Source organism: Sphaerodactylus townsendi, linkage group LG08 (genome assembly GCF_021028975.2).
Source record: "Sphaerodactylus townsendi isolate TG3544 linkage group LG08, MPM_Stown_v2.3, whole genome shotgun sequence".
NCBI lineage: Eukaryota > Metazoa > Chordata > Lepidosauria > Squamata > Sphaerodactylidae > Sphaerodactylus > Sphaerodactylus townsendi.
Genome location: NC_059432.1, coordinates 47,660,981 through 47,778,579, shown reverse-complemented (window position 1 = coordinate 47,778,579; position 117,599 = coordinate 47,660,981). Strand labels below are relative to the sequence as shown.

The window sequence follows — 117,599 nt, the reverse complement described above, 5'->3', positions numbered from 1 at the left end:
ACTCTTTAACCAAAGCACCATGCTGCTCTCTATACATGCCAACGTTTAAATACCCTGTTTCCCCTAATATAAGACATCCCCGAAAAATAAGACATAGTAGAGGTTTTGCTGAAGTGCGAAATATAAGGCATCCCCTGAAAGTAAGACATAGCAAAGTTTTTGTTTGGAAGCATGCCCGACGAACAGAACACAGGAAAAATAAGACATCCCCTGAAAATAAGAGCAAAAATTGGGAGCAAAAATTAATATAAGACACTGTCTTATATTCGGGGAAACACGGTATAAACATGTTACTGTCCCCATCCTGCAAGTTAAAGGATGGTGGGTGCTAACAGTGGATTATATGTACATTTCATATTTTTACATTACATTTTAATAAAGGTTTTAAGAACCGCCTCTGGTAATGAAATGCACTATCCTAGATGTAGGTCTTCACTGCAGAAATCCATAGGTTGTTGTGATGCAGGCAGACAAAACAACATTATACAGATATCACCTCCCTTCCCTGTAGCAACCAAGCCCCCTTCCAGGCATCCAATCATGACACCTCTTGCCATCCAAAAACCCTGCCTAGGATGCAGCACAACTCACGAGGCAGGGCACGCAGCACAGGGCTGTGCCTCAGAGATCCTTGCCATGCTGACTTGAAGCAAGTGTCAAGGCATGTTGGTGGCAGCAATAGCAGAGAAAGGGCACTTATGCTACTGATGGAGCATTTTGTGCCAGTACCCAAAGGGGAGAGCACTCTGTGGCTGATCTCTCCCATTTCAGACCCCAAACAGGTACTGGAGGCAGGAGGCAGGACCCAAAGTGGCAGCCATCCACTGACAGGTAAAAGGAGGCCTGTTTCCCAAACTGCTTCCCCATTCCCCTTGTTCGTGGCCAGGAGCCACTCTGGTGATATGACCTCCCACACACACTCTGGTAATGCCACCTCCCACACTCAAGCCCAGCAACACTGCAGCCAAGCAAGGGCAACAGGAGCCATGGCCACCCATCATCATGGCCTCTCATGCACAAGAGAGATTGGTGCATGGGGAGTGCTCTGGGAGAACTGCCAGGTTTTGGCTCCGCACAGGGTTTTAAACTCATTCCTTTGGTGGGCTTCCCCCGGGTAGAAGAAGAAAAGTTGGATTTATATCCCCCTTTCTCTCCTGTAAGGAGACTCAAAGGGGCTGACAATCTCCTCTCCCTCCCCCCCGCCAACAAACATTCTGTGAGGTGGGTGGGACTGAGAGAGCTCAGAAGAACTGTGACTAGGTCAAGGTCACCCAGCTGGTGTGTGTTGGAGTGCACAGGCTAATCTGAATTCCCCAGATAAGCCTCCACAGCTCAAGTGGCAGAGCGGGGAATCAAACCCGGTTCTCCAGATTAGAGTTCACCTGCTCTTAGCCACTACTCTCTGCTGCTCTCTGTTGCTGAGATACCTAGGGGCATGCTTTCTAGTCCCACTGGGCTATTTTGCAGCAAATCTTCTGAGTCAATACATATTTGAATTCTTGTTTTGTTTCCCATTACATCTCTGCCTAACATTACTGGTACTTTTTGTTCTTTAATAATTGCAACAGTAAAGAATTCTTCTTTACCCCTCCATTTGATTGCCAACAATGGTAAGGGCTCATTTTTAGAGTTTCCCCACAGCTGTTAAGGAAATCTACTTATATGGAATCATATTTTCTTTATTGACCAAATCTTCCCTGATGAGGGTTACTGGTGTGGACGACAGGAACAGGGCAGCAGAACATAAGAGGCTCTTCCAAGCCTGGTAGGGACCTAGAATACCAAGGTCTGAGGATACTTGGGAGATATTGGAGCACTCCACCAATAGTGGCACCAGGATGTGTTCCCTGTTCTGAGGTCGACTGGCCAGTGAACGAAGTGCCATGCCCAGTGTGAAGAAAGTCTATATATTCATTTAAATTTACTTAGAGATCATTTATCTTGTAATTTTTTTTATGAGGCAACAATTTGGTCTTGCTAGGTAATAATCAATGCGACTCTTGGGCTCTCATTAAAGTTGTAAACTGTGTTTGTGTTTAGATGACAGAATTGTTTTTTTACAAGGTAGAAGGTAAAGTTTCCCCTTCAGTCATATCCAACCCTGAGGTACCACTGCAAGCAGTGATTTTATAGGCAAATCGCTTTTGTGGGGTAGTTTGCCATTGCTTTCCCCGGCTATTTTTTAGCCCTAGCTATGAGCCAGGTACTCATTTATCGACCAAGAAATGAATGGATGGCTGAGTTGACCATGAGCCAGCTGCCAGGATATCTGACCCACAGGGGGCTCGAACTCCTAACCATGTGATTGGCAGGGCAAGCACTTAACCACTATGCCACGTAGCTCCTTTTTTACAAGGCCACATCTGCAACTGGGCAGATAAGTCTTGATTGTCAAGAATGGTCAGGTGGGAGTCATCTCCCTCATTGACTTTATTCGATACCCCATTGGTTAGTTACTGGTCAAATGAACTAGATTCCATAAGACTCCTGACATGATGCTAAAGGAGCACATTCTACAGAGATTCATCCACAAGGATTCATCTGCCTTGGGTTAAATAGCCTTATATTGTGTTTATATACTCGGAACTGTTTAGAGCTGAGAGAGAGTTGATTGTATTTTTTTCCCCTTTCCATTCAATAACATTTTAAAAATCTCAGCTGTTTGAGAGTATCTGGACAAAGAACCCTGATTTTTGGTACGTTACTGGAAAGGCACCCAGCTTAGGTTAAGTCTTTCTGTTTTCACAGCCAGAGAGGATTGGGGACCCCAGGACCTTCTGCAAGCACAAGGGGTTTCTAACAATACAGTTGTTGGAGAGTCCACCCGCTCCAAGAATGGAAGTGAGGCAACTGTCCCAATTGGACGTCCAGGGATCAGGGTGCCTCATGCACCATATGTGTTCCCGTGCCCCTTTTAAAGTCATGACAACAGGATGAGAGCCTGTTTGGAATCTCCACAGGATTGCTGAGGCCTTGCAAACTCTTTCAGTTGCTCAGTGATTGACGGCGGGGCCCAGTCTTTTTTGTACTGAAGACATAGAGCTTTGATTACTGGACATGCCCCTTTCCACCCCTCCCCAGAGTTGCCAGCCCCAGATTGGTTCTGCCTGCTGTGTCTAGCATGGCCCAACCATTCCAACAAAACACATGGTTGGGATGTTATGGTGCAGTCGCTGGGGAAGCTGATATGGTTGCAACCTCAGAAACCCAGCTATACACTTTTTCTTGCCACCTAGTCCTGATAAAACATTTTAAGGAGCAGACAGGTGATAACATAGTTACACCAGTGGCTAGCCCAATGCTCTGGATTGCACTGCCCAGGTAGATTTGGCTTTTGCAGAAGGTCCTGGTGTGCACTGTCAGTTTATACAGGGGTGCAACTTTTTGCTTATGTCAAATGGAAGTAATTTATGCACAGAACAGTTCCATTTTATCATTCACTGCAAAAGAAAATTGGGGGCGGTATATAAATCTAATTAATTAATACATACATACATACATACATACATACATACATACATACATACATACATACATACATACATACATACATACTGTTGTCAGGCAGCTAGTTCACCATTATTGCCCTCACTGAGAATCTTCTGATAAACTTCTGAACCCTGGTTATTTAGGCACATCGCTTGAAAAATCTGTTTTGTTATTTTACACAATGATTTTATGCAAACACAGCCCATCCAGGCTAACAGCCCAATCCAGAGGCAGCCAGGGGTGGCTTCGCTGCCGCACCGCCTGCAGAGGGCTTTCAGGCGGTGCATGGAGGCAGTAAAAGGCGCGGGGGGGGGGGGGGAAATCCTTGCCACCTGGAATACTCTCTATAGGGCTCGATGGAGTTCCACTACCCCTTTGGGTTGGTGTAAGTCCAAGACCCCTAAGTCTGCCTTCTTGGCTTCAAAGCCCAGGTAGAAGCCAACTAAGGCAGCTCTATCCACAGGAATACGGAACCTCAGCATTCCCCTCCCTGCAGGAGTGTTTGCTTGGTTGCCAGAAAAACTCTGTAGTGTCGCTTTGGCCACTATGAAGCTGTGGAGCACTTGGACACTGGCATCTTTGTCCTCTATGGTAGTGAGGGCGTCCCTTATGCCAGCAGAGGGGGCAAACACATTGGCATGAGCCTGCACGACACCCAAAGCCCTTTTTGCACCCTCCCTCTGATTGGGCCGCAAAAGACAAAAAAACAATTATTTTAAGAAAATATAGAATATGAAATAAATGTTGCCCCAACTTTGGCAAGTTATCAGTATGCTGCAAATAAATAGTTCCAAGTTTCTACTTAAGAACAGAGTATCTTTAGTAGTGACAAAAGATGGAGATAACTTTTTGAAATATAATAACTGCTCCATTTTCTGAAGAATTATATGTACAAGATGGAAATACCTCACTACAGAGTAATATGAGCAACTATATTACTGGAACACCTTGTTTACTGCTCTCATTAAAACGATTGCTGTTGCTTCTGGAATTTGTGTCTTTACTCTCAACATAGCCTACTCCTTTGTTTCATTGTCGTTGCTTTTTTTCAAAGAGAAGTTTCCCTTTCTGTGACTCATATTGCCTAAAATATACATTTTATTTTGAAACACTGTCTATCCTGTGCTAGCATTCACAAGTGATACATTCCAGACGAATGATGGGTGTACTAGTGGTGAAAACTGCCTAAGAGCTCATAAAATTGTGTAAGAAGAATCAAGTTTTGCTTAGGCTGTCTTGCCCCAGTCAGAGTATTTGTACTAGTAAGTTGCCTAACCAGTTTTTGCAGGATTGGGAGGCAGCAAAGTTCCTCTTTCACTGTGTTATCATTTCTCTTTTTACTTTGTCCTCCGTGTTTGTAAGATTTAAGTGTTGGTTGTTTTCTAGCCATTTAAATGAAATCCCTTTGGAATTTCAAACTGGAACATCTTTGCAAGTGACGCTGGAAGAACAGACCATGTTCGAAAGCTGTCTTTATTTATTCCTTTTAGCTCTAACAACCAGCATTGGAAAACAAGTGCTGACAGTGGGTGAGTGAGTTTCTGGTTTGTTTGGATTCCCTCCCTCCCCCAGCCCTGGTCTATATGTTTAAAAAGGAGCTAGAAGTTATCTTCTCCACTTCAATTAATCCAAAGTATTTGAATATCTGTTTAGGCTGTGATTCTAACCATACTTTATTTGGAAATGTTGAGTTCAATCATATGCAGTTACTCCAGTAAAACTGATACTGAATTTTAGACTCTTCAAAGGGTTGCAATTTTACTGATGGAAAAGACTTACGTCTAAGTCCATAATATTTTTTATTTGCTAAATATTTAACATGTTCTTCATTAAGAAATGTGGATAATAGTGGATAATCCCAATCAATTTTTGAAAGTGTGTTCTTGATATTAGGTTGTAAAAGATTTTATTCAATACTATATTTTGCTGTACAAGAAAAGCAAAACAGGATAATCATGATGGCTAGTTCTATTGTAAGCCCATTTTCTTATTACTACTGAAGAACAATAGCAGTGGGAGATGTTATGACTGCTTAGAGGTTGCCAGCTCTGGACTGGGAAATATCTGGGCATTTTGGGAGTGGAACTTGAGGAGGGTGCGGTTTGAGGAGGGAGAAACTTCGGTTGGGTAGAATGAAATAAAGTTTACCTTCCAAAGAGGCTATTTTCTCCAGGTGAAATTATCTTTGTCACCTCAAGATCTTCACCCACCCTTGACAACCATAATAATGTAGCATTAATATAATGAAGGATCTGCTAATTTGAGTTGGATTATAAAATAACATTAGGGTTTATTTTGAAAAAAAATCATAATAGAAAGTTGTTTTGGGAGTAAGCCCCATTGAATTTAATGGGATTTGCTTTTGAACAGAGCTGTTTAAGATTGTGTGTTTGAAGTTTTAGATATATTGAATCCAACTGTAAAAGAACAAAAATATTTATCATTAACATGAGAGATTTCCCTGTGCTTTGAACCACAAAGGCAGTGTGCAAAGAAACTGAACTGCTATGAGGCTGTCCACTTTTCATGTGTATTTTTGCACTTGTGGACCATAAGAAACGTAGAGAAAAACCAAGCAAAGATTTCTGATCAAAAATAGGGGCATTAAATAATGACACATGATGTTAGCAAAGAAGCCAATGGGATTTCTATTTTTCTCGAGCAATTATGAGCAAGGCAGCACTATGAGAGGCAGTTTTTCAATTATATTGGATTAGTGTCTATGGCATAAGTCCAAAGCCCTGGCTGCCGGCATAATGAAAGCAATTGGCCTGGTGGAATTTGACTAGTATCATCCTCTCCATCAGCCATATCCCTGTACTGCCCCCACTATACCAGTGGCGGGGGTGCAGGGATGCGGCATTCAGCGCAGTGTTTCACTGCTGTGGAGGGCCATGGAGGCCGTCTGCTGACAGATCCCTAAGGAGGGAAAATCCACCAGAACGGCCTCATGCCATTCCCAGTGGCAGATTTGGACCACCACCACCCCTTTGGATGGGACTGTAAATAATTGAGTGGTTCACATATAGTTGTCACATAAAACTGTGCTGCTGAGGTAATGGTAAAGGAATGCACTGGATGTGTTGTATGAAGGTAAAATAAAATAGGTAAAGATCCTTCAGAACATTCTAAAATATATTAATTATTGATAAGATATGAAAACCAATATAATCTTCTTTTAGGTGTAAGTGCTCATAAGATTCCTAGATATTCTACTTATGAAATTGTCATTCCTCAAAGACTAACAAAGAAGCACTGGACTCATCTTCATGAGGTTTGTTTCTCTCCACATTTTCTTCTTTTGTATGATATCCTATTATATAGCATTTTCTATGAATAAATACAACAGACATGTTTAATTAAAGATCTTCACTTCAGTAAAAAAAAGTTCATAAGTTCAGAAAAATTGCTGCCTAACATCCTATCACAGTTCATGAACCAGGATATTGCATTGTACAGCAGTGTATTTTAATGGTGCACTACCTTCCTTTGCCAATTTGCATGTTGAACAGCTTTACAAAGATGAATAATAATTCAGGATTACTTAACTTTGTACTATCCTAATGGGTTTGTAGATACTATAGAACCAGTTACATCAGGACAATGATATATGTGCCAGCATGATGTAGAAGTTAGTGTATAAGAGAAGGATTTGGAAGATCAAGGACGCTACTTTGCCATGCAAACTTACAGTTTGCCCTTGGGCCAAGCACATACTCTCAGCCAAACTTAACATCATGGGGACTTCATAAAACGGAGGAGGAGAGAATAATGTTGTAAGCTGCTCTGGATCCCCATTGAGTAGCAATGTACGGTGTGAATATGACAATAACTGGTTACAACTGGGAGGCCACTTTTCATTCTTTGCATAAGATGACACTTGTGATTGGTCAGAACAAGCCACATGGTGCATCAGTCACAATGGTGAAGATCTGTAGGCTTAGATATAAAATTAATTTCAAAATTATAATGTTTCACAATAGCTCTCTATTTGGGAGGGATTCTGGTAGATTACCCAATGCCTAGCTAGACAAACTCTGCAATTTTTTAAAAAAAGAATAAATGACCGCAATTATTTTATGATGGATTAGAAAATTACACTTTATATCATTTATTTTTCAGGAACATTTTGGTAATGAATTATCTTATTTAATTCAAACTGGAAATGGAACACACACCCTGAAATTAAAGAAAAATGAGTATGTTATATGGTATTCTAAGATCTTTTCAGTTTTTATTTTAGTCAGTATAGTTTTTTGTATTAAAATGTCATTTGAACAGTCAGTTGGAATGGCAGAATACTCAGACAGGGAAAGGGAATCTAATGTACTAAAACAGAACATAGGTAGTTGGAAGGAGGGGGAGATGGCCAGCAGGTCCCCTTGTTCTGAATATGTAGGGTTGTCTCTTGCCACACCTTGAACCTTAGCCAGCCCTGTAACTAGAATCTGGTGAAAGACTTCTCTGCCTGCCTTGTTACTTTCTTCTCAGCATGAGGCACAGCAGCTCAGGTGAGAGAGTGATATTGCCAAGGTTCCTAGAGGACAGCAAGCTGGCTGTGGAAAAAGGCAAGTAAGACTACCACCAACCTACTGTGGCCAGCTTGCTCTTTTACTGGGTTGTCAACTTTCAGGCATGGAGCTCTTCCAGAATCACAACTGATCTCCACACTACAGAGATCAGCTCACCTTCAGAAGCTGGACTCTACAGCTTCCTTTCCTTCCCAAACTCTAACCTTTCTAGGTAACATCCCCAAATCTCCAGGAATTTTGTAAGCTGAAGGTGGCAATCCTAGTGGATGATATGGTTTACTCTCTGTTCACTATGGTCAGCTTGGTCTTTTCGCAACAGCCTTTCGGGTGCTGGGATGATAGTGTAGAGGCTGCAGAGAAAGGTTGGAGGTTGTTGGAGAAGATGGGACCTTCACTTCAATCCTTGGCATGGAGCCCACATTTCAAGGAGGCTTTCTGTTAATCTATCTTGCCCCACTGGCAGCAGCTGTTTCAAGGTTGGGAAACCTGTCAACCACAAGGTATATTGGGCACTGGCCTTTCCCACTTTCCTAGAATTTAGGACACGTCTCACATTGAGGCACAGAGGCAATGAAGTATCCCCATAAATTTTGTCCTTGCCTTTGCTTTCAGTGGTTTCTACTTCTGCCCCTGGCCCCCTGGCCCACCACCAGAAAGATTTTTTTAGGCTTTTTCCATTTTTCAATTTTGCACTGAATGAATATAATTGATTTATAACAACGTATTGCAACAATGACCTAGTTCTCAGCTTTCATTTTATAAGAAGAAATATGCAGCCAGCATCTTATAATCCTGCAACCAGAGGGATAGAGACGTGCTTTAAAAAAAATTAAATGTTGGGAACTAGTATATTTTTGCTGTAATAGATTGTTATAAAGCTATAGCTATTAACAACTTGGAAAAGCCTGGAAAAAATCCCTCTGGTGGGGGAGGAATGGGGAGACACTGAAGGCTAAAGCAAGGAAAGTGTAAGAAAAACTTCTGTATGAATGCTCTGTTGCTTCTGTGAATCCGTTGGGATTTGCAGCAGTAGTATGAGCTGTGGGGATAACCATCTCTATGTAGAAGCAAGAAGAAATGCCCAATAAGTAATCATATTTTGGTAAAGCCCCCAAAAGACATTTAGATTTTTTAAATTAGTATCAAGTGTGGGATTAACATTTGGGTTAAAATATTTTCTTGGTGGTGTCAGTTTGTGTTCTTTTACTTTCTTGCCTATAGTTCAGTGGTGGCGAACCTATGGCACAGATGCCAGAGGTGGCACTCTGAGCCTTCTCTGTGGGCATGCGCAAACAGAGTGCCCCCCCCCCCCCACCCCCCATCTAGGCTGCCCTGGGCTGCTGGGCTCGATTATTAGCATTAAACCTAAGACCTAGTTTTGGGAAAGCAGTGTAGGTAACCTTGTTAAGCACTGTTAAACCCCACTGATTTTCATTCAAAGAACTAAAGCACGATCCTTTATCTGGGAGTAAGTTCAGTTGCTGGCAATGGGGCTTGCTTCTGAGTAAACCCTCCTAGGGTTGTGATTCACCCATTGGAAGAGTTGCACAGTTGCTTCAAAGTAAAGCCACCGACTACCACCAAGCTTACTCCCGAGTAACGCACGCCTTGGAGCCAACCATTTTTTTCTAAACTAAAACCTCAGTATTCAGGTTAACTTGCCATGTTGGCACTTTGCAATAAATAAGTGCGTTTTGGGTTGCAATTTGGGCACTCGGTCTTGAAAAGGTTCGCCATCACTGCTATAGTTGATCAAGACAAAGTCTGAAGAGTTAAACAAGAAAATACACTTAAGTATGATAAATAAAATGGATGGCCTAATAGCCCCGTGAAAAAGGAAGGGCAGAATGATGTAGCTTTTCTCCATTATTAATCCCATATATTCTGTTTTAGTTCATATGTGGTGATGGGCTATGATATTGCTACCCTAAAATATTTAATAGAAAATTTGATTTTTATTTGAGTTGCTGAATTGTCTGTCTCATGAACAAACTTTTAATTAAGACATTATGAAATATACATTTTTTAAATTTCAGAAATCTTATTGGAAAAAATTTCATAGTATTTACGCACAGTAATGATGGGGAATTGGAGACAACTCCCTTTGAAGCCAAGGTATGATGTCGATGGCTGCTTATATGTGGAGGTTTTGGTCTGGTTTGGTGACTAAACAATAATGGGTTTTATGAAAAATACATAACATGTTATTTTTCTATCATCTTCTGTTTATCCTTTTCCTGTCCTTGATGTGCTATTGTCCAAACTTGTGTGTGTGTGGGGTGGGGGGGTGTGCTGCTGTCAAGTCACAGCTGACTTATGATGACCCCATAGGTTTTCAAGACAAGGTGCATTCAGAGTTAGTTTGCCATTGCCTGCCTCTGCATCATGGCCCTGGTATTCCATATAGAGTGCCCATGTAAATACTAACCAGGGTTAACCCTGCTTAGCCTCTAAGATCTGATGAGATCAGGCAAGCCTGGAGCTATCCAGGTCAAGGTATTGTTTTGAACACAGTTGTTATCATATTTCTGAATGATCAGAGTCTACGTAATTTGCCCAACATCTGAATGGGAAAGTTTGAATTTCTGAATCACCATATGCACAGTGCTATTTTCCCTTCCCTATGACTGCCGTTTGCACTACTGATAGGTTTTTGCCAGCTTTTCTAAAGTTGGTACTTGCTATACACAATAGTGACATAGCTATCACTGTTTTTCTAAAGGATGGGAATGAATTGGGAAAAGTAATTACTAAGGGAAGCATAAAGTGTATTCCCATCCGGATGCTGTGTCGTTTTTGTGAACGCCTCTGCCATGGGCTGATCCCAAGTAGGTACAGTGTTCATCTTCAAAGCCTTGGAAATCATTTGCTAAAACTCTAAGAATTCCAGTTCCCCACAATATTCCTTTGAAGATTAAAGGTTTTAGGCACATATGGGCATTGTCCATTCAGAGGAAAATACTGTCCATCATATATCAATACTATTGTTACATATTGTCTAATAATTAAGATAAAAAGCCAGCTCACACATTTCCAGCCACACAGTACCATAGCACAGTAGCAGAATGATCTTTTAATTAGTTTCTGAATTGCCTGTTCTGTTCAAATTTCTAACTCTCAAGAGACTGGGTCCCTCGACCATTTCCTTTTACACTGCTATGTCTGGATAGGAAAGATTGTGCCCTATAATTAAAGTATTAAGCAGGTTGACTTTGAAATAATTTTCTGTTGAACCACCTTCATTGTAAACATGTTTGGGAATCAGTTGCTAGTTTGTGTATGAATGGTATATTTGTCTCTGTCAAATAACAAATTGAATACTGGAACATGGCCATACAGCCTAGAAACCCCACAACACTCCAACAAATTGAATCTCTCCTTTGCATGAAAGAACCACCATGTTTACATTGTTAATTGGTTCCAGACTCACTGCTATTACCATGGAGTTCTTGAAGGAGCTGCTGACTCTCTGCTTGCTTTCAGTACCTGTGATGGACTTAGGTATTGTCCTTTCTTTTCACTGTATCTTAATATTGATTTTTCAATTTGCCTGGGAAAGGGAAATGTTATTTATTTATTAAACTACATATACCCCACTGTCGATGGTGGCTCTTGGCAGCTTAAAGACTTATGGCAGTGAAGATTTATTGAGGGTAGTGGGATCTGTTCTAAATTGGTTTTAGATAACAGAAAGTATTTCTTCACCCAATGCATAGTTAAATTGTGGAACTCCCTGCCCCATGATGCAGTGATGGCTGCCAACTTGGAAGGCTTTAAGAGGAAAATGGACATGTTCAAGAGGGATAGGGTTATTCATGATTACTAGTAAAAAGGTTATCTATTCTCTCCACTAGTAAAAAGGATATATATTCTCTCCACTATCAGAGGAGCATATTATATTAGGTGTTGTGGAACACAGACAGGATAATGCTGCTGCAATCACCTTATTTGTGGGCTTCCTAGAGGCAACTGGTTGGCCACTGTGTGAACAGGCTGTTGGATGGACCTTGGTCTGATCCAGCATGGCTTTTCTTATGTTCTTATAACGGCAATCCTAAGTACATGTAACTCCTATTATGTTAAATGGGACTTACTCTCAGGAATACAATCTTAGAATTCCAGTTTTAGTCAACCAAATCATTCTTATAATTCTGGCATATTGTTTTCATAAAGCATGGGTTATAGTTTTAAGTTTTGATTAAAATAAGTGAATTTACAAAACTGGTAACGTAGATATCTGACTGGAATATGAAGTTCATTCATGGATTTTCTGAAATTTGAATAGGGACCGACATATTAAGAGGTCACAGAAACAATCTCCAAGTTAGCAGAGCGTGTGTGTTTGTGTGTGGGTGTACAGTTTCACTAAATGCTACTTCTGAAAGTTATTTAGCAACAATGACTCAGGGTCATCTTTTGGGAAGGAAATGAAACTTGAATGAATAAATGTTCTTGCTCCTGTGGTTTTAGGGGCATTCTCCATATTGGTGGCAAACAGTATGGCATGGAACCAGTTGATGGATCAGATCAATTTGAACACTTTTTCTATCAAGTAGAAAATTCTCCTCAAGACTCTTTTCTGTGTGGTGTACAAAACAATGACCTGCATTATCATCATCAAAGCATGGAGCCTTTTCTGAAGCACACAAATATATCACATGGACATTTTGGCAGGGATACCATTCTACGGGTAAAAAAAACCCCTTTGTTTTTCAAAAACTGTATACTTTGCCTGATCTAGTTGTTAATTATTTAGTAAATTTCTGTGCTGCCCTTCAAATATATCCTTGGCTGGGTTACACAATAAAACAGCTTTAATAATTGCTCTAGTTTTAGTAATTGTCTTTTTGGTTTTTAACTGAGATTTGTAATTTATTTCCAGTATCGAAGGGGGTCTGTGCCCTATTGATTTCTGTAACTGAAATAATACTTTGGGAAAGAGACTAGTAATATATATTTGTAATGAGCTATTTGTGTTGAGCTGTACTAAAGTCAAATTCAAGTAGTTTTATCTTTGTAGATTCACAGCTCGAGTTGAACTGATTTCTTTGAATTTATTGATTTAATATTGTTGAATGGGACTGTTGTGCCGAGTGCGTCAGTGAAGAATTCTCTACTGTGCTGGAAGAAAGGGAGGTCTAATAACAGTTTAGACAAATAAGCATATGCAGTTAGACTTTGCTGCTTTAACTTCATTACGTCTGACACAGTGCACCTAGCTGATTCATTTATACAAGCGCCAGTATAGCCAGCATCTTCCTTTGCCAAGTATAATGCAGTGTAGCACTGTCACATAAAGATGCCCCTTTGCCTAACCATGAAGGGAAGGAAAGATGGTGTGTGTGGGGGGCGGGGGGGTGACCCAGGGGTCAAGATTCAAGATGGCTTCATTATGCACCATCCATTGATGCCTCCTGGATCAATCAGGCATAGCTCTGATCCAAGCAAACTGATTTGGATTTATGTCAGTGAAATCTGTGGAATTGGCTTCTGCTGTGCAAATGAGCCTTATCCAAAGAACCATGAGCGAAACAGCTTTAAATGAGTGGGGGAAGGGTTTCCCCAGTTGCTTCCTCACACTACTTCCTTCTTACTTATCAACAGAGATGAAGATAGAAGTGGTCTGTGAACACAGGAGATTGCTATGGTGGTCACAGCACTTGATTATCCCTAGGAGCAAACAGGAGCCCAGATGTGCAGCACGTCCATGTGCAGCATCTTCCTGTGGTTGCAAGAGAATGGTCCATGTGCTTATCCCCAGTCTCTGGACTGGCCAAGTTTTAATGGAGTACTGTAGCCTAGTTCTCACTGAGCTGGCAAACTTGAGTGGGAAATGAGTCACTTCAGACTACAGGTAGAGGCTTATGTGATAAGAATCCTTACCCATAGGTGGAAAAATCCTGTAAATAAGGAGAAAGCTATGCCAGAACCCTTCTCTTGGATATCTGGTTGTTCTGTTGACATGATTTTTTTAAAAAATGAAGTAGTATTATGTCTTTTGGTGTAATAAACTTAAGTTATAGAAGGCATATTTCAGTTTCACACCATGTGAATGTCTTACTGCTAATGATAAAAGAAGTTCAATGATGAAAAACAATCTTGGAGGTGCTCTCCCTTTCTGGATGTCTTCAAGCAGAGGTTGGACAGTGATCTGTCAGGAATGCTCTAGTTTTGATTTCTTCTGTATTAAGCACAGCTTGAACTATAGTACATGCCCTATAGTAGAGTTCTCTTACATGGTACCCACAGAACCTTTCTTGGCACCTGCCAAGTATTTCTGAAAAGTGGATGGGGCCAGGTGAGGCTTCCAATTGGCTGCAGACATTAAAATAATGTTGTTTCAGCGGCAGCTATCACTACGATACTGGTTTTCTCTGCTGGAAGTAAAGGACTTTGTGCTGTCCCTTAACCTCAGACTTCAGAGCAGGACTTGACTAGAGAGTCAGAGAAATAGAAGGATCAAGGCACTGGGCATCCTTTCTCTGCTGCTCTGACACTATCCCTTTGATGTGTAAAAACTTAGTAAAAGTTGAGCTGATAAATTATTTTATTCCTTGGCTATCTGGTACCTATTGAAAAAGAAAACTGGAATTGTTTTGAGCAAAATTTATCTATTTTAAGTAATTCAGTGAATCACTGATAATATAAATATATTTTTTCCAACTTACAGAAGAAACGTGCAGTGCTGCCACAGAAAAGCTATGTTGAACTATACATGGTGGTGGATAACAAGAAGGTAATCTCTCTAAACGCAATGACATACTGCATTAGAAACTAAACTTCCCACCCATTAACATCTTATATTTTGAATTGTTTCAGTATTTGCAGAAAGGTGGAGATGTGGCATCTGTAACCAAGGAAATAATTGAACTGGCTAATTACGTTGATGCGGTAAGCCATCACAGGGTCATGGTTACATGAAAAAGGACTGCCATAATATTTCTTAATTATTGTTACCAGATTTTTTAATTACTGTTACCAAATCTGTTGCAGCCTACTTCAGAAAGGGTTGAATCTTGCTTATTCAAGAGTCACCATGCTGTTCATATTCAGACTTGACTCACCATTGCTTTCATTAAACATTGTGCCTGAAGAAGCACTTAGAACTGTAAACTCTGCGTCCGTTTGGAACAACTCATTTAGAAGAGCTTTGAGATGTTGCAATTGTACACAGATTAATAATGATTGCAGTTGGTAACTCTTGCAAAAAGTATATAATATCAGTATCTTCTAATGTAAGTGTCACTTTAGTGTCAATCTGTGCAGTGGTGGGATCCAAAAATTTTAGTAACAGGTTCCCATGGTGGTGGGATTCAAACTGTGGTGTAACGCCAATGGGGCTGGGCGGGGCACAACAGGGGCGTGGCCGGGCATTTCGGGGGCGGGGCATTCCTGGGCAGGGCTGTGGCAAGGACACAGACGCTGCGCCGGTCCTTGGGCAGGAAACGAATGCAGGCAGGCGCAGGCTTCCATGCACACCGGTGCACCTCCTGCTAGACTGCTTCAAGTTCTGAGCGCTACTGCTGAGAGGAGGGGCGTAACTAAGGCAAAAATCACGTGGCAAAATCACCAATTAGTAACCCCCTCTCAGCACACACAAATAATTAGTAACCTACTCTCGGGAACCTGTGAGAACCTGCTGGATCCCACCTCTGAATCCGTGCCACTTGGCATATGAGTTAATTTATTTTTAATTTTTATTTGATTAAACTTATATCCCATGCTCTGGATCCAAGGCTGGGCTCAGAGCAGCATACACTCACACCTAAAACATTAAAAAATAATAATATACAAAACTAGTTAATGATTTATCAATAAAAACTCAAATAGCCAACAGCAGCATAAACCTATGGAAAAATCACCAATCCCATCTTGATACAGTCTCCTATTCAAAGGACTGTCTGAGGATAGGAAAACATTTGGCAAGAGGACGACACAGACTGAGACTGACAATAGTGTGTTGGTGGTTAGTTGTTGGGAGGCTGGAAGATGGAATTGGAATAGATGAGCAGCCTCAAACAAAAGCCCAGCAGAACATCTCTGTCTTTCAGGCCCTGTGGAACTGTTTAAGGTTTCACAAGGCTCTGGTGTCAGATAACCAATTCTACCAGACTGGAGCCAGTGCAGAGAAAGGGCAGAAGGCCAATTTTTTTTCCTGATCAGCATTTTTTCTCCTATATATACAACTTCATGGCACATGTTTTTAGTCATTCCTATTAACACATATACTGACAAGGTGAGGTGTAGATGTGGAACCATGTTATGTGTTATCAGGGATGACTTGAAATGCATACAATTGTATACTTGTTGGGAATCGGTATCCTTAAAAATATGTATTCTCTGATATGGTGATGTATATTCCATAGTAGTGGACAAAGACAGAGGTTGACCAGTCAACTTCTTCAACCGTAAAGAGAACAAATACACATGGTTTGGGGAAACTTACTGATGCTGTACAGTAATGACTATTGTATATTTGCAGATGTTCAGTTCTTTAAACATACAAATTGTACTAGTTGGACTGGATATATGGATTAAAGAAAACTTCATAGATGTGGATATGGGTTCAGCTGGAGATGTTCTGAGTGCATTTGCAGCTTGGAGACAGAAAACTCTCATGAAGCAACCGAGAAATGATGTTGGCCATCTTATAATGTAAGGAATGGTTCCCTCACATCAGTCAATCTGTGCTCATAAACTGGGCCTGGAATTGTGATCTCTAATTCTGCAGCTGGCAAAAATAATGCAGATTATTTGTGCAGAAATTTTATATTCAGGGGACTTGTGTGTTTGTGAGTGTATGTGGAAGTTTTTTTTTAGTATTACTGGAATTAAGGACTGGTTCATATTACAATGCAAAGAAGAAAGGGATGAGACATGGAGGCAGAGGATTGGATAACAGATGTATTGAATGTGCTCTGACTACTAGAATCTGAATTATGACTGTATATATTTGTTTACATATGAAATTTATACGTCATCTCTTCTAACAGAGATCTGCACAAGATTGTTCACTAAATTAAAAAATGCTACAATGAAATCATAAAAACAACATACATAAAAATATCAATATTAAAACTAATAGCAAAATCACGAGCCATAAAATCACGAGCCAGGCTAGAAGCAGACCACTGAAACAGCTAAGAAAGATGGAACCCTTCTGTCAAAAGAAAAGAGAAATGTTTTGGCCTTGCATCTAAAGTACAATAAAGTAGGTATCACGCAAGCCTCTAGGTGCAAAGCATTGCCACAGAGAAACCCTGACTGGTTGGCACCCATCTTACCATTCTTGGCATATGAAGCAGGACTTTGGAAGGCGATCTTAACTGCTGAGCTGGTCAATACCAGAGAAGGCAATCCTTCAAGTACTGTAACCCAAGACATTTTACAGGTTAAAAAAAATTGTGCCCAGAAACAAATGGGCAGTCAGTGCAGATATTTCAGAACACAGGTGATACAATCTCTGTATCCAGCCCGAATAATAAGCTTACTGCTGCATTTTGGACATGCTCTGTGTTTTTTCAGCAGGCTAACGTCAGCAGCCATAAGAATTCAGTGCTGTAGTTGGAAAAGGCCATGCTTAGTGATAGTGCACATGCTTTCCAGGAGGTCCAAGATACAATTCCTGGCATCTCCAATTAAAGGATCTTATGTTCTTAGGTATTTGGAGCCCAACGGCACAGAAAGGTAGGCTGCAGTTCTGCAGTCAAAGCTCTGCTTACAACCTGAGTTTTATCCTGATGGAAGTCAATTTCAGATAGCTGGCTCAAAGTCGACTCAACCTTCCATCCTACCAAGGTTGGTAAAATGAGCTTGCTGAGGGGTAAAGGCAGACTATGTTTACAAGGTGGTTTATCTAACTGGGGAAGGCAATGGCAAACCACCTTGTAAACATAGTCTGCCTAGTAAAAATGGTGATGTGACATCACCTCACTGGTCAGTAATGGAAAGACTGTCTTCTGCCTGAGGCTACAAGGAACCATTGCCAGTCACAATAAACAAGACTGTACTAGATGGACCAATGATCTAATTTGGAATTAGGCAACATCATATTTCAGCCTGGATATTGAGTGAGTTCATATTTTGAGTTGAGATTTCTTCATGTTCTGCTCACTATGTTAGATTTCACATTGGATGCCATAGTTTTCAAACTTCAACACCAGATGCATTGCACTAATTCTGTTCTTGCACTGCAGAGGGAGACAACCATTTGGTTCGACAGTTGGAATGGCTTTTGTTGGGACAGTTTGTAACCGGGATTTAGGAGGATCAATCAGTACTGTAAGTACACTACATTCATGGCATCTGCTACATTTTCAACTTGCTTTTACTCAGAGTTGCATACATATTTCTCCCCTCCGTTTTAAAATTATCACAATAAATCAATGAGGTAGATGAAGCTGAGGAAAATGTGACTGGCCTATGGTTACCCAGCAAACTTCTTGAACACTCAAACCCACCCCAGCCTCTAATCAGTACCCTGACTCTCATGATTTAAGTGTTTAGATTCTAACATTACGAGTCAATGTAGTCTAGGGATTAGAGTGCTGGACTAGTATCTGAATGACCAGATAAAATCCTCACTTTATCATGAAGCATGGGTGACCTTGTCAGTCACCATCTCCAGCTACCTTGTACAGATACTGGGAAGATAAAATAGGGAAGGGAAAACCATCTTGGCTGTCCTGAACCTTTTGGAGACAAGGTGGGGTGAAATGTACTAGAGAAATAGGTGACTCCAGGTTATGGTAATAATTAGACTACATTGGTTTGCCCTGGCATAGCAGGGGGTAGGGGGAGTACTTATTCACAGGTCCAATGCGTTGCCCCCTGGAACCAAACGCTGGCCATTTGGCTGTGAACCCTGGATCTTCTTCACATCACGATCAGGTCGTATTACCCATATATCCCGTATCCCTTTCTATTCCAAATCTATTTTCCAACAAATCTATATCTTAGGAACTCTGTGTGTGCATGTTTGCTGCATTGAACCAAGTGATTGTAAACCTGTTATCCCTACAATAAAGATTGCTAAATTTGCACTACATTCCTCTCTGTGGATTTTTTTCTGAGAACTGATCTTCGTATACACTGGTATTAAAGATTCCTTACCCAGCCTCTCATAACATTAATAAGTAGTCTGCTCTAAGCTAATATTCCCCACTATATTGAGAGACTGTGTCTCTACCTTGCATAACAGGTTTGTTACAATATTCCTCACGTTATTTGAAATATTGTTACTGTTATTTGTCTTCTTATTCAAAGTGTGTAATATAAGCATATAAATGTAATCTGTTCTACTGCACTAGATGAAAATGAGTCCTGCCACTTTATTCTGTGCAGAATATCCTACTCGGGTTTTTTAAAAATTACAACCTCTGTGGTTGTCCACTCAAACAAACAGAGCAAAGGGCAAGGATGTTCATTCCATTCATTTCTACGTATTGAGGGGAAATTAGCGACAGTCAGGGACAATGGGAAACTGGATGCAGTTGTCCCCACAGTTTCAACCATATAGTCCCTGTGGTGAGGCAGCAAAATTCCCACCTATGTTGTACCAGCTCTGAATGTAAGGAAGAGTGATAGAGCATCTGCTTTACATTTGTAAGATCCCAGATTCAAACTCCAACATTTCCAACTAAAAGGATCAAGTAATAAGTGATGTGAAAAATTTCTGCATGAGACCCTGGTGAGCTGTGTCCTGGGTAGACAATAGTGGCTTTGGTAGACCTGTGGTCAGGCTCAGAATAAGATATTTCATGTTTGTTCAGGCAAAGCAGACAGGTTCCAGGCCCAAGGAGTTTACAGTCTAAGACCAGATATGAATGTGAGAAACACTTTGCTGTCCAAATAAGCTAAGGGGCAATGTTGCTCCAAACATGTTTACCCTTTATCTCTTTGATCTCTTTACCAGTTTAATCATGAGGATGTGATTGCTCATGCGTCAATTGTTGCACATGAACTGGGACATAATCTGGGTATGGATCATGATGATAAAAGATGTCCAGGTTCCTACATTATGCACAGCTCAGCTAAGTAAGCACTCTTTATTTTAGATGTGTTTATTTGTTTACTTTGTTTTAATTTATAGCTTAGATTCTAACTCATCAATCTTGGTTCCTTGATCTGCAAGAAGGCCAAGCACCAGGCACTAAAATCCCAGTATCGGTATATTGCAGAATCTTGTGTTACAGCAGTAGAATCCATTCCTGTTTTAAACTGGGGCGTGACACCCAGTGATGCCGCCTTGAATAGAATAGTCACTGTATGGACTATAGGTGTGACCTTCCTTTGAGAAAGGGAGCTTGCAGTTACTAATTTTTCATCCAGTTACTGTCTTTATTGTATCACATTTTTATCTCTTCTTTTCTTTAACAAGTTCAAGGCAGCATAACTAGCTCTCTGCATCTCTGTTTTACAACAATCCTGAACGACAAATGGTCTAACATACAGTGAATTTGTAAGGTCCTGTCCGTAAAATGCAAATTGAAGTTAATGCAGCCTCAGTTTGCTTCCACAATTGTTTGGGCAAGGGACTGGTAGTGTTCTGTTCCACAAGTAAAATATCTTAGGTGCCCTGAACTCATCCAGAACAAAGTGGGAGACTCACAAACAAGGTGTAACAGTTAAAAAAAGAGAGAGAGAGGTTTTATTACATAGAAGAATTGAGACCCTAACTACTCCCAAGGTCTGACTAAAATAAAGTACTTGCTTGACTGGAAAAACTTGAAGCTTGAGACTTTGATTCTTTCTTGACTTCTTCCAAGAAAGTCCACTTTGTCTGTGCTTTCTCTTGGTTCCTTCAGTGTACTCTATCTGGACTCTACTTTCTGTAACACCTTAACTTTTATACTCTTTATACACCTTAGACTATACACCATAGATGTAAGAGATATTGCAGCCTTCCAACTCCGCTGGCACCTTAGACTAAATTAACTAAACAGGGGTACTACTGGGTAATGAAAGGAAGACTGCCTGTAGGGGGATTTCTTAAAGGGACAGGGTCTAACCACACTTCCCTCCCTTAGAACACTATACATTGTAACCATAGGAACAACTGATACTTAATAAGAAAATAGTAAGAGCTTCTCTGGAGGCATGACAGGTTACTTAACCCTTCCCCTGGATTCACTGTCCAGAAATAGAAATTGAAAGGTTAATAGGATATAGAAGATGGGAGGGAACAGTTTCAATCAGCAGAACTGAAGGGAGGTTAAAGCATTAAACCACCACTTCCTTCCTTGTTTAAGGCAAACAGAGGCTTCATGAGCCTACAGTTTGCTAAATGTGGAGAGACACTGGATTTTTCTGCCATTTCTTGAGCAGTTAACCTGACACACATTAACTGCAATGCCATGCTGACTTCCTGTACATTGGTGCTAGGATGATATATTCAGGAAAGACTAAAGTACTGTATATTTTTGTTTCTCTTTCTAATGTCTGTTGCTTTCCTTTTTATACAAGAAGCCCAGACTGCTCAATCACTGTCCAGTTTCAGAAAAGAGAGATCCACGATCTCTATTGTCTTGGTAATAACACTTATAGCCACCTGATGGTTAAGAGGATGGCCAAATAATTTGTCCATTATTTGATTGGACAAATAACTATGCCTGACAATATTCTGCTTTCTAGTGGGTCCAAGAACTTCAGCAGTTGCAGTTCCAATGATTTTGAAAATCTCATCTTGAAAGGTGGTGGAAGCTGTCTTAGAAATCCTCCCAAACCAAGTGATATCTTTACAGAACCAGTTTGTGGCAATCAAATAGTGGACAAGGATGAAGAATGTGACTGTGGTACACCAAAAGTAAGAATTATGCAAATTTCCTGGGTAAAATTTTCATTTGCCCCTCTCCCCTGGATTGGCCTCCTGGAACATCAAGTGATATTTCCAGTCTACTGCTGGTCCAGGCTTGACAGAGCTGGTGGACGAGAATGAATGAAGATGAATGAGTGTATCTTACCAAACTATCTAGTCATTCTGGTTACTTTCCCATGGGTTATTTGCTGAGGTTTGGATGCTGTTGGGAAGTAGGGCTTTTCACACAGCATCATGGTACTTCTGTGCACCCCCTAAGTTTCCACCTTCTTTCGTGTGCTTGTTCCCGAACCTGTTTGCTTCCCTCTATGTGATACTTACATGGAAGGAAAAGTACCCCATCAGTTCCATTTTTCCTGCCCCAGTTTCATGCAGCACTGCCAGAGGGCTTCTTTGTTTTTGTTTATTTATATCACCAATTGAATACCACCATAGTGTTGTAATGTTGTCACGACCAGTCTATCAAGTTCTTTGAATTCAGAGTTTTGATTCAAAATAGTCTCTAGCCTCTGTTTGCAGATATATGTCTTTCTCCTTCTGCAATAAGCAGTGGCATAGCACCAATTGGGTGGGACGCCCCGGGCGAAGCCGTGGTGGAGGCGTGGCCAGACCGTGGAGGGGACATTCTGTGGGTGGTGCCACAGCAGGGGTGCAGAGCGTGTGCGGCGCCCCAGGTGCAGTTTCCCCTCACTCTGCCTCTGGCAACAAGAGTGGATAGAAATTTACTTTTTAGAAAATTGGGAATGCTGAGAACATGAAAGGCAGATTGTTATACCATTAGAACCCTATAATAATATTCAGTTGTCAGGGGGTTTTTTTTGGAAAAAGAGTTCAGAGACATGAGAGGGGGGAATAGTCATTGCTGAGAGACTAGGGCACTTTTTATTTTTATTTATTTATAGGCCCCTGTCTCAGTGAGACTCAAGGTAGCTTGCACATTGTAGGACAGTGTAATCAATAGGATGCTACAACTAATAAGTAATATAATAGGATTTGAATTACAGCAATCTGAAACAATATAGACTGTTTGGCATGAGAATAATAAAAATGCAGAGTAATGGTGCTACATAAGTGTAGAAACAAATGCAGTGAGAGTAGAATAATGCATACAGTGAACAGATAACACACAGGGTTCCAATTCACAGTCCCAGGCTTTTTATAAAAGCACCTTTGGATCATTGCATTATAATTTTTTCCTATTTCACTCATAAAAATACCCTCCTGATCAGTTCTGTTTTATATAGTTTGAGGAATGATGTAAGTATGGAAGCCTTCCTGACATTTTGAGGCAGGCCATTCCATAAGATGGGAGCCACAGGCTGATCTTTCCCCTTTTCAAGGTGGTGCTCCCTGAAGGCCTTGCTCATATTAGAGCTACCCATATAATTAAAAAACTTGACGCTTCCGGCACGTGGCAGAAAAAATGATGCCTGGAGATCGTAAAACACCGCCTCCAGGTCGCTTATCGCATCGAGGCATGCAGCTGCAGCAGCTGTGCCGCCGCGACCGCCGTTCGGAGCCGGCGCTTCCAGAGTGCCTCTACGCTCTTTTGGGAACGCCGCGAGGAAGCCGCTGCCGAAGAACGGCAGCGCTTCAATTTCACTCCCCCACCTGGTATTCACTTTACCTTCATTGGTTGTCGTTGAGTGCCTGGGGACAGCCTCTACGCCCTGCGCCGCCGGTAGCAGGCGCCAAGAGGGCCAGGGCGGTCCCCAGGCTCTCCTCGCTGATGCGCCGAGGCCCAGGGACAAGCCGGGTCGCGGGCACCGACAGCCCGCTGGGCGCCAGCTGCCCGCCTCGACCGTCTGCGCGGACGTCCTTTTCGTTGGTCGGCGCTGGTGAAGCGCCACCAGCCATTTCCGCTGCCATGCGGAAACGGCCTTTGATTAGTTACTGGTAGTACATGCATTGATGCCCCTTACTTGGATGCCCCAGTCTAGCTTGATCTCATCAGATCTCAGAAGCTACACAGGGATGGCCCTGGTTAGTACTTAGCTGGGAGACCACCAAGGAATACCAGGGTCACTATGCAGAGGAAGGCAATGTCAAATCACTTACTGGATTGCCATAACTCATCTGAATTTTGATGACACTTTACACACATACAAGCAGAAATAAACTTCAAAATATTTAAGTCAAAAGTCAGATGGAAGATTTTTGTAACTATGTGATATATAATAAACTTTATTTTTAAATTTTTTTTAAAAAAGTCAGATGAAAGAGATAAGGTTTTGTCTTTAGAGGAGTGAGCTGAAAAAATCTTTGGTAGGAGACTGGTTTCTTTGAGTCTAATTTCTGAGAAAAACTTGGCTGTTAACTGCTATCAGCACTCCTAAATTATCATCTCTAAACTTAAAAGATGATGATGAAGCAGTAACGTTTGGATTTATAACCCACTTTTCTCAATTGTGGCTTATAAACAGCAGTTGGCTGTGGCTTACAAATGCCTTCCCTCTTTCTCCCCACAACAGACACTTTGTGAGGTAGGTGGGGCTGAGAGAAGTCAGAGGGAACTGTGGCTAGCCCAGGATTACCCAGCAGGTTTCTTGTAGTGGAGTGGAGAAACAAACCTGATTCACCAGATTAGAGTCTGCCATTCATGTGGAGGAGTGGGGAATCAAACCCAGTTCTCCATATTAGAGTCTACTGCTCTTAACCACTACACCATACCGGCTCTCACAGAAATTAGTGGACATAGCAAGACTAAGATACACAAGTAAATAGTTTCTACCACCTTATCACCCAATCACTATGAATAAATAAGTTACTGCTTTTTTTTCCTGTTTCCCTCATGGGTGCTGAACTTATTACATTCAAAAGCCACTTGGGTTAAATCTGACAGGTAGTGGGCTAGACTGGAGTAGAGACAACATAGGTCAAGCTCTATCTCTCACTATCTCTGTTTCAACATCATTTAAGATCCTGACCTTCATACCAATTGAACTAATTTTCACAATAGGAATGTACCAGCCCTTGCTGTGATGCTGCAACCTGCAAACTGAAACCTGGGTCAGAATGTGCAGAAGGTTTATGTTGTGAGAGTTGTAAGGTAGGTTTGAACATCCTTCTCCCACAAGTTTTATAAGTGTCTTTCACCTGAGCACTGCAGTTATTTATAAAGTGAATTCTCCATCACTCAGTAGCACTTTGTCTCTGTTTTCTAATTTGTTTTTAATAGTTTAAAAGCATAAGCACACTATAGGCTTTGTAATAATGAAGTGTGCACTGTCCTTTACATAAAACTATATGCTTAGAAGTGTAATATATATAAACACACACAGTTTCAAAGGGTAGCCCCATTGGTCTGCAATAAAACAGCTAGATTTTATTCCAGTAGCACTAGAGGGGCCAATGAGATTTTTGGGGTCTAAGATTCAGACAGTCAAAGCTCCCTTCATCAGATATCTGACAAATCTGATGAGAGGGTCTTTGACTCTCAAAACCATATACTCTGAAAATCTTGCTGGCCTCTTAGGTGGTACTGGACTCAAATATAGTATATATACACACAAAGAGGAATGAGGCTCAAAAGAGATTTTTGCATCCAAGTTCATTTGAAACAGCTCCAAAATGGGGGAGATTTAAATAAATGGGGCCATTTTAGCTCAGGAAAAAAGGCCTGGGTGGAAGGCAGGACCACCCACTCCCATACACACCATGTTCCAAAGCCAAAGAATGCCTTTTGTAGTCCTTTAAAGTGCCACACTCCATAGCCGCTGCATGGCTGTGGGGAAGGGGAGGATGAGTCTACTGATGTTTAGTAGGCCCTTAGATGGCTTTGAAAGGAGATTAGACAAAATCCTGTAAGACAGCTATCTACCTATTGGCTATTATGGTGAAATGGAACTTCTGGATACTGTTGAACCTTGAATACCAGTGCTGTAGAGGATACATTGGTCTCTATATCCTGCTTGTAGGTTTTTGAGCACTTCTGGTTGGTCTCTGTGGGAACAAAGATTTTGGACTTTAGGTTCTTTCTGAACCTTCTTCCCCCATTGATATCTTTCAAATGGAAATTTCTTCAGAGAGCGTCCAGCCTTCCTTCTTCCACATTCCTTTGTCTTAAAAGAATGCTGTACGACTTCTTTCCATGCTGCTGGTTTTATAGATCACTTGCTTTTATGTTGTTTAGAACAGGTACACTGTTTTTATGGAGTATGGGATTGGATTGGGGTTTTATTGCTAAGTCCTTGAACTTTTCTTATATTTGTCCTGCCCCGCACCTCTCTGCCATACTAGTGTACAGATCTCCCAAAAATGCTCCTCTTGGAGTGGAGGGGACCACCAGAAATAGCATGAGAGAAAATTGGTGAAACTCACCCCCTTCCATAGTAGAAAATTAGGAAAAAAGTATCCAGCCCATTACATCTTGCCATTTTCCTCAATACAGCTAATAAAGGAACAGATATCAGCTACAGTTTTGAAACTGGCAGCCATAGTGGAGGGCCCTAGGCATCAACTGTCAGCCTTTTCTTTCAAAAACTGTGGCTGTAGGTGTTTTTTCCCTTTCATGATATTTCGTGTTTTAATCTTGTAGCATTGTTATGCTTATATTTTTTTAAAAAAAGTTCTCTTTCTAGTTTAAAGTAGCAGGAAGTCCATGCAGGCCAAAAATGAACAGTTGTGATCTTCCTGAGTTCTGCAATGGAACTGATGCCTATTGTCCAGAAGATGTGTATATCATGAATGGCTACCCTTGTAACAACATGCAAAGTTACTGTTATAATGGAGTCTGTCAGAATTATGATTCTCAGTGCGAATCCCTTTTTGGAAAAGGTACGTTTTGAATTATTTATGGGTCATGTGGCACAGCTGAAATGCATGTTATTTATTTTAAACACTGCTGTGCTGCCTCTCAAAAAATCTTGAAGCAGTGCATATTGAAAGTAACTAAATTACAATTACAACAATCTGTGTGAACCACAGCAGAAGCTCGTTAAAAACTATATAAAATTACGCAAGTAACAAATAAGTCAGTCAGAAGTCAAAGGAAATGTACACATGTGCACGAACAGCTACACTTTAACTCTTACAACCAGTCTGGCTGCTAAAAATGTCTTGATGTGACACCTTAAATTTAGCAGAGTGACTGTGAGGCAAGTAGATGAGGGAGGGAGTTCTGCAAATGTAGCAGAACAGAGAATCTGCTCTGTCTGGTAGTGCCCACATAAGGTAGTGGCAGAACATAAGGAAGACCCTGCTGATGACCTTGAGCAGGCAGGCACACAGCCATCGAGCTTTGATTACTGCAGTGGAGCTGCTGTTAAAAACTTGGAAACTTCAGTTTGTTCAACACAGCCATCAGTCTTTTTACTGGTTCCAGCTGGTTTGAATATACAGCATTTATTATTAAAGTAGCAATAAAGCCCATTTCAAACTGCAATGAAATGGGCTCTAGACAGGGAGTGGGACAGTGAAGGCGGGGGACTGGGTAGGCTAGTGGCAGGTTTACCTGGCTAACCACCTTCTTCACCCCGCCCTCCTCCCATGCTTCTCCCAACACTTCCCTTCCATCCTACTCCACTGCCATTCTGTTGTCACCTGTGCCACCATGTCAGGCCTTGCAGGTGGGTTGCTGTGGCTATGGTGGGAGTCTGAAGGTCAGGACCCTGGACAGGAAGGCTGGATTAGTTTTTGGGGTGGGAAAGGGTGTCTGGTGGAATGGGCAGGCGGGTGGGAGGCTTGGCAGTAGGGCAGTTTGGCACTACTTCTCCACCAGGCCAGGATTGGGTTTTGGAGCAGAAGGCAGGGTGGGTGAGGATCCGGGAGGGTGGTATCGGGGTCAGTGGAGTAGCAGGCTGCAAGACACTGCTGCTCTGCTAGGCCTTGTTGGTTTTGGGGGATGGGGGAATGGAAAGGGTGGTCTCAGGCTCTGCAGGGCCAGGGTGATTTGTGGGGGGGGGGTGGGCAGGGGGGTAGCGGGAGGGTGGTCACAGGTGCGGGAGTGGAAGTGGGCCTGGCGGGAAGGGCGGCTTCCCAGCACTTTGGCCAGGCTTACTGTTAGGTTGCGAGAAGGTGGGTGGAGGTGTGGCTGGAATGTGGGGGACTGCCCTCCCAATGATGCAGTCAGAGAACTGAATTCTGTGAGTCAATTGGTGGAGGGTTCGTCATAAGCCAATGATTGGTGGCTACTTAGCAAATTATATATGGTAGGATATCTTCTTAACTTTAAGTCTCTTCATGTGATCCTTGTATGAACTGGTGTGATAACTATGTTCTGTGGAGACTGTACCATCTCTAAGAGCTTTGAAATCTGCCTCAAGTCAGGTAGGGAAATCAGAGGCCAAATTCCCCTAGAGACCAGCAAATAGCTGCTTTACACATGATTACCGCAGCCAGATTGGGTTTTGCCAGGCAATAGAAACAAAATCCCTAAAGGACTGGTTGTCGGGGAAAAAAAGGAGGCTTGTATTCTGGTGAAGTTAATCACCATGGTTAAACTGGAAGTGATGTTGGTGCACACTTTTATGCCAGAAGTAACATCATTACATTATTGCAAGCGCAAGCGCCCCTCACCCCATCCGTGAATTTCCTCATGTTGGCATCCATCTCATTCATGGACTTTTTCTGTATTAGCCCCCATGTTTAGGACTTTCCAGAAGAGGTCAGAAAATAACTTTATTTTATTTATTTATACACAAGCCAGCTTTCTCCTGCAAAGCACAACCCAAGGTGGATTAACTTACTTGATATGGACAAAGTGAGTCACAGTTCTTTTCCCCAAACAAAAAGTTCCTTCAGCGCCTCAGGCATATGCCCTTTCCACCCATGCAGAATAATGCACTTTCAATCCACTTTCACAATTGTTTGCAAGTGGATCTGGCTATTCCGCACTGTAAAATCCAGATGCAAAGTGCACTGAAAGTGGATTGAAAGTGCATTATTCTGCATGTGTAGAAGGGACCATGGAGGGTGGGGCAGTTGATCCCTCACAGCCCTGGATGCAGCTGTCACACCTCTGGCAGCCTTCCTTGTCTCTCAAAAAATCCAGAAGGTAATTTTTTTCAGAGACACCTGCCCTGTGATATTACATTCCAATGATCAGCTTGTTTTGCCTAATTTTTCCTATTTCTTTACATATGAATCTTGTTTTTAATTTGTTTTAAGGTATAAAATAGTGTGTTTGTTCATATTCCAGAATGCGCTACCTTAACATAAACTGCTTTGAGCTCCTCATAATCATGTTTTTATATGGGATATGTTTTTACAAAATAGATGTATGAGAGTAAATGATCCTTTATTGGGGAAAAATGTAGAAAAGTGCTTACATTGAGAAAATTAATTGTGGATTGTTGTTTTTTTTCACAAAAATATTATTTGTTGTTTTTATAGGAGCTAAAAAAGGACCAGATATTTGTTTTGAAATTGCCAATGCTAAAGGAGACAGATTTGGCAATTGTGGAATGACAGGACCAAATTTCGTTAAATGTTCCCAGGCGTAAGTTTTTACTTTGTGCTGACAATAAGGCTGTGTTTGTATTTAAATACTGTATTGTTTGGGAGTTACATTTAGTTTGCTCAGTTTTCAGTGTTTCTTAAAAAAACTGAATTTTTAAATCAAAAGTTGTTCTAATAGAACATTATTTTTACCTAGATCAACAAAATTCCTATCAATTGGAAGTTTTTTTCTGTGCAATGAAAATCATTTGAACCAACTAGTTTGAAAACAAACATCCTTCCTCTTTCTCAGAGGCTAAAGAACTCCATAGTGATGAGCATCTTTCTCCTGAAGCTTACATCCAAAATCAGCAGGGTACTTTATGTATGACTACTGGACATGGCTCCTATAGGGACTGTTCATATGGAATGCTTATTTGCAAATCCAAATGATAACCAATAACCTGAGCAAAGGCTGTAAAAGAAATGCGTGGTGTGGCACTTAAGGTGTTAAACTGGAAAACCCAAGTTCAAATCCCCATTCGCACCATGGAAGCCTGCTGGGTGACCTTGAGCCAGCCACACAATCTTAGCCCTGACCCTCGCTAGTATTTGGATTGGGGACCTCCAAGGCAGGCAATGGCAAACCATCTCTGAATGTCTCTTGCCTTGAAAACCACACAAAGGGTCACCATAAGTCAGAAGTGACATGACGGGGGAAAACTGTCCCATTCACAATAGAAAGAGAGAGAACTCTTTTAAAAAGAGCCCATGGCTCAATTAACCCAACCGTACCTTCTTTCAGTCTGTTTTTCCCTACTTTTTCTCCATTCCCAGCTCACATTCAGTATCAAAACTGAGAAATGTGTCTGACGCAAGCAGTAGCAGAGAGGTACAATTGGGACTGGGGACACTGGAGTATCCCCGATGTTTGTGCTCTTTTCTTCTTAAAGTAACACATATCTCACATTACACATAAAGTAATACATAGCTTACTCCCTCCACCACCACTTCATATGTACAGTAGGCTTTTTGCTTTGGCCATTATCCGAGTCTTTTTCTTTTCCTTATGTTTGTCTTTGTTATAACTCATTTTTGCAGTAACAGTTTGTGTGGGAAGCTTCACTGTACATCTTTCAATCATGAGAATCTTCCCGAAGCTTACATCCAAAACCAACAAGGTGTTTCATGCATAACTACTGATTTTCACTTAGGATCAGATATCCCTGATCCATCTCTGGTTCAGAAAGGCACAGCTTGTAAACAAGGAAAGGTAAGTATCTTACCTACTTCTTACTAACTACTACTCATATGACAGTTGAGCTTCTATAAGGGAAATCTTCTCATAACATGTTGCCACCCCATTCCTGAAAATAGGTGAGAGCTCTGGGGCAAGGACATGAGGGGTGCATGTGCCATAATGTCATTTCTGGGAAGAACTGGATGTGACATTTCATCACTGCAAGAATTGCCGAAACTCTGTAGTACAGGGGTCAGCAACCTTTACCATCCAAAGAGCCATTTGGACCCATTTTCCACAGCCCCGAAGATCTACTGAGCTGGAGTGACGGCTCTGCATGGAGCCGCCTCCAGTTTGGCCCCTCCACTCACCTTTCCTGGAGGGACATGCCCAAGATACCTTCTGACCTCCAGGCCACGCGGAGCCGCAGTATAAGGCTGAAAGAGCAGCATGTGGCTCTGGAGCCGTGGGTTGCAGACCCTTGCTGTAGTAAAATCTAGAGTTTCCCCCAGAAGTGATGTCATGCCATTTACAATGCATGCACTTTTCTTATTTTTCTTCCACTGCTGCTCTGAGTGGAAGTGGGCAAAAAAGCATTGCTGGTGATGGCTCCTTCACTTGATCTGAGGCCTTCTCGGTCACTACACCAATTCTCTGGAACAACCAAGATAGTCAGATGGCACCCTCATTGCCTATCAGTAGGAAAGCTGTCATCCTCTAAAAGATCCAACTGAAGCTTCTTTTTGTGAATAATGTTGAGGACATCACTCTGGTGAGAAATGAGTTAATTTGGTCCGGCTTGTATCTATACTGAAATTTTTATATTGACTCTTTTGCCAATTTGGCATTTGTTAACCAAATCTTAGGATTAAAAAAAAAGGTTAGAAGTTTTTTAAACAAATTCAACCAATATCTACACAGTGACAGAGGAATTAAAGGATGCAGATGCCACTCAGTAGGACCTTGCATATGGCTCAGATCCATCCAAATCACAGCTGTTTTGCTCACAGTTTGAGGCTTTCCCACAGTCCGTTTCCCACTGCAGCCCTCCTTGTCTATCCTGACATTTACTGGAACTTCCAGTACTATGTGTAATGTGGCACAGGGACAAAAGGGGACAGCAGGGAGGGAAGTGAGGATCCTTGCCTCATGAGAATATAAACGTGCATTCCACAAGGATATCTTTAAATCCAGTCCCCTGTTTTCAACCCTGGTATTTTTTATTTAGGATTGCCAACCTTTTTTTCCCTGGATATATTCCTGTGTGTTTGTCATTTACACATGGGAAAAAGTTGAGGAGTGTCAGCTGTTCAGCTTTTGCATTCCATTTAGTTATTATGGACCTTGAAACGAATAGGCTTGTTTATACTCAGGCTTATAATTAACCTTAGCTCACACCAGTGGAGCATGAACTCATGAAGGTTCCTCATACTGAGCCGGACCATTTGTCTATTACAGTATTATTTACTCCCCAGTGATTCTTTTAACTTGAGGTGCTGGGGACTGAAGCTGGGAATTTTTGCATGCACAGCAGATGCTGTTACCAGTGAGCAATTACCATGTCTCCAAGTAGTGGACAGCATAACTTGCACTGTTATTTGCTATGCTGATCGTTTATGTAATCTATAGAAACAGTCTTTTAATTATGTTTCATGCACTTAAACGAAATATAAGAACAGTGTTTCAGCTTTGTATCTTTATGGTAAAATATTGTTTCTGTTTTGTATTTGTTTGAAAGTATGTACCTATTTGTTTTAAAACTCATTTCACTTATTTTAGAACTCATTTCCTATTTTTGCAGGCCTGTGTTGATTTCAAGTGTGTGAATGCAAGCTTTCTGGGTTATAACTGTGATGTAACATACAAATGTAACAACCGTGCAGTAAGTAATATGATGATAATAGTGCAGTAGGGAATAATGAGATTTTAACCAGATATATATCCAGTGTGGTATAGTCGTTAAGAGCAGGTGGATTTTAATTTGGAGAACTGGTTTTATTCCCCACTCCTCCATTTGAGCGGCTGACTATTATCTGATGAACCAGATTTGTTTCCCTACTCCTACATTCCTCCTGGGTGACCTTGGGCTAGTCACAGTTTGGCCAAACTCTCTCAGTCCCACCTATCTCACAAGGTATCTGTTGTGAGGAGAGGAAGGGAAAGGAGTTTGTAAACCCCCTTGGGTCTCCTTACTGAACTCCACCATTCAAAATGGTGCACAATAGTTACAGCAAAGATCGGGGAACTGGGTTATGACAGTGACTCCTTCAATATGCTAACCTTTACTGAAACTTTTGACCTCATTAAAGAGAGGCTGTTAGCAATGGACTATCAACAACTGCAGAGCTTGGCAAATAAATCTTGTTCACCAACAAATATGTCAGTTCCTTTCACACAGGGATACCCAGCCTATTATATTGGCTCCACAAATCCCATACTAAGGAGAGCCTATATGCTGGCTAGATGTAACATCATGCCATCTTCCCTACATAGAGGAAGACTTAAAGGTCTTCCAAGCGATAAAGGAGTTCTGTACCTGTAGCATGGGACCGTTAGTTCCATCCCACACATTCTCCTGAACTGCGTATTATGCCAAAGAACTCGATCCAGCCTGCTATCCCAAGCTATAAGACCCTATGATTGATTATACTGAATCAGATAAAGTGAATTCACGCTTTTAAATTGTCAGGATTTTCATTGTTGCCTTATAGTGGCAAAGTTTTTGTCAGAAGTTTGTAAACTGAATGTATGACAAACGCGAAGTTTTTTACTATTCACTTTTTAACTGGAACTATATTTTAACTGGAACTATATTTTAACTGGAACTATCGTGTATATGCCAATAAAGGCTTATTGAATTGAATTGAATTGAGTCTCCTTACAGGAGAGAGAGGCAGGGTATGAATCTAAATTCTTCTTCTTGCATGTATGATTTTGAGGCCTTCTCATACTGTGACCAGAGCTGAATATGTTTTGTGGCCATGTTTCTGCAGAAACAACATGAGTACATCAGGAGGGAAGGGTTGGTTGGTGGAGGGAGGAGGGCTGGGAGAGAGAGGATAAAATAACCTATAGAAGGATTATTTTGCTGCTTGGTTGACAAGAATTTATCAGAATCCAGAATAAGTTCCTACTGCATCAAGGATGCCCATAGGTAAAGAAACTCAGGGTGACCAAAATATTGCAACACAACTGCAGAAGACTCCTTTCTACATAGTCTGCATCATACTTGGCTGATCTCCAGATAGATTCACTAGTATTAACTGGACACTGACCACTTTATGAATGGACAGTGATATATTGAGGACTAAATGCACAGTTACTTGCAATCCACATATTGTATTACCGCTGTAATTTCATGGAACATTTAAAGATCCCCAAATGACTAATTTGTACTGCTAGGTGGGGTTTCTGAACTTTTCGTTCATAAATCGCTAACACATAATGGTAACCCAATACCAACGTTTTTGTCTCCAAGCAAGATAATTAGTATTTTGTAGGTTGCAGAATCAGCACATTAATCATACCATGGTTGTAAGTACAAAACTCAATTAAACAGATGCACCAACACAAACATATTAGACACAAGTTAGGATATAAGACATGAAATCTGAGTACTATTTTCTTCTTTCCATGTTGACCATTTTGCAACATCGTGTTTGCGAGCAACTTAACAATGCCTTTCTGATCAAAAATTGTGCATGTGTGCATACTAATAAAAATCTGTTTGGTCTCAGTAGACTTAAAACACATACATAATTATAGAGCTATATTCATGATATTTTCTGAAACGGGGGAAGGGGGTATTTTCTTTCAAGATATACATCATTAAAGTAACTGGACAATAGTAATACAGACAAAGAATATTGAATCGGGGAATAATAAAAAATTGAATGTTCACGTAATTCTGTATTAATTGCAATGTCTTCTGCCATTTTTTTTTTGCTTTTTAAATAATAGGTATGTAACAACAAAGATAACTGCCATTGTGATCCCGGATGGGCACCTCCCTTTTGTGACAAATCTGGTTATGGTGGCAGCATAGATAGTGGCCCAACTCATATAGGTGAGTATAGTAAATCTTTCATTCTATTTAACATCATAAATTATCTGTTTCTGCAAAGTGGAATTTGTGAATCTTTCTTCACTGCCAAGGAGTCAAATCTAGCAAATACCCCCTCCCCACAAAAAAACCCCTGATTACTCTTTGCAGTTAGCTCTTCAAATAATTTAATTTTTAGTATATATGATATGCATATTGGATTCTTAATCTGTACGACTAAAACTGCAATCCTGTGTGCAGTCTCTAAGGAAGTAAATCTGATTGACTAAAGAAAGACTGTCTTCTCAACTAATATGCATGGGTTTGAAGGGCACATGAGAAAGAATGTAGGATTTAGAGAACTCTTACTCCAGCAAGGAATCCAATTCAATTGATTTTGCATGTTGAGCTGAGCAGTGTACAGAGGTGTGGTGGAGACTGATCTACTATGACGTTAGTATGATGAGCTAATACGATCAGCTTTATGTTTTTAAAGTATTGATAAGGTGAAGTGGTTAAGGTGTAGTGCTAGGATATGGGAAACCCAGGTTTGAATCCTCACTCTGCCATGGAAACCAGATGGGCGCCCTTGGACCAGTCATCTGGGGCGCAGCTGCGGGTAAGGCGTGGCTGGGCTGTGGAGGGGGCGGGGAGTTCTGGGGCGCCACCACCGCAGGGGTGCAATGCACGCACGCGCCCCGGGGATAGTTTCCCCTCGCCCCGCCCCACCAGTCATTCAATCTCAGGCTTGACCCTGGGGCATCGCACAGAAGCAGGCAATGGCAAACCAACTCTGAACATCTTTCCTTGAAAACCCAATGGGGTTGCCCTATATCTGCAGTGACTTGGCGTCAAAGAAAGAACCCTCCATTTATGGTTGCCAGACCTCCTGCAATGGCAGAAAGCCTCCCACTGATCACTGCTATTGACAACTGCCACAATATTGCTGATGCTCAACAAGTTCTAAGCACAGCCTGGATCCTGACTGGCCACTCGTGCACTCTGTATATTTTCTTGAATACACTGGATGCAAATTAGGGATGCCAGCCTCCACGTGGGACCTGGGGATTAGCTCGTCTCCAGACTACAGAGATCAGTTCCCCTGGTGAAAGTGGATGCTTTGGAGGGTGGATTCTATGGCATTGTGCCCCCACTAAGGTCCATGTCCTTCCTGGGCTCCACCCCCAGATCTGCACTGCCAGATTTTGCTCCCAGATCCTCCCCCCACCACCACTAGTGGCGACCTGGCAATTTTAATGCAAATGTGTGAACATCCCTTTGAATATGCAAATTCTTAAATTGCAGTCATACTCAACTTACTTGCAAGCAAACATATAGATATGTGATGTAAAGGATAATAGTTTGTACTACATTTGCAGTGCTAACAGTAGGGCAACACCAAAACTAATTAAAATGTCTCAGATTAGTGAGCAAATTGTCACATTTCTCAGATCTCTTCTTCAAAGCAAAAATGGGGAGAAAAATAAATCCTTTTGCAGATTATTACAGTTTTGACCCAGAAGAGTATTACAGAAATGAACAGACCTTTGCATATTCACATGGAAATGACTCCTTCTTAAACCCTACTGCTGTGTACAGAAAAGATCTCAAATTGCACCAACAACTTATTAGGAAAATGCAATGGCCTTCCTCTTAAACATATAAAAGCCAACAGTAATTTGATATGTAATCCTTAAAAGAAAAGGAAGTAATTTTTCATTTTTTTCCTCCCCTTAGATACATCACTTCGAGATGGTTTACTAGTGTTTTTCCTGCTTGTGTTGCCTGTGTTAACTGTGGTAGTGACTGCAGTTGTTAAGAGACATGCGATTGAAAGAAGACTTTGCAGAGAATGTAGAAGACGCCGCAGGTATCAAATAAATACGATGAATGATAAGCAGAACCAACCCAGTTTGTGACAAGGTTAAGACAGCCAGTGTTGATTTGACAGTTATGTAGCCTTTGCAGTTACCAATTTTTGAAGCTTGGTGCCTGGTTTGTTGTTATTAACAAAAAGTGGTTTGGGTAGGTTCAGACCCAAATTCAAATGCACATTCTATCCTAGCGTGGTATGGTTCTTAAATGCAATGTCTCACCTTCACTAAAAGCTATGTTTCCTTTGAATCAAAATTCAAAAGCATTTAATCACCAAAGCCAGAGTAGTTTGCTGCAGAAATGTGTAGAAGTAGCTCGCAATTTCTGTGCCACTGGAGATTTTACACTTGTACAGAAGGTGACTGTCCCCTTTTTTAACCTCACACATTCTAAGGGAGTGCTAAAACTTATCACAGTAAAGAGCTTTTAAAACCATTGGAAACAAATGTAAACACCAGTAAGCATTTGCTTTTATAATGAGCTCTCGATTTAAAACATGTGGAATTAATGATAAGCAGAATGTGAACACTTAAAACCTTTTAAAATAATATCTTTGATGTCCAGCTGTACATGATTCTCACAGTTTTGTAAGCAGTGAAGGGAATGGATGGTGGGTGAACCAGAGTTAACCACCCCTACCAAATGGAGAGTGACTTGGGGGAGGCAGGCTTATAAATCTAAGAAATAAATGGATTGGGAAGAGGATCCTTGTTTGATATTCATCCTTGCTCTGTTAGCCCATTTGAACAAACTAGCTCTCTTTGATTGTTTCCCAGATTGTTGGCTACTCAGACAGTCATAGGCCTGTAACAAATGGAATGCCTAATTCGGGGGTTTTCACTGCGCAGTGGGCTTGCAGTGAGGTCTCCTTGCATTTCTCTGTTTATACACGTGGAGGCACTTACTCCTGTTGCAGAATTTTCCTGCAAAGAACTCGCCCAGATCACTGCTTCTCCTGGTTCTCTTAACTGCACCCATCAACTATGCCTTAAAGGCACAGGTCTCATCACATCCAGTAGTGCCAAGATTTGACTGGATTTGTAAAAGCTATTAAATTACTGTTATATCGATATTTCTGTTAATGCAGTTATATCAATATTGTAGTCCTTCCCAAAAATACCCTCCCCACAATGAAACAGGCAAAGCAGTTCCCTGGACCGCACCCTGCTGAAGAAGGGAACCATATCTAGACCTGATATTCTCTCCTCGTCCCCTCTGCACACATACTTCTTGCCACTGCTGTTACAGAAGAGAAAGGCTTCTTTTAAAATAGTGTGCTTGAAATAAAGTTTTTAAAAGCCCTCCCAGTCATTGGGGAGGGCAGAAGAAGAATGGGGAGGGTAGGATGGAGCCAAAACAAGACCCTGCTTACGCGGTTGTTCAACCCTCTCTGTTGTTATTATTATATTGCGATATCACTGTCTCAATATGAGCATTCAAAGAAGCAGGAAGGAGCCGGCAACATGGAAGGCGGGAGAGGGAGCAGGCATGAACGTAGTGCAAGGGAGTGGGAAAGGTGGAGCTAAGAAGGCTGATCACGGGTGGAAGGAACATGTCTGGGGAAAATACATGTAGAAGATAACATTTTCAAAGGAGGGTTTGAGAAATTAAGTAACTTGATCAAGAGTGTAAAAAGCATAAATCCATTAAACCACACTGGGTCTTTTTTTTAAAAAAAAAGGTTTATGTTAAAGTTACTTTTATTTGTTTGAATTTGCAAGGGCTAAAAATGCACAGCAGGCAAGACAGAATAATACACCTAGTAGATCAAACCATCTTGATGCAGTGAACAACAGGAGGGTAAGAATTTTTGTTGGTTTGATCATGATTTTCCCCCATATAAATTATTGTCACTTACGAAGGGTTTCCAGCGCTCCATAGTTCTTATGCACTTTTTCTTTTGACGTTCCATTCAAAAGTGTAGCTTTGCAGAACACCAGATTACTCTAACTGTCAAAATCGTGTACATTTCTCTAGCTCGTTTTCTACTTATCTTAAAGTTATATTGGGCAAAGGGTGCAGATGAATTTTGTACCTGGAGGAATCTCTTATGTCAGGTTTTCTGCAATGATTTATAATAATCAGAAATAAAACTTTAATTTTTTTGCTGAAATACATGAGGTTGTTTCACTGTTATATCAGGAAACACAATATGGAAGTGCTGAGACTCAGCAGCAGAATATGTGTCTTGCATGTACTGAGCCCCAAGTTCAATTCCCAGCACCACCAGTTGGAAAAGATCCTGGATAGAAGGTGCAAGGAAGGATCTCTGCCAGAGTCCATATAAAGCCAATCTAAGTCATACTGGACAGTGCTGAAACTAGGTGGACCAATTGGTTGAATCAGTGGCGGATTCCGCATGGGCCAAAAACAGTGGTGTGAAAACGGTATAAAAGGGTTTACACCATTTTCACACCGCTGTTTTTGGCCCGTGCAGAATCTGCCTGTGTAAGGACGTTTCATATACTGACATGAAAAATGACTCATTCCTACCATTTTTTTTCTTCCTCAGCCTGCTACTTCAAATTCTGGAGTCTTTACAATGTCGCACTTCCCTACATCAAGGTCTGCAAAGTTCAAAAAACTTTTTCACTATAATTTAACATGTATTTAACATGTATGTTTATTCAAACAGGCACTATATTAAACTGTATATTTAAACTTGTTTAAGAACACGTAATAACAGTGTTTTCCATTCTTTTAGGTTGCCAGAACAACATCTGCCTGGTCCATCTCCACCAAGACCTCCTTTGCGACCTCCAATCCCACCAAGGCCTGTGTTTGCAAACATATCTTGAAAAAGTCTCATCCAGTTAGACCAGAGGTTCCCAACCTGTTTGAGCTGGTGGGTGCCTTTGGAATTTGGACAGTGTGGCAGGAGTAGCCACAAAATGGCTGCCATAGCTTACCTTCAGTCACACAGTGAAGATCCTTGTGCTGTTTTGGCAGCTGCTGTCAAAGCAATATTTTTAATCATCTACACCACTCAAATATCCAGTAACCAGAACGAGAGCCCTTGTAGGGCAATATGAGTGCCAATTCTAAATTAATGGCACATTTTTCAAGTATTTTTTTACCAATATACAAGTAAAGCCTTCATTTTAACTGTAATTAAGGAGAACATATATAGTTTTATTTTATTTTAAAAAATTGTTGGGCAGGCTCTAACAAGAGAAGGGTTTTTTTAATCAGCAGAATAAAGGAGACTGATTAGCACTGTTCTTCTCCCAACACAAGCAAATGAAGTGTTTCTTATAACAGCAACAACAACAAAAATTGGTTCTATGAAGAAGTGTTCCGTTTAAGTTGAGCTGCTGTAGACACATAAAAAGTATTTTGTGAAGAAAATACATTGAAGAGGGGGGTAAACCACTTGAGGCAAATTATGCATAAAAGCACCAACACATTTCCCAGAAGCATAAAGACAAATGCACTTTTTAAGCTATGTTTCCCAGTTCATCAACTATGGTCCAGAGCATAGAAGTGGGCATTCCTGCATAGATTGATGTTCTGAATTAAGTACATACACAAAAAAAGGGTAGGGGACATTTCTATCTTAATATATTTTCCAATATTTAAGAACAAATATTTTTGTAATTGTGTTAGTGGGACATTCTAGAGATATTTTGTAGAGATATAACTTTTTTTGTTATATTGAAATGGGTACGGCACAGACAGATGGAAGACTGACTGCCCAATCCTATGAGGAGGAGCAAATGGGTTTATGGAGCTGGCGTGGGGATGTATTGGTGCATTTGCCCACCCTGTTGGTGTAAGTGGCTCTTACTCTGGCATGGAGAGCAAACTGGGAGGTAGGTGGGCGCCATACAATTCAGCGGTGCCCGACCTAGAAATGCCTGCCCCCTGAAGAGCTGTGCCAGTCTAAACCTGGCTGTCCACACAGTTGGGGTGGGCTAGGGGCATTCCCAGGGTGGAGCCAACTTTAGTCGACTTCTACTCGGCTTTTGAGCTGGGAATGACCCCGGCACTGGTCTTGGACTAACATCACCCAAAAGGGTGGTGGAACTCCATTGAGTCCTATGAAGTAGCTGTGGGTTGTTGTTTTTCCAGTTTTCCTCCCTCCCCACACTGCCTGGAAGGCCTCTGGAGGCAGCATGACAGTGATGCTGTTACTGGCCAATGGAGCCCTGTGGATTGAGCTGTTACAATGCAATCCTAAACACAGTCACACCCTACTAAACCCACTGACTTTAAAGGATGTAGAAGAATTTAACAATGATTTGAATGCCTGTGCCTGTTTTCCATTCTTCCATTGTAAACATTTAACAACCAAGCATCAACTTTAAATAGATAGTATATAGAATTTGATGACAGTATTGTACTATGAATAAGCAGTCAAAATCAAATCTACTAATTCTTCCATACTGCCTTTATTTTGTAAATGAAGAATATAGTTTGCTTGCTGTGAATTTTCTACCTCAATCAGACCATTCACGAGGATATTTATTTGGCTTACTCCTATCACTCCTAGTTAAATCTGATAAAATGCAAGTGCATACTGATATTTAATTTATTAAAATTAATGTACTGAAAACAATAACTATGCAGTTTGAAGGTTCCAACATTCTTTTCGCCCTACAATTGCCACATTGTTACCATACGTAATTTTCCTGTGGATTAATTTCACTTAGGATTTCCAACTTTGGCTTGGGAAATTTTGGAGATCTGGGGTGATGCTTGAAGTAGTACTTCACTTCTCCTGGACTCTACATAATACCATGGAGCCCACCCTCCAAAGCTGACATTTCATTGAGCAGATCTCTGTAATTCTACCCAAAGGTTATTCAAGATTCCTTTAAAACTTTTCCAGTGTCAAACCCTGTGACATACCATGAGGTAGAAAAAAAAGACAGTATAGTGCTGAATAGAAACATGTTTAAACATTACATGCACAACTAGAATGACTGGTATAGTTTAAGCCAATCTACAGATATTTAGCTAACTTTCTGAGAAATAATGAAGACTCAGACAGCCCCATCCAAGGGGTCCAGGTGGCCTGCTGCTCCCAAAGGGGCTTCCTGGCAGTGTGGGGAGGCTTGCAAAGTGGAAAAACCTTCCTGCCAAGAAGCCCCCCATTGGACTTAATAGACTTACCAAGTCTGTTAAGTGAGTCTGAAGCCCCAGCCACTGGCACAATGTGACAAATTGTGGGGAGGAAGCTGACTAATGAGGGTCCTCCCCTGGCCATACCCCCGCCCAGTGGAAAGGGTCTGGAATGCTAGCATGGTATCTGGTGCCACTTCCTAATGGGAGGGCCACAGTGGCTGCACACTGGTGAATTCACACCTTTGCTGGTGTAAGAGTCCTGGGGAGGGCAAATCCACCAGTACAGCTGCAGGCCACTCCCCTGGGTGGATTTACCCCTCTCTTTGGATGGGGCTGGTAATCTTGTTACAGAAATTAGTCTAACAATACTCTTTTAATACTAGATGTTATAACATGTGGCCTTTCCCCAGAATATTATATAACTAATCAAAATCTATATCTTTCTTTCTTTGATGATCAAACTTTATGAACTATTTTGTAATAAATGTATTATTACTGTAATTGTTTTAATTTTTATTGTGACATCTCTTGAAAATCAGTAGTAGGAATATATTTTGTAAAACTTGTTAATACAGTTGTTCCTCCAATAATATGTAGTCTTCATAGAAAACAATTTACAGAAACAAAAGGCATTGTAAATACTTTGTCTCAAAATACTCATTACTTAAAAAAGAAAAAAGCTACAGCATGACCAAAATATAAAAATAGGTTTTGAAAAACGGTTTTGGCTGATGAAAACAAACACGGTCATTACTTCACACATGGTCATTACTTCACACACAATCTCAAATACTTTGATGGCTGTATCAAAATTAAGTGTTTGGGTGGCATTTCATTTTTATGGGGACACGAATTACAGGGGTAAATACAGAAACTTATATACAGCATTTACTGTACTAAGTTAAAAAGATTAAAACAAAAAGCCATCATCCATTATTTCGGAGAAAGCAGGGCAAAGTTTGGTAGGCTATGAATTCTCATCAAAGATCAACCAACATGAAGGCCCAAATCAATGAAAATAAAGCAAGAAACTGTAAAAAAAAAAAGGGGGGGGGCAGTATGAACTCAAAAATGCTTAGACTGTGTTGTACCCCAGAATTCACCAACTCTATTAAAGGTGGAAATAAAAGGTGTACTATTGTGAACTTCTGAAACGACCTTGTTTGAACATCCCTCATCCAAGTCTCTCTCTTGACTGTGCAAGGTGTGATTATGTGATACAGCCGTTCTTATTTAGGAGGAATTTGGGTGTGGGTGGGTGTGCAACGGATAGCCGGGGGAATTGCACGCCTTTTACCCTTATCAAGTAGTGCTTTGCCAGCCCTACAAATGTTTCAAGTTACTTGGAGAGCTAGTGTAGTGTGGGACTTGGGAGTGTGATCTTGGACTTGGGGCGGTCCGGCTTTCAACCCCCACATAGCTTAGGGGGTGAAAACTTAGTGGAACAATCGTTCTCCTAGTTCTCCATATTGCTTAGAAGGATTATAATAGGACGGCTCTGCTACTCTGTGGAAGTCCACCCACCCAAAGTATGACGGCATCATAAATACTGACAAGTTTATTGTAGCATTAACTACATAACTATTCTCCGGTCTTCGTATTCCTTTTCGCAATACCACAATGCTCGCTTTGCTCTAGGAAAAAGGTGGTATCCAAACAGAAGGAATACTTTTGAAATGTGATATAAATGCCAGGGCTGAATCAAGCGGTCCAAAACACTCAACATTTACATCCCTCTCCTCCTGATTTATGATTAATAACCCTACGTTGGGGTCGGGAACCCGCGGCTTGCGAGCCACATGCGGCTCTTCCGCCGCTGTTCTGCGGCTCCATGAGCCGAGCCGCGGGGCCCAACTTCGCCCGCCCTGCAAGCAGCAGGGCAGGCGCATCCCTTGCCCGTGGCCCTCCTGCCCGCCTCGCTGTTTGCAAGGCGGGCGCTTTCCCGGCGGCCAGCCAGGCCGAGCCGCCGGACCCGTCTTTGCCCGCCCTGCAAGCAGCAGGGCGGGCACATCCCTCGCCCGCACCCGGCCAGGCCGCGCCGCGGGCCCAGCCTCCTGCCCGCCTCGCTGGTTGCGAGGCGGGTGCTTTCCCGGCGGCCGGCCAGGCCGAGCCGCCGGACCCGTCTTTGCCCGCCCTGCAAGCAGCAGGGCGGGCGCATCCCTCACCCACGCCCAGCCAGGCCGCGGGCCCAGCCTCCTGCCCGCCTCACTGGTTGCGAGGCGGGCGCTTTCCCGGCGGCCAGCCAGGCTGAGCCGCCGGACCCATCTTCGCCCGCCCTGCAAGCAGCAGGGCGGGTGCATCCCTCACCCATGCCCAGCCAGGCCGCGGGCCCAGCCTTCTGCCCGCCTCGCTGGTTGCGAGGCGGGTGCTTTCCCGGTGGCTGGCCAGGCCGAGCTGCCAGACCCATCTTCGCCCGCCCTGCAAGCAGCAGGGCGGGCACATCCTTCGCCCGCGGCTGGCTAGGCCGCGCCGCAGGCTTTGCCTCCTGCCCGCCCCGCTGGTTGCGAGGCAGGTGTTCTTCCGGCGGCCGGCCAGGCCGAGCCGCCGGGCCATCTTTGCCTGCCCTGCAGGCGCGGGCGGGGGGTCGCGCGTGCAAGCGGGTGAGGGGGGGGGGTGAGCCAAATGGCTCTTTGAGGGGAAACGGTTCCCGACCCCTGCCCATCGTGAACAGAAAAGTACGTGTATAAACTCTGCCAACCAATCAGGAAATAGCCCAGATAACCGCCAACCAATCAAATAATTAGAACTAACCACGCCCATTTATAGCTCATTGTTACCCGGAAGAGAACGTACAAACGTCTTACCAGCGCGTACACCTTACTGAGCATGCGCATTTTGATCTACAGCCTTGGTAACGAAAGTGGACACTGCGCGAAAGTCGCGGGCTATGACGCAAGCGTTAGGAAATGCTCCAGTGTGGCCGATGGGCTTATGTGTGCTTTGCGGCCTACCAGCAGCGGGCAAAACAACTGCGGCGCGGGCGCTGAGAGATTCGACGAAGCAGCACAAAGGTTGGTTTTGTGTTCACCTCCCCTACGACGATCTCATGCCTCCTGAAGCGTTCAGCCAATCGGAGACGAGCTCAGGGCAAGAGGAACCACAATCATTGGTGAGCTGCGTTCTTTTGTCTCTCATTGGCCAATACGTACTACCATTCTTATTGGTGAAACTGCCGTGCCCATAACAGCGGGCACTTTCAACGGGAATTAAGCCATTAATTTGCCTCCCAAGTTGTTGTGGATGTTTTCTGACAGTTGAACTCGGATTTTTAGTACGATTTTCGTTTACTTTTAGAAATCATTCTAAACTGCGTCAACGTTTCATTAATATTGTATATGGTGGAAGCATGCTGACTTGTGGTTTGTTAAAATGAAAACAGTTTAAAAGGAAAGACTGAGGTGAATGTTTTGAAAGTGTATGGTTAAAACGTAAACCACATACAAAAGTTTCTTTTCTATATCACACCATCTTCATCGCCAGCTGCACTGCATGCAGAGTGGCATAGCAAAGCTGAGCACCTCTGCCTGTTTTTATTGGGTGTGTACTGGGGTTGACACAAGGGAAAGCAGCTACATTCTGGCTGTGCTTTTCACCAGGCATGTTGCCGGTGTTGGCAGGGAGGGGAGGAAGAGAGAGAGAGAGAAGGGCAAAATCTCCTGTCAAGATCCTAAAAATTGGTGTATAATGTTATATACTGTAATGACAAAATGGTAAGTCTTCAGAGTTTCACTTGGGAAAATTTTTTTGTCATCAGTGAAAACAACAAAAAAGGAATCTTGTGGCACCCCAGAGGCTGACATATTTGTTGTGCCACCAAATCAGTCAGAGGATCTTGTTGTTTCAGTGGATCTCTGTACCTGCCTTTCTGAGAGTTTGTGTCCACATTTTACACTGAAGGCACATTATGCAGCATAATGTTCTGAACAAAGCATCTTGTTTTGTAAGGGTTATATTCTGTGGATGGAGAAAAGTATAAAACAGTAAAATTTAGTGAAAACTGAAAATAATAAAATATCAAGAGCATAATTGTCTGCCTTGAACGAAAACAACCATCAAAACCCATTTTGTTGATGATTTCTAGACTGTATCCAATATCTTATAATTTAGATGTGAATAATTTTATTTTACAGGCATCTTACTGGAAATTGTACCGACATGAACTATTGGCGTACCTCGAACACTTCCTGCAGGCTCTTATTAAAGGATGCCATTATTTGTCTCGTCCAAAAGGGACTGAAGTAACCTGGAAAAACTTTGTCTGCTGTTTGAAAGACCAAGGTTTAATATATCTGGGACCAGAAGACACAGCATCTTGTCAATATTTAATCAATAGTACCCCTCACAGACCAACATATTTTATTCTGGATGATAACTTTTATTATCGAAGTATGAGATACGAAGTATACCAGTTAGCTCGGAAATGTAAGTTTGGCATACCATATTTACTCAAAAGGAAGATGACTTTTTAACTTTTTCCTGCTTTCTAAAAAGGGGGGGGACATATGCATTCAGTTACATAGATTGGGGTGTTGGAGTGATTCACTGCATATGTGGGTAGAGCTTTAGAGAAATCCCACCAACTCTCCCCAGCAGAGGGAAATGGTACTAAAAGTGAATCTATATGTGGCAGATACTGCCTTTTCATGCTTCTTTCTGTTGCAAGGGGAGAGAGGAGCTTTGGTAGCTAGCTGAAGAAACTGCAACTCCTTGCTTGGCAAATGGCAAAAAGTGGGAGGAGCTGTGGGGCTCCTCTCTGACCCAAGTTTCTGGCACTCCACACCAGCTTTTGCATCTTCTCCAGAGTTGCCTAGTAGTTCCACTCATTGTTCCTAGGAGAGAGGCCATTTTATTTACAGCAGTTTAGTACATTGGCCATAACTGCTGTGCAATTGTGGACGCTTTTGTCGGGGAAGAATAAAATAAGTAGTTAATTTTAAATTTTATGCTGGATTGCAGATATCACCTTCTCCTGGAAAACTGACTTCCTAGCCTATAGAAGTCAGTGTGCATGTTGTGTTTAACATGTCGTTGCCTGTTGGTCATTTTATTGGAACTTTTGCCTTAACTGGAACTTCTGCCTTTTAAAATCTGAAACAACATGCTGAACTTGTGAACAATTACAATGCAGATGTTTAAAAACTGAAAGTAATAGTTTTTTTGCAGTATATGTTGGTTATCATTTCAATGTAACAAAATTGGTTTATACTGCTGTCCTTTAATGGAGACATTTTAAATTCAGGATCATTTCCTTTTATGAATAATCTTCCCCTTTTTTTAGGAGGGGACATCTTGCACTCAGGGACATCTTCCTTTTGAATAAATGCAGCATTTAGCTATAAGCTGATCCTGTCCATGACTCAAAATGCCATAGCTAAAAGAGGTTCCTGTCCTTGGTTAGCAGAGCAGAACTCTTCGGATGTATCTCACTTCTTGACCTCCGCAGCTCCCTAGTGTTCTAAAGATTGATAATACGCTGTGTGGAACATTGTTTAAATCATTGGGTCTACTTTTATCTAAAAAGCCCCTTCCTTACAATTTCCAAGTGCTTTTAATTAGGTCATTAGAGAAGGGCACATAGTAGCCAGACATTCATCATTGTACCCAGCTTCAGTTGGGAGTCTAGTTCCCCAACAAGAACTTGTATGGATTTGAAATTGTCACTTTCTGTTTATTTTTATATCCTTGAGCCATCATGATGAAGAATGGGATAAAAATATAATGCTATAGCTCTTTACAAATGTTAACGTCCATCCTGGAGCCTTTAAATATCAGTTGCTCACATCAGTAGTATTGACTGGTGGTAGCAATGCTGATGTTCTTGCATAGCTGTATTAGATCAAACTCTGAAATATTTAGCTGTTTAGATTGCTTTTTCTCTGATGACCCAAATTACTTCTGGTTTGTGTGATGTTCTTGTATCATGGTTTTCAGAAAATGTGATTAGATAAAAATGACTGTGTCTTATTTGAAAATATTTTGGAATTCTTATAGATTCACTGGGCTTCTGTCAGTTGTTTTTAGACTGCCAGCTTGAGGTTTGTCTACAGAGAAATTTTCAGAGAATGAATCCATTATCTGAGGAAACCATACATGCAATGGTGCAGAAACTTGAAGTCCCAAATTCAGAAAAGTACACATGGGAACAGAACAGCCTCATTTTGAAGAGTACAGAATATACTTTGAAGGACAAGTATGCACCCATATTGAAGTAGCTCTTTGTATGTAACAAATGGGAGTTGTATAGTTCAAACAGAAATCAAGTTTTGTATAGCATTTGTTGTTTTTAATCAGTGGGTGTATATATATATTTGGGAAACTTCCTAGATATGGAGTGAAGTTATTTTTTAAATTAACCAAAAGTAACCAAATGATCACTGAACATGCTGCAAGATGATAGAACATTGACAGCAGCTGAGTGTCCGGTACTGGAAGGAGTGTCCTTATTAAGCCCCTTATAGTTTGGGGGGGGGGGGGGAGTTGGTACTGTGGGGAAATCTTGGAGTATAACTCTTCCTCCTTTCTGTGATTCCTTATGCAGACCTAGTTTGTATAACTATATTGAATCAATAAAATGTTAAGGTTATAGCCACAGTCAGATGGAAAAAAATGGTGGCCTATACAGCATTTTATGGGAGAGGATTGCCTCTGGCAATACCTAAGAGCTTATAGCTTGATGCTAATTCTATTTTGAGGAAGGGAAACATTAGATGGTCAAAAAAATTCTTTGAAGCTTTGGTTAAACTGCAGTCTGAACATTACAGCAGTTTTAGTTCTAAGTGTGGTAGTCTGTCCTCTCTGCCACAGTTGGTCTGTTTGCGTGGTTTCTCAATGGTAAAATCATGATCCTGTTAACCTTCCCAGGCTTTTGCTGATTCTTTTACTGAACCTGTCTTTAGCCAAGTTTTCTCGTACAGGTGTGTTTGCAGTTTAACTGTTTTTAATGTTGTTTATATGCAGTTCCCAGGTGTTCAGTTTGTTGTCTGCTGCTTTGGAAAACCCAGTGAAACAGTTTGAAGAAAATACAGAACTCAAGGTAATGTGGAGTTAATGGAAAACTGATAAGAGTTAACGTTCACTACTCTTGCAACATGTAGGGACACAACTGGAAGATGGAAATTGGGTATCTGGCAGTTGTGAAAATGCATAAGATAGACAAGACCTATGCATGTTTTACTTGGAAATGTCCCATTATAGTCTGTGGGATTTACTTTCAAGTTAATGTGTTTAAGATTGAAGCAGAGTTGCACAGCTAGTGTTACAGATCTAATATATTGTAATGTAAGACTCCTTTCAACTATTCTGGTTTTATCCAGAAAGGACACATACCGTATAGAGTTGTAAAATGGGAATTTTAGTCTGCAGAATCACCCTTACCCCATGACCCATTGTTGACACTGGGTGGCAAACAGTGGGTGTTCATCTCACTACATTCTTACATGATCAGATTTTTAAAGTTTATTCTACAGCTGTATTTTGGCATAATTCAAGAGTGCTATGGTTTGATTTCTTGGCTTTCTTACAGTGCCATAGGAATTGCAAAGGTGGCAGTGGATAGCTGAACTGCTTCTTTGTAATATTACACAGGGCCCTGTGCACAATTAGCTGAAGACCAGTCTAGGGCCTAAAACGAAACTGCAAAAACGAAACCTTTCTGCAGTGGTGAGATTCAAATAATTTAACAACCGGTTCCGGTGATGGGATTCAAATAATTTAACAACTGGTTGTTTAACAAGCTCCATTTTAACAATCGGTTCTAACGAAGTGCTGCAAACCTGCTGAATCCCACCACTGCCTTTCTGCCACTAACACTTGTTTTGGGAGATACCAAAACCTTGAATTCCCTCTTTTTTGTGGGGAGGGGGCTGAGCCCCCCAGGGAAAGGGCAGAATAAAAATATAAATAAATAAACTCTTTTCCTTTTGATTAGGAAGTTGATCGAGCTCTTTGTGCAGCCAGTTTCCTTCATCAAGCTGACCAAGCTGTCAGGAGAATTGTCTCTCAAACAATGATGAGCGCAAAAGGTATGCTAAGCAAGTCTTGTTAATATTTGGTACAGGAAGTTAAACTGCTGCTTTGCAGAGACTTACATTTTAAATATGTGCTACTCCTGAATAGCATGATTAAAGCACGGCTCCCAGGGTTGTGTAGTTTAGTTATACAGAGCATCTGCTTTATGTGCAGAAGGTCCCAGCTTCAATACTTTGAGCTTCCAGTGAAAAGATCATTTTGCAGGTTATGTGAAAGACCTCCAGCAGTGTCCTTAAGGAAGCTGCTGCCAACTGAAAACAAGACTGACCAAGGATCTGCTTTGTCTGCAGGAAAGCATATGGCACATAGTCTCAGGGTGTGGTTGGAAGAAAAATAGTAACCTTGCTGAAGCTAAACAGGATCTGGGGTTTATTGGCAGGAGGGAGATCCTGGGAAACTCAAAAATGTGTACTTGGGCTTTATAGCGCAAGAAAGGTGGGTTATAAATGTAACATCGACAGAATCTTATGGCACAATCGGAAGACTATAGCAAGCAGCTGATATTCCATTAAAGATTTTGTTTGTCAAACCCTGCTTCCCAAAAAGTGAGCCATTGTTCAATTTATCAGATATAAACCATATCTGTTGTGTTTTGGGACAGAAGCGTTTTCTTTTTAAAAAATCAAGGGTGTGATGCAGAGATTGAACAGTAGTTCTTTGTTTCGTTTCACTAGATAATAAACTTATCCCAAGTAAGATGAAGAGCTTGGCACAGGAACTTAATAAGCTGAAAGCGGAATTCTTGGAAGATTTAAAACAACAATATAATGAGAAGAAACAATGTCATTCAGCAAGCATACTTGCTATAAACACATCTTTATTCTGCCAACAGGCAGGTGATATTGCTAAGAAGTACTTGTTATGCCTATAGCAGTGTGTCTGTGTGTTGCTGCCATGATCAGGAAGTACAAAACACAAGTGATAAGCATTTTGACAAGGACTCTTGTGCCATAATTCAAGTTTCCATATGTTGATGTGTGTGAGATTTATTTGCTCTAATTTGTGGAATAAGCTCAGCTGCCTAGAAAAATACTTAAATGTGATCTAGCACATTCCTTGGCTGGTTGAAATATTTGGTGCTTCAACCAAAGAAGTATGTTCCTTCCCTGTTTAAATGACCCAAGAAGAGAAAAAAAAAATTTGTGGAAACAAGTCTCAACTGAATAGAACTCATCTGCAGTGTGTCCATGAAGGAATTTATGTTAGACTTTCTTATTCAAAACTACTTGCCTTAAATGTTTCTGAACCCAAGATGTTTGTCTCATACACATACATCATGTGAACATTTTCTGCTGCTTCTGATTCTACTCATTTGGTAAGTATTTGCCATTGTGCCTGTCTTAGGCCCTTTCCGCACTTGCAGAATCCACTTTGAAGCTGCATTTTACTGTGTAGAATAGCAAAATCCACTTTCAAACTATTGTGAAAGTGGATGGAATGTGAATTATTCTGCATGTGTGGAAGGGGCCTTAATTAACAGGCATTGCTAAAGATCCAAACCCTCACTTCTGCATGTGCCATAGCCTTTTCCGTGACTGTTTTCCCCCTGCTGCTTCTACTCTTAAGAAATCAGTGTCTTTCAGAGAGCCAAAAATGTACCTGGTGCCAGAGAAATATGATGCACCCATGCAACAAAGTTCAGCAGAAGCAATGCACAGGATCAAGCTTGTACTTATAAAGGGAAAAATAAACAGTGCTGGATTTTAAAATGGCAACAACGTCAAAGAACAGAAGGTTCATTATAAGATTACTGTAATTTTGTGAAACATCCTTCTTTGTACTGGTGTATAAAACAATACTGTAAAAACATAAATCATAAATTTTGTTCATAAATCTGGGTGACCATTACCTCATTACATGGGTTCTCTACCTTAGAAAGGCTGACTCATTCTTTTGATCTGCATTTCCTGGTGCTGTGTGTGAATTACCTAAGTTCTTAGTGTTGTAATTTTGTGATTTGGATTTCTTCCCAGACACCTCTCCCTCCATTCATTGCAATCTGTTATGCACAAATCAAGGGAATTTCCAGAAGGCTGTAATTAATCCTACTGGAAGAGAAACGGCATTTTATCAGTTTTACTTCTGAAAGCCTTTTTCTCAGAAACAGATAGAGCAATCGGGGCGGGGCAGGGTGAGGGTGGGAGCAGCTGCACCACAGCTAAGGATGGCACAGCAGTGTGTGATTGAGCTGCTCCCTAAAGGGCCCTGTCCCCTTCACACCAGTAATCCTACTCCACTATCTTCCTTATGGCCTTGCAGAAGGCATCATTCTAGTGCTTCATGCAGGATGCCACTGTCTGTGTAGCATGGCCCATTGAGATCACCCACTCAGTATCCATCCACCAGAAGTTAGCTGCCCCCCCCCCCCCGGCATCTGCAGGTTGCCATGGGTGTCCACTCCTGTCATACCTGCTTACCCCTTACAGCCTTGACAAGCCAGAGGACATGTCCATCAACAACCAGGAATACTGCAAGACCCAAATGATGCAGCCAAGGCTAGTGGTAAAGCTGTTTGTCTATGCTTTGCTCCATAACATCGTGGCGCATTAGCATTTCCCCCAGTGAAGGCCCATGGTGCAGGGAGGGGGGATCAAGATGCCAACAGGCCCTCCAAGGCCACTTTGTCCAGGAGTGGGTGAGGGAACACTGTGGTGCCACGAGGCTACACTATAGTTTACCCCTGCTAGGTAGGCAGGGAATATCTCTCCAAGTGGTAGTAGCAGGCCTCCCCAGAGCTCTTGTCTATCTTTGACCAGTGAAGTTGGTCTCCCCTGAGAAGTGGAGGAGCAACAACATTTTCTGAATTTGGAACTCCCACATTCAGTCAATAGGTGTTAGAGGGAGCTGCCTGGCTGCAGAACAAGGATTATATCAGGGAGTCCAGCCAAGGAGACTGGACACAGGATTGGTGGTTGTGCTTGTGCAGGCCCTGCCTTGCCATTTCTGGATGGTAGAGTGTCAAGCTTGAACCATGCCAAGCCCAATCCGTTGAAGAAAATTAGTAATTTTAAAACTTTAAAAGGTAATTTAAACCAGTCATTGGCTACTTCTGAATAATTCAACCTGCTGTAAACTGCCATGAAAACAGCATATGATCTTTTTACTGTGCTCTTCATTTTTGTTTGCAAGTAGTTTGCCCTTCTGTTACGACAGGGGCATTTGCAGTTTACTTCAGGCAGCTGCTTTGCTGTTTTTAAGGCAAGAAAATTATAGAATCCTGTTATCTAAAATTAGTTTTCCACAATTGCTGTTTATCTGTGTAATAGTCCTCTGTGAATAATGGACCAGAGCTAAACTTTGTTTTCTAGAGGTGTGGGGGGGAAGGGGTGCATTCTCCCAATTTTTTCCCTCCCATGGCAGACACACATTTCACCAAGCGCTTTTCCTTTTGAGGAAAGAGGAGCACAGTGCTGTGCAGGAAGAAAGAACAGGTGAGAAAACCCCTCATTGATTTTCACTCTTGCTTCTTTCAGTCCAGGCCTTTACGCCCATTCTTCTGCATTGCTAGTTTTCATTGTAAAAAGCCGTAACATTTCCCCATCAAAGCACTGGCCATACATACTTTTTTTAAAAAGCTCTTCAGTCCTCTCGCTTGTTTATAGGCAAGACACGATCACGAGAGGAAATACAGAAAATCTATATTCAAAATATATGGTCTTGAGTTACCTGGAACTTGAAACAAAAGCAACGAAGTAAAGCGGGGGGCAGGGGAATAATAACATCATATAAAAATTCACATTGTTAAGCTTAGTCAAAGATTCTTGTTATATCTTTTGGAGAGTACAGCTGGAAGTCTGCTTGATCAAACTTGTCTCTCCCCACCCCCCTGCTGGGTCCTTCATTACATACTTGGAGCAGCAGAATTTGTGGATCAGGCTGCTGAGTAGTCTTATCAAGTTGTTTCTATCATTCTCTCCTTTGCTCCCAGTATGACTAAACTCTCTAGACTTCCACTTGTTAGCAAAACCTGTGAATGATGCTGAAAATCAGTGGAAATATAATGTAAACCTACTTCAAATACAGAACTACAGTAAGCTTTTCCTCAGTACAACACAGGCAGCGTACAGACTTGCTACTAGCACAGTAAGGTGAGTTACTATTTAGCAAAAGATCACTGGTATTCTGCCAACTTCATACATTACAGAATTTTCCCACTGACAATGCCAGGAATTTCTGAGCCAGGCGGTCACCCAGGTAAAGTGAGAGTTATTAGTAAGGTTTTTTATTCCTTTTTTTAAAAGATCTCACAATATGAGTTACACTAAATAAAATTCAATTCCACTTTCTGGGGGAAAATATCCCTGTATTAGCATGTAATTGTTAACTCTAAAGGTCATTTTACCCATACAAAATAAGTTTTTTCCATTAGAATACTTATTAACAAAGTAAGCCTTAAGTGAACTTAAACCAGAGCACTCAGAGACACTTGAGCATATTTTTACACGTTTGAATCAATAGAAGATTGCTTGTCTGTTTTTCCAAATTACACTCTTCATCAAAAAACCCAACATTTAATAGAGTGAGGCAAAATAGCAAATAACACTTCCTTTTCAGTACTACCACTGTTAATAGGAATCAATGTTGTACTGCTATTACAAAAGTACACATACAGCACATTCTCCATGCAGATTAAAATATTTTCATTCAGTGGGGAAGCTGGGCATGTACTCATAAAGTTTCTACGTGAAATTAGTGAACTTAAAGGGCTTGGCTTTGATCAGCGTATGACCACTGTTGTTAGGTACTCCAGTGATTCTGCATAATACATTTAACTTCTGGCTATAACCACATTCCATATTAACAGACTGAAGTCTGCAATGGTTATTGATGCAATTAGTAATGTGTATAACTTAAAACTGTTCCATCAACTTAAGGCATCAATTGAAAGCCCTCTGGAGTATTTTGACTAAGTGCGTAAGACTGCCGTTTAAGTGATCCATACAAACTTCATCCTGTACAGTAATTGAATTCCTCTACAGAGAAGAAATTAAATTGAAACCTTTTGTTAATGCAACACTATCTCCTGTAAACATACAAGCGTTTTCACTCAAATATCACTTGCTTGAAGCCTGAGCCAATAAACTGATATATTGCTAATCTACATCCTGATGAAGTAATGGTTGTAATTATTTGAAATAGTTTATATACATCACACATACCGTGTTTCCCCGAAAATAAGAGTGTCTTATATTAATTTTTGCTCCCAAAGTTGTGCTATGTCTTATTTTCAGGGGATGTCTTATTTTTCTATGTTCTGTTCGTTGGGCATGCTTCCAAACAAAAACTTTGCTACGTCTTACTTTCGGGGGATGCCTTATATTTTGCACTTCAGCAAAACCTCTACTACGTCTTATTTTCAGGGGATGTCTTATATTCAGGGAAACAGGGTAGTATTGGGTTACAGAAGGACAAGCCATCTATATCCCTTTAGCACTTATAAGAAAGCACCATTTTACATTTGTTTTGGCACAAGAAGATATGAGAGATGCTTTTTGAAGTCCTATCACTGGAATCTTTGTTAAAGGGCTCAACCACAGGATCAGAGACTGAACATTTTATCCCACCGTTACTATACTATTAAGTAACACTTGAGCATTTCTTTTTGTGGGATGGATTTGCTTACCAGTTGAAGTCACTCATAAGCTTTACTGTCTGTCATATTCTATTGGTCAATCTTCCATTACAGCAACTATGTGTTTGCTATTACCTTTGCTTGCTGGACCATTAGAGCTGAGAGTTTCCACCTTTCTCCCCTCCAACCAGAAAACCTATGCTTCAAAAACATGAATAAAGGACTCCGCTTTCCAGAAAGATTATACACTTCGAGTATATATCTCTGATGTGAAGCTATAAAAGACAGAGCTTATTTTTAAAAAGATTGGCCCCACATAAAATACTTATGGTCAATTCTAAATGTATTTATTTGTACGGACGTTTCTGTTATACCACACTGTACAAATTACAGTGGTATTCAGCAACCAAACTGCCCAACACACCATACTGAGAAGGCAAAGATATCAGTTCAATGACTCTGCTACACCATACACTCTAACTCAGTCTTGTGGGTACATTTGCTCCCTTCTCATAGCCCCTCATCTCTTTCTCCTTTTGTTACGCTTCACTATGCATTGAGACTGTTTTCCATAATCATTAGCATAGTGATCATATCAAAACCAACACAAATCTGCAAGTTTATTCCTGGTAAGGAAAGTAAGCACCAGTTGTTGACCATTGCCCATAGGAATAACTATGTTTCAGTGTATAAAATTTCAGTGAGATGAAGCTGGAATATATGTCAATCTGTAGCAGCTCAAGAGCTTTTAGTTAGGTGTGCTATAGTATAATGTGCATTGATTAAAGGCAAACAGCAAACCCAGCATTTTTAAAGAAGTTCACTACACAGATCAAATAAAATAGGATGCCAGTGACAGATTCCTGGGTACAAAATATATTCTACTGATCAGCTGCAGGACTACGGAGCTTGACAGTATAAAATTGTCCAGAAGCAGAAAGCAATTGTTAGAATGTGTGTTAATTATCTCTGTATATTAGAACACAAACACTGAGCAGTTAGAAAAAAAGGATTAAGATACTGGTGGGGCATGTAGAAACCGAACTGGTTTTCATGCCAAAAAATATCTAATTCAAAATATATTAAAGAGATAGGGAATTCAATGAATTAAGTCTTAATCTAAACACAGAGGTAACATTAATGTTAATTCTGTTTGAACTGAAGAATCCTAGCCTTGGCCCTATACAGCTTGCCTCAGGACAGCCCACCCTTTACCCTTTTAAAGCATATACAGATCTCTTGGTGCCTAAGATATGAAATTTGAGACCAAGGTAAATCATTAGGCAGAAGAACTGATAGCTTCACAGCACTAGCAGTGCAAATCTAACTAGTTCACTGCCAAACAATGCTACAACCTACTACACTTGAACAGCCATGGATTTTTTGCAGGCTGGTAAACAGTATTTCCATCAGCATAAATTGGGGGAACATGAAGAACAAACGCACTCTTATCAGTTACCTTAAATCGGTTTGTATGTGCATATTTACTTGTTATACAAAGAGACAGCAGCAGATATTTTAAGGTAAATAAGACTATGTAATAAAAGATACAATCAAAGTGCATGTTGAAATAAGTATCCCCCCCCCTTCAAAAAATCAAAAAGCCTATTAAGGTTTCCCATTATGGAGCCAGCACTCCATAGTTTTTGCTAGCATGTTTTGTTTAAAGTGCCTATTCACTTTTGTAGGAAGCTGGACAATGTTAAGGTATACAGCATTAAGAATGTAACTACTACATATCATTCTGTAATATTCATTCACTGCAATCAATCCTAGTGATTCTTCATCTTCACTTGTTTGGTCCTGTCCAGCATTACAACCAAAACATTTGCCCAGAGAACACGAATTGATATCAAGCACTGTGTACATTGAGTAGAATATCTTTCAAAAAGGAAATGCATTCATGGTTCATACTTAAGCGCTATTTGAACGGGATATTAACATCAAAGACATGCTACCCAGGTGGTCGATATGCCATAAACAGAAGGCAAAAAAATGGCACTCACATCAGCATTTAAAGTAAATAGAGTTATTTATAATTGCACCACCAAGTGAGGCATGAGTATTATGGTACATCATTCTAACATTTCCCATTTTGTGGTGATTTTTTAATGTACAGCTTTAAGAGTTATTGACAATTAAAACTAGGCACCATTTCCTTGTTAAACAGATTAGTTTTACTGGAAAGTGGAAGGTCTTTCCCATACGCAGTTTTTTAAAAGGTTCTATTCGTCTAGCTTTCCATGCTTACTTGTGTGAGTTTTTAAAGGCCTCACTGCAGATATATTGTCAGATTTTAAATTTAACTGTATAAATGAACATTTTCCTTGCCTAATCCTTACAAAAAAGTATTTCTTGGCAGTTTAGTGGGTAGCCAGTAGGTATACAATAGTATGGTTTCTACATTAGCCATGTCGGAGCACACTAAATGTGACAGAAGTATGAATAAGATGTTCTGTGGCACAGCTTAATCTGCAGGACTGTAAACTGTATTTAGATAACAGGCGTAGTTCCAGAAATCCACATTAGGGAGGCTATGTTAACAATCCATATGAAAGTGTAATTGCACTATGAGCATCATTTCCGTTGAGGAACCATATAAAGGACACACCATGACTAAGAAGCATATACCTAGCAAATCATGACAGGCTGTAAAGGCATTTGTCTTCAATGTTAAACTGCTTAATTCTTCTAACAGGACAAGGATTCTCTCTCTTAGAATGTAAGAGCCAGGGAGCAGTGTACTTAGACCCACAAAAATAAATGAAAGCAAAATGCTACTTGTATTCAGTCAGTGCTGGCCATGTTGGCCTCGGGCAAAGTGGCAAGCAAAGTCATATTTGTTTTTACACTTGCAACCACATATGTTACATTGGAAAGGGTTTTCAAATCCATGGCATCCCATATGAATAGTATAAAGAATATTGTCAGCAAAATACATATCACAGTGCTGGCAGTGATGCAGGAGCTGAGGATCCTGAACTGGAAGAGTTGGTGCTGGAGTACTTGGCTGACTATTACTTATACTTGGAGTACTGGCATGGGCACTGTGGTCACTGCTGGGACCTGCCACTGGACTGTAGTTTCTTTGAGTATGTGCAGGACGAGGATCAGGGCTTGTAGGAGGTGAGTTCCGAGGAATACTTGTTGTCACGGCTGGAATAACAGTTGGTGCAGCAGGCTGCTGCAACATAAAAGGCTTTTCATCTTGACAAGGTACAACATCAGGGGATGGTGGGTTTTGGTTTTCAGGAGGCAGGCTAGACAACTGTCCTGCTAATGTGGAAAGCTGGTTTAAAGGATTATCTACCATAAGATCTTGTGGGTCTCTTGGCAACCCACCAGTCTCTGTTGGCTTTGTCATACTATCATATGTTTCAGTCTGAATGTTGGGGATTTCATGCGTGAAATCATTAAGGTAATCTGGCTTCTGAACCACCATGGAAGGTGGACTCAAGTTAATTAGTGCTCTTCGACTGTATCCCAAGTTACTGGTCTTTTTCTGCAAGACCCCCCACATCTTCTTGCTACTAAGAGAAGGCCTTGTACCCTTTATAGGCACCATTTTATGTTTACGCCTGCGATGGTGAGACAAGTTGCTCCTGTCACTACAGCGGAAGGAACACAGTTCACATTTGTAAGGTTTTTCGCCAGTATGCGATCGCATATGAGCTTCCAGATGACGTTCATAGGCAGATGCAAAGGGGCATAAATGGCATCTATGTGGCTTCTCCCCTGAAATAACAAAATTCATACATTTTAACTGAGTGTTTCAAAGCATCCCAACAGAACAAAGAAGGAAAAATACCAGGCACATGTATTACCAAGTTTAATAAGAGCCAAGAATCAAAAAGATCACAAACTATTAATGTTTCCAAGTAGTGTCACAACATCCATTTTATATGTTTCTTAGTTTTGACTTGCACTAGCATTTTAAGACACATTTAAAACTACTAGGAAAAAGAAAAAAACAAGAAAATCCCATTAACATAAAGCTGCAAGTCTCCTGTGGACAACATAGCATGCATTTGATACAACAGTAAGGCATGTGTAGATTTCTGCATGCTGACATGAACATTTGGACATTGGTTATGCAGAGACAAAAACTGCAGTAGTAGTCATACCTGTGTGGATTCTAATATGCTCTATGAGACGTGCTGTTCCTTTGCTGGCATAATTACAATATCGACACTTTAATTTTCCATCAAAAGTTCTTTCAAATCCATCTACTAACACTCCTGAGTTTTCATCCAGTGAAACTTCAACTGAAGGATGATCTAGTCCATTTTGATCCCCTTCGGTCCCTGCTGCAAAAAGAAACAACAACATCAAAACACTCAATGGGAAATTTTACTTTATATCAAAGTTAGCCATAGAATATCCCACTGAGAGAGGCTGAAGGGGCATTTGTCTCTTGCTTTTTCAGAAACTATATTCAGGTTCAACTGTACCACGATTAACTTACCACCTTGAAGAGTCTCAGCTTCCTTGTCCCCGCTAACAGAGCCGGAAATCATGTTCACATGGTGAGTCTGCTGAGTCAAATATTCCTGAAAATCTTTTACAAAATCCAAAGGTTCTGGTTTCTTTTCACCCATATTCACACTACAGTTTCACAATGTTGTGCGCCTAAATGGTAAACAACAAAAAATAAGGTTAACACAAACCAAATAGTATTTCAAATAGTATTTCAAATAGTATTTCAAATAAATTTCAAATAAATAGTATTTACAAAAAATAAGGTTAACACAAACCAAATAGTATTTTGAATTGGTAGGGATTTGCTACATTTGTGTGTGCTCCTGGAAAACTCAGAACATTTCAGCCTCTCAATTACTATACAATTGCGACAAAATATATTATGCTAAGAAACAATTACTTATCAAGAGCTGCCAGTAAAATTTACAACTGACCAGAGAAGTGAATCAGGGTTTTCCACATGCACATGCAGAATCCATGTAACATGCTCATTCTACCTGATAACAATCAAGCTGCGGTGTTCTGTACCAGTTAAAGTTTCTAAGTTGTTTTCAAAGACATTCCATGTAGAGCATATTACAACAGTCTCAGGCAACTTTGGCATGGATCTACATATCCATTAAGGCAGGGAGCTATCCTCCATGCTAAGTAGAGTTGGAAGAAAGGATTAGTTGCAGCTGAATAAACCTGCTCCTCCAGCAATGATACTGGGTCAAGTATAATCACCAGATGCTTAATCAAATCAGCCAGGGTCAGCTGACCTCCATCCAACGTGGGAAGCATATTAAGTTCCAAGCCTTCAGCCTTATTGACCAGCATCTCTATGCTTCTCAGGATTCAAATTTCAGCTTCTTAGAACAGAAGGAAGAAAATTCTTTTTTCACATAGCCTATAGTTAATTTGTAAAACTCATAGGATGTGGTAAAGTCCACTAAGTTAAACTGTCTTTAATAGCCTTTCAAGAAGGAACCATGACACGGGTACGGAAAGTACTGCAGTGCTTCTCAGATGTGGTTGCCGCTTTAAAAAATGCGCGTTTGGAGTAGCGCAGAGTTTTTTGGGATACATGGTAGATGCAAGGGGAATCCACCCGACATCAGCAAAGGTGAGGGCCATCCAGGATGCCCCAGCACCACAAAGCAAGAGTTACAGGCATTTTGGGATTGCTAAATTATCATAAGGCCACAATGAGGAGTTTTCACTCGCACCGCTTTATTAGATAAACGGGCAGTGTGGCAGTGGACAAGTCAGCATGAGAAGGCATTCCGAGATGTCAAACGATTGTTGTCATCAGAAAGTGTATTGGTTCATTTTGATGAGAGGAAGCCATTAATTTTGACGTGCGATGCCTCCCATGGGAGTTGGAGCTGTGTTGCGCCATCAATTGGAGCATATGCGGCAAGCTCTCATTGCGTATTATTCTAGGACCGTTGTCTACAATGGAGCCAAATTACGCTGCAAATTGATAAGGAGGCATTAGCAATAGTGGCTGGGGTTAAGAAGTTTCATGATTACACCATTTATGATTGTTACAGACCATAAGCCGCTGTTGGGATTATTTTCCTCAGAGCGCCAGACACCACAGATATTGTCCCCTAGAATGCTGCGGTGGGCAATGTTCCTGAATGCATATGATTATGTCTTGCAGCACCAGTCGGGAAAGAAAATTGGTCATGTAGATGCGTTGAGTCGCTTGCCAGTACAAAGGGAGGAGGAAGATCATTCCCCACTTTTGGAGGTTTTGATGTTGGAATCGTTATCAGAGCCTCCAGTGCAAGCGGCAAAAATAGCAGAAAAGTCAGCTAAGGACCCAGTGCTTGCCCGAGTTTTGAATTGGGCATGGAAGGGTTGGCCATTGGGTAAGTTAGAGGAAAAATTCAGACCATTTGGAATGAGACAGCACGAGATATCTGTCCACAAGGGGTGCTTACTGTGGGGAAATAGAGTAGTGATCCCAGCAGCTTTAAGGATTAGGGTGCTGGAGGCCTTACATGTAGGGCACCCCGGAATAGTGAGAATGAAGGCATTGGCCCGTAGTTATGTGTGGTGGCCAAAGATGGATAGTGAAATAGAAGAATGGGTGGCCAGGTGCAGGGAGTGTCAGATAACGCGACCTGCCCCACCTCAGGCCCCTACCTATCAATGGGAGTCCACAAAAAGACCGTGGTCAAGGGTACATATTGATTTTGCAGGAAGGCCAGGTGTTTTCTCATCGTAGTGGACTCCATATTCCAAATGGCTAGAAGTAGTGCCAGTAATGTCAATGACATCACAAACAGTTATTAGGGCACTGCGTAAGTTATTTGCAACCCATGGCCTCCGGATCACGGTGGTATCGGATACTGGGACAGCATTTGTGTCCCAGGAGTTTAGAGTGTGCCTGGCCAATGGTGTTATGCGCCAGATTACATCGGCCCCTGTTCAGCCGACGACGCAGGGGCAGGCAGAAAGGATGGTGCGTTAAACGAGAAGGATGCATTGCAGCGAATAGTAGAGGATTGGCACCGTCGGTTGGCTTAATTTTTGTTAACACAGCACATAACACCGTGCACAGCCACCGGGAGGAGTCCCGACGAGTCGCTAATGAATCGGAAACTTACAACGTTGCTGGACCGAATGCATCCCGATTCAGTTGATGATCGTCCACGGAAAGAAGATCAGGTGTTGAAAGCACCTCGGACATTTGATAGGGATGATACGGTGTATGTCCGAAATTATGGAGCAGGTCCATGTTGGGTCCCAGCAGTTGTGAGGCCCTTGTCTTATAGGGTGGAAACTGAAGAGGGGCGGGTGATCCGCAGACATGTTGACCAAGTAAGGAAGAGAGTGCCAGGTCCAACAGTAGATCAGGAACCCCAGGTCCTCGAATCTAGGGCGTTAAGGGGGCAGATGGAGATGCAGGATAAGGAAACAGCAAAGGGTCCAATTGTTTTGCAGAACCAGGAACAAACACAGACTCAGGAGCCAGAGCGGGAGCTGAGACGATCTCAGCGAAAGAGAATCCCACCAGATTATTACAGGAGTTAGGGGGAAGGGGTGTAATGTATTGTATTGATTGTGAGGTACTGTATTGTTTTAAGAGTCTGCAGCTGTTGCACTGGAATTGGTAATCAGTAGGTGTGTTATATTGAGCACAGCTGCAGAGTGATTTTAGGCTATGTGTGAGTAGCAGCTTTGAAATAAAGCACCATGTTTTGTTCCTCCGACTCCTGATTCTTTGAGACATAACAAAGACCATTAAGGACATAATCAAGGACACGATGTCCAAAGGCCATGATCACTCTAAACATACCTCTGAATGTTGCAGGGTGAGGAGACAGTTGCAAGAGGAGAACTTCCCTAAAGTGGGCCTTCTAGGGTATTTTGTCAGCCTCCAAGGAAACAGGGCAATGGACTGGATGGATTACTGATCCAATCCAACAGATCTCTTGGGTTTTCAGAAGTTGTTCCAACTTATTAAACATAATCTAAAAATTAGTTTTTTTCCTTAGTTTTTAGACCTTCAGTTTCATCAGATGTTTACATTTCTGTGATTAAAAACCTGACCTCCAATTATAGAACTCAAAGAAACATCAAGGTATTTAAAATTCAGTATTTTATAATATAAAAGGAAGAGAAGAATGGAGGAACCTCACCATTACCAAAAGGAATAAGTGCACAGAGGGACGGTAATGTGGATCTGAAGCAGCTGCCATGTGAAATAAAAAGTATTTACCCACAGATGCCTCAACAAGATCCTCTTTGCTCAATCCCTAATACCTTTACCTGCACTGTGTGTACATTTTAAATCTTCTACAGACATCCACGGCTTTTTTAAAAAAATAACTGCAGATTCTGTTTCCTTAGATTAAATATTAGCAGTCAAATTTCTCTTAATTATATGGTACTCGGCTGCCAATGTCTTCCTGGACTATATGAACTGAATTGCTGGACACAAACAGAAGCTCTCTGTTCCAGGATTCCATTTATAACATTGGTCAGATGCCTCAATGAAGTTCATAGGGATATGATAGCAACATCCACTCCTTGTTCACACTCAGTGCTTGGCAACCATTAATATACTGCCCCAACGGAGACTCACTTGGGGCTATTATGACAGAACAGCCATCAGTCTGGCCTATAAAGGGCATCTGAGCTATCTGCTATTGTCTGGTATCCATACATTTTGGATAGCAAAATCCAAGCTCTTATTTCACTTCCCCTCAATCATTAACAGTGATCTTTCAGCCATCATTTTTTTTCTTGAAAAACTATTAAATAAATCTCTACGTAATATAATGAGGAACATAAATGCTTTAATTGGAGTTATCCTGAAAAACCAGATAGTTCTGTTTTGTTCTAGTCTTGTTCTAGGTGGAAACATCCCTAAAACACTGTGAATGTTTTTTCACATCATCTGTTATACAGACTCTAAGTCCTGAGGGCCATCAAAGACAGCTACGAGGAAAAAGTAATGCATTAGAGAATACTACTCGCCAAAGCTTTCCCTTGTAATTTACAAGGCTTTTGACGTTGATCACTTTTTCAAGATAAAAAGGTTCAAAAAGAAAATCTCTTGTTTGTCTCCAGTCAGATTTGGGAAACACAAAACCACAGATACAAGTATTCAGAATACAACAATATTTTGTCTACTTATAATCCAGTATCTCTACCATATGATTGCATTAGAAGGCGGATGTATAAAGAGATCCTTTAAAAAGTACCAAAAATTACAAAAGAAGTCTTACCTTATCAATCCAAATAACATTTAAATCAATGAAAGAGACATCAAAAATCCATTCTTGAAATGTAGGTTCCATTATATTTGGAGACATTCACAAAACTGTAATGCCTCTCTAATTCTACCAAAAAAAAAAGTACTTGTGTTGGCATTAAAAGAGAAGTGTATTATAGAGCATACAACTCAAATCCTACAGCAGAGATTACATTTTTCAGACTCTGTGCTTTATAACCCACCACAGTTTAAACCCAGGTCTGCTCAGTCACTTAAAATGGGAAGGGGGGACACAGATGGGGGTGTGGGGAGCTCAACTCTACTTTTTCTTGCTCTTTACTTCCCTGGAGCCCCATACAAACGCTTTCCCCAGAAAAACTCACTACTGAATATCTGTGCTGAGGAAACAGCAGACTGGAGAAATGGATGTATGAAAAGGACTTCTGTACCTCCCACCCATTCAGCTCTGAAATTCTCAAAAGTTGAAGGATTCTGTCATCAGACTTCAACGATATATTTCTGAAGTTCATCTGATAATTACATCAGCTATCTCACACATGTATGAAGTGGTTCATACCTGAGGAACCGCATCTCCCCATATTGCCCCACCAGGTCCCTCCGCTCGTCGGAGTACCTGTTGGACTTCCCCGGTCCAAAAAGCATCCGACTGGCCTCTACAAGGGTCAGGGCTTTTACAGCCCTGGCCCCCATTTGGTGGAACAGGCTTCCTAGAGAAGTTAGGGCCCTGTGGGACTTGCAGGAATTCCTTGGGACCCGTAAAACAACCCTGTTTGTCCAAGCTTTCCCACATGGCCAGCCAAGGAGACTGTAAATATCCCATCTATTGCCTCAGCCTCTCATGGGTTTAGTGGGAGGGGAGTGGGTTTGTTGCCATCTGTTTTTATCTGTTTATCTGTTTTAAGGTCACCCAGATCCCCCCAGGTAGGGCCTGACACTGTTTGTTGCTTCTAAGTGAAGAGGTGTCATTTTAACAAATTTATTCAGCCTACATTCTTCAGTTAAGGGATCACTACATAGGATTTGTACATTATTCTTAACTACAGCTATTCCAAGTCTCTTTCATATGACAGACGTGCCTACCTTGTTGTTGTCATCAGCTGCTTATAAGCTTAAGTTAACTGAGTTTCCACTTGTTCAACTCTGAAAATAAACAAAAATGACAACACATACATCAGTGACTTACAATAAATATTTTATACTAGTTTTGTTTTGACAGTGACTGAAAGAAGAAGGAGGAAAGTTGGGCTTATATCCCCCCCCCACTTTCTCTTCTATAGGAAACTCAAAGGGGATTACAATCTCCTTTCCCTTCTTTCTTCACAACAAACACCCTGTGAGGTGGGTGGGGCTGAGAGAGCTCCGAAGAACTATGATTAGCCCAAGATCACCCAGCTGGCGTGTGTGGGAATGCATAGGCTAATCTGAATTCCCCAGATAAGCCTCCACAGCTCAAGCACAGAGCGAGGAATCAAACCCGGTTCCTCCAGATTAGAATGCACCTGCTCTTAACCACTACACCACTGCTGTTCTGAAAAGACTGAAAAGATGCAGACAAAAGCATGAACAAATACTTAATGAGTTGCACACTAAAGTCTGGTGGGTGTTTTATAATACCTTATTAAAAGCATTGCTGTGCCATCTCATAAAGTAATATAAGACAGCTTTCTGGGATGGGACACCAACCAAAATGGGTTACACATTCTGTGCACTATAAATGAGACCCAAGCATCCCATTACAGCTAACTCTCTAGCCACAATTAAACAATACTTTAAACAAGGGCCAGGAATAAAAAATTGTTTCTGGATTTTCTGGGTGCTTCACTTAGCAATTTGTTCAACTCTTTACTGAGCAGGCATGTACACTTAAAACATGTTTAGGAAAATGTGAGCTGTTTTTTTCCAGGCCTTCCCCGATGACAACATTTTAATGGTTCTATCATATCAGACTGAAAATCAATTTTCAGAGAATATCAGCTGCTATTCTATGAACACCTTCTATGAACATATGAACTATGAACATCAGAACACTTGTTTGTGTTTGATGCCCCTCCTTATATGTCTGGGTAGACCTGCTTAGGAATAATGATGACCACTTAAATACAAGCCATATAATGTCTCAGTTCCAGTATGCATATGAGGCTGAATAAAAACACTGAAGGGAGAGAGATAAACACTTTCATGTGAAGCAACAGAAGTCAGCTAGCCAAGTTCCTGTAGAGCAAACCCAAATGTTAAGTGCTCCTTCCCGAAATACACTCAACAGTATATTCCATTTCTAGGATCCAGCAAAGATGCGGTACTTTGCTCTTGCTTCTACTGGCATACAAGCATAATCGCTACAATGCACAAACTATGCAGAAAACTTCAAATCCAGGAAGTATGGATACATACTACAAACTCCTTAGCAAACAAAAGACTACCAACTTCAATATTTTACCTAGCAAACTCCTTTAATAAGTAACAAATATCTTACAGCAACATCTTTCATTCTGGATGACAACACACATTTCTCCAACCTTGCAGAGTGCAGCCAGTGAGATGGAGGGCAGGGGAGCACAAGTACCCTTGGTAGTGTCATCCTCAATGTTGAAACACTCATGATCCAAAGTCGTTCAATGTTATTAGTGTGCCTTTCCATCTATTAACACTTTTCTGCGGGTGTTATATCTGCATGGATTCCAAATATTTGTGGTTATGATTGCATTTGGTATCATTTCAGTTTAAAAAACACTTGAAAAGATAGTAGGCAACCAGAACAGAATGCAGTTTTCTAGTGTATAGAATGCCGCATGCTATCCTTCCTAGTCTCCACCTCTTCAGGACCATGTAGGGACAATATTCCCTTTCTCCAGCCAATTCAGAATGCCTTGACTAAATTCATATTTCTCTCCTGTTGCTAAACTCACAGTCCTCTAATGTTTGCCTTTTTTTTTTTACCAATGCTTAGAAAAATTTCATATTAACTTCAACATTCCAGTCTCACTGTTACAGCTTCCTAATTTTGGTCTGGTTTTTTAAAAAAGTAAAATGATTTGTAGATTACACATAAATCCAAAGATGCACAGAAGGCATGTGACATTAAGAAACTGCTACTGGCCATGGCTTTCTGTCACATGAATTCAATGGCAAATCTGGGCCTGAGACTTCTGCATCACCACACATTACATGCTAACTCCACAAGCTCACACACAGCCAGACTTATTTGGCAAGAGGTACACACACTGTACCTCGTGAAGAATTATATCTGCAATTTTCATCAACTAAAAGAGGCACCTTTACTTCCATCTCTAGCATATGATCTGCACCTCAGGGAGACTTGCAGCTTATCATTTCCTCTGTAAGCCATTTCAAGGTGAGAACCACCTGCCAGCTACAGGTTCTACCAGGCAAGGACCTTACCCACTTTCCTGAAACATGGGGCAGATGGTACACCGGGCTACAGTGCTCAGAAGAGCAACATGTAGCATCTAGGTCACAGAATCTGTATCACTGCTCTATGTTTTCTATCCTGATGCAACCTGTGCCATCTTTCTTGCCTCTTCTAACCACGTCCTTGTCCATTTCAAGACCTTCTCTAGTAATGCATTTTCTCAACATACACCTTACTCACATGTCCACTATCAACAGATATCCAAATCTCATGCATCCAACCTACTTCTATTTGCCAGCCTCTGGACAAAAACTGTGCTCCTTGGAGGAAGGGAAGAATAAAAATGGGCAAGAGGAATACAGAAAATTATTCCACTTTCAAGTTCAGGGCAACAACAGAGATGATAAAGAAGTGTTTAGGAGAAGCTCCTCTCAGGTACTACTTCTCACCAAATCTTTGAACGAAAGCTGCCTTTTACTAAGTCAGGCCACTGCATTATGGTCAGTACTATCAACTCCAAGGGGCAGTGGCCCAGGTATTTTACATAACCTACTTCCTGATCCTTTTCTCAATCTAAAGACTTTCTGTGTGCAAAGCAGATGTCCTACCACTGTGATAAAGCCTTTCCCATAGGAAACAAAGATACTTCCTCAGAACAGCTCACTGCAAAGGGAGACTTATGTCTGGGTTGCTTGAAAGGACAGGATAAAAAGGCACAAACCAGTCAAAATCCTTCTACCTTTATGCAAACACAATGTTAGCATGAACACAGAATTTCTAGGCGATCAACCAACCAACAAGGTGTGACAGCAAAGAGTATTGTGGCCACGGGGTGTTTTGGGTTTTCAATGTTGTGTGACCATGGTAGTTCTTGCTCCTAACGTTTTGCCTGCATCTATGGCTGGCATCTTCAGAGTTAGATGTGTTTCTCTCCGTGGCCGTCAGGTGAACGTGACAATATCAGCTGGTTCAGCTTTCCTCATGCCCAGAGTGTTGTGACTGCAGCTGCCTGTCCTTTCTACACAAGAAAGCTCCTTCCCTTACCCTGGGAAAGCCAACTTCCACATCCACCTAGGGGGCTTGCAAAGCAGAGCCCCTTCCTCTCACCAGCTCAGGCACGAGATTACCTGTCCGATCAGTCTCTACCAGGTGGGCTTTGCCACTGTTTAGCCTTTCCATTTCTCTACCACCCTCCTTAACTCTCTCTCTCTCGCAGGCGACAAATGATGAAGAGATGCTGCACAAGGCGGTCTTTCCGTCCACAGGAGTCCGGCAACAGATGTCTGCGAGCGCCCCCGACTCACCTCCGCTGCACTTTGCAGCGTCCAGTGCCCACAACTCCTGCCCCCGCCGCCTCCATGTTTGTTGTGTCTCCCAGAGGGCAGACGCGACCCGCCAAGTCCCGCGAGAGCCGCACAACCTCTGCGCCTGCGCGTCTCGCGCTCCGCGCTCGAGCCCACCGTAGCAGCGAAAAATTGGTTTCTCCGAGGGGTGGTTTCCTTAACAATTCTGTAACGAGACTTCCGGTTGCAGACTGCAGTCGCACGTACCTTCCATGTGCGGGCACAGCAGTGATGAGAATAAAGGAGAAATATGTCAAATAAGGCAGAATTTGTAAATAAACATCCCTTCCCCAAAGTATTCAACAGAAGCTAAACAAAAAATACCATTTCTAAGAGCAAAAACGAAATGTACGTAGTACTTTTCATTGAGACATTGTGCAAGCTTTTGATATCACCAAATCTTCATCAAGATGGATGGATTTTACAACATTGTAAAATATAGACGGGTAGACGGCAGATTTCTTGCGCCATGATATTAATGTATAATCTTCAGACATCCTCATCTTAAATAACTGATGACTGGACATGCATCCATCCGACAAATAGATCCAGAGAAGAAATTTCCCCATAGAATTTTCCCATGTTACCTAGTTTTCAGTGACCCAGAAGTGCAACTTCCCTTTTGCTGCAAGGCTTTGAATGCCAAGCAGGGAACTTGATTGTTATTTTTAGTGGTTTTTAATGAATGATTTTATTGTATATGTTTTAATTTGTTAGCCACTTTGGTGGGCCTTGTGATGCCAGAAAAGTGGGATATAAATGTCTGTGAGGAACCCAACAACACAAAGCAGTGATGCACCTGCCCTGAGTGAGTTCAAGCATTTTATAGTCAGTCAAAGCTCCTTAGTCCCCGCAGCCCACACCCTAGTTTTTCTAGGGTTGCAAACTCCAAGGTGGAAAATATCTGGAGAGTTTGGGTACGGAGCCTAAGCAGGGTGCAGTTTGGCTGAGGAAGTATCTTCAGTGGGGTGCAATGTCCAACCCAAACTGCCATTCCTTCCAAGTGAATTACTCTCTGTTCCCTGGAGATCAATTGTAATCCTAGAAGATCTCTAGCCACGAGCTGGAGTTTGCAAACCTCAATTCAATCATTTACCAAGAAACGCATCACCATGTCCCAGGGGAATCATGCTAGTAGTGCCCACTCTAGAAGGAACATATATTAAAGTGCTGTGGCAAAAGACAGCTCTCACTGTGCGCTGTTTGACTTTTTATATTTATTCCTATGCATTTCCTCCACTTGACAGGTGGTGGAACCGGCCGTGTGGATTGTATGAAACTCTTTTTTTTTAAGGAAAATCTCTCGTTTGCTTTCTCCAAAGAAAGAAGAGGCGCGAGATAAGGGAATAGGCAAGGGGCGGGGGGGGGGGGGGGGGAAGAGAACACGGCGTTGCCAAGAGAGGCGACAACGGCGATGGCGACCTTGCGTGCGCTGTGCTTGCCGAAATGGTGCTTGAAGGAGACCAGCGCGCTCAGATCCTGGGTCTGTTTCCAGGTTTGGGGCTACGCCGTAGAAAGTTAGTTCCCTTGTTGGGGGGGTGGGGGGGTATACAAGTGCCGTCTTTGCAGAGTTTGTACAAGTGCCGACTTTGCAGTTCGTCTGAAGTTCAAATGAAAGCGTAAAAGACCTGGTAAGAAAAAAAGGAGTAATTCTCCTTGGCAAGGTTGCACTGCTCTGTGTTTTCCTTGCAATTCTTGGCTCCCATACATTTGGAATTAGTTGGCACAGTTTGATAATTTCCAAGTGATCTTCATCCCTGGTGCCTCTTGTACGATATGAGTGGTGGGAAGGCAGGGGAAAATCTGTCAGGAATCCCATGTCATTCTTCCTGAGGTTGCACCTGGCTGTGTAGGAGCCTGAAGACAGTAGCATTTGCAGAATTTTCATGTGACCTTTTTATAGTCGAGTATATTTACTGTATAACATGTTAAAGATCCAGCTAGCCTGGGAGGATAGTTGACTCTCCCTTCTCCAGTTTTAAGAATTTTTCTGTCAGCCTAGTTTCTGGTATCAGATCCGTATTTGGAAAAAAATGTTTAAAGTGCTGTAGGACTGTTAGAAAGTGCAATGAGTTGAGAGTGAAATGGCAGATCCCACAGGAGATAGTGCCCACGCTCTTGTGAGTTTACTGAGCTGACTGCAAATGTTTATATATATTCCTATGCATATATATTCCTATGCATATATATTCCTATGCATTTCATATATATATGAAATATATATATATATGAAATATATATATATATATGACCCATTGTAAATGGTACAACAGCATTCAGCATAACAATCCTTAACAGGAAATCTTTTTCTTTTTACAGTGCAATCTCTGTCCAGTTCTTACCTGCCATCCAGAATCTTTTAAAGGTGGAGCTGGTTTGGCTTGATCCAAATAGTCTGATTCTACATAGCTCAGGGCCCCCATCATTTGGCCCATTAACACTGTAAAGTGTGATCTCTCTAAAGATGGTGCAGTAGAATGCAAGTTGGTGAAGTTAGTAAGACAATCAAAATGGTACACAGACTTGTACAAGCTGAGGAAACCTTATGAGGTTTAGGGTGCCATTTTTGTTGCCTTAGCCAGTATCAGGTATCAGTTGAGTTACCCTGGGCTATATCGAGAAAACTGACTGGAGATCCCTACAACAAAATGTGAATAGAATTCCATGGCACCTAGGGGAATTTTATGAGAGTTCAAGGACCTGCCCCCCATGGAATGTTGCATGAGGAGAGCTGAAGTACCGGAAGAGGATGGATATGAGGGTGCATTCAACCTCTTTTCCTCCTATTCATACACAGTCCCCATATCATCATTTGATGGTCCAGCTCACCAATGGAAGAAGTTGCTGATCCCTAATAAATAGAGTTACTGAAACTTATTGAAATAAATTCACTGTACAGTATCACTGAACTGCATAGGTTGAATTATTTGCCACAATGGGAGCTCAGCTTTGTAATATATGCTTAGGTTCAGTCTCTTTAGGAGGTAAAGCTTAAGAAATTAAGTCAAATTAAGCTGTGTCTGATCTTCATCCTTTTTGTAATCAGAAGGGAATTGCCTGACAAGTCACTTCTACACTCTAATGAATGTAGTTTTTGACTTGGTGTTTTTCTTCCCATCTGTCTCAGACTACACTATCCTTCTTTCCTTACTGTCCAGTCACAGTGATGAAGGGCTTATTAATCATGTATTTCTTCCTCCCTGTAGCATTAAATTGCAAATAGTAGTCTACGTATCTACAGGTCAGTTTAATTTTTTTTATGTGATCTTGAAATTTTTCTTTGTCCACAGATAAACAAAATGCATCTCTATACCTCTATAGGACTACTTATCCTTGTGTCTTTAAATCATCCAAATCAGAAGCTTTAGTCCACAATGATTTGCTTTGTGCTCCACTTCAAACATTTACTGAAGAAGAGATAATGATTAAGGAAATGGGTAATGTATCGAAGTTCTAATATTGGTCATTTGGGCAGAGCCCACAATGATGAGCTCCATTATTTCAAGAACATCCTTAATGTTGCAGTTCACTTTTGTTAACAAGTTGTTTTTATTCAAAGTGCTTAGTTTATTTAAAAAACAATTTTTAAATAACAAGCCTATGTACAGAGGTTTATTAGATTCTTAGGGAGGAATCGATAGTGTCATCTTTCTCACGATACTGAGCCTTGCAGGCCATTCTGAAGAGCAAACTTGCCAAAATAATAAAGTCCAGCTGTAGCCACTATTGCTGTTGACCTATGCATCTAATAACACCTAAATAAAGTTCTGAATTACTATGTCTTGAGGTTAACTATATAGCTCATTTTGATCCCTCCAAGGAATTAAAGCAGGCATCATAGAGTTTCCTCCTGTCATTTTATCCTCTTAACAACACAGTGAGATAGTTTGGGCTGAGACAGTATGACTAATTCAAAATTATCTGAGTGGGATCTTCATAGTCCCAGTTCAATACTCAAACAACTATATCATGCCAACTTTCTCAGTGTAAGGTGCATAATTAGATTATTTGTATCTTTTCTTTCCTGTAGTTAAAAAGTTTGCTCAAGAACGAATTGCACTATTAGTGCAAAAAATGGATACAGATGCAAAAATAGATGATTCCATACTACAAAGTCTGTTTGAACAAGGGGTTTGTGCTTTTTTTTGCATGTTTTAAGAAATAATTCTGTAACTTCTGTTTGTACATTGACCATGGTGAGGAGATAACTGTTTTTAAAACTATTCAATGTGTGTGTGAATATATAGAGTTGAATAAAAGAACACTAGTGGAAAGGATATTATGTCCTCCTGATTCCAAGGCACTCTGCTACAGCATTGCAAAAGCCCAGATATGCAGTTACTCTGATACCAATGTAAAGACTACTGTGTCAAATTGCTAAATAGTTTGAGATCTTATACTTATGTGTTCATGAATCGTTATAATTTATTCCCAGGCTTTTTTGAAATCAGTAGCACTTGTCTGAGAAGTTACCTTTGAAATATTTCACAATTTACAAACTTTGTTTGCCTCCCTAAAGATAGTTCATTTCTTTTTCAGTTGATGAGCATCGAACTTGACTCAAAATATGGAGGAACTGGATCTTCTTTTTTCCCCACCATTTTGGTGGTTGAGGAGCTTGCTGAAGTTGATCCATCGGTGGCACTTGTATGTGAACTCCAGAATACATTAACTAACTAATTGTTTACAACATATGGCACAGAAGAACAAAAGAGTAGTTATTTCCCCAGACTGGCAAAAAACCTGGTGAGTAGAGATTTAATGAAATGTATGATAGCATAATTCTGCAGAATATTTCTTTATTTATATTTGTCTTGTAGACCTCCCTTCTCCACACAGGGTCAGGATGGTTGCCAACATAAAAGAATAAGACAACAATATACAAATTGATATATCAGTGAGAATTCATTTTAGATGGCATAATTCATCTTGTTTAAGAATTGTGAATCCAGTCCAGAGATTAAAATTTCCATTAATGGTGTTGATGAGAGGGGCAGCCGCCTGGCCTTGACTACATTCCACAGCCCGGGCGATGGGCCAGCTTCTCCGGCGGAGACCTTATCTCTGCGAGGGAGATGAGACCTCCGTTCCCATGGGAATCCGGGAGGGGGGATGGGATGGACAGAGTTATAACCTGTGTTTCTGGCGGGAGATCTTATTCCTGCCACTCGCGTGTACTTTGAGCTTTCTAAGATGTCTGAATAAACGGCTCTTTTACACCAAAGAGCCTTTTTTTATTTCTGCTTCGGCGGTAAAATTCCTTTACATTGTGGCAGGAACTTCTAATTCATCTATATTCCTAGTGCAGTGGACCTCTGTGGTGCCTCGGCATGGAGAGAGGTTGGATGTTTTCTGGGGAAGGTGCGGTAGCTCCCCAAAGAGTGGCTCCGACCTTTCCCTTCTGGATCTGGAGGAACCGGCGGAGAAACGTGGTCTCGCTACAGGTGACTTTTTCCCGCCCTCGTGACATCAGCACGGAAGTCTTCCTTTACTCCACGCCATGGAACGTAGGGATGTGTGAGAGAGCGACAATTCATGGGAGACTTACATGAGTCAGCTTGGGGCGCTGTCTATGGATCGAGCGCCTGTGGATCCGGATATCTACCCGCTTTCATATGGATTAAGCAAAACCCTCAGATGCAACTCTGTCACCAATGCTGGAGGAGACGGGCCTGACCACCTTTCATGCGGCTTAACCCAGGAGTCCATTGAAGGACTTTGATTCCTGGACTCGTGATTTTGGTTGATGCTCTCCCAAAGAACCACCCGTGGCACAGTTAACTGGGGCCCGCCCAGAAGACTGCACCGCATTACACACTGGGACTATACCGAGGGATTGGGAGGGGTGATCCGGTGACCGCCTTCCCGGATCGGACCCCCCCCTGATCCCGGACCTCAGCTGCTGCACCTGGAGAATGCCCCCCGATGGAGCCACCACCGGTGGGCAGCGATGCCTCGCCCAGACGACTGAGGAGTCCGGAGAAAGCCTGCACTCCCAGCCCGGATCTGTTCCCTCTCACCCATCCCGAAAAGAGAGCTGGGATGAGGAAGTGGAGCCCGACTCGCCGCAGATGCCCAAGAAGCATGGGCCCGGTGAACGCCAGCTAAGTGGGAGGAGGAACGGAACAGCTGCAGCAAGAGCGTGCTGAAAACCTGCACCGAGAGACGTGGCAGGAGCAGCAGCGCAAAGAAGTCCAACTCGAATTGGACCCGTGGCCAAAGAGGCGCCTCCAAGCGGCCAATATCGCGCCCAGAATCTATCAGGTCCATGATAAAGTCCTGGAACACTCCAAACTGGAACTTACAGCCGCCAACCACGAAACCTGCTCAGGCCTTGCATGCGTACACAAAAGTGAACTTACTGCAGCTGTTCAACGGGACTTAGACATGGCTAAATTGAACAGGGAGAAAGCAGCTTTGCATGCGCACCAGGTGATGCATTGACTCAAGCAAGGAGAGAGAGAGCTGGCTGCCTTGGAGAGGGAACTGAAGAAGCAGCAGACCAGGACAGCCCAAGTTGGAGTCTCACGCTTGTCACGGGTACAGCCGGGCGCTTTAGAGGGCGACGCTGCTGGGTCCAGCCACCTTCCAAGCGACCGGCTCCCACCGGAACACCAGCGGCACCGTGGGCGTTGATGACACTCCACCGATTCCGCCCCGGCAAACCGCTGCCTCAACCCGGGCCAATCCTGCGCCTTATCGCTGGCGCCCCTTCGTGCGGCGAAGGCGGCCGTGGAGAGGGATTTACTACAGAACCCTCCAATACCTGCCCGCTTCGGGATGGGGACCGCTTCCAAACTTCCCTACATCTTGTACAACTTCGATGCCCACATGGAAGACTATGATGATTTATACCGGTCTGAGCTTAAAAAATAATCTGGGACATCGGCTCAGTCCTGGATGGGGCAGCAGCTTTGCGACTGGTTTTGTGACTCTTTTGAACCTGCAAGATGAAGATACTCGCGAGACGCGGTACCTGCATTCCTCCCGAAGCCTTGAGGGGCTGCAGCTTCCAAGATCCAGGTGGCGGAGAAAATGAAGCTATCCCCGCGACCATCCAGAAACTATTCAGCAAGAGGCAACCGCTCGCTTTTGGCAGAATTTTGCCCGCGAATTTTCGTGCGGCGAAGCTGCTTTCGACTCCCTCCTGAGTGGCCTGAGCGCATGAAATGCGAATACTTCTCGGATGCTAGTCGACGGCAAGCTGCGTGAAACGGTGTTTTTAATTCTCCGGTTCCCCGCGTGACTATTGCTGATTGATTGAATTGGGATCCCAAGTGGCGCCTGCGCTGGAGTACGCTGCGATGCCGGAGGCTCGCCTTATTACTGCCCGAGCCGGCCACTGGCGCCCACCAAAGCCAAGCCCAGCCGCCTCTACCGACCGACCATCTCATCTCCGGTTACCGCCACCGACTGGGATTGTGTCTTTACTGCGAGGTCCCGGTCATCTAGCCGCCTAACTGCCCGAAAAAACAGAGGAAGCTAACGCCACAACCTCGCCGCGCGCACCCCTAATCTGCCAAGCCACCACCACGCCGAATCAGGGCGCCTCTAACGGGCTCGTCTAAAGCAGCTTCATCGGTTAGGCGGTACTCCGGAGGGAGGGGAGGAAGCAGCTGTTTGCCTTTCTTCAGCCCCAATGGACATGCGGGTTCGAGCTCCCATGACGCGGTGAGTGAAGGCAGCCCACATTACAATCCAAGCCGCTTCTGGCCAACCCCGCTTTAAGCATACCGTATTATAGCCTTCAGCCCTTTGTGGATCTCTGGCTGCTGCCGCATTGTTTAATGCGGCCCCAGGTGGGCGGAGGAGCTAGGTCTCAGACCAAGTCCCCTGGCTAAGCTTCCATACGCTTTCACCCAAATGGACGGCAGTCCTCTCGGGAGCGTAAGGACCGGCCCAGTTCAAAACGCAACCGGTTCTCGCTTCGCTGCGTACCGACCACTGGGAGAAAAATTAGTCCGTTTATTCTGGCGCCAGTGGCCAAACACTCCCATAGTTCTGGGCAATGCCATGGTTGTTGTTACATGAACCAAAATTCAGCACTGGAAAGAAAGTGATCTTTGGAATTACTGACCCTCTCGGCGGGGAACACATATGAATTGGGGAAAACTCGACTTCTCCTGACACCCCCCCCCCCCCTGGCTTCATCAGTACGATTGCTCCCGATTCTACCGGGCATCCCAATCCGGCGTATCAAGATCTAGCCAGAGTATTTCAGGAGCAAGAGATGCGATCGTTGCCACCCCCCCATAGAGACATCATCTTGGACTGCCGGAAAAATCGTATTGCAGCGCCCAGGGCGCGCAACTGCCCAAAGGTAGAATCTACAAAAGTATGAGTCCCCAATGAGGAGAAGGAACTTCGGTGGTTTCTAGATAAGAACCACCATCGGCCGGTTCATACGGGCGGCTACCAAACACACACACATGCTGCTCCTGTATTGTTTGTAAAAAAGAAAGATGGGTCACCTCACGGCTCTGCACAGATTACCGAGGTCTCAATGCAGTCTCCCTGTCCAATGAAATACCCTTTTGCCTTTTGATCAAGGACCTTTTTAGACGCATTGGGGAAAGGACGCATCTTTACTAAGATTGGACTTGAGAAGAAGCTTACTACAGGTGGTCCAGAATTGCTGAAGGCTATGAACACTTTGACTGCATTTCTAACTACAAAGTTTGCGGACAGTTTGAATACTTAATAATGCCATTCGGGTTAAGTGGGGCCCCCGGAGCTTTTATGGCCCTTATCAACGAAGTTCTCCATGATTTATTGTACAAGGGAGTAGTGGTGTACTCTTAGATGACGCTTTTAATTTATTCACAAAACCATAGAGGAGCATGAAGCATTGGTTCGGCGAAGTATTTGAAACGCTTTGCTCAACAACTCCCTCTTGCCAAACTTTCCAAGTGCTGTTTCAACACCAAACCTCTATATTGACTATTTGGGTTACCGGATCTCAAGCCTTCGAGGGCCTAAAAATGGATCCTGCTAAGATTGATGCGTTCCTCCAACAATGGCCGGCCCCCACCAACCGAAAAACCGAACTCCAATCTTTTCTAGGTTTTGCTAATTTCTATCGCGGATTGGAGCTTTATACCCCAGTGTCTGCTGAACTGACTCTCCCTCTCACAGACCTCTCTTACGCACTAAGGGTGTAAAGATCCACTGTCCGCCAAGCCCGGCCCCCTTTATACCTGGCTGGTCCGAAGAATGTCAGACAGCCTTTCAGCTTTTAAAGTCTGCTTTTACTTCACCGAACCTATCCTAAAGCACTCCTGACCCAGAATCTCCCGCTTGTGGTTCACGTGGATGCACCTTCGGACAAAGCGCTTTGGGGCAAGTCTCCTGTTGCAGAGAGAAATAAAGATGATAGGCTGGTTCCGTGTGCTTATTTATCAAAGAAAATTCTCCGGTGCCTGAACTCAACTGGACTGTGGGGGATAAAGAGACTGCGGCCATTAAAAGTAGCACTCTTCCACTTAAAGCGCATACCACTGGCTGGAGGCTAAACTTACCCCTTTCAAGTTTGGTATTACGGATCACAAGCAACTTGGCCGCCCTCTCCACCCCACTCCCAAGATGTCCGCGAAGCTTAACTTCAGCTATATTTCTTTTCTCGAACTTTCTGCTTTCACGTCCATTTTTTCCCGGGAAAAAGCCAAATAAACGCTGGCTGATGCGCCTCGCCAGCCTACCTCGAGGAGGTGGAGGCAGCCAGCTTATGGGACATTCACGCCAAGACTGTTCTCTCCCCCTCCCAATTAGGGGCTGGCTGTCACCCTCGATCTCATGACATCCACTCTCCTCCCTTCTCCCCCCCATTCCCCAGCCTGGTCTCTCCTTTCCTACGGAACTCTTGAGGAGGCGGGCGACGCGAGCCTCGCCAGCGAAGGAAGGCGACTCCACCAATTAGCGCTTTGAGAGAATGGCGTTTGGCGGCGGCGGGGATTGTTGGTATGTGCCTCCCCCCCTCGCTCAAGCAGGTTCTCGAGGCCTGCCATGATGCCCCGCCGGGCTGGACATTTTGGCTTTCTAAAAAGCTGTCTGCATTTGGCCACGCCGTCAATTCTGGTGGCGCGCGATCGCCAAGCAAGGACATTGGAGACGATATATTAAAAGGTTGCTCTGTTTGTGCAGAAGCCAAGAACCCGTTCCGGGAAAGCCCCATGGTCTGTTGAAACTCTCTCCCGGTGGCCTCACTCGCCTCTGGGAAGTCTGGTCTCCATGGATTTTATTACAGATTTGCCAGAAAGTCATGGCAAGGCAAATACGGGTCTTGTATGGGTAGTGGTGGACTTATTTTCTAAACAAGCCCATTTTATTCCATAAGCTTCCATCCTCCGGCTTCCCTAAGTTAGCTCGGTCTGTTCATTCAGCATGTTTACCGTCTGCACTCCGCCCCCGTTAAGGTGGTCTCCGACCAGCGGCCCCCAATTCATTTCAAAGTTCTGGAAATGCTTTTCTAGGGTTGTTAGGGGCCGCCCCGGCGGTTGTCGCCCCTACCACGTTCAAAGTGACGATCGAGTCGGAGAGAACGGAACAGAACCCAGGAGCAGTATTTACGTTGCATTACACCAACTACCACCAAGACAATTGGTGCGAAAGCTCATTCCGTTTGTGGATGCACGCTATATAACAATCTCACGGTTCTATAGTAAAATGAAAAAAAAACCCTTCGAAATTGTGTCTGGTCGCTCCTTCCCACCACAGTTGCCGCAACGCGCTACCTGCGGAAGCATTGGATCCTCCAGAGTCGCAACAATGATAGTTTCATCTCTGGCCGAGGGTGGAAAACGGTCCAGGGCACTGCCTTACAACAGGCTAAAGACTCCCAAAGCTGCAAGCGGATAAGCACCGCTCGGATTTCCCTCTGCGTGTAGCAGAGCCTCAAGTGTATTTGTCTACCAAAAAATCTCAGAGACGTGGCATAAATTTTCTAAACTAGGCAAAAGATTCGTGGGACCTTTTCAGATTACTAAAGTGATTAATGTGATGTCACTGCCCGATTGGATTTGCTCTTAACTCTCTTTAGTAACATTCATCCTGTCTTCCATTCCAGTTTACTCAAAGAAGTTTAGGCTATATTCCCGGTTCCGATGCGTTCGGCACAACGACTCGCCGGAGAGGCCCCCACCGACTCATTATTGAGTGGCCACAAAGCTATTACAAAATTGACGCCATCCTGGACTCTATTTTGTAATCGCGGCAACGCTACAATATTTGAGTCTCTTGGGTGGGGAATTATTCCTCTGGGTTTTAATCAATGGGTTTATTCCGAAAATAGTTGGACGCCCCCGCCTCTTATGGCTTTCCTGCTTTCCACCGCGCCTTTCCGCGACAAACCTGGGGGGGGGAGGGAGGTCTTCTTTAAAGGGAGGCAGAGTGTAAAGGATTCAATGGTGTTGATGAGAGGGGCAGCCGCCTGGCCTTGACTACATTCCACAGCCCGGGCGATGGGCCAGCTTCTCCGGCGGAGACCTTATCTCTGCGAGGGAGATGAGACCTCCGTTCCTCCATGGGAATCCGGGAGGGGGGATGGGATGGACAGAGTTATAACCTGTGTTTCTGGCGGGAGATCTTATTCCTGCCACTGCGTGTACTTGAGCTTTCTAAGATGTCTGAATAAACGGTCTTTTACACCAAAGAGCCTTTTATTTCTGCTTCTATGGAATTCCTTACAATGACCTGGTGATCTGAAATTTTGACACTGCAAGGACATAGATTAGATTTCAATCAAACATGTTTCTTAACTGGGCTGTCTACCACATCAGTAATCTAGTATATCTAACAATGAACTCTACAAAGCACTGAATCAAAAACATATAGAAATAATATATAATTCAGTTATAACCAGTGGGATCAAACTGGTTTAAATTAGGCAAGGTATGGATTAGATGTTTTACACTGTCTTGCACTGACAATAAGCCATGTCTTTTTACTACAGCATGTCATACTGACACCCCCACTGTATCAACATTTCCCCCTTGTTGCCACAGTAATACTAGATAAAGGCTGAGATGTTGCATTGTTTAGGGTAAGAATCTTTACATGGAGATTCTGCGTGATCAATTTATTTTGGATTGGAGAGACCCAAGAAGGTGTAGGAGAATATATTGTGTGTAAATTTAATTGGCTTTTAAACTGGACCAAGAGCAACCTAAAAGTGTCTACTAGGGAGTAAGTGGCATTTTATTCAATAGGGTTCACTCCTGGAAAAGTGTTCTGTAGATTGCAGCCTAATTTGTGCCATGTAAATAATTGTATAAAGATCTGATTCACTCAGTATTTGGAAAATGAAGGACAAGTTGAAATGGAAAGGCTGGGGTATTCATATGAGTAAATGGGTTTTAGGCCAGCTTTGGACTGATATTTTTGAATCCACAGTTGCTAGATGTCATCACAAACTATGGGATAGTTTTGTTAGTTCTTCCTATTTGCCTTGATTCCTGGTTGTATAATTCACACACAAGCACCATTTGAAGACTGAGTTTATTCCTTTTCAGTGGTCTTCCTCCTCCTATGCTCATGCCTAGTATTGCCTAGACCAGGACCTGGTAAGCCCAGATAAAATAGGAATTCAGCACTTATCGCTCTACCAGCATGGCCAATTGGCCATGCTGATAGAGGCTGATGGGAATTGTAGTTCCTGAACATCTGAGAGCCGAGGTTCCTACCCCGGCAGGCTTAGGTAGAGAGTAGGGAACCTCGCGGCTCTCAGATGTTCCAGGAACGCTACAATTCCCATCAGCCTACCAGCATATTGATTGGCCGCGCGGTAAACTGATAGAATTATGAATATCTGAAGAAACCCGCCTAACCTAGACACAGCCTTTATCATTCCATTTTGTCTTTGAACCTTACAACCCTTCCTGATTCACTTGAACGGCTGACATTAAACTGACAATGGATGCCAAAAATGTTAAAAGAAACATTTTATTGGTTGTTTTTACACTGCTGTTTCAGTGCTCTCAAAATCTGTATACAGTGAATATATGTGAAATGGCATTATCTTACTTTGTAGTTGGGCAGCTTCTGCCTTTCAGAAGCTGGAGCTGGCAGTGATGCGTTTTCCTTGAAAACTCAAGCTGAAAAGAAAGGCGACTATTATATCATCAATGGATCAAAGATGTGGATTAGCTTTGCTGAACATGCAGGAGTCTTTTTGGTGATGGCTAATGCAAATCCTTCTGCAGTAAGTAGCTAGGAAACAGCTGCCATTTTATTTTGGCAAAGTATCATTTAATCAAGATGATACTGTATAAATAGTCTTGCATTGTGGGGTCTGTCTGTCTTTCTTTCTTTCTTTCTTTCTTTCTTTCTTTCTTTCTTTCTTTCTTTCTTTCTTTCTTTCTTTCTTTCTTTCTTTCTTTCTTTCTTTCTTTCTTTCTTTCTTTCTTTCTTCCCATTCTCTAGAGACTTGCCAAATTTTAGCCTGAGTACTTTTTTGAAGTAGTTTTCACACTGGCTTTGTATCAGGGTGTGGAGTGGTCTCTACTTTCATGTAATTCAGTTGTAGGCTGTTATGGGGTTTGTCTTTTTCTTATTTGTCTGAGCCTTCAGGACTGGGTAAAATATAAATCTAAATAAAGTAGCTATTTTTATATGGAATTGTATAGGCTGATGCAGAGTCTAAGGGCCACTCCCCACTTACCTCGTCTGAGTGCAACCCCACAGCGACCCCTCGTAGAAAAGCCTCTGTGGCTTTTGATCACGGAGACATTTGTTCCCCACCCATTTTCCATTCAGGAAATAGCGCGGGGTTCCACATCAAGAGTCAAAGAGGCAATCGAGCATTCTGATTGGCTGGCACGCGTGTGCGTCATTTACACGTGGGAGTTGCAGCCAGCCGAAGGCGGGGCTCCATTTTGATTGGCTGACCCAAAAAGTTGGTTTGGATAAGCTGAACGCATTGTTTTGAGACGTCTGCACATGCTGACGTCACTACCCGTTGCAAATTGCTTGGGCAGAAAAACGAAAGTAAAAATCGGTTTTGGTTTACACCGCCAACAACCCTGTGCTCAGCGGCACTTTGCCAAGCTGCAAAACCGTGGAGCTCGAGCAAAAAAGAGCAAAAAAGAGCAATGTTGGCACGTCTTGTTGTGCACACGTCTCAATTTCCGAGCACTTTCTGACAGGGACACCCTACCTAAACAAAATGGCGGTTCCTGTTTCCTGATTGGCCGGAAGCTGCACGTCAGAGCGAATCAGCTGCGCGTAAACAGCCGAAATTCCCTACCCCCCAGCAGCAGCCGCGGGGTTTTTTGAAAATGTTGCTCTTTGCAGAGGACCTAATTTGCCGCGCGACAAGGAGGTGGGAGAAGCGTACGACAAATTAAGGGCAGCGCCCGGTAAAGGCATGCTTCGGTGACGTGGGGAACGTCCATCCTCCTCGTGTCTTTTAAAGAGGTGACCCCGCGGCTTATGGTGAGTGGGGAGTGGTCCTAACAGACTTCTTCATATCTGTAAGAAGCAAGCGCAGCAAAAATGTGCCATCACAGGATAAGAACATAAGAAATATTTCATAAGGATGTTTCAGCCTGTGTTAACAGCTAATACAAAAATTGAAAGTAGTGATGCTAATATGTGTGACAAGACTTTCTGAAGAACAGGGCCTATTTCCATTGAACATGACTCTTCCATTGGGTCACCCACGCCTGCTCTTGGAATATTTTTCTTTGGAGAATTGCCCCAGGGTATCTAGTTTGTTTGAAAATGTTCATATCTTCCATATCAGCATAAGATGTGTTGTATTACAAGGCAGATGGTAAAGGATTTTAGTGGAGTTGAATGCAGAATGAGGAACATAGTCATTGGTGTCATGAGGGGGACAGGAAACCCAGGCGCACTCCCGCAGGTCCTGTCATGAGCACATTCAGCCACCTGCCCCCTCCCTCGTCCCCCCCTCCACAGGAGTGAAGAGTTGGAGGAGCATTGCACTGTCTGCCGCCTCCTCCTCCTCCTGCGCCCCCTAGCAGTCTTCTCCTCGGGGCCCCCAACACCTGCCAGCCAAAATTGCTGCCCCAGCCCAGCCTCCATGGCCCTTCCTTACTGGGGAATGGCTCTGGAGGCCATGTTGGGGCACCGGAGTCTGTCTGAAGGAATCCTCAGGCTCTTGAGGATTTGCCCACCTAGAACCTGCCACCCAAAATCACCATCCAAGCAGCCACACAGGCTTTGGCGACGGTGGAGGTGGGAAACAGGGGTTATGTTCCCCCCGTATCGCTGCTGCCAAAGCTCTCTCTTCCCTTTTTCTCTTTTCCCCCTTTCCCTCTCTCTCCCCACCTTTCCCTCTCTCTCCTCCTTTGCCCTCTTTTCATTCGTTCGTTTGTTCCTGTTAATACAATTAGTGTTGCTCAGTGCCCCCCCCCCCCCGCATCTGCTGCCCCACTGGTGTGGAGTTGGGGGGGCAATTTCAATGCTTGCCTTGGGTGCCATTTTTTATGCCCCTGTACAAAGATGGATCTTTCTGGAACATAGCGGAGAGGTTCTACTTCCAAGCTAATAGCTCTTCTGTTGTTATAGAAAATGAAGCTCTTGGGGCAGAGCAGTATCATACTAAGAAAGGCTGAAACAATTAAAAAGAAACTGTTTTTCAAGTTCATGTTGCAGCAAAGAAATACAATTTCTGGATGTGACATTAGTTATGGAGCCAGGTGCAGGGAAGGTGAAAAGGAAAACGTGCCAGGGAAGTAGTTAGATTTTTTGATGATACATTTGTAAAGGGATTACTGAGGCATGATACAGAGTATTACAAAGAAGCTAAATTAAATATTTGCATGGGTTTTTGCTACAAAAGTAATGGACAGATTACTATTGCCAAACCTGTTTTTTTTTAGTAATATCTGAAAAATTAAATTGCCCACAGATGATGAAACCATTTTGAGTACATTATTGTGAGAATGTAGCATTATTGTGGAAACAATTGTGTGGGAATCGCTGAATCCAGGGCATATTTGAAAGGCTTACTACAAATTTTTTGTCTGTGTCTATCTTTCTTAGGGCTATAAAGGAATTACATGTTTTATTGTTGACCGAGACACAGAGAGCTTACATATAGGAAAGAAGGAGGATAAACTAGGAATCAGAGCAACCTCTACATGCCCTGTAACATTTGAAAATGTGAAGATAATCATGTTAAAGCTACAAAAAGTTTTTGGTTAAACCATCACAACATAATGGAGCAGTTAAGAGGTCCTGCAGTTCTAGTTAGCATGATTCTAGAAGCTGAATAGTAGTCTGGGGCAGGAAGCTTTTTTTTAACTGTCACAAAGAGCTAATGATCACAGATTGGTGCCAGAATTGCTTAAAATGCTTCAAAACTGATTTATACTTAAAATGGGGTTTGTGTCAACCAAAAGCATTATTGTTTAAATGTTTGTTTTCATTCCATGTCCTTCAAAACTGAATCAAATATTTATGGTAGATTTTGAAAAGTGAAAGAAAGGCTAACTTTATTTGTTTAATTCCACAGGTGCCTGAGACCAAGATTCTGGGACAGGTTGGACAAGGGTATAAGTACGCCATTGGTATGCTCAATACAGGCAGAATAGGCATAGCTGCACAGGTGTGTAACACTGTAAAAAACACTGTGTGTAACACTGTAAAAAACAGATGCATTATGGCATAACACAAACTGCTTTTTGAAACTTACCTCATTTTCAGAAGTATTTGTGAGCAGAGAGTGATTGGGAAGTTAAATCCTACAAGTTCCTTGGGCAATTTATATTATTTGTGATGGGTTTTTAAAAAGTCTCAACTATTGTCTGTATTTTGCTGTAGTCATTCAAGGTTGGACTTTTTATCAGTAGTACCTTTGTGAATACTTTGTTTGGGTACCTGAAATGGAAATAAGATTCGTAGTAAGTGTAATGACCAGGGATTTTTTTTAACCCTGTGACATCAGTTTAGCCTTCAAGTTAACGAACTAAAAAGAGAGAGAGAGAGATCCAGGAAGGAAGAGGATCTGGATGCCAGATCCCCTTCTCATTGTCAATTCTGAGGCTGGTGGGCTTTTTGTTGGTGGGACAGCAGAATGCCAGGAGGCCAGGAGCCTATCTTGGGGTGGAAGAGTCTCACAAATAACCTAGAAAGCAAAGTCACATTCAGTAATTGTCATTTAGTTTATCTGGTTGCATCACTTCTGTTTTCTCTGATAGTGGCATACCCAATTGAATCCTACTCTGTCCCAAAAGCACCATGATGAGGGAATTCGGAAAGAGAAGTGAATCCACAGGAGACTTTTTCTCTCAAAGAGTAGTCTCTTCTCTCAGTATTTCCTGAAAAAGAGTATAAGACAGTGTTAATATATAATTTATTTAGCATGGCATAGCAGAGTTAGCCTGAGGTCTGTTCAAGCTTGTTTAAAGGATGGGTGAATTTGGTGTCCTGCTTCAGAATGAGCAAGCAGGGTTGAACTGAGTGTCTTCTGGTACCATTGCATTACTGCACTGCACACTGTCCAAGGGCAGGGCTGCCTTCCAGCACCCAGCAGCCCTCATCACACCCCTCCCTTTTATGGAAGCTCACTCATGGACAGCAAGATACCCTGCACCTAGCAGCCCCACCCCCGGATTTACCAGTGATCAAAGGCACCTGGCAGGAAGGTCTAGGCAGCAGGAGCCAGCATCAGCACTTCCACAGAGCAGGGTGAGGCTGAAACAGCTGTGCCCAAGCTGCAATCAGCAGGCCCTAGCAGTTCCCCAGAAAAGGGCAAGGCTGACACAGCCCCAACCAGGCTGCAATCAGCAGGTCCCAGCCTTTCCTCAGAGTAAAGTGAGGCACGCACAACCCAGACCAGAGTGCAATCAAGGGGGAGGGTCAGGAACACTGGGGGGGGGGGCAATTCCAAGCCAGCAGGGCTCAACAGACAGCCTACTGCTCATTGATAGCCTGGAGGAAGGAGATCTAAAGGGGGAAGGAATAATTTTGAGAGGGATAAAAGGAGGGAAGAGGGCAGTACAGGATTTAGCTGAAGAGAGGCCCTGGCCTAGGCTATTTCACTTGTGAGGCCCCTCCCAATCCCCACCCTCACGACAGAAGAGTGTTTTAAACAAAATTGAGTAAAGCCAAGAATGATTATGTGTATTTTAAATTCCTCAATACACAGTTATTCTACAATTCACAGTTATCAGTTTAAGATCAGTCTGGGGGTTGCAGAATCCACACAAAGGAAGAGGTAGTGGCTGGAGCAATGAGGGAGAAAGAGGTTTAATTGTCCATCCTCTCAGCAGAGTTGAGGGGTGGGATTTTTCCTGTGTAAGCAGAACTATTTGTAAAGGTGGTGCCCATTCCCATAGGTATACAACCTTCATACCAAGGAAGTAGGTAAAGGGGGAGTTCCTGGGTTAAACCCCCCCTCCCTTACATGTCCGAAGTTCTGCTCCCCGTTTGTGGGGGGTTTTTTTTGTATTTTTAGTATTTAGTATTTTAGATTTTTTTCAGTTTTTGGCCTGTAGGGGGTGCAGATGTTTGGCTAGCAGCACCAAAATTTCAGGGACTTTTTTGGGAGACTCTCGTGATGATACCACCCAGGTTTGGTGCGGTTTGGTGCAGGAGGTCCAAAGTTATGGACTCCCAAAGGGTGTTTCTAATGGGAGCTAATAGAAGATGGGGGCTACACATTTGAGGGTCCATAACTTTGGATCCCCTGAACCAAACTTCACCAAACCTGGGTGGTATCATCATGAGAGTCTCCTAAAGTTACCCTGAAAGTTTGGTGCTGCTGGCTCAACAATTGCACCCCTGACAGCAGGCACCCCACAAATTTCCCCAGATTCTCCTTTTAAATCTACCCCCTTCGGCATGGATTTAAAGGGAGAATCTGAGGTCCCCAGTTTAAACATTGCAAGTAATGTTGTTTCAGGGTGGGGGATAATCCATCCCAAAACAGCTTCACTTTCAATGTTGTTTTAACTGGGGACCCCAGATTCTCCCTTTAAGGTAGATTTAAAAGGAGAATCTGGGCTCCCTAGTTTAAACACCATTGTAAGTGATGCTGTTTGGGGGTGGATTCCAGCATCACAGCAGCTGCCCATGGAGTGGGGGGGGGACTTAGATTTTGCACTGGGCTCCATTTTCCCTAGCTACATTTCTGTCCAGAGGGGAGGGCAGAAGGGATTGCCAGCTGCTGACTGGGAGCCCAGCTGGTGGTGGCAGGGCAGGGAATCTGCCATCCCTGGCCATAGAGAGCTGCTTTTATAAGCATTGAGGCCAGGGGGCATGGCTTGGGGAGGCATGGCCACACCCACAGGGGTGGTTGGGGGCGTGCCCCACACCCCAAACCCACCCCATAAAAAATCTATAGCTATGTCACTGCTTCATACAGGAAAAGTTTTCTTTATTCCTTCTTTACTTTGTGGCACTCAAAATAGAAAGTTTGAAGTAACTGTCAATGAGAAGGTTCCTCTAAAAGCAGCTGTTGTGGTGGTTTATGAAGAGGTAACAAGTCCCACCTTTTCTTGCTTCTCATTGTCCAGCTAGCACAGGGGTCCCAGTCCCCCTGCATTCTGACACAATGATTGAGCTCAGTCACAAAATGGCTGCCACAATATGGTTCCTACATGAGTGGAGCCCGAGACAAACATGGCTGCTGCAGCTTACCTTCAATCACACAGTGAAGATACTTGTCCTGAGGTTGCAGCTGCTGTCTAAGCAAAATTTTAAAACATCTGGCCCGCCAAACAAATCTCCAGTGGCCCATTAGAAGCCTTGCTGGACAAAGCCCACCTGGCCTCACCCACTTCAAAAAACGTTTGGTGGGGATCAGGAAAAATATTGGTGGGTGCTATGGAATCTTCAGGCACCATGTTGGGGACCTCGGAGCTAGCAAAACACTCTGGATTTGCATTTCAGGAAATTCACAACATGCTAACTATATATTTCATAGGTTGCAACTGTAACAACAAGTAAATGTATTGAATGGATGGGAGGAGTAGGCTTCACAAAAGATTATCCTATGGAAAAGTATTACAGGGATTGCAAAATTGGTAAGTAGCAATTTATTACGAATTAGCTATGGTTCAAATATTGCTCTACCTTTTCAAACTGTGAGAAGGAAACTATCAAAGTTCCCAAATCACTTTGAAGGAGGAAACTCTAATTGATCTTACTGGTTTTCACCCAAGACAGCACACAAAGAGCAAAATATTATGCTGCCCATTAAGACCATCAGAAAGGCCAGGACAGAATGTCTTTTTGCGGATACTGCTTACTTAGTTTCCACAAGTTTGCCAGTTAAGATCACAGAGCTTCCTAGTAAGCCCCCATTGTTAATGGCTCTCTGTTTAGAATTATGTAAATTATCTTTGCTGATACTTAATTTCTACATTCAGCTGGCAAGGCATAGATCAGACCTGGTACAATATTGTGGTAAATTTGACAAGTTTATCCAAAATATTACCTATTTGTACCCTTCAGCAGCTCATATGCTGATAGGAGATCTAAATGCCGTGAATAATGTGGTTTTATCCCTCAAGCACTCAGGCACTTTTAGGATTGCATTCCGCTCGGCAGTTCAGCATGTGGAATGATCTGAAAGTTGTATTCTATGAGATCCATTTCACACAGGTGTACCAACAAGGCAATATAAAATCCCTTTTGTGAACTTGCTCTTACATTTTCCTCTGCGGTGAAACTTTATACCTGTACACTAAGTTGTCTGCTAAGTGGTTGATAGACGGCAGTAATAATATTTTACTGCTGTTGTAGTGCTTGAAGCACTAGTGTAGTATTTTTTGCTCTGCCTTGATTATATATTTAATCTTTGCTTTAAAGAAAAACTTCCAATTGCTACTCTGTATTCTGATTTGATTGGTTTTTTAAAATCCTCCTATGGCTTATTTCAGGAACCATATACAAAGGGACTTCAATTATCTAGTTGAACACCATTGCAAAATGTATTGCTCAAGAATACTGAAATCCAAAAGATGCACTGATTATTTCACAGAAATGTAGAAGCAGCTCATCTAACTGGTGGAATCCTTGATTATGACTATATTGCTGAATTCTAGATCAAAAAAGCTAAATTATGGTTATATGTTGCATGTACAACTCCCTGCACAAGATCAATGTATAAGTTACAAGACTGCTATGTACCACAGGAAGTTTAAATGTTACAACTATAAGGGTTCCACCTTTTTAAAAATATGGTGGTTTTCCTGTCTTAATTGCAAAGTTTGTCAGGTTGCTAATATCATTTGATTCTGAATTGGTAAACTATTTCCTGCAGGTAATGTCTGTCTATATTACCATATTATCTTTTTTCTTCCCTTTTAAAATCCTTGGCATCTACTTTATTTTGGGGAGGGGTTATTAGAATAAATGTACAGGGTTTTTTTAAAAAAAAAGTTGTAAAGGAGTATGTCTCCCAAAATGTCTGAAATTTTATTCATATGACATTAACAGTCTCAACACATTAGTAAAAGCAGTGATAAGGCAGTGGTACTCAGGAAGACTCACTTACATGTGAGCATAAACAGTCAGCAGAGGCGTATGGGGGTGAAAATGGCTCCGGGGACAACTCCTCTGGGTGCCCTCCTGCCCGGAGGCGGGGCTCCCAGGGGTGGGGCTTGTGGGCAGGGCTGCTCAGCCCCCCCCCCAATGTAACCAAAAGGCGTGACCCTGGGGACATGGGTGACCCCATATCCTAGGACGGCACACCACTATCAGTCATCCAAATGCTTGAAAATGGTTACTAAGTTGCACGAGAATGCCCAACATTTAATTGAACGTCCTTTGTTATTTCTAACCTCTGATCTTGGAGGATGAAATAGATTTTGTATTAAAAGCTGCTAAGTTGGAGAGCATAGGACTGATTCTGACATAGTGCCTTTCAAAAGAGAGAAATCAACAACTGCCCATATGTGCATTCTCTGTTGTGGTCCCTCACCTTATGGAATGGTCTTGCCTGATGAGATCAGGAAATCTTCCACTCTTCAGGCTTTCCACAAACTGCAAAACTGAATTATTCAGCAGGGCTTTGTTACACAGGTGATAGGGCTGTAGTGTAACAAAATGGTTCAAAAGATGCTTTGGTAAAAGGGTTAGGGACTGTGGATAATACTATTGTATCATCATCATCAACCTTTTATTGGCATGAGTTTAAAATACAACAGATGGGGGGGGGGGGGTGGGGGGGGGGGGGGGTGGGGGGGGGGGGGGGTGGGGGGGGGGGGGGGTGGGGGGGGGGGGGGGTGGGGGGGGGGGGGGGTGGGGGGGGGGGGGGGTGGGGGGGGGGGGGGGTGGGGGGGGGGGGGGGTGGGGGGGGGGGGGGGTGGGGGGGGGGGGGGGTGGGGGGGGGGGGGGGTGGGGGGGGGGGGGGGTGGGGGGGGGGGGGGGTGGGGGGGGGGGGGGGTGGGGGGGGGGGGGGGTGGGGGGGGGGGGGGGTGGGGGGGGGGGGGGGTGGGGGGGGGGGGGGGTGGGGGGGGGGGGGGGTGGGGGGGGGGGGGGGTGGGGGGGGGGGGGGGTGGGGGGGGGGGGGGGTGGGGGGGGGGGGGGGTGGGGGGGGGGGGGGGTGGGGGGGGGGGGGGGTGGGGGGGGGGGGGGGTGGGGGGGGGGGGGGGTGGGGGGGGGGGGGGGTGGGGGGGGGGGGGGGTGGGGGGGGGGGGGGGTGGGGGGGGGGGGGGGTGGGGGGGGGGGGGGGTGGGGGGGGGGGGGGGTGGGGGGGGGGGGGGGTGGGGGGGGGGGGGGGTGGGGGGGGGGGGGGGTGGGGGGGGGGGGGGGTGGGGGGGGGGGGGGGTGGGGGGGGGGGGGGGTGGGGGGGGGGGGGGGTGGGGGGGGGGGGGGGTGGGGGGGGGGGGGGGTGGGGGGGGGGGGGGGTGGGGGGGGGGGGGGGTGGGGGGGGGGGGGGGTGGGGGGGGGGGGGGGTGGGGGGGGGGGGGGGTGGGGGGGGGGGGGGGTGGGGGGGGGGGGGGGTGGGGGGGGGGGGGGGTGGGGGGGGGGGGGGGTGGGGGGGGGGGGGGGTGGGGGGGGGGGGGGGTGGGGGGGGGGGGGGGTGGGGGGGGGGGGGGGTGGGGGGGGGGGGGGGTGGGGGGGGGGGGGGGTGGGGGGGGGGGGGGGTGGGGGGGGGGGGGGGTGGGGGGGGGGGGGGGTGGGGGGGGGGGGGGGTGGGGGGGGGGGGGGGTGGGGGGGGGGGGGGGTGGGGGGGGGGGGGGGTGGGGGGGGGGGGGGGTGGGGGGGGGGGGGGGTGGGGGGGGGGGGGGGTGGGGGGGGGGGGGGGTGGGGGGGGGGGGGGGTGGGGGGGGGGGGGGGTGGGGGGGGGGGGGGGTGGGGGGGGGGGGGGGTGGGGGGGGGGGGGGGTGGGGGGGGGGGGGGGTGGGGGGGGGGGGGGGTGGGGGGGGGGGGGGGTGGGGGGGGGGGGGGGTGGGGGGGGGGGGGGGTGGGGGGGGGGGGGGGTGGGGGGGGGGGGGGGTGGGGGGGGGGGGGGGTGGGGGGGGGGGGGGGTGGGGGGGGGGGGGGGTGGGGGGGGGGGGGGGTGGGGGGGGGGGGGGGTGGGGGGGGGGGGGGGTGGGGGGGGGGGGGGGTGGGGGGGGGGGGGGGTGGGGGGGGGGGGGGGTGGGGGGGGGGGGGGGTGGGGGGGGGGGGGGGTGGGGGGGGGGGGGGGTGGGGGGGGGGGGGGGTGGGGGGGGGGGGGGGTGGGGGGGGGGGGGGGTGGGGGGGGGGGGGGGTGGGGGGGGGGGGGGGTGGGGGGGGGGGGGGGTGGGGGGGGGGGGGGGTGGGGGGGGGGGGGGGTGGGGGGGGGGGGGGGTGGGGGGGGGGGGGGGTGGGGGGGGGGGGGGGTGGGGGGGGGGGGGGGTGGGGGGGGGGGGGGGTGGGGGGGGGGGGGGGTGGGGGGGGGGGGGGGTGGGGGGGGGGGGGGGTGGGGGGGGGGGGGGGTGGGGGGGGGGGGGGGTGGGGGGGGGGGGGGGTGGGGGGGGGGGGGGGTGGGGGGGGGGGGGGGTGGGGGGGGGGGGGGGTGGGGGGGGGGGGGGGTGGGGGGGGGGGGGGGTGGGGGGGGGGGGGGGTGGGGGGGGGGGGGGGTGGGGGGGGGGGGGGGTGGGGGGGGGGGGGGGTGGGGGGGGGGGGGGGTGGGGGGGGGGGGGGGTGGGGGGGGGGGGGGGTGGGGGGGGGGGGGGGTGGGGGGGGGGGGGGGTGGGGGGGGGGGGGGGTGGGGGGGGGGGGGGGTGGGGGGGGGGGGGGGTGGGGGGGGGGGGGGGTGGGGGGGGGGGGGGGTGGGGGGGGGGGGGGGTGGGGGGGGGGGGGGGTGGGGGGGGGGGGGGGTGGGGGGGGGGGGGGGTGGGGGGGGGGGGGGGTGGGGGGGGGGGGGGGTGGGGGGGGGGGGGGGTGGGGGGGGGGGGGGGTGGGGGGGGGGGGGGGTGGGGGGGGGGGGGGGTGGGGGGGGGGGGGGGTGGGGGGGGGGGGGGGTGGGGGGGGGGGGGGGTGGGGGGGGGGGGGGGTGGGGGGGGGGGGGGGTGGGGGGGGGGGGGGGTGGGGGGGGGGGGGGGTGGGGGGGGGGGGGGGTGGGGGGGGGGGGGGGTGGGGGGGGGGGGGGGTGGGGGGGGGGGGGGGTGGGGGGGGGGGGGGGTGGGGGGGGGGGGGGGTGGGGGGGGGGGGGGGTGGGGGGGGGGGGGGGTGGGGGGGGGGGGGGGTGGGGGGGGGGGGGGGTGGGGGGGGGGGGGGGTGGGGGGGGGGGGGGGTGGGGGGGGGGGGGGGTGGGGGGGGGGGGGGGTGGGGGGGGGGGGGGGTGGGGGGGGGGGGGGGTGGGGGGGGGGGGGGGTGGGGGGGGGGGGGGGTGGGGGGGGGGGGGGGTGGGGGGGGGGGGGGGTGGGGGGGGGGGGGGGTGGGGGGGGGGGGGGGTGGGGGGGGGGGGGGGTGGGGGGGGGGGGGGGTGGGGGGGGGGGGGGGTGGGGGGGGGGGGGGGTGGGGGGGGGGGGGGGTGGGGGGGGGGGGGGGTGGGGGGGGGGGGGGGTGGGGGGGGGGGGGGGTGGGGGGGGGGGGGGGTGGGGGGGGGGGGGGGTGGGGGGGGGGGGGGGTGGGGGGGGGGGGGGGTGGGGGGGGGGGGGGGTGGGGGGGGGGGGGGGTGGGGGGGGGGGGGGGTGGGGGGGGGGGGGGGTGGGGGGGGGGGGGGGTGGGGGGGGGGGGGGGTGGGGGGGGGGGGGGGTGGGGGGGGGGGGGGGTGGGGGGGGGGGGGGGTGGGGGGGGGGGGGGGTGGGGGGGGGGGGGGGTGGGGGGGGGGGGGGGTGGGGGGGGGGGGGGGTGGGGGGGGGGGGGGGTGGGGGGGGGGGGGGGTGGGGGGGGGGGGGGGTGGGGGGGGGGGGGGGTGGGGGGGGGGGGGGGTGGGGGGGGGGGGGGGTGGGGGGGGGGGGGGGTGGGGGGGGGGGGGGGTGGGGGGGGGGGGGGGTGGGGGGGGGGGGGGGTGGGGGGGGGGGGGGGTGGGGGGGGGGGGGGGTGGGGGGGGGGGGGGGTGGGGGGGGGGGGGGGTGGGGGGGGGGGGGGGTGGGGGGGGGGGGGGGTGGGGGGGGGGGGGGGTGGGGGGGGGGGGGGGTGGGGGGGGGGGGGGGTGGGGGGGGGGGGGGGTGGGGGGGGGGGGGGGTGGGGGGGGGGGGGGGTGGGGGGGGGGGGGGGTGGGGGGGGGGGGGGGTGGGGGGGGGGGGGGGTGGGGGGGGGGGGGGGTGGGGGGGGGGGGGGGTGGGGGGGGGGGGGGGTGGGGGGGGGGGGGGGTGGGGGGGGGGGGGGGTGGGGGGGGGGGGGGGTGGGGGGGGGGGGGGGTGGGGGGGGGGGGGGGTGGGGGGGGGGGGGGGTGGGGGGGGGGGGGGGTGGGGGGGGGGGGGGGTGGGGGGGGGGGGGGGTGGGGGGGGGGGGGGGTGGGGGGGGGGGGGGGTGGGGGGGGGGGGGGGTGGGGGGGGGGGGGGGTGGGGGGGGGGGGGGGTGGGGGGGGGGGGGGGTGGGGGGGGGGGGGGGTGGGGGGGGGGGGGGGTGGGGGGGGGGGGGGGTGGGGGGGGGGGGGGGTGGGGGGGGGGGGGGGTGGGGGGGGGGGGGGGTGGGGGGGGGGGGGGGTGGGGGGGGGGGGGGGTGGGGGGGGGGGGGGGTGGGGGGGGGGGGGGGTGGGGGGGGGGGGGGGTGGGGGGGGGGGGGGGTGGGGGGGGGGGGGGGTGGGGGGGGGGGGGGGTGGGGGGGGGGGGGGGTGGGGGGGGGGGGGGGTGGGGGGGGGGGGGGGTGGGGGGGGGGGGGGGTGGGGGGGGGGGGGGGTGGGGGGGGGGGGGGGTGGGGGGGGGGGGGGGTGGGGGGGGGGGGGGGTGGGGGGGGGGGGGGGTGGGGGGGGGGGGGGGTGGGGGGGGGGGGGGGTGGGGGGGGGGGGGGGTGGGGGGGGGGGGGGGTGGGGGGGGGGGGGGGTGGGGGGGGGGGGGGGTGGGGGGGGGGGGGGGTGGGGGGGGGGGGGGGTGGGGGGGGGGGGGGGTGGGGGGGGGGGGGGGTGGGGGGGGGGGGGGGTGGGGGGGGGGGGGGGTGGGGGGGGGGGGGGGTGGGGGGGGGGGGGGGTGGGGGGGGGGGGGGGTGGGGGGGGGGGGGGGTGGGGGGGGGGGGGGGTGGGGGGGGGGGGGGGTGGGGGGGGGGGGGGGTGGGGGGGGGGGGGGGTGGGGGGGGGGGGGGGTGGGGGGGGGGGGGGGTGGGGGGGGGGGGGGGTGGGGGGGGGGGGGGGTGGGGGGGGGGGGGGGTGGGGGGGGGGGGGGGTGGGGGGGGGGGGGGGTGGGGGGGGGGGGGGGTGGGGGGGGGGGGGGGTGGGGGGGGGGGGGGGTGGGGGGGGGGGGGGGTGGGGGGGGGGGGGGGTGGGGGGGGGGGGGGGTGGGGGGGGGGGGGGGTGGGGGGGGGGGGGGGTGGGGGGGGGGGGGGGTGGGGGGGGGGGGGGGTGGGGGGGGGGGGGGGTGGGGGGGGGGGGGGGTGGGGGGGGGGGGGGGTGGGGGGGGGGGGGGGTGGGGGGGGGGGGGGGTGGGGGGGGGGGGGGGTGGGGGGGGGGGGGGGTGGGGGGGGGGGGGGGTGGGGGGGGGGGGGGGTGGGGGGGGGGGGGGGTGGGGGGGGGGGGGGGTGGGGGGGGGGGGGGGTGGGGGGGGGGGGGGGTGGGGGGGGGGGGGGGTGGGGGGGGGGGGGGGTGGGGGGGGGGGGGGGTGGGGGGGGGGGGGGGTGGGGGGGGGGGGGGGTGGGGGGGGGGGGGGGTGGGGGGGGGGGGGGGTGGGGGGGGGGGGGGGTGGGGGGGGGGGGGGGTGGGGGGGGGGGGGGGTGGGGGGGGGGGGGGGTGGGGGGGGGGGGGGGTGGGGGGGGGGGGGGGTGGGGGGGGGGGGGGGTGGGGGGGGGGGGGGGTGGGGGGGGGGGGGGGTGGGGGGGGGGGGGGGTGGGGGGGGGGGGGGGTGGGGGGGGGGGGGGGTGGGGGGGGGGGGGGGTGGGGGGGGGGGGGGGTGGGGGGGGGGGGGGGTGGGGGGGGGGGGGGGTGGGGGGGGGGGGGGGTGGGGGGGGGGGGGGGTGGGGGGGGGGGGGGGTGGGGGGGGGGGGGGGTGGGGGGGGGGGGGGGTGGGGGGGGGGGGGGGTGGGGGGGGGGGGGGGTGGGGGGGGGGGGGGGTGGGGGGGGGGGGGGGTGGGGGGGGGGGGGGGTGGGGGGGGGGGGGGGTGGGGGGGGGGGGGGGTGGGGGGGGGGGGGGGTGGGGGGGGGGGGGGGTGGGGGGGGGGGGGGGTGGGGGGGGGGGGGGGTGGGGGGGGGGGGGGGTGGGGGGGGGGGGGGGTGGGGGGGGGGGGGGGTGGGGGGGGGGGGGGGTGGGGGGGGGGGGGGGTGGGGGGGGGGGGGGGTGGGGGGGGGGGGGGGTGGGGGGGGGGGGGGGTGGGGGGGGGGGGGGGTGGGGGGGGGGGGGGGTGGGGGGGGGGGGGGGTGGGGGGGGGGGGGGGTGGGGGGGGGGGGGGGTGGGGGGGGGGGGGGGTGGGGGGGGGGGGGGGTGGGGGGGGGGGGGGGTGGGGGGGGGGGGGGGTGGGGGGGGGGGGGGGTGGGGGGGGGGGGGGGTGGGGGGGGGGGGGGGTGGGGGGGGGGGGGGGTGGGGGGGGGGGGGGGTGGGGGGGGGGGGGGGTGGGGGGGGGGGGGGGTGGGGGGGGGGGGGGGTGGGGGGGGGGGGGGGTGGGGGGGGGGGGGGGTGGGGGGGGGGGGGGGTGGGGGGGGGGGGGGGTGGGGGGGGGGGGGGGTGGGGGGGGGGGGGGGTGGGGGGGGGGGGGGGTGGGGGGGGGGGGGGGTGGGGGGGGGGGGGGGTGGGGGGGGGGGGGGGTGGGGGGGGGGGGGGGTGGGGGGGGGGGGGGGTGGGGGGGGGGGGGGGTGGGGGGGGGGGGGGGTGGGGGGGGGGGGGGGTGGGGGGGGGGGGGGGTGGGGGGGGGGGGGGGTGGGGGGGGGGGGGGGTGGGGGGGGGGGGGGGTGGGGGGGGGGGGGGGTGGGGGGGGGGGGGGGTGGGGGGGGGGGGGGGTGGGGGGGGGGGGGGGTGGGGGGGGGGGGGGGTGGGGGGGGGGGGGGGTGGGGGGGGGGGGGGGTGGGGGGGGGGGGGGGTGGGGGGGGGGGGGGGTGGGGGGGGGGGGGGGTGGGGGGGGGGGGGGGTGGGGGGGGGGGGGGGTGGGGGGGGGGGGGGGTGGGGGGGGGGGGGGGTGGGGGGGGGGGGGGGTGGGGGGGGGGGGGGGTGGGGGGGGGGGGGGGTGGGGGGGGGGGGGGGTGGGGGGGGGGGGGGGTGGGGGGGGGGGGGGGTGGGGGGGGGGGGGGGTGGGGGGGGGGGGGGGTGGGGGGGGGGGGGGGTGGGGGGGGGGGGGGGTGGGGGGGGGGGGGGGTGGGGGGGGGGGGGGGTGGGGGGGGGGGGGGGTGGGGGGGGGGGGGGGTGGGGGGGGGGGGGGGTGGGGGGGGGGGGGGGTGGGGGGGGGGGGGGGTGGGGGGGGGGGGGGGTGGGGGGGGGGGGGGGTGGGGGGGGGGGGGGGTGGGGGGGGGGGGGGGTGGGGGGGGGGGGGGGTGGGGGGGGGGGGGGGTGGGGGGGGGGGGGGGTGGGGGGGGGGGGGGGTGGGGGGGGGGGGGGGTGGGGGGGGGGGGGGGTGGGGGGGGGGGGGGGTGGGGGGGGGGGGGGGTGGGGGGGGGGGGGGGTGGGGGGGGGGGGGGGTGGGGGGGGGGGGGGGTGGGGGGGGGGGGGGGTGGGGGGGGGGGGGGGTGGGGGGGGGGGGGGGTGGGGGGGGGGGGGGGTGGGGGGGGGGGGGGGTGGGGGGGGGGGGGGGTGGGGGGGGGGGGGGGTGGGGGGGGGGGGGGGTGGGGGGGGGGGGGGGTGGGGGGGGGGGGGGGTGGGGGGGGGGGGGGGTGGGGGGGGGGGGGGGTGGGGGGGGGGGGGGGTGGGGGGGGGGGGGGGTGGGGGGGGGGGGGGGTGGGGGGGGGGGGGGGTGGGGGGGGGGGGGGGTGGGGGGGGGGGGGGGTGGGGGGGGGGGGGGGTGGGGGGGGGGGGGGGTGGGGGGGGGGGGGGGTGGGGGGGGGGGGGGGTGGGGGGGGGGGGGGGTGGGGGGGGGGGGGGGTGGGGGGGGGGGGGGGTGGGGGGGGGGGGGGGTGGGGGGGGGGGGGGGTGGGGGGGGGGGGGGGTGGGGGGGGGGGGGGGTGGGGGGGGGGGGGGGTGGGGGGGGGGGGGGGTGGGGGGGGGGGGGGGTGGGGGGGGGGGGGGGTGGGGGGGGGGGGGGGTGGGGGGGGGGGGGGGTGGGGGGGGGGGGGGGTGGGGGGGGGGGGGGGTGGGGGGGGGGGGGGGTGGGGGGGGGGGGGGGTGGGGGGGGGGGGGGGTGGGGGGGGGGGGGGGTGGGGGGGGGGGGGGGTGGGGGGGGGGGGGGGTGGGGGGGGGGGGGGGTGGGGGGGGGGGGGGGTGGGGGGGGGGGGGGGTGGGGGGGGGGGGGGGTGGGGGGGGGGGGGGGTGGGGGGGGGGGGGGGTGGGGGGGGGGGGGGGTGGGGGGGGGGGGGGGTGGGGGGGGGGGGGGGTGGGGGGGGGGGGGGGTGGGGGGGGGGGGGGGTGGGGGGGGGGGGGGGTGGGGGGGGGGGGGGGTGGGGGGGGGGGGGGGTGGGGGGGGGGGGGGGTGGGGGGGGGGGGGGGTGGGGGGGGGGGGGGGTGGGGGGGGGGGGGGGTGGGGGGGGGGGGGGGTGGGGGGGGGGGGGGGTGGGGGGGGGGGGGGGTGGGGGGGGGGGGGGGTGGGGGGGGGGGGGGGTGGGGGGGGGGGGGGGTGGGGGGGGGGGGGGGTGGGGGGGGGGGGGGGTGGGGGGGGGGGGGGGTGGGGGGGGGGGGGGGTGGGGGGGGGGGGGGGTGGGGGGGGGGGGGGGTGGGGGGGGGGGGGGGTGGGGGGGGGGGGGGGTGGGGGGGGGGGGGGGTGGGGGGGGGGGGGGGTGGGGGGGGGGGGGGGTGGGGGGGGGGGGGGGTGGGGGGGGGGGGGGGTGGGGGGGGGGGGGGGTGGGGGGGGGGGGGGGTGGGGGGGGGGGGGGGTGGGGGGGGGGGGGGGTGGGGGGGGGGGGGGGTGGGGGGGGGGGGGGGTGGGGGGGGGGGGGGGTGGGGGGGGGGGGGGGTGGGGGGGGGGGGGGGTGGGGGGGGGGGGGGGTGGGGGGGGGGGGGGGTGGGGGGGGGGGGGGGTGGGGGGGGGGGGGGGTGGGGGGGGGGGGGGGTGGGGGGGGGGGGGGGTGGGGGGGGGGGGGGGTGGGGGGGGGGGGGGGTGGGGGGGGGGGGGGGTGGGGGGGGGGGGGGGTGGGGGGGGGGGGGGGTGGGGGGGGGGGGGGGTGGGGGGGGGGGGGGGTGGGGGGGGGGGGGGGTGGGGGGGGGGGGGGGTGGGGGGGGGGGGGGGTGGGGGGGGGGGGGGGTGGGGGGGGGGGGGGGTGGGGGGGGGGGGGGGTGGGGGGGGGGGGGGGTGGGGGGGGGGGGGGGTGGGGGGGGGGGGGGGTGGGGGGGGGGGGGGGTGGGGGGGGGGGGGGGTGGGGGGGGGGGGGGGTGGGGGGGGGGGGGGGTGGGGGGGGGGGGGGGTGGGGGGGGGGGGGGGTGGGGGGGGGGGGGGGTGGGGGGGGGGGGGGGTGGGGGGGGGGGGGGGTGGGGGGGGGGGGGGGTGGGGGGGGGGGGGGGTGGGGGGGGGGGGGGGTGGGGGGGGGGGGGGGTGGGGGGGGGGGGGGGTGGGGGGGGGGGGGGGTGGGGGGGGGGGGGGGTGGGGGGGGGGGGGGGTGGGGGGGGGGGGGGGTGGGGGGGGGGGGGGGTGGGGGGGGGGGGGGGTGGGGGGGGGGGGGGGTGGGGGGGGGGGGGGGTGGGGGGGGGGGGGGGTGGGGGGGGGGGGGGGTGGGGGGGGGGGGGGGTGGGGGGGGGGGGGGGTGGGGGGGGGGGGGGGTGGGGGGGGGGGGGGGTGGGGGGGGGGGGGGGTGGGGGGGGGGGGGGGTGGGGGGGGGGGGGGGTGGGGGGGGGGGGGGGTGGGGGGGGGGGGGGGTGGGGGGGGGGGGGGGTGGGGGGGGGGGGGGGTGGGGGGGGGGGGGGGTGGGGGGGGGGGGGGGTGGGGGGGGGGGGGGGTGGGGGGGGGGGGGGGTGGGGGGGGGGGGGGGTGGGGGGGGGGGGGGGTGGGGGGGGGGGGGGGTGGGGGGGGGGGGGGGTGGGGGGGGGGGGGGGTGGGGGGGGGGGGGGGTGGGGGGGGGGGGGGGTGGGGGGGGGGGGGGGTGGGGGGGGGGGGGGGTGGGGGGGGGGGGGGGTGGGGGGGGGGGGGGGTGGGGGGGGGGGGGGGTGGGGGGGGGGGGGGGTGGGGGGGGGGGGGGGTGGGGGGGGGGGGGGGTGGGGGGGGGGGGGGGTGGGGGGGGGGGGGGGTGGGGGGGGGGGGGGGTGGGGGGGGGGGGGGGTGGGGGGGGGGGGGGGTGGGGGGGGGGGGGGGTGGGGGGGGGGGGGGGTGGGGGGGGGGGGGGGTGGGGGGGGGGGGGGGTGGGGGGGGGGGGGGGTGGGGGGGGGGGGGGGTGGGGGGGGGGGGGGGTGGGGGGGGGGGGGGGTGGGGGGGGGGGGGGGTGGGGGGGGGGGGGGGTGGGGGGGGGGGGGGGTGGGGGGGGGGGGGGGTGGGGGGGGGGGGGGGTGGGGGGGGGGGGGGGTGGGGGGGGGGGGGGGTGGGGGGGGGGGGGGGTGGGGGGGGGGGGGGGTGGGGGGGGGGGGGGGTGGGGGGGGGGGGGGGTGGGGGGGGGGGGGGGTGGGGGGGGGGGGGGGTGGGGGGGGGGGGGGGTGGGGGGGGGGGGGGGTGGGGGGGGGGGGGGGTGGGGGGGGGGGGGGGTGGGGGGGGGGGGGGGTGGGGGGGGGGGGGGGTGGGGGGGGGGGGGGGTGGGGGGGGGGGGGGGTGGGGGGGGGGGGGGGTGGGGGGGGGGGGGGGTGGGGGGGGGGGGGGGTGGGGGGGGGGGGGGGTGGGGGGGGGGGGGGGTGGGGGGGGGGGGGGGTGGGGGGGGGGGGGGGTGGGGGGGGGGGGGGGTGGGGGGGGGGGGGGGTGGGGGGGGGGGGGGGTGGGGGGGGGGGGGGGTGGGGGGGGGGGGGGGTGGGGGGGGGGGGGGGTGGGGGGGGGGGGGGGTGGGGGGGGGGGGGGGTGGGGGGGGGGGGGGGTGGGGGGGGGGGGGGGTGGGGGGGGGGGGGGGTGGGGGGGGGGGGGGGTGGGGGGGGGGGGGGGTGGGGGGGGGGGGGGGTGGGGGGGGGGGGGGGTGGGGGGGGGGGGGGGTGGGGGGGGGGGGGGGTGGGGGGGGGGGGGGGTGGGGGGGGGGGGGGGTGGGGGGGGGGGGGGGTGGGGGGGGGGGGGGGTGGGGGGGGGGGGGGGTGGGGGGGGGGGGGGGTGGGGGGGGGGGGGGGTGGGGGGGGGGGGGGGTGGGGGGGGGGGGGGGTGGGGGGGGGGGGGGGTGGGGGGGGGGGGGGGTGGGGGGGGGGGGGGGTGGGGGGGGGGGGGGGTGGGGGGGGGGGGGGGTGGGGGGGGGGGGGGGTGGGGGGGGGGGGGGGTGGGGGGGGGGGGGGGTGGGGGGGGGGGGGGGTGGGGGGGGGGGGGGGTGGGGGGGGGGGGGGGTGGGGGGGGGGGGGGGTGGGGGGGGGGGGGGGTGGGGGGGGGGGGGGGTGGGGGGGGGGGGGGGTGGGGGGGGGGGGGGGTGGGGGGGGGGGGGGGTGGGGGGGGGGGGGGGTGGGGGGGGGGGGGGGTGGGGGGGGGGGGGGGTGGGGGGGGGGGGGGGTGGGGGGGGGGGGGGGTGGGGGGGGGGGGGGGTGGGGGGGGGGGGGGGTGGGGGGGGGGGGGGGTGGGGGGGGGGGGGGGTGGGGGGGGGGGGGGGTGGGGGGGGGGGGGGGTGGGGGGGGGGGGGGGTGGGGGGGGGGGGGGGTGGGGGGGGGGGGGGGTGGGGGGGGGGGGGGGTGGGGGGGGGGGGGGGTGGGGGGGGGGGGGGGTGGGGGGGGGGGGGGGTGGGGGGGGGGGGGGGTGGGGGGGGGGGGGGGTGGGGGGGGGGGGGGGTGGGGGGGGGGGGGGGTGGGGGGGGGGGGGGGTGGGGGGGGGGGGGGGTGGGGGGGGGGGGGGGTGGGGGGGGGGGGGGGTGGGGGGGGGGGGGGGTGGGGGGGGGGGGGGGTGGGGGGGGGGGGGGGTGGGGGGGGGGGGGGGTGGGGGGGGGGGGGGGTGGGGGGGGGGGGGGGTGGGGGGGGGGGGGGGTGGGGGGGGGGGGGGGTGGGGGGGGGGGGGGGTGGGGGGGGGGGGGGGTGGGGGGGGGGGGGGGTGGGGGGGGGGGGGGGTGGGGGGGGGGGGGGGTGGGGGGGGGGGGGGGTGGGGGGGGGGGGGGGTGGGGGGGGGGGGGGGTGGGGGGGGGGGGGGGTGGGGGGGGGGGGGGGTGGGGGGGGGGGGGGGTGGGGGGGGGGGGGGGTGGGGGGGGGGGGGGGTGGGGGGGGGGGGGGGTGGGGGGGGGGGGGGGTGGGGGGGGGGGGGGGTGGGGGGGGGGGGGGGTGGGGGGGGGGGGGGGTGGGGGGGGGGGGGGGTGGGGGGGGGGGGGGGTGGGGGGGGGGGGGGGTGGGGGGGGGGGGGGGTGGGGGGGGGGGGGGGTGGGGGGGGGGGGGGGTGGGGGGGGGGGGGGGTGGGGGGGGGGGGGGGTGGGGGGGGGGGGGGGTGGGGGGGGGGGGGGGTGGGGGGGGGGGGGGGTGGGGGGGGGGGGGGGTGGGGGGGGGGGGGGGTGGGGGGGGGGGGGGGTGGGGGGGGGGGGGGGTGGGGGGGGGGGGGGGTGGGGGGGGGGGGGGGTGGGGGGGGGGGGGGGTGGGGGGGGGGGGGGGTGGGGGGGGGGGGGGGTGGGGGGGGGGGGGGGTGGGGGGGGGGGGGGGTGGGGGGGGGGGGGGGTGGGGGGGGGGGGGGGTGGGGGGGGGGGGGGGTGGGGGGGGGGGGGGGTGGGGGGGGGGGGGGGTGGGGGGGGGGGGGGGTGGGGGGGGGGGGGGGTGGGGGGGGGGGGGGGTGGGGGGGGGGGGGGGTGGGGGGGGGGGGGGGTGGGGGGGGGGGGGGGTGGGGGGGGGGGGGGGTGGGGGGGGGGGGGGGTGGGGGGGGGGGGGGGTGGGGGGGGGGGGGGGTGGGGGGGGGGGGGGGTGGGGGGGGGGGGGGGTGGGGGGGGGGGGGGGTGGGGGGGGGGGGGGGTGGGGGGGGGGGGGGGTGGGGGGGGGGGGGGGTGGGGGGGGGGGGGGGTGGGGGGGGGGGGGGGTGGGGGGGGGGGGGGGTGGGGGGGGGGGGGGGTGGGGGGGGGGGGGGGTGGGGGGGGGGGGGGGTGGGGGGGGGGGGGGGTGGGGGGGGGGGGGGGTGGGGGGGGGGGGGGGTGGGGGGGGGGGGGGGTGGGGGGGGGGGGGGGTGGGGGGGGGGGGGGGTGGGGGGGGGGGGGGGTGGGGGGGGGGGGGGGTGGGGGGGGGGGGGGGTGGGGGGGGGGGGGGGTGGGGGGGGGGGGGGGTGGGGGGGGGGGGGGGTGGGGGGGGGGGGGGGTGGGGGGGGGGGGGGGTGGGGGGGGGGGGGGGTGGGGGGGGGGGGGGGTGGGGGGGGGGGGGGGTGGGGGGGGGGGGGGGTGGGGGGGGGGGGGGGTGGGGGGGGGGGGGGGTGGGGGGGGGGGGGGGTGGGGGGGGGGGGGGGTGGGGGGGGGGGGGGGTGGGGGGGGGGGGGGGTGGGGGGGGGGGGGGGTGGGGGGGGGGGGGGGTGGGGGGGGGGGGGGGTGGGGGGGGGGGGGGGTGGGGGGGGGGGGGGGTGGGGGGGGGGGGGGGTGGGGGGGGGGGGGGGTGGGGGGGGGGGGGGGTGGGGGGGGGGGGGGGTGGGGGGGGGGGGGGGTGGGGGGGGGGGGGGGTGGGGGGGGGGGGGGGTGGGGGGGGGGGGGGGTGGGGGGGGGGGGGGGTGGGGGGGGGGGGGGGTGGGGGGGGGGGGGGGTGGGGGGGGGGGGGGGTGGGGGGGGGGGGGGGTGGGGGGGGGGGGGGGTGGGGGGGGGGGGGGGTGGGGGGGGGGGGGGGTGGGGGGGGGGGGGGGTGGGGGGGGGGGGGGGTGGGGGGGGGGGGGGGTGGGGGGGGGGGGGGGTGGGGGGGGGGGGGGGTGGGGGGGGGGGGGGGTGGGGGGGGGGGGGGGTGGGGGGGGGGGGGGGTGGGGGGGGGGGGGGGTGGGGGGGGGGGGGGGTGGGGGGGGGGGGGGGTGGGGGGGGGGGGGGGTGGGGGGGGGGGGGGGTGGGGGGGGGGGGGGGTGGGGGGGGGGGGGGGTGGGGGGGGGGGGGGGTGGGGGGGGGGGGGGGTGGGGGGGGGGGGGGGTGGGGGGGGGGGGGGGTGGGGGGGGGGGGGGGTGGGGGGGGGGGGGGGTGGGGGGGGGGGGGGGTGGGGGGGGGGGGGGGTGGGGGGGGGGGGGGGTGGGGGGGGGGGGGGGTGGGGGGGGGGGGGGGTGGGGGGGGGGGGGGGTGGGGGGGGGGGGGGGTGGGGGGGGGGGGGGGTGGGGGGGGGGGGGGGTGGGGGGGGGGGGGGGTGGGGGGGGGGGGGGGTGGGGGGGGGGGGGGGTGGGGGGGGGGGGGGGTGGGGGGGGGGGGGGGTGGGGGGGGGGGGGGGTGGGGGGGGGGGGGGGTGGGGGGGGGGGGGGGTGGGGGGGGGGGGGGGTGGGGGGGGGGGGGGGTGGGGGGGGGGGGGGGTGGGGGGGGGGGGGGGTGGGGGGGGGGGGGGGTGGGGGGGGGGGGGGGTGGGGGGGGGGGGGGGTGGGGGGGGGGGGGGGTGGGGGGGGGGGGGGGTGGGGGGGGGGGGGGGTGGGGGGGGGGGGGGGTGGGGGGGGGGGGGGGTGGGGGGGGGGGGGGGTGGGGGGGGGGGGGGGTGGGGGGGGGGGGGGGTGGGGGGGGGGGGGGGTGGGGGGGGGGGGGGGTGGGGGGGGGGGGGGGTGGGGGGGGGGGGGGGTGGGGGGGGGGGGGGGTGGGGGGGGGGGGGGGTGGGGGGGGGGGGGGGTGGGGGGGGGGGGGGGTGGGGGGGGGGGGGGGTGGGGGGGGGGGGGGGTGGGGGGGGGGGGGGGTGGGGGGGGGGGGGGGTGGGGGGGGGGGGGGGTGGGGGGGGGGGGGGGTGGGGGGGGGGGGGGGTGGGGGGGGGGGGGGGTGGGGGGGGGGGGGGGTGGGGGGGGGGGGGGGTGGGGGGGGGGGGGGGTGGGGGGGGGGGGGGGTGGGGGGGGGGGGGGGTGGGGGGGGGGGGGGGTGGGGGGGGGGGGGGGTGGGGGGGGGGGGGGGTGGGGGGGGGGGGGGGTGGGGGGGGGGGGGGGTGGGGGGGGGGGGGGGTGGGGGGGGGGGGGGGTGGGGGGGGGGGGGGGTGGGGGGGGGGGGGGGTGGGGGGGGGGGGGGGTGGGGGGGGGGGGGGGTGGGGGGGGGGGGGGGTGGGGGGGGGGGGGGGTGGGGGGGGGGGGGGGTGGGGGGGGGGGGGGGTGGGGGGGGGGGGGGGTGGGGGGGGGGGGGGGTGGGGGGGGGGGGGGGTGGGGGGGGGGGGGGGTGGGGGGGGGGGGGGGTGGGGGGGGGGGGGGGTGGGGGGGGGGGGGGGTGGGGGGGGGGGGGGGTGGGGGGGGGGGGGGGTGGGGGGGGGGGGGGGTGGGGGGGGGGGGGGGTGGGGGGGGGGGGGGGTGGGGGGGGGGGGGGGTGGGGGGGGGGGGGGGTGGGGGGGGGGGGGGGTGGGGGGGGGGGGGGGTGGGGGGGGGGGGGGGTGGGGGGGGGGGGGGGTGGGGGGGGGGGGGGGTGGGGGGGGGGGGGGGTGGGGGGGGGGGGGGGTGGGGGGGGGGGGGGGTGGGGGGGGGGGGGGGTGGGGGGGGGGGGGGGTGGGGGGGGGGGGGGGTGGGGGGGGGGGGGGGTGGGGGGGGGGGGGGGTGGGGGGGGGGGGGGGTGGGGGGGGGGGGGGGTGGGGGGGGGGGGGGGTGGGGGGGGGGGGGGGTGGGGGGGGGGGGGGGTGGGGGGGGGGGGGGGTGGGGGGGGGGGGGGGTGGGGGGGGGGGGGGGTGGGGGGGGGGGGGGGTGGGGGGGGGGGGGGGTGGGGGGGGGGGGGGGTGGGGGGGGGGGGGGGTGGGGGGGGGGGGGGGTGGGGGGGGGGGGGGGTGGGGGGGGGGGGGGGTGGGGGGGGGGGGGGGTGGGGGGGGGGGGGGGTGGGGGGGGGGGGGGGTGGGGGGGGGGGGGGGTGGGGGGGGGGGGGGGTGGGGGGGGGGGGGGGTGGGGGGGGGGGGGGGTGGGGGGGGGGGGGGGTGGGGGGGGGGGGGGGTGGGGGGGGGGGGGGGTGGGGGGGGGGGGGGGTGGGGGGGGGGGGGGGTGGGGGGGGGGGGGGGTGGGGGGGGGGGGGGGTGGGGGGGGGGGGGGGTGGGGGGGGGGGGGGGTGGGGGGGGGGGGGGGTGGGGGGGGGGGGGGGTGGGGGGGGGGGGGGGTGGGGGGGGGGGGGGGTGGGGGGGGGGGGGGGTGGGGGGGGGGGGGGGTGGGGGGGGGGGGGGGTGGGGGGGGGGGGGGGTGGGGGGGGGGGGGGGTGGGGGGGGGGGGGGGTGGGGGGGGGGGGGGGTGGGGGGGGGGGGGGGTGGGGGGGGGGGGGGGTGGGGGGGGGGGGGGGTGGGGGGGGGGGGGGGTGGGGGGGGGGGGGGGTGGGGGGGGGGGGGGGTGGGGGGGGGGGGGGGTGGGGGGGGGGGGGGGTGGGGGGGGGGGGGGGTGGGGGGGGGGGGGGGTGGGGGGGGGGGGGGGTGGGGGGGGGGGGGGGTGGGGGGGGGGGGGGGTGGGGGGGGGGGGGGGTGGGGGGGGGGGGGGGTGGGGGGGGGGGGGGGTGGGGGGGGGGGGGGGTGGGGGGGGGGGGGGGTGGGGGGGGGGGGGGGTGGGGGGGGGGGGGGGTGGGGGGGGGGGGGGGTGGGGGGGGGGGGGGGTGGGGGGGGGGGGGGGTGGGGGGGGGGGGGGGTGGGGGGGGGGGGGGGTGGGGGGGGGGGGGGGTGGGGGGGGGGGGGGGTGGGGGGGGGGGGGGGTGGGGGGGGGGGGGGGTGGGGGGGGGGGGGGGTGGGGGGGGGGGGGGGTGGGGGGGGGGGGGGGTGGGGGGGGGGGGGGGTGGGGGGGGGGGGGGGTGGGGGGGGGGGGGGGTGGGGGGGGGGGGGGGTGGGGGGGGGGGGGGGTGGGGGGGGGGGGGGGTGGGGGGGGGGGGGGGTGGGGGGGGGGGGGGGTGGGGGGGGGGGGGGGTGGGGGGGGGGGGGGGTGGGGGGGGGGGGGGGTGGGGGGGGGGGGGGGTGGGGGGGGGGGGGGGTGGGGGGGGGGGGGGGTGGGGGGGGGGGGGGGTGGGGGGGGGGGGGGGTGGGGGGGGGGGGGGGTGGGGGGGGGGGGGGGTGGGGGGGGGGGGGGGTGGGGGGGGGGGGGGGTGGGGGGGGGGGGGGGTGGGGGGGGGGGGGGGTGGGGGGGGGGGGGGGTGGGGGGGGGGGGGGGTGGGGGGGGGGGGGGGTGGGGGGGGGGGGGGGTGGGGGGGGGGGGGGGTGGGGGGGGGGGGGGGTGGGGGGGGGGGGGGGTGGGGGGGGGGGGGGGTGGGGGGGGGGGGGGGTGGGGGGGGGGGGGGGTGGGGGGGGGGGGGGGTGGGGGGGGGGGGGGGTGGGGGGGGGGGGGGGTGGGGGGGGGGGGGGGTGGGGGGGGGGGGGGGTGGGGGGGGGGGGGGGTGGGGGGGGGGGGGGGTGGGGGGGGGGGGGGGTGGGGGGGGGGGGGGGTGGGGGGGGGGGGGGGTGGGGGGGGGGGGGGGTGGGGGGGGGGGGGGGTGGGGGGGGGGGGGGGTGGGGGGGGGGGGGGGTGGGGGGGGGGGGGGGTGGGGGGGGGGGGGGGTGGGGGGGGGGGGGGGTGGGGGGGGGGGGGGGTGGGGGGGGGGGGGGGTGGGGGGGGGGGGGGGTGGGGGGGGGGGGGGGTGGGGGGGGGGGGGGGTGGGGGGGGGGGGGGGTGGGGGGGGGGGGGGGTGGGGGGGGGGGGGGGTGGGGGGGGGGGGGGGTGGGGGGGGGGGGGGGTGGGGGGGGGGGGGGGTGGGGGGGGGGGGGGGTGGGGGGGGGGGGGGGTGGGGGGGGGGGGGGGTGGGGGGGGGGGGGGGTGGGGGGGGGGGGGGGTGGGGGGGGGGGGGGGTGGGGGGGGGGGGGGGTGGGGGGGGGGGGGGGTGGGGGGGGGGGGGGGTGGGGGGGGGGGGGGGTGGGGGGGGGGGGGGGTGGGGGGGGGGGGGGGTGGGGGGGGGGGGGGGTGGGGGGGGGGGGGGGTGGGGGGGGGGGGGGGTGGGGGGGGGGGGGGGTGGGGGGGGGGGGGGGTGGGGGGGGGGGGGGGTGGGGGGGGGGGGGGGTGGGGGGGGGGGGGGGTGGGGGGGGGGGGGGGTGGGGGGGGGGGGGGGTGGGGGGGGGGGGGGGTGGGGGGGGGGGGGGGTGGGGGGGGGGGGGGGTGGGGGGGGGGGGGGGTGGGGGGGGGGGGGGGTGGGGGGGGGGGGGGGTGGGGGGGGGGGGGGGTGGGGGGGGGGGGGGGTGGGGGGGGGGGGGGGTGGGGGGGGGGGGGGGTGGGGGGGGGGGGGGGTGGGGGGGGGGGGGGGTGGGGGGGGGGGGGGGTGGGGGGGGGGGGGGGTGGGGGGGGGGGGGGGTGGGGGGGGGGGGGGGTGGGGGGGGGGGGGGGTGGGGGGGGGGGGGGGTGGGGGGGGGGGGGGGTGGGGGGGGGGGGGGGTGGGGGGGGGGGGGGGTGGGGGGGGGGGGGGGTGGGGGGGGGGGGGGGTGGGGGGGGGGGGGGGTGGGGGGGGGGGGGGGTGGGGGGGGGGGGGGGTGGGGGGGGGGGGGGGTGGGGGGGGGGGGGGGTGGGGGGGGGGGGGGGTGGGGGGGGGGGGGGGTGGGGGGGGGGGGGGGTGGGGGGGGGGGGGGGTGGGGGGGGGGGGGGGTGGGGGGGGGGGGGGGTGGGGGGGGGGGGGGGTGGGGGGGGGGGGGGGTGGGGGGGGGGGGGGGTGGGGGGGGGGGGGGGTGGGGGGGGGGGGGGGTGGGGGGGGGGGGGGGTGGGGGGGGGGGGGGGTGGGGGGGGGGGGGGGTGGGGGGGGGGGGGGGTGGGGGGGGGGGGGGGTGGGGGGGGGGGGGGGTGGGGGGGGGGGGGGGTGGGGGGGGGGGGGGGTGGGGGGGGGGGGGGGTGGGGGGGGGGGGGGGTGGGGGGGGGGGGGGGTGGGGGGGGGGGGGGGTGGGGGGGGGGGGGGGTGGGGGGGGGGGGGGGTGGGGGGGGGGGGGGGTGGGGGGGGGGGGGGGTGGGGGGGGGGGGGGGTGGGGGGGGGGGGGGGTGGGGGGGGGGGGGGGTGGGGGGGGGGGGGGGTGGGGGGGGGGGGGGGTGGGGGGGGGGGGGGGTGGGGGGGGGGGGGGGTGGGGGGGGGGGGGGGTGGGGGGGGGGGGGGGTGGGGGGGGGGGGGGGTGGGGGGGGGGGGGGGTGGGGGGGGGGGGGGGTGGGGGGGGGGGGGGGTGGGGGGGGGGGGGGGTGGGGGGGGGGGGGGGTGGGGGGGGGGGGGGGTGGGGGGGGGGGGGGGTGGGGGGGGGGGGGGGTGGGGGGGGGGGGGGGTGGGGGGGGGGGGGGGTGGGGGGGGGGGGGGGTGGGGGGGGGGGGGGGTGGGGGGGGGGGGGGGTGGGGGGGGGGGGGGGTGGGGGGGGGGGGGGGTGGGGGGGGGGGGGGGTGGGGGGGGGGGGGGGTGGGGGGGGGGGGGGGTGGGGGGGGGGGGGGGTGGGGGGGGGGGGGGGTGGGGGGGGGGGGGGGTGGGGGGGGGGGGGGGTGGGGGGGGGGGGGGGTGGGGGGGGGGGGGGGTGGGGGGGGGGGGGGGTGGGGGGGGGGGGGGGTGGGGGGGGGGGGGGGTGGGGGGGGGGGGGGGTGGGGGGGGGGGGGGGTGGGGGGGGGGGGGGGTGGGGGGGGGGGGGGGTGGGGGGGGGGGGGGGTGGGGGGGGGGGGGGGTGGGGGGGGGGGGGGGTGGGGGGGGGGGGGGGTGGGGGGGGGGGGGGGTGGGGGGGGGGGGGGGTGGGGGGGGGGGGGGGTGGGGGGGGGGGGGGGTGGGGGGGGGGGGGGGTGGGGGGGGGGGGGGGTGGGGGGGGGGGGGGGTGGGGGGGGGGGGGGGTGGGGGGGGGGGGGGGTGGGGGGGGGGGGGGGTGGGGGGGGGGGGGGGTGGGGGGGGGGGGGGGTGGGGGGGGGGGGGGGTGGGGGGGGGGGGGGGTGGGGGGGGGGGGGGGTGGGGGGGGGGGGGGGTGGGGGGGGGGGGGGGTGGGGGGGGGGGGGGGTGGGGGGGGGGGGGGGTGGGGGGGGGGGGGGGTGGGGGGGGGGGGGGGTGGGGGGGGGGGGGGGTGGGGGGGGGGGGGGGTGGGGGGGGGGGGGGGTGGGGGGGGGGGGGGGTGGGGGGGGGGGGGGGTGGGGGGGGGGGGGGGTGGGGGGGGGGGGGGGTGGGGGGGGGGGGGGGTGGGGGGGGGGGGGGGTGGGGGGGGGGGGGGGTGGGGGGGGGGGGGGGTGGGGGGGGGGGGGGGTGGGGGGGGGGGGGGGTGGGGGGGGGGGGGGGTGGGGGGGGGGGGGGGTGGGGGGGGGGGGGGGTGGGGGGGGGGGGGGGTGGGGGGGGGGGGGGGTGGGGGGGGGGGGGGGTGGGGGGGGGGGGGGGTGGGGGGGGGGGGGGGTGGGGGGGGGGGGGGGTGGGGGGGGGGGGGGGTGGGGGGGGGGGGGGGTGGGGGGGGGGGGGGGTGGGGGGGGGGGGGGGTGGGGGGGGGGGGGGGTGGGGGGGGGGGGGGGTGGGGGGGGGGGGGGGTGGGGGGGGGGGGGGGTGGGGGGGGGGGGGGGTGGGGGGGGGGGGGGGTGGGGGGGGGGGGGGGTGGGGGGGGGGGGGGGTGGGGGGGGGGGGGGGTGGGGGGGGGGGGGGGTGGGGGGGGGGGGGGGTGGGGGGGGGGGGGGGTGGGGGGGGGGGGGGGTGGGGGGGGGGGGGGGTGGGGGGGGGGGGGGGTGGGGGGGGGGGGGGGTGGGGGGGGGGGGGGGTGGGGGGGGGGGGGGGTGGGGGGGGGGGGGGGTGGGGGGGGGGGGGGGTGGGGGGGGGGGGGGGTGGGGGGGGGGGGGGGTGGGGGGGGGGGGGGGTGGGGGGGGGGGGGGGTGGGGGGGGGGGGGGGTGGGGGGGGGGGGGGGTGGGGGGGGGGGGGGGTGGGGGGGGGGGGGGGTGGGGGGGGGGGGGGGTGGGGGGGGGGGGGGGTGGGGGGGGGGGGGGGTGGGGGGGGGGGGGGGTGGGGGGGGGGGGGGGTGGGGGGGGGGGGGGGTGGGGGGGGGGGGGGGTGGGGGGGGGGGGGGGTGGGGGGGGGGGGGGGTGGGGGGGGGGGGGGGTGGGGGGGGGGGGGGGTGGGGGGGGGGGGGGGTGGGGGGGGGGGGGGGTGGGGGGGGGGGGGGGTGGGGGGGGGGGGGGGTGGGGGGGGGGGGGGGTGGGGGGGGGGGGGGGTGGGGGGGGGGGGGGGTGGGGGGGGGGGGGGGTGGGGGGGGGGGGGGGTGGGGGGGGGGGGGGGTGGGGGGGGGGGGGGGTGGGGGGGGGGGGGGGTGGGGGGGGGGGGGGGTGGGGGGGGGGGGGGGTGGGGGGGGGGGGGGGTGGGGGGGGGGGGGGGTGGGGGGGGGGGGGGGTGGGGGGGGGGGGGGGTGGGGGGGGGGGGGGGTGGGGGGGGGGGGGGGTGGGGGGGGGGGGGGGTGGGGGGGGGGGGGGGTGGGGGGGGGGGGGGGTGGGGGGGGGGGGGGGTGGGGGGGGGGGGGGGTGGGGGGGGGGGGGGGTGGGGGGGGGGGGGGGTGGGGGGGGGGGGGGGTGGGGGGGGGGGGGGGTGGGGGGGGGGGGGGGTGGGGGGGGGGGGGGGTGGGGGGGGGGGGGGGTGGGGGGGGGGGGGGGTGGGGGGGGGGGGGGGTGGGGGGGGGGGGGGGTGGGGGGGGGGGGGGGTGGGGGGGGGGGGGGGTGGGGGGGGGGGGGGGTGGGGGGGGGGGGGGGTGGGGGGGGGGGGGGGTGGGGGGGGGGGGGGGTGGGGGGGGGGGGGGGTGGGGGGGGGGGGGGGTGGGGGGGGGGGGGGGTGGGGGGGGGGGGGGGTGGGGGGGGGGGGGGGTGGGGGGGGGGGGGGGTGGGGGGGGGGGGGGGTGGGGGGGGGGGGGGGTGGGGGGGGGGGGGGGTGGGGGGGGGGGGGGGTGGGGGGGGGGGGGGGTGGGGGGGGGGGGGGGTGGGGGGGGGGGGGGGTGGGGGGGGGGGGGGGTGGGGGGGGGGGGGGGTGGGGGGGGGGGGGGGTGGGGGGGGGGGGGGGTGGGGGGGGGGGGGGGTGGGGGGGGGGGGGGGTGGGGGGGGGGGGGGGTGGGGGGGGGGGGGGGTGGGGGGGGGGGGGGGTGGGGGGGGGGGGGGGTGGGGGGGGGGGGGGGTGGGGGGGGGGGGGGGTGGGGGGGGGGGGGGGTGGGGGGGGGGGGGGGTGGGGGGGGGGGGGGGTGGGGGGGGGGGGGGGTGGGGGGGGGGGGGGGTGGGGGGGGGGGGGGGTGGGGGGGGGGGGGGGTGGGGGGGGGGGGGGGTGGGGGGGGGGGGGGGTGGGGGGGGGGGGGGGTGGGGGGGGGGGGGGGTGGGGGGGGGGGGGGGTGGGGGGGGGGGGGGGTGGGGGGGGGGGGGGGTGGGGGGGGGGGGGGGTGGGGGGGGGGGGGGGTGGGGGGGGGGGGGGGTGGGGGGGGGGGGGGGTGGGGGGGGGGGGGGGTGGGGGGGGGGGGGGGTGGGGGGGGGGGGGGGTGGGGGGGGGGGGGGGTGGGGGGGGGGGGGGGTGGGGGGGGGGGGGGGTGGGGGGGGGGGGGGGTGGGGGGGGGGGGGGGTGGGGGGGGGGGGGGGTGGGGGGGGGGGGGGGTGGGGGGGGGGGGGGGTGGGGGGGGGGGGGGGTGGGGGGGGGGGGGGGTGGGGGGGGGGGGGGGTGGGGGGGGGGGGGGGTGGGGGGGGGGGGGGGTGGGGGGGGGGGGGGGTGGGGGGGGGGGGGGGTGGGGGGGGGGGGGGGTGGGGGGGGGGGGGGGTGGGGGGGGGGGGGGGTGGGGGGGGGGGGGGGTGGGGGGGGGGGGGGGTGGGGGGGGGGGGGGGTGGGGGGGGGGGGGGGTGGGGGGGGGGGGGGGTGGGGGGGGGGGGGGGTGGGGGGGGGGGGGGGTGGGGGGGGGGGGGGGTGGGGGGGGGGGGGGGTGGGGGGGGGGGGGGGTGGGGGGGGGGGGGGGTGGGGGGGGGGGGGGGTGGGGGGGGGGGGGGGTGGGGGGGGGGGGGGGTGGGGGGGGGGGGGGGTGGGGGGGGGGGGGGGTGGGGGGGGGGGGGGGTGGGGGGGGGGGGGGGTGGGGGGGGGGGGGGGTGGGGGGGGGGGGGGGTGGGGGGGGGGGGGGGTGGGGGGGGGGGGGGGTGGGGGGGGGGGGGGGTGGGGGGGGGGGGGGGTGGGGGGGGGGGGGGGTGGGGGGGGGGGGGGGTGGGGGGGGGGGGGGGTGGGGGGGGGGGGGGGTGGGGGGGGGGGGGGGTGGGGGGGGGGGGGGGTGGGGGGGGGGGGGGGTGGGGGGGGGGGGGGGTGGGGGGGGGGGGGGGTGGGGGGGGGGGGGGGTGGGGGGGGGGGGGGGTGGGGGGGGGGGGGGGTGGGGGGGGGGGGGGGTGGGGGGGGGGGGGGGTGGGGGGGGGGGGGGGTGGGGGGGGGGGGGGGTGGGGGGGGGGGGGGGTGGGGGGGGGGGGGGGTGGGGGGGGGGGGGGGTGGGGGGGGGGGGGGGTGGGGGGGGGGGGGGGTGGGGGGGGGGGGGGGTGGGGGGGGGGGGGGGTGGGGGGGGGGGGGGGTGGGGGGGGGGGGGGGTGGGGGGGGGGGGGGGTGGGGGGGGGGGGGGGTGGGGGGGGGGGGGGGTGGGGGGGGGGGGGGGTGGGGGGGGGGGGGGGTGGGGGGGGGGGGGGGTGGGGGGGGGGGGGGGTGGGGGGGGGGGGGGGTGGGGGGGGGGGGGGGTGGGGGGGGGGGGGGGTGGGGGGGGGGGGGGGTGGGGGGGGGGGGGGGTGGGGGGGGGGGGGGGTGGGGGGGGGGGGGGGTGGGGGGGGGGGGGGGTGGGGGGGGGGGGGGGTGGGGGGGGGGGGGGGTGGGGGGGGGGGGGGGTGGGGGGGGGGGGGGGTGGGGGGGGGGGGGGGTGGGGGGGGGGGGGGGTGGGGGGGGGGGGGGGTGGGGGGGGGGGGGGGTGGGGGGGGGGGGGGGTGGGGGGGGGGGGGGGTGGGGGGGGGGGGGGGTGGGGGGGGGGGGGGGTGGGGGGGGGGGGGGGTGGGGGGGGGGGGGGGTGGGGGGGGGGGGGGGTGGGGGGGGGGGGGGGTGGGGGGGGGGGGGGGTGGGGGGGGGGGGGGGTGGGGGGGGGGGGGGGTGGGGGGGGGGGGGGGTGGGGGGGGGGGGGGGTGGGGGGGGGGGGGGGTGGGGGGGGGGGGGGGTGGGGGGGGGGGGGGGTGGGGGGGGGGGGGGGTGGGGGGGGGGGGGGGTGGGGGGGGGGGGGGGTGGGGGGGGGGGGGGGTGGGGGGGGGGGGGGGTGGGGGGGGGGGGGGGTGGGGGGGGGGGGGGGTGGGGGGGGGGGGGGGTGGGGGGGGGGGGGGGTGGGGGGGGGGGGGGGTGGGGGGGGGGGGGGGTGGGGGGGGGGGGGGGTGGGGGGGGGGGGGGGTGGGGGGGGGGGGGGGTGGGGGGGGGGGGGGGTGGGGGGGGGGGGGGGTGGGGGGGGGGGGGGGTGGGGGGGGGGGGGGGTGGGGGGGGGGGGGGGTGGGGGGGGGGGGGGGTGGGGGGGGGGGGGGGTGGGGGGGGGGGGGGGTGGGGGGGGGGGGGGGTGGGGGGGGGGGGGGGTGGGGGGGGGGGGGGGTGGGGGGGGGGGGGGGTGGGGGGGGGGGGGGGTGGGGGGGGGGGGGGGTGGGGGGGGGGGGGGGTGGGGGGGGGGGGGGGTGGGGGGGGGGGGGGGTGGGGGGGGGGGGGGGTGGGGGGGGGGGGGGGTGGGGGGGGGGGGGGGTGGGGGGGGGGGGGGGTGGGGGGGGGGGGGGGTGGGGGGGGGGGGGGGTGGGGGGGGGGGGGGGTGGGGGGGGGGGGGGGTGGGGGGGGGGGGGGGTGGGGGGGGGGGGGGGTGGGGGGGGGGGGGGGTGGGGGGGGGGGGGGGTGGGGGGGGGGGGGGGTGGGGGGGGGGGGGGGTGGGGGGGGGGGGGGGTGGGGGGGGGGGGGGGTGGGGGGGGGGGGGGGTGGGGGGGGGGGGGGGTGGGGGGGGGGGGGGGTGGGGGGGGGGGGGGGTGGGGGGGGGGGGGGGTGGGGGGGGGGGGGGGTGGGGGGGGGGGGGGGTGGGGGGGGGGGGGGGTGGGGGGGGGGGGGGGTGGGGGGGGGGGGGGGTGGGGGGGGGGGGGGGTGGGGGGGGGGGGGGGTGGGGGGGGGGGGGGGTGGGGGGGGGGGGGGGTGGGGGGGGGGGGGGGTGGGGGGGGGGGGGGGTGGGGGGGGGGGGGGGTGGGGGGGGGGGGGGGTGGGGGGGGGGGGGGGTGGGGGGGGGGGGGGGTGGGGGGGGGGGGGGGTGGGGGGGGGGGGGGGTGGGGGGGGGGGGGGGTGGGGGGGGGGGGGGGTGGGGGGGGGGGGGGGTGGGGGGGGGGGGGGGTGGGGGGGGGGGGGGGTGGGGGGGGGGGGGGGTGGGGGGGGGGGGGGGTGGGGGGGGGGGGGGGTGGGGGGGGGGGGGGGTGGGGGGGGGGGGGGGTGGGGGGGGGGGGGGGTGGGGGGGGGGGGGGGTGGGGGGGGGGGGGGGTGGGGGGGGGGGGGGGTGGGGGGGGGGGGGGGTGGGGGGGGGGGGGGGTGGGGGGGGGGGGGGGTGGGGGGGGGGGGGGGTGGGGGGGGGGGGGGGTGGGGGGGGGGGGGGGTGGGGGGGGGGGGGGGTGGGGGGGGGGGGGGGTGGGGGGGGGGGGGGGTGGGGGGGGGGGGGGGTGGGGGGGGGGGGGGGTGGGGGGGGGGGGGGGTGGGGGGGGGGGGGGGTGGGGGGGGGGGGGGGTGGGGGGGGGGGGGGGTGGGGGGGGGGGGGGGTGGGGGGGGGGGGGGGTGGGGGGGGGGGGGGGTGGGGGGGGGGGGGGGTGGGGGGGGGGGGGGGTGGGGGGGGGGGGGGGTGGGGGGGGGGGGGGGTGGGGGGGGGGGGGGGTGGGGGGGGGGGGGGGTGGGGGGGGGGGGGGGTGGGGGGGGGGGGGGGTGGGGGGGGGGGGGGGTGGGGGGGGGGGGGGGTGGGGGGGGGGGGGGGTGGGGGGGGGGGGGGGTGGGGGGGGGGGGGGGTGGGGGGGGGGGGGGGTGGGGGGGGGGGGGGGTGGGGGGGGGGGGGGGTGGGGGGGGGGGGGGGTGGGGGGGGGGGGGGGTGGGGGGGGGGGGGGGTGGGGGGGGGGGGGGGTGGGGGGGGGGGGGGGTGGGGGGGGGGGGGGGTGGGGGGGGGGGGGGGTGGGGGGGGGGGGGGGTGGGGGGGGGGGGGGGTGGGGGGGGGGGGGGGTGGGGGGGGGGGGGGGTGGGGGGGGGGGGGGGTGGGGGGGGGGGGGGGTGGGGGGGGGGGGGGGTGGGGGGGGGGGGGGGTGGGGGGGGGGGGGGGTGGGGGGGGGGGGGGGTGGGGGGGGGGGGGGGTGGGGGGGGGGGGGGGTGGGGGGGGGGGGGGGTGGGGGGGGGGGGGGGTGGGGGGGGGGGGGGGTGGGGGGGGGGGGGGGTGGGGGGGGGGGGGGGTGGGGGGGGGGGGGGGTGGGGGGGGGGGGGGGTGGGGGGGGGGGGGGGTGGGGGGGGGGGGGGGTGGGGGGGGGGGGGGGTGGGGGGGGGGGGGGGTGGGGGGGGGGGGGGGTGGGGGGGGGGGGGGGTGGGGGGGGGGGGGGGTGGGGGGGGGGGGGGGTGGGGGGGGGGGGGGGTGGGGGGGGGGGGGGGTGGGGGGGGGGGGGGGTGGGGGGGGGGGGGGGTGGGGGGGGGGGGGGGTGGGGGGGGGGGGGGGTGGGGGGGGGGGGGGGTGGGGGGGGGGGGGGGTGGGGGGGGGGGGGGGTGGGGGGGGGGGGGGGTGGGGGGGGGGGGGGGTGGGGGGGGGGGGGGGTGGGGGGGGGGGGGGGTGGGGGGGGGGGGGGGTGGGGGGGGGGGGGGGTGGGGGGGGGGGGGGGTGGGGGGGGGGGGGGGTGGGGGGGGGGGGGGGTGGGGGGGGGGGGGGGTGGGGGGGGGGGGGGGTGGGGGGG

The 117,599-nt window shown here is 53.9% G+C and overlaps 4 protein-coding genes across 11 annotated transcripts; 3 read left to right on the top strand and 1 right to left on the bottom strand.

Moving 5' to 3' along the window:
• The first annotated feature begins 4,657 nt into the window (after nt 1–4,657).
• LOC125438570 (disintegrin and metalloproteinase domain-containing protein 9-like) lies at nt 4,658–42,620 on the top strand. Of its 4 annotated transcripts, XM_048507006.1 has the most exons (23): nt 4,658–4,751; nt 4,876–5,018; nt 6,672–6,763; nt 7,612–7,688; nt 10,058–10,136; nt 11,446–11,522; nt 12,492–12,711; nt 14,692–14,757; nt 14,841–14,912; nt 16,504–16,676; nt 18,218–18,302; nt 19,936–20,057; nt 21,654–21,825; nt 24,797–24,886; nt 26,418–26,613; nt 29,170–29,275; nt 30,316–30,487; nt 32,256–32,336; nt 34,415–34,520; nt 36,234–36,366; nt 38,093–38,171; nt 38,884–38,936; nt 39,076–42,620. In XM_048507006.1, exons 2-23 carry the CDS (start codon nt 4,946–4,948, stop codon nt 39,167–39,169), a joined length of 2,418 nt encoding a protein of 805 aa, XP_048362963.1. In that variant the 5' UTR covers nt 4,658–4,751; nt 4,876–4,945; the 3' UTR covers nt 39,170–42,620. The 4 variants fall into 4 exon arrangements, with proteins under 4 accessions (XP_048362963.1, XP_048362964.1, XP_048362965.1 ...); XM_048507007.1 differs by lacking the exons at nt 4,658–4,751; nt 7,612–7,688 and having other exon boundaries at nt 4,979–5,018; XM_048507008.1 differs by lacking the exons at nt 4,658–4,751; nt 4,876–5,018; nt 7,612–7,688; nt 11,446–11,522 and having other exon boundaries at nt 6,678–6,763.
• Nucleotides 42,621–44,221: 1,601 nt separating this feature from the next.
• On the top strand, nt 44,222–51,340 carry PSTK (phosphoseryl-tRNA kinase). Of its 3 annotated transcripts, none has more exons than XM_048506452.1 (6): nt 44,222–44,547; nt 45,569–45,860; nt 47,460–47,628; nt 48,396–48,471; nt 49,366–49,459; nt 50,141–51,340. In XM_048506452.1, exons 1-6 carry the CDS (start codon nt 44,326–44,328, stop codon nt 50,335–50,337), a joined length of 1,050 nt encoding a protein of 349 aa, XP_048362409.1. In that variant the 5' UTR covers nt 44,222–44,325; the 3' UTR covers nt 50,338–51,340. The 3 variants fall into 3 exon arrangements, with proteins under 3 accessions (XP_048362409.1, XP_048362408.1, XP_048362410.1); XM_048506451.1 differs by having other exon boundaries at nt 47,430–47,628; XM_048506453.1 differs by lacking the exon at nt 50,141–51,340 and having other exon boundaries at nt 47,430–47,628; nt 49,370–49,459.
• Nucleotides 51,341–56,503: 5,163 nt separating this feature from the next.
• On the bottom strand, nt 56,504–69,037 carry IKZF5 (IKAROS family zinc finger 5). Of its 3 annotated transcripts, XM_048506434.1 has the most exons (7): nt 68,927–69,037; nt 65,333–65,392; nt 64,245–64,358; nt 63,153–63,205; nt 59,504–59,667; nt 59,163–59,345; nt 56,504–58,773 (listed from the first exon to the last, which is right to left on the bottom strand). In XM_048506434.1, the coding sequence occupies exons 5-7, from the start codon at nt 59,634–59,636 to the stop codon at nt 57,830–57,832; spliced, it is 1,260 nt and encodes a 419-aa protein (XP_048362391.1). In that variant the 5' UTR covers nt 59,637–59,667; nt 63,153–63,205; nt 64,245–64,358; nt 65,333–65,392; nt 68,927–69,037; the 3' UTR covers nt 56,504–57,829. The 3 variants fall into 3 exon arrangements, with proteins under 3 accessions (XP_048362391.1, XP_048362389.1, XP_048362390.1); XM_048506432.1 differs by lacking the exon at nt 63,153–63,205; XM_048506433.1 differs by lacking the exon at nt 63,153–63,205 and having other exon boundaries at nt 68,750–69,004.
• Nucleotides 69,038–70,350: 1,313 nt separating this feature from the next.
• Nucleotides 70,351–91,030, top strand: ACADSB (acyl-CoA dehydrogenase short/branched chain). The gene is given in 9 exon segments (XM_048506190.1): nt 70,351–70,448; nt 72,256–72,402; nt 72,996–73,096; nt 73,505–73,711; nt 81,990–82,160; nt 84,968–85,093; nt 85,440–85,532; nt 88,854–88,953; nt 89,812–91,030. Coding segments are annotated over 9 exon segments (1,053 nt in total). The 5' UTR covers nt 70,351–70,411; the 3' UTR covers nt 89,883–91,030.
• Nucleotides 91,031–117,599: the final 26,569 nt, after the last annotated feature.

What these genes read in the sequence shown, in the direction of transcription:
- IKZF5 (XM_048506434.1), bottom strand. Translation starts at nt 59,636, where the DNA reads ATGGGTGAAAAGAAACCAGAACCTTTGGATTTTGTAAAAGATTTTCAG. An exon ending in AGCTGAGACTCTTCAAGGTG is followed by an intron (nt 59,346 to 59,503) that starts GTAAGTTAATCG and finishes TTCTTTTTGCAG; the next exon opens with CAGGGACCGAAGGGGATCAA. An exon ending in GCATATTAGAATCCACACAG is followed by an intron (nt 58,774 to 59,162) that starts GTATGACTACTA and finishes TTGTTATTTCAG; the next exon opens with GGGAGAAGCCACATAGATGC.
- PSTK (XM_048506451.1), top strand. Translation starts at nt 44,326, where the DNA reads ATGACGCAAGCGTTAGGAAATGCTCCAGTGTGGCCGATGGGCTTATGT. An exon ending in AAGAGGAACCACAATCATTG is followed by an intron (nt 44,548 to 45,568) that starts GTGAGCTGCGTT and finishes TTTATTTTACAG; the next exon opens with GCATCTTACTGGAAATTGTA. An exon ending in AACAATGATGAGCGCAAAAG is followed by an intron (nt 49,460 to 50,140) that starts GTATGCTAAGCA and finishes TCGTTTCACTAG; the next exon opens with ATAATAAACTTATCCCAAGT.
- LOC125438570 (XM_048507006.1), top strand. Translation starts at nt 4,946, where the DNA reads ATGTTCGAAAGCTGTCTTTATTTATTCCTTTTAGCTCTAACAACCAGC. An exon ending in GCAGGGATACCATTCTACGG is followed by an intron (nt 12,712 to 14,691) that starts GTAAAAAAAACC and finishes TCCAACTTACAG; the next exon opens with AAGAAACGTGCAGTGCTGCC. An exon ending in CGAATCCCTTTTTGGAAAAG is followed by an intron (nt 26,614 to 29,169) that starts GTACGTTTTGAA and finishes TTGTTTTTATAG; the next exon opens with GAGCTAAAAAAGGACCAGAT.